General features: G+C 42.0%; 4 protein-coding genes across 10 annotated transcripts; 2 read left to right on the top strand and 2 right to left on the bottom strand.

The window, feature by feature from the left end:
• The first annotated feature begins 1106 nt into the window (after positions 1–1106).
• Positions 1107–15849, top strand: bsk146 (brain specific kinase 146). The gene is made up of 5 exons (XM_085415680.1): positions 1107–1312; positions 9260–9510; positions 10183–10385; positions 10509–10700; positions 10782–15849. Exons 2-5 carry the CDS (start codon positions 9339–9341, stop codon positions 11553–11555), a joined length of 1341 nt encoding a protein of 446 aa, XP_085271806.1. The 5' UTR covers positions 1107–1312; positions 9260–9338; the 3' UTR covers positions 11556–15849.
• Positions 15850–18699: 2850 nt separating this feature from the next.
• LOC146663073 (uncharacterized) lies at positions 18700–29582 on the bottom strand. Of its 4 annotated transcripts, none has more exons than XR_014912999.1 (6): positions 29398–29582; positions 25636–28307; positions 23843–23936; positions 22602–23677; positions 22414–22477; positions 18700–20990 (listed from the first exon to the last, which is right to left on the bottom strand). XR_014912999.1 is itself a non-coding variant. In XM_085415677.1 (6 exons), exons 2-5 carry the CDS (start codon positions 28300–28302, stop codon positions 22415–22417), a joined length of 2874 nt encoding a protein of 957 aa, XP_085271803.1. In that variant the 5' UTR covers positions 28303–28307; positions 29398–29582; the 3' UTR covers positions 18700–20990; position 22414. The 4 variants fall into 4 exon arrangements, 2 of the variants coding, with proteins under 2 accessions (XP_085271803.1, XP_085271804.1); XM_085415677.1 differs by having other exon boundaries at positions 22602–22651; XM_085415678.1 differs by having other exon boundaries at positions 18700–20964; positions 22602–22651.
• A 2558-nt stretch (positions 29583–32140) lies between these two features.
• On the bottom strand, positions 32141–81621 carry mpripb (myosin phosphatase Rho interacting protein b). 3 transcript variants are annotated; one of them, XM_085415675.1, is made up of 25 exons: positions 80623–81621; positions 73899–73976; positions 73647–73712; positions 58309–58460; positions 58116–58200; positions 57849–58020; positions 57101–57545; positions 53926–54052; positions 52728–52832; positions 48382–48438; positions 47943–48011; positions 47770–47859; positions 46574–46683; positions 45854–46409; positions 44777–44914; positions 40672–43248; positions 37716–37863; positions 37475–37592; positions 35747–35906; positions 35509–35622; positions 35266–35352; positions 35011–35173; positions 34833–34918; positions 34416–34490; positions 32141–33102 (listed from the first exon to the last, which is right to left on the bottom strand). In XM_085415675.1, exons 1-24 carry the CDS (start codon positions 80743–80745, stop codon positions 34458–34460), a joined length of 5859 nt encoding a protein of 1952 aa, XP_085271801.1. In that variant the 5' UTR covers positions 80746–81621; the 3' UTR covers positions 32141–33102; positions 34416–34457. The 3 variants fall into 3 exon arrangements, with proteins under 3 accessions (XP_085271801.1, XP_085271800.1, XP_085271802.1); XM_085415674.1 differs by lacking the exon at positions 34416–34490; XM_085415676.1 differs by lacking the exons at positions 34416–34490; positions 40672–43248 and having other exon boundaries at positions 80623–81617.
• A 514-nt stretch (positions 81622–82135) lies between these two features.
• Positions 82136–87938, top strand: dhrs7cb (dehydrogenase/reductase (SDR family) member 7Cb). Of its 2 annotated transcripts, XM_085415672.1 has the most exons (8): positions 82136–82302; positions 83231–83287; positions 83379–83535; positions 83620–83732; positions 84501–84711; positions 84802–84894; positions 85223–85384; positions 85504–87938. In XM_085415672.1, exons 3-8 carry the CDS (start codon positions 83382–83384, stop codon positions 85710–85712), a joined length of 942 nt encoding a protein of 313 aa, XP_085271798.1. In that variant the 5' UTR covers positions 82136–82302; positions 83231–83287; positions 83379–83381; the 3' UTR covers positions 85713–87938. The 2 variants fall into 2 exon arrangements, with proteins under 2 accessions (XP_085271798.1, XP_085271799.1); XM_085415673.1 differs by lacking the exon at positions 83231–83287.
• Positions 87939–118911: the final 30973 nt, after the last annotated feature.

Genomic DNA, 118911 nt, shown 5'->3' with positions numbered 1-118911 from the left:
AGCTTTGGTTCCTAGGGTATTTAAAAGTAGAATGGGAGGCAGAGCCTTCTGCTCTCAGGCCCCACTTCTGTGAAACCAGCTCCCAGTTTGGATTCAGGAGACAGGAACCCTCTCACCCTCGCCCTACTTTTAAGATTAGGCTTAAATTTTCCATTTTGATAAAGCTTACAGTTATGGATGGATCAGGTGACCTTGAATCCTCCCTTAGTTACACATCAATAGCTCTATGCTGCTGGAGGTTTCTTATGACACACTGAATGTTTCTTTTTCACCCTTTTTACACTCGCTATGTGTTTATACATCACGCTATATTTAATTGTTAGTTTTTATTAATCTCTAGCTCTCTTGTGTCTTTTGTCCTTTCTTCTTCCTTCCACCAGAACCAGGCCGTCCCGCCCTGAGCCTGGTTCTGGTGGAGGTTGCTTCCTGTTAAAAGTGAGTTTTTCCTTCCCATTGTCACCAAGTGCTTATTCATAGGGGGTTGTGTGGGGCCACTCTCGGTACACCAGCTTCCGCTCACAGTCCAAAGACACATATGGGTTTGGGATAAAGTGTGAATTGTTGTCTGTCTTTATTTGTGGGTGCACCCTGCCTCTCGGCCGTGATAGCTGGGACAGACCACTCCATTGATTTATGTGTTTATTCTTGGCACAAAAGCCTTAATATATCTTTGTACTAACCAACACTGCCTCAAATGACATTGCCTAAAGACATTTTATAAAAACATACACAGCAAAGTCTGTTTACGTAAACGTTTACGAGTCAGAATCAGAATGCTTTATTAATCCCAGAGAAAATTATGTAAAAGCAAATATAATAATAATATAACAATAATGGTTTTTTTTTAGCTATTATTAAAAATAGCCAATATCCAGTTCAAGCTATCTGTTGGTAACATATTTATTTATTTGACTGTATTTGGAAGAAGTTGGATTTCCCATCATCCCTGAATGTACCATAGTCTGTATGGAGACAGCGAGCAGCGGCGGCTCCCAGCGGAGCAGCGCTGCGATTGGCCGGGCCAGCGAGGAGGGGGAGGGCTTTGTCTCTCCTCCCCTGCCTCTGCTCTCCTCCCATCCTAGAGGACAGAGCGATGCGGAGACAATAGGACGCAGAGCCGGAGGAGGCTGCAGGATGCTCGACACCACATCCACCGACGCTGCTCGGAGGCTTCTCGCTGGACACCGATATCAGACGTTTCTCTGGGCTCACCTGGTCTTAGTATGTGCTCACATCTCCCTGTGTGTTTACCAGTAGCAGCCTGGGCCGACAGGGCGGACTTCACAGTCTCCATATGGGTATCAACTGAAAGGTGAGTAGCGAATTAAACCCGGGCTGACCGTTTATCCTCACCTGCACCCTGACCGACCAGGCTCCGTTACTGTGTGTGCCGCTATGATGTGTGCATGCAGTGCATCATTAGGCCAATGCCATACAGCAGCGTTCACACTGAAAACAAAACTGTGATTTCTTCTCTATGTTGTATGTACATTTTCTAATGTCATTGATCTCTAGCAAGCAACAATATCATTGATTGTAAGCATTTTAGGTTGTTTACAGTATCGGATTGTGTAGTGGAATTTGTATTATTGATCACAACACAACATCTAAAAGCCCTCCCTCACCCCCACTATGCATCCCGTGTTTTTGCAGGAGGAGGAAGGGGTGGAGGAGGGGGGTTGGCAGTCAGGTATCTGCAGGAGCTAATGCATGTCTGTTCCTTTCCGCTATCTAAGCTCTGTTACACTAAAGTGACAGTGGTTGTCCCTTCAGTGAGTGCTGTCTGAGCACACACACTGCAGGTGACGATGCAGACCTGCTGAAAGCTGAAGCCTTTAGTGATTGGAGGATGATACAAGACCAGAATGTTTACATTCTGACTGGTCTACCTGCTGTCTATGTTTGCTGGATTATACTGGGCAATTTTGGGGACTTGCTTAGAAAAATGAAGGGTTACGCCCTATAGCCAATCTATACAAGCCGATCTAAGCCATTATTTTGGATAAATCATGTAATCAATGCCTCAATGCTCATCCACAGTGCCTATATATTGTGTTGATGAGATGCCAGCTGAACTTGAACTAGGGGCCGGGTGGAGAGCTGAGTGAGCACATACCTTTAAGTAGACCGAATAACCCAGATGAGGAGGTGATGGGAAGGAGTTTAAATAATGATTCTAAAGAACAGGGACTGGGTTGACTGGCTTGAAGATGCGGGTAGGACGACTGATGGATAAGACTGGTGAATTTGAATTAGTTGAAGATGGAAAATAACCAGTATTACCATAAGGATTTTGAGAGGATAGATCTTCCTTATTCAATTTTGATTAAAAAATCCAATTACCAAGTTAAATTTTGTTTGCTAAATATGAAGATGAAGCCCTGAATATAGCCTAGTTAGCATAAATACTAATTAAGCTAGTTGTTGCTGCCGTCTGTTTTACGCACCAATGATATTGGTGAGGTTTTTCAGTCAAATTCATCGCATCTGCTCTGTTAAGAGTTTTCAGTGATCTCCTGTTTATTGTTGATGCTAGTTAATGCTGTACGTATATTACTGGATCTTACCACTGTGTTTGATACAGTGGACTACAACATCTTGAACACTCATTGTGTTGTTATTTGTGGGATGGCTTTGAACTGTTTTAAGTCTTATTTGAGTTGTAGGTGGTTTTCCATTAGCATTGGCAGTTATTCTTCTAAAACTACCCCCTTAACCAGTGGTGTACCTCAAGGTTCCATTCTTGGTCCACTTCAGTTGTACACACACCTTTTGGGTTTTTTTTTTTTTTAAAAACCCATCATGTTCCTTACTACTTTTTTGCAGATGAAACCCAGATTTACCTCCCTCTTAAACCCGTCTCTCAACCCTGTGATGGTAAAACTGAAATTTTAGTGATTCCTGTGGCGAATAAGCAGCCAGTTACATTTTTCACTATCCCTTTAGATCTTGAGACTCATTTCTTAAACCTCAGGTTTAAAGTCTGAGTGTTATCTTTGATTCATCTCCTTAATTAGACAGATCACAGCAGTTGTTATAGCCAGCTTTCTCAAATTAAGATATTAAATATAGTTAAAAACTTCTTTCTTTTCATGATCTAGATTGGATTACTACAAGTTATTATATGTTGGGTTGAGCAAAACACTTAAAACATGTCTGCAGCTGGTTCAGACTGCAGCTGCTAGACTCCTGAAAGATACACGGAAGCTTCACCCATTCTTAAACTATTACACTGGTTTCCTCGGAAGTACAGGATTCATTTTAAAATATTGTTGCTTGCGTGTAAGTGTTTACACGGGCTCGCCTACGTTAACTATCAAATCCTTTAGTTGTCCTATGCCTCTCACTTAGGTCTGTCGATCAGCACCTTCTAGTAATTCAGAATTCCCAACTGGCTCGTACAGGCAACAGAGCTTTCTTGTCCCCCAAACTCCAAAAATAACCAGCAACATATATTTTTTTAAATTTCTCCAAGTGCATCTCTTTTACTTTTAGTATTTCAATTTGTATTATTTACTGTTCTTTTTGATCCCTTTTAAAAATATTATTATTATTTATTTATTTTATTAGTAAAATTTGCTTGATTTTGATTTCAGGCCTTTAAAACGTTCTAAATAAAATCTGTAAAATCAAACTAAGGTGTAAATATCTACTGCTGAGGAGCTGTAATATAAGTAGGTACTAGAGATTTTGGCAACCACATTCTGTTTTTGTTCACTTTCCACACACACACACACACACACACACACACACACACACACACACACACACACACACACACACACACACACTGACTGGTGTTTTGCTGCTGGCCTCCCTCTGCTCCCTGCCAGTGCACATTTACACACAGTCACTTTGATTATGTGCGTGTGCAGCAGTCAGCAGCTTTTTTTCAATAAATAGAAGACAAATCAAACGTGTCCAGAACATTTAAAGGCTAAATATTTTTGTTGCTGCAGTTTCTCACGTGGAAGGCAGGAATGTGTTTCTTTGCAGCACATCTATCAGGAGAATAGAAACAGTCACTGAAATGCAAAAAAATTAAGCTGTTATTGTTGGAGGGCAGCGCGGCTGCATCAGTGGGGGTGGACGTGGCTGTGATCGTTGCCTTGGCTCGTCGAATGTGCTCCGGCTCGGCCCGCTGGTTGCATAAGCAGTCTGGGATTTAGTCAGCTGCGGCCCCTGGTCGCTGCTCTGTTTCCACAGAGTGTTAAACCTGGTGGCACAGAGGGTCAGTGTTGAGCGAGTGGGGAGGGCTGGGGGGATGTGGTCAGCTGAAAGGAACATGCTGTATTTTGTGTCTGTTCCCAGAACGTTGAATTTTGCAGGCTGTCGGAGAGAACAGTCTGCAGGAAAGGAGGACTAACACAAGCATCAATCTGTCAACTGACTTTTTAGGTTTAGCATAAAACTGTCCCAAACTAGAGACCAGACAATCTGAATTTACCATGACTCAGGTTAGCATCTTCACATTGTATAAAAAGAACCAGAAATATTCCTTTCACAATAATACACTGGACTCAGCGTGTGGTTCTTATTTGTGCTTGTCGAATAATTTATTAAATATTAAACAATTATAGCAATTGTTGACGATTAATTCGCTTTGAGATGAATAGATCAATGATATGCTTTGGGGAAAATGAACAATGTGTATAATAATGTGTAGTGGAGCGAATGTTGAAGATGATTACAACAAATAATTAATATGTGAAAGGCTTATTTCAACCTTAGATAACTTTGTATAAACTTACAGTATGTGGTATGCAGTTGCCCCTAACTTAATACATCTGTTTATGTATTTATACTCCTAAACACCAAAAAGTACAACAACAGTGGTGTGAGACAGAGGCTGCCATTCTCCTTCACCTCATCCTGAAAAGTTTCCCAGCATTATTTGAACGTGAGCTGCAGGGAAAATACCAAATTTGAACCCTTTTGATCATCTCATTTTACCCATCCAGCTGCTCTGCAGTTGTTCCTACCAGCGATGCAAAGCACTTGCGACACGCAGCTGCTTTTGCATCGAGTTGTTTCTATTGTTAAAGGTGAGCCTATGTGATGCACTCACGCAGTGGGACTGCAGACTTCCCCTCCACACGGAGAGCCGACATTTATCCTGGCCTGATGACTCACTGAGCTACACGAGTCTTACTGCTTCTATACAAATACAGATGCAGTTTTAGCTGTGGTAAACGAAAGCACACGCATACAGCAGCAGGCCAAAAAACACACAGGTCTATAGAAGCTGGAAAAGGAAAAAAAAGACCTGAAAACAGAGTGTGTTAGATAAAGGCAGAGTGTGATGAATGCTGGGATTGTCTGGTCTACACACACACGCACACACCATCTTGATGTGAATATTAAATATATAAAGATGCAGAATCTTCTGAACTTTGAGACTGTAGCTTGACCTACATCACAGACTTTTTTTTGCACATACTAGCTGGAAAAACTTAAGCTCTAGATCTGCTAATAAGAGCTGTGGGAACAGTTTGAAGATCACTGCTGCAACTAACCACACAAGCTGCTGTACCTTGTCAAAATTTTCCTTTTACTTTGATTTTATGAAACCAGTTTATTCTCAAAGCTGAAATTCGCTCCGTGCTCTCTCCTGGTTGTGTACACCTAATGAAATCGGGCTGGAAGTTTGGCTCCATTAAACGAATTGGTCGAGCACAGTGGAAGTGCGTTAATCCGGTTATGCTTAAAATGATTAGGGACTCAATCTAGTCAAGATCATCAGACCTAAGGCAGAAATCAATTCAGTATTAATATTGCTTTCCAGGGCGTCCTGAGTAAAGAGGTACGAAATAAGTTAAATCACATTAGCCAGTCGTTAAAGGTCTGCAGACTGTGCTGGACAACTGAACCAGTACAATGGCATTAATAGATACGGGTTCAGGAGATGATTACTGGGCCTTTTTGTCAGCCTGGGTCATATGTGCTATCTTCACAGCCACTGTAATTCCCATTTTTCTGAAGATACACTTGGTGCCAAATAGTGTGCATGTTTCCTCCTTTTTTGCAACATGTTTACTGCGTCCACAACTTTAGTTTTTTATCCATTTAGATAAAAATTTGATTCACCCATTAACTCACCATGCATGTCTGTGGGGGGAAACCAAAAAGCTCCAGAAAAGTCCAAGCTGCCCCGTGGAGTTGAACCCAGAAACGTCTTGCTGTGACGCGATGGTACAAACCACCACAGCACGTCTTTTTGCATGTTTAAATCTAGTTTGGTTTTATTCAAACAGTGGCACTTTATATTATAAAGGATAGAACTACAACAATGTGAGAAATACAATCCCTTTCCATCTTTGTGGTAGCTGTTAGCATCTTTAGGACTCATTAGCGCTTGCTAACTGGTGCTAATTAGCTCTAAGCATTGCAGAGTGTCAATATCTGTGGCTTATCTGGGTTCCTCATCTACAGAGAGATAACACTGTTAGCAACACTTAAATCACTATATCACTATTTACTCATAACTGTAATTCTTGTTGTAAAATAATTAATTAGTTATTGGAAAATCAGTTTAAACTGTTTATTCAGTTATTTAGCGCTTTTTGATGGAGCTAAATGGAAAAAAAATGGAAAAGTTCAAATTTACTGCCCCAGTTTTCACTCAAAACAGCTAGCTTGGTTGAATTTGCAGCTTTAAGTAGTTATTATTGACTGAATATACATTGTACGTTTATGAATGTTATCGTGATAACATACCAGAGCCAAACGCACACTCAGAAAAAGAACGAGGCACAATCCTGCAGTGCTACAGTAAGCACTTCTGATCCCCGGCAGAAACAAACGGTCTCTTCTGTTTACAACTCCCTCCTGTGCATGTGTGTTTTTATCACATGCACCCAAGAGCTTTTATTTAGAGGAGAGAGAGAGATACAGTACATCCTCTCTGCACTGCCATTTATCACCCAAACTGACTCATCTCTCCTCACCTGCTGCCGTCAGCCTCTCTTCCTGTCCGCTTCACACGCAAAAAAAGATTACACTCCCACAGAGAACGCAGAGGTCTGTGGAGGGGCGACGGGGTACTTACAGTTTTTTCTGATTGCTTAAGCACATTTATTGTAACTATTGGCTAATTTTGCAAAACTCTTCACACAAATAAGAAAACCTGTCACCCAATAATCAAAACATTGTAGTTCTCTTGCAAAAGCAAACACAGCTGGATTAACTCTTCACACCTTCGTAAAAATGGTGTTTCCGTATCAAACAGTACACACAAGCCATCATCTACTAAGCACACAATGCGCCAACTGCACACTGATGGTATGAATACAAAACACATCTGGCTTTTGCTTCCTCTGTGCACAAGGTAGGCTATGTCAGTCTGAGCTCATACTTCTGTCATAGATCCATAAGCATAGAGGAATCCAAACTTCAAGTACTGGTGTTTATTCACACACATCAAAACAAACACAAGTGTTTATTTCCAAGTATAGGATTATTTGCAATCGCCATAATGAGTATATGGGTTACTTGGTCTGCAGTGAACATGCTTCCTCTGCCCCCAGCATCTGGTCATCTAGCAATTCTGTAAAGTAACAATTTCCGTATTTTTACATCAATGGTATTGGTGTGTTTCTCATTGGCATATGGCAGTGCTACAAATCTTTGTGCAAAGTGACTGTACTAACCGATTCTCATTTCAAGATGTCCTTATGGTACTTGCTACAGTGTAGCGGCTCGAGTTAGGCTGGACCCGTTGGCCAGCTACCCTCAGGGTCATTCCACGGTTGATTACATGGTCCACTATTGTAGCTCTGATGTCATCAGCAATTCTATTTCTTACTCTTCCTACCCTTCCTCTCCCCCCTCCTCATCTTCCTCTCCCCCCTCCTCGTCAACCTCTTGCTCCTCCTTGTCCTTGTCGTCCTCTTCATCCTACTTCTTCACCTCCACGTCCTCTTCCTCGGCCTCCTCTACTTCTCACTCTTTCTGCTCCCTCCATTGTACTCCGCACACACAGCTTACCTGTATTATAGTGCTTAGGCTGATTGCAAAGTGAACGAATTATCTAAGAAAGTTTTCACATGTGAAAGTGTGCCAGACAGTTGGCAAATTAGTGTTAATGATAGCCATACATGTGTATACTTTTGCTAGGAGTGTGTTGGAAATTTGGTAATTGAGTGTTGTGCAGTGAATTGTGCCTACAGTTTTGCAAAGTGTGTGTTACAAAATTGCAAACTGAGTGCAAAGCAGTTTTTGTGCTTTTAGTTTTGCAAACTCAGTGAGTGGTTTTGCTATAAGTCTGAATAGTTTTAGAGATTGTGCTACAGGAATCACAGTTAGGGTTTAAGCATTCAGAAAAAACTGTAAAGTAGCACATTGCTGCGTGTGTGTGTGTTTGATCACATAGTTGGCAACTTAACGTTGTGATGCATACAACTGAATGTTACTTTCTGCATCTAAAACCAGACTGTGCAATGAAATGTTATCCATCTGTGGATGTGTGCGGAGAATATGAGATATGTGAAGTACATGGAATGGCAGGCGAGTGTGTTGATGATGAGGAGGCTGCTGTAGATATAAAGCCAATCCAAGTGTCTGCTCATATAGAGTGGCTGCTTTCCAGCACCTCGGGTTGTGTAACGAGTGTGTGTGTGTGTGTGTGTGTGTGTGTGTGTGTGTGTGTGTGTGTGTGTGTGTGTGTGTGTGTGTGTGTGTGTGTGTGTGTGTGCGCGCTCCTATAGTTCCTCCACATTCGCCTGGATCAGTGAGGGTCAGTGCTTGGCAGGTCCAGCCGCTCAGGAAGAGAAAAAAGGGAAGCAATCACTAAGAATAATCACACTGCAGCAGGAATTGGATTTGCTAGAAAGGACTGTTATTGGCTGCCTGTGTGTGTGTGTGTGTGTGTGTGTGTGTGTGTGTGTGTGTGTGTGTGTGTGTGTGTGTGTGTGTGTGTGACTCAGCTCACAGCTCAGCTCTGGTATCCCCCTTGGCGAGCATTTAGAATTACTTAAGCCTTCACTGCAGATAATTAGCATTTTCAGCGGCTATCACACTGCAGATCAGAGCAGCACGCTGTGAGCTTCGGTGTCGACAGCGTGCTGTGCATTGCCGACCTTGGAATGCAACACAAACATCACATATCACATGCTCCTGTTTTGGTCCCACAAGAGGACGAGAGCCTGTTTTTCTCTTCGTGTGCCCGTCCTATCACAGCCAACTTGTTGTACTTGAAATGAGGAAGAGTAGAAGGATGAAGCAGTTTTCAAAATGTTTCTCCTCTCTTCTTTCTGTACAGTGACACCAGCTGTTAGCTGCTATTGCTGCTCCTGTCCTACCCGAGTCAGTTTTTTTTGCACCCTGAAGCAGTCCGCACCATGACCTCCTCTCCGCTGGTTTCTCGAGCCAACATGGACATCCTGGATGAGCTGCAGCTGATTGCTGCCCAAAATTTGGAGAGACTAGAGGTCAACAAGTACTACGAGGTGATCAGAGAGCTGGGCAAGGGAACCTATGGCAAGGTGGATCTGGTCATTCACAAGATCAGAGGTAAGGGACCACCACAGAGTACATGACGTCTTAAGTGATTGCGCTGTCACCTTTTTGTTTTGGTCTCTGCACCTTAAGTGTAATTTTGCTTTTGGCTCCTAATGAGATGTCCCTTTGTTTAGACAGAAGTGTTAATAGTTAGATTAGTGGATGGAATGCTAAATTGCAAGCTTGGTTAAATAACTGCATTCATAAATGTACAGACAGAAACCTCCTTAGTGAAAAGTTACAGACTAATAATTAAAATAGCAGAAATCTCAAGCACGGTCTTCTTGGATAGACGACAACACCCCCAACTGGTCATGGCAGATGGCTGCGCCTCCCTGAGCCTAATTCTGCTGGAGGTTTCTTCCTGTTAAAAGGGAGTTTTTCCTTTCCACTGTCACCAATTGCTTGCTTGAAGGGGGTCATCTGATTTCGGGGGTTTTCTCTGTCTTTACCTAACAATATAAAGCGTCTTAAGGCCCCTGTTGCTGTGATTTAGTGACATAAATAACGCTGAATTGAATTCAAAGAGTTTCAGTTCACTCCAATCAGCACAGGGGTTTAACTTTAAGCCTGAACAAAATCTAAATAAGTGAGTAATTTAAAATAATACCTCAGTAAAGTCGTGATACAAAAACTGGGTTTTTTGTGCATCTGTAAAAAAAACATCTGTATTTTTCCCAAAAGGTACAAAAATGGCACTGAAGTTCCTGAAGAAGAAGACAACCAAGCTGAAGTCTTTTCTACGGGAGTACAGCATCTCCCTGTACCTGTCTCCGTGCCCCTTCATCATCAACATGTTTGGCATCGCCTTCGAGACCGACGAGTACTACGTGTTTGCACAGGAGTACGCCGTGGCGGGAGACCTCTTCGATATAATTCCTCCACAGGTGCTGATTCGCAGATAACGATAGTAATACAGATGATTACTGATCCACAGTCAGAAGAAAGTTGGCTTAAAACTGTAAAATCCCCTGAATAAAATAGTGCTTTTCCTTTCTTTGGCCCTCAAGGTCGGTCTTCCTGAAACAGTAGCAAAGCGCTGTGTACACCAGGTAGCCATCGCTCTGGACTACCTGCACTGTAAGAAGCTGGTCCATCGGGACATTAAGCCTGAAAACATCCTCATCTTTGACCGAGAGTGCCGCAAGGTCAAGCTCTCTGACTTCGGAATGACTCGCCGGGCTGGCTCACCAGTGAAAAGAGTGAGTAGTGTTTGAGTTTTGTACGCTTTTATATTCGCACGTTTCCTCCAGTGACTGTAACCTGTTGGGTTTTCCCTCCAGGTGAGCGGCACCATCCCCTACACAGCTCCGGAGCTCTGCGATGTGTCCCGCCACGAGGGCTTCTGCGTGGACTACAGCACTGACGTCTGGGCCTTCGGTGTGCTGCTGTTCTGCATGCTGACTGGTAACTTCCCTTGGGAGAAGGCTCTGCCCTCTGACTCTTTCTACCAGGAGTTCATCCGTTGGCAGAGGAGGAGGACGAACACGGTGCCGTCGCAGTGGAGGCGCTTCACCGAGCAGGCCCTTCGCATGTTCCGCCGCCTGCTATCGGTGGAGCAGGACCGCCGCTGCTCCGTCAAAGAAGTGTTCGGGTACTTCAGCCACTCCTGGATGTTAGACGCGGAGAACGATAACAACAACGGCAACATGGTTGCTGGAGGTGGCGGCGAAAGAGTTAGTGGCGGAGGCGGCGGAGGCGGCGGCGGCGGAGGAGGTGGAGGAGGAGTCCGTGGGGAGGTGGACGGCACAATCTCGTCATCATCGTCCGGGGAAGAAGACGAGGAGCATCTCGTGGAGAGGATGAAGCAGCAGACTCTGTCACCTCGCTCCCCAGTGTCGCCCCTCTCTCCCATGTTGCCAGTGGCGGTGAAGAGGGGGAGCGGAGGCAGCGGGGCCAAAGGAGGGATGATGGAACCCGGCGGGGGCCACCATTTCGTGTCCGTCTCCACCAACAGCTCCGTGTCATCCACCAACAGCTACGATCGAATGCCCCGAGAAAACGGCTCACCTGGCGGCCGCATGCTAGTGCCGACACCCATAGAAATCTGCGTCTGAGCATGTCAGGGCTCACCGGCACACACTTTTATACCTCTCATCCAACCACGTAGATGTTCATGCATGGGAAAAGAAACAAAGCGATAACAAAGCACTAACACGTCTCCTGTTTTAAACATTGTGGGAAAGGAAGAGCGCAGACACACGCGCCGGAGGACTTCCGAGGACGTCTTTGTAGAACGCACACATTCCTCATGATTGGTCGAATGTCCTGTTTTAACACTTGGAATTCAAGGACACGTTCAAAATGCAAGTGTAGAAAAATGAAGAAAAAAACGCTACATTAGAGATTTCACCACTAAATCGATCTGACAAGAAGACCAAAATATATTCCTTAAAGCAATACTTGCAGCAAAAAAAATGAATTAAAATAACATAAAAAGATAAAAAAGTCAGCAGGAGTTGGGCAGAACTCCTCGTGATCTCTTCAACACTGATAAGAAGTTTTTTTTTAAGAAGCCAAGGGACAAAAGATTCGTGTTTTTGACCGAAACAGAGCTCAAGCTAACACCTTACAAGATAAAAAGACTGACTGAGCCGTGGTTTCAGTGTTTTACTTGTAACAAGAATATGAAAGTGTGAATGTGTCCGTGTGCGTCGCCGTGCGTTTGAATCTAAAACAAGTAGTTTAATATTTCTTTGAGAATTTTATTATTTATTTGAATCTTTAAAAAAAGAAGAAAAAAAAAAGACTACACAATCTATTTTTTCTATTTTTTTGTAAGGTAGCTCTCTTTGTTTCCCATTCGACTCAGCATTGTGATATGGTGTTGAGGTATAGCTGTGTAACAGGTGTGGTATGCTGCTGTACATACTGAATACTTGCGCATTATGTGAGATGATCTACAGCTTTCCTTCATCTCAGACTAGATGGAGCGAATGCGTGCGATGTCTCTGCTCTTCACCATGAACATATCTACTTCACAGTTGGAAGACTTTTTTCTACTCACTCCTGAAATTCCGTTTGTATGATGTTCCTTTGAAGCGTTTTTTCCAAAAGAGAACAAGAAAAAGATCTGTCTGCTTTGCTCACGTTTTCATCCAGACCTTCACTTAAAAATGTGTTTTCTTTTAAACTTTGTCTGAAAAAGAAAAATGATCTGTTCCAATTAAGTGCAGGGGGAAAAAAGCAAACACTCAAGAGTCACTTTTTATAAACTGCATGACGAGTAATTCAAACTTCGAATCTGAACTGGCTTTAGGAGGAAAAAAAAGGTAAAATGTTGTGATGTGATTTTTTTTTTTTGCAGTAGCACAATTTCTTGCATCATGTCCCAGAGTGAATATTGCTGTTATGACCTCTTGAGACATCCTAGGGCTAAAAGAAAAAAAATCTGAATATACTTACTTAGTTTCTATCCAGTGTGATGTATTTGTAATGCTATTAATGTTGTGTGCTCATCTCACCACCTTCAGGAACTAAAAAAAAGCTAAGCATGAAGACAGAGCGAGAGATTTGAATTTGAATCAAATGTAGGGACTTAAATGTTTTGCTTTTGGATTTAAAAAACAACAACAAAACTAATCCATTCCTTTTTGACTTCATGAATATCAATTGAATTATTTTTCTTTGGGGGGGTGGATCATGCGTAGTGTGTGAATGGATGTTCTCTGTGTTGCTTTTCAGACATAAACTGCATGAAACTGTATGTGCTAAAGCCCTCTTGTGAAAAACTGCTCAGTGTTTATCCCGTCACAGGCTGTAGCACTCTATAGTTGTAGTTAGTGTACCGGTGACAAACAACACGTCAGTAGCCTCAGCTCGGATCTGACAGAGGACCAGCTCAGCCCCTCCGCATGATGCGTTGGATCAGCGAGAGAGTAAATAACTGCATCTTGTGACAATCTCTGACCTCATCGGCAGCCTCCTGATTCAGAACAAAGGACGGTCCTGATGCGGACACTGCTCCCCATCTGTCAACTTCAAGCAGCGCTGTGCTGTGCGGAGTAAACCGTGCGAGCCCAAGCACATCCCACACTGGCATGACCGTATGAAGCCACATTACCTCATCGCGTCATTGTTCCTTTGCAGCGTTCACTCCGAAACCATCTTTCAACATTCGCGCTCTTCCCAAATAAACGTGACGTGCTTGAAGCACCCATGGCAACGTGCAACGATAAGCAACGTGAGGATTCTTGTAAATAGAGACACGTGGGAGGTTTTATTGACAATTCTTGTTACGTAAAAAAGAGCCGACACCAAACCAGTCTCCCAGTAGTGTAGACATTATTATTGATTGGTTTGTGAATTTGTGTTTTCAGCGTCACCACTTTGCTCTTGCTTGGAAAGCAGATGTGTCAAGCCAGAGGTGGATCTGACTATGAAGCCATGTTATGCGTTTTGTCAGTCACAAGTCACTGGCCAATGAGCATGGCCTCCATAATTCGCTTTTCTGACAAAAATTTGCAAAGTGAAACGAATGATGTTTTTTTCCATTTACCACACATGGCTGGAATTCCTATTTTAGCCACAGGGATCATCGCCTGGTGGTCAGTATAAACAGTTTGGGTTTAAAGCACCTCTTTAATGGTTTCACTTTTCAGACATGGACACCATGGCCACCTTTAATACTATTTCTGTAAAAGGGCCAGTACGTAGGGCTCGGTGATATTAAATGATAAGACTGCAGATTGCCAGCAGCTCAATACAACTTCTGGTGGCTTTCACCTCATTTCAAACACAAAAAATGGCCCTAATAGAGCCTTTGTTTCTTTGGCACATTCTGGGCTACACAGGCTCTCATGCTGCTCTACAATATTTCATTTTCCTTTAAGCTAAGTTTAGATTTGCTATAACTAAAGGGGACCTATTCTGCTCCTTTCAAAGTAATTGTTATTTATTTTAAACTGAAACGAGCTACTTTAGCTCCTCCCCTCTAAGACAACTTTCTTCTGATTGGCTGCCGATTGTAAACAGAAGGTTTGAATAGCAGACAGGTGGGATGACAGTGTCTGCAGCTAAAGCTATGTTCCTGGGATGACTGTATTGAGTATATCACCTCCCTCTCGTGACATCATATTGATCCAAGGGTAGCTATCAGAACCTGAGTGTTTAAAACAAGTTTTAAGGTAGTTTTCAGCTCACAGGCATTATACATCCAAAGACCTCACTATCTAAGCATCATTAATATGAGTATCTAACACTGTAACAGTATGTTTATGACAAAGACATGAAAATGAATAAAAGGTTCCCTTTACTTTTATGCTATGTAGGCAGTTGAGTTTTGAAAATTGTGTTTAGCAAACAGGATCCGGGATTTTTTTCATCTGTGTCAAACAACCCCTGAATTCAGTGTTTTTAAGCTGTCTTAGTTTGGTGTCATTCAGCTTGATTTTTCTGAATTATTCTCTTGCATTAGTAAAGAGATCAACATTAGCTTATCATACCCCTAATGTAAGAATAGCCTGATGTTGCTTTTTACACAAGTAAATTTTTAATTATGTCGCGTATTTTGAAATTGAAATATTCAATTTTCTTCTTTAGCCTTGCTTCTTTTTTCCAAGCATGGAACCATCCGTAGCTAAATTAGCTAGCTAACATTTTGATAGTGGAGACAGAGCTATTGGTAAAGTCAGATGTTTTAGCATCGTCTTGCCAACATTCTTTAAAACAGAAAATTTGACTTTTTATCACGTTGTCTTATAAAACATTATACCCAAACCTCCAGTCTAACCTAACAATCCAAAGTAACTGCTGTTGTTAGTTATAGACAATTAGCCAACAGGATGTTATTTCTAATGAATGAATGATGATCAGTTGCAGTCCCTGTTTTATGAGTTAGCAAGCAAAACACAGAATATCAAAATACCAAAAAGTAAATCTTTATTTTGAAAGACACGCCCCGTACTGCTGTAGTTTCCTATCAGAATAATTTTAAGATAGTAAATGATTCACTAGAACTTGTGGTACAAGCACTGTGCTCAGATGAAATACCAGTGCAGTATACAGTACGCTGCAGACGAGGACACATCCGTTCACAAGCTGGGAGAGAAGATGAGTGACACAAAACTAGAAAGTGAGATGTGCATTTGTCATACGCCACCTTCCCCTTGATCCCTCCCAGCGTCTGAGTCAGCCACCGCTGCCTCCTCATCCTATTCATATTGTGACGTGCTGTAATGGCGTTCCAGTGTCTTTCTGTCCGGTGACATAGCTGTATTTCAAAGCATCATGGTTTTTGTGGAGTTTTAGTGAGTAGATGACCACAGCACTAGAACTTGTACCCGGTTCTGTCTTTGCAATACAACTGTCTTCCTGTAAGCTGAGATTTAGTCAATAAAATAAGAATTCTTGTTCGAGTGATATTTGCATTTTTCTTGTTTTTCCCCTCCCAAGAGTTCTTTGTTATGCAATTGAATTTCATACAGGTGAAATTATGTAATCGCATTCACACAAGGGAATCTTTAGGGGCACCTAATACCGTAAAGAATGTGGACAAATTTTATAACCAAGAAGAAATAAGTAACTTCAACACTCCATGGTAACCTGTGAATAGGCACTTGGTGATGGTGGGGGAAAAGAACTTCCTTTTAGCAGGAAGAGACCTCTGGCAGGAAAGGTTTAATTTTAAATTTTAATATGGGGGCTCAGGTTAATGATGTTCATATAGTGCACTGAAATTTATAAATGAATAAAACAAGAATAGTAGATAAATTACTTCTAGTATTGTATGAGTTGAAACCACAAAATATTTTGAATAAAGGTATATGCTGCTAGTAAAGTATTTTGGATATATGTTACAATGTTTCCATAGAAACGTAAATGCTGGGTGGCTGAGTACAGTGTCCAAGTATAATTCAGAAGAATAATTTCAGATTTTAGTTAATGCACCAGTTTTAAGGCGAACCCTTTAATTATCAACCGCGAGGCAAAGGTTCAATCATGTTTACCAGGATTTTTCAAAGTAAGTTAAAAAAAATTATTTGCACCAAAGCAGATAAGAGGAGAATCATGCACAGAATTGTTTCTGCCATTTAATATGACGATCGTTAAGACATGATGGTGAATTATGCCTCTGTATATCAGGAGGAGGACTTTAAATTCAATTCTGGATTCAGGGAGCTGACACAGTAACTAACTTCTAATATTTAAGCCTAACGAGGCCATAGACGCATGATAGCATGCAGCTAATGATGAATTAGCTTGTGACCTTCAATTTTTTACTAAAAATCACAGTAAAGAGCGTTTGTTTTATAGTTTAGCAAAAAGTTGCTTTAACCTGTCGTACCCCAGTGCAGTCGAAGAACACTTGTTGTATATAAATGACTTTTTTTGCATTTTTCCTGTACATACAGCAAACATTTAAACTGATACAACATAAAGAAAATTAGCAGGCCCTTTACTTCTTATTCACTAAGTGGAAATGAACATAATGACGTTGGAAAAGAACAGCTGTGTAACCACAGTGGGTGACGGCTGAATTTAGTTGCCTCAGTTTCACAGTTGTGCATGCTGGGGCACTGCCGTGGGTTACTCAGACACTAACCGTGTACTTTATTTTCATTTTTGATAATTGTTGTTCTTTTCCCGCCCCTCTAGGACATTGTAACTAATCAATTTTCTTGAAAATATCAAATCACTCTGATCCCAGCAAATACTTGGAATCAGACTGATACTGATACACCATTCTTTATTCAGTTATTAGTTGTTATTAATATCTGGCTCTCTTCCACAGCGTGCTTTTGCCCTGTCTTCCTTTCTCCCCCCAGCCGGTCAACCGCAGATGGCCGTCCCTCTCTGAGCCTGGTGCTGCCGGAGGTTTCTTCCTGTTAAAAAGGAGTTTTTCCGTCTCACTGGTGCCAAAGTTCTTGCTCATAGAGGGTCATATGATTGTTGGGGTTTTCTCTGTTTTCTTTGTATTACTGAAGCCTTAAAATATAAAGCACCTTGAGGCGACTGTTGTTGTGATTTGGCACTGTATAAATAAAATTGAATTGAAACTGAATAGAATGGACTTCAAAGGAAAAATGAAATAAAAAGTCAAAAGGCAGTCAAACAAGAAAACAGAGTTAAGAGAATGGCAAACTGCATTGTAGCCCTTCTTTTACAATAATAATGGATTGCATTTATATAGCGCTTTTCGGGACCCTCAAAGCGCTTTTACAATTCCACTATTCATTCACTCTCACATCCACACACTGGTGGAGGCTACAGTTGTAGTCACAGGGGCAGACTGACAGAAGCGAGGCTGCCATATCGCACCGTCGGCCCCTCTGGCCATCACCAGTAGGTGAAGTGTCTCGCCCAAAGACACAACGACGAGACTGTCCAAGCCGGGGCTCGAACCGGCAACCTTCCGATTACAAGACGAACTGCCAACTCTTGAGCCACGATCGCGCTTTTAAATAGTAGATTTACTCATGCATGAGTTCCACCTGTCTTTGTGTTTTTGCTAAGTGTTTGTGAGCTGTTACATTCTCATAAAGACAAAGCAGGTGAAATATGGTTATGAATTAAACAGCAAATGCATTGCTAACTAGATATTTCACATAACAGCTGTTAATGTCAAACTTAATATCATGAATTAATAAGGGAGCTTTTCTGTTGCATGAACTTTGGCGCCCTCTGCATCCCAGTAAAATTACTGGTTATTACCAGTAAGGCTTTCAGTAGTTTTGGATCAGTGTGATTTTATAAAATGTCCTTTTGAACAACCAAGACAAAGTGGATTAAGTAAGGGCCCTGTCAAAGCTGGATAATTGTTATTCAGATTACATCTTTTAAACGACTGCGCCCAGAGCAGCATCTACGGTTTTATCCAGTTACTGGAGGTGTCCCAGGTTTAAATGCTTTCATCCCTTCCTTCTCTTTTAGGGGTGTGTGGTTGTTTTATGTATTGCATTCAACAAAAATCTGTAGATGGCTGCAGGTTTATGCTGCTGTCCCTTGTCTGCTTTCTTCCCAACCATATAAATAAAAAGACAAAAATGTCTCAACTTTGGAAAAACTGAGCCAAACTGTGGACATCACCTCAGTATGCAGGATGAAGGGATAAATGCTATAACTATATATCAATTTCACATTTATTTTTATCATAATATATAATTTCATATTAGTCATTCTGATGCTTTGCAGTATTCTAATATGTCTATATTATGAGATAAAAACTTTACTCAAGATAAAGATAAAAAATTCTTTCAGAAAAACAGTGAACAAAATATTTATTCTTAAACAATTACATGACCTCTGGTGCTCCAACAAATGGACAAGACAATACAAAAAAAGTTACCATAAAAATAAGACGATGACAAAAGTGTGACAGTGAAGCAGTCCATGTCCTAAAACAAAACACCGCATCACTGACGGACACATGGAGGCGGCGTTGGAATGTGACGAGTAGTGTGTAACCAGGACAGAAAAAAGGCGTTACATCTGAGGAGATGAGCACTTCCTGCTACATGTGTCATTGCTCCAGTCAATGTGGGGTTGACACAACAGAAGAAAACAAACATAAAAACCCATTCGAATATCTGAGATTCAGCCCTGAGATTAACACACATACAACATAGTTTTAAAAAAATCCAAGCATTTTGCAAGACTGTAATAATAAAACATTCTCCAAAATCTCTATTTGGTACAAGTGCTTGAAACTGGAAAACGAAAAACAAAGAACTACAGGCTCAGTGACACACCTGCTTACTTAAAAATGGTTGATTAAAACATTTATTATTTCACTGCAACAAAATATAAAAACGGCAAAACAGAAAGATGGCACAAATGGAACAGACATGGTGTTTTCAGGGTAGGGAGATGTGTGTGTTTGTATCCTGCTGCTGCTGGTGAGACACTAAGCAGACGAAGCCTTCAGCTGCCTCTGTGTGGATGTCTGTTGACATCGAGTAATGGCTTAATGGGCCTCACACAGCACAGCGCTGCTCCTAATGGCGCTAAGGAGAAGTACACAGACTTTAACACCAAAACTGATCACAAAGACTTTTTCTTCTAAAACAAAAAACAGAGTCTGACGTCCTCAACAGGTACGCTGGGTTTGAGCCAGTCCCACAGAGTAGGTGAGCACCTGTGCAGTCAGAGGGTTTTACTAGGAGGCGGCCCAGCACGTATCTGGTATTACTAACAACAGAGTCTGCTGCATAAAAGTGCATGCAAGCTGCCCTCAGGAACACCGTGTGCAGTACATCCACGGATTTGTTGTTGGACCACAAGCTAGTGAAGGAACACTGAGTCCATGTAGCGCTGGTAAGTCAGATAAGGCTTCTTCAAAAGCAGCATGTAGGCCCAAGTAAAGACATCAGGAACCTTAATACTAGCGCGGCCATTCCTATTCAATTTAAGACTGATGGAACACCAGAGTAACTGTTGCCCCTCCTTGTTGGGTCTGAAGTCAAGTGAGCAGCTGAGTGGTCCTGTAGTCTAAGGGGGCTGGTTTGTTGAGATGATGAAAGGGAAATCTAACACAGGATTCCCTTTCCTTAAGGAGTGGAAGAAAATTAATTGTTTAATAATTTATAAACCCCTAACACAGCTCCTAACAATTCAGACTGAAGTTTGTAAAGATCCAAACTGATTTAAAGATCGTACAGGCAGAAATTCTCTCAGGCCGAGGTGGGAGGCAGGCAGTTGGATCTGACTATTTTAAGTTGACAAGGTGACCAATGAGCCTCAAAAGCCAGATATAAGAGCCTGAAGCCAACAACGTTTGGAGGCAGTGGTCAGCTGAAGACAGTAATACTGCAGCTGGAGCAGAGGGCCAAAGTGCTTCCTGTGAAAATACATTCAAATACATGCACGCTTTGCGGCTCGCTCAGTAACACCTGCTGGGTGAATCTGCACGGGAAACAGAAACCATAATGATCCAACAAGGTGTTGCATTAAATCTGGAACCCTGTTGTGTTGACGATAATCAGGTACCTTTACTCTGGGAGGGTACTACCTTGAACCACCAGCCCCTTCTTTCTGTCTCCATGACTGGCTGTTTAATTCAACATCAAAACTGCTTTAGCAATAACTTAAAAAAAACAAAACACAACACTCAATCCAACCTCTTTGACAATTGCTAAAGAAACCAATACAAGAATAAATAACCCAAATATAATCAAATACTTAGAAAATCTTTAAAAAAAATTAAATATCTTTGATTGTTATTCATATTTAATTCAGAAGAAGAAGAAAAAAGAAACCAAAACATCCCATATAAATAACTACACAAATAACAAATTCAGCATGTTACTTCAAGAACGGTTCTCGTCAGTCCGCGGGTGGTGTTGGCTGATAAGTACTGTCAGACTGGACTGAGGGAGGTGACCGGGGTCCTCCAGTCCCAGTGCCTGGTGGGGGTTAACAGTGCAGTTGAAGGACAGAGGGTGAAGTTAAGGTTTGCGGGTGCTAGCTGTCAGTCAGAACAACCCTGGTCCAGTGTCGCCATGGTTACCAGCGAGGTGGTGGGAAGGCCTGCGAAAATGCTGCAGGTGAATCTTCTAACAGGAGAAAAACAAAAACAAAAAACCCCCTCTCAATGCATTTCATAGAGAGCAAAAAAAGTAGCAGCAGCTGCCACTACATGAGTCATCACACCAGGGTTCGGGATCCTAACCACCAGTAGCTCGAGTGATAAGAGCAGGTCGATTTGTCTCAATGTTTCTCATTTGTTTCCCATTTCCCTTAGTAAAAACTTAACCATGCTTTGTTAAAGTAAACCCTCCGATCTAATAAAACTAGCTTATATGTTTTTAACAAATACACTATATTGCCTAAAGTAATCACTCATCTGCCTTCACATGCATATAAACTTGAGCGAACACTATTCTTAATCCATAGTGACTAATATGATGCAGGCCCACCCTTTGTAGCTGTAATAGCTTCTGTTCTTCTGGGAAGGCTTTCCACAAGTTTTAGGAGTGTTTATGGGAATTTTTGACCGGTCTTCCAGAAACACATTTGTGAGGTCAGACACTGATGTTGGATGAGAAGGCCTAGCTAGCTCAGTCTCTGCTCCAATTTATCTCAAAGGTGCTCTGTCGGGCTGAGGCAGGATTCTGTGCAAGCCAGTCAAGTTATCCACACCAAACTCTCTCGTCCATGTCGTTATGGGCTTTTCTTTATGTACTGGTGCACAGTCATGTTAAAATTGGAGCGGGTCATCTCCAAACTGTTGGGACCATGAAAGTGGCCAAAATGTTCCTTTTACTGGAACTAAGGGGCCGAGTCCAACTCATACCTCACACCATAATGCCCCCTCTACCAGACTTTACACTTAGCACAGTGTAGTCACACAAGTACCATTCTCCTGGCAACCACCAAACCCAGACTCGTCCATCGAATTGCTCAACGGAGAAGTGTGATTCGCTGCTCCAGAGAACATGTCTCCACTGCTCTGGAGTCCAGTGTCAACATGCTTTACACCCATGCATCCAACACTTTGCATTGTGGTTGATGATGTAGCTGCTCAGCCATGGAAACCCTTTCCATTAAGTTCTGTACACACTGTTCTTGAGCTAACCTGAGTTGCTGTCTTTCCCATTCACTTCCAGATTGTTATAATATCATGAACAGTTAATGGAAACAGTTAAATGAAATCACTCATTTCTGGCTGCATTTCGATGTTCTAGAGGTAACAGCACGTCTACATATGATTTGATTGTGGCTGAGGTTAAACTAAAACCATGCTCAATACTGTTTTTCAGGAAGTTGATGCCTCGTGCAAATCTGTACTGTGGGTTTAGAAAACGAGCTAAATTAAAATTAGCTTGTGTACTTTTGCCGCTCAGCAGATACCCCAAACCAAGATAACCACTATACTGGCTCACAGCTTTAAAAATACAAAAAACGCTCTCTTGTTGCCCGATATATTTCAACTGTCAGTGGTTTGATCAGCAGAAAGCAGAAAAAGTATTTACTGACCTCACGAGGTTTCTGTCCCCTTTCGTCCCATCTGCTCCCTGGAGGGGCCTTTGAATGTCTTGTTCTAAGAAGACATCACAAATCCAGAGGTTACGTTTTTAAATGATCACAAGCCAAATCTTCAATAAGAGCAAACATACATTTTAAAAGCGCACACAAATACAGTTTTAAAGAGCACTGCTGCTCACCTTGTGCTTCTTACACTTCATGGAGAAGTTTTCTTCAATGAGTACACAGTCTGCAGAACAAGAACAGAACAGGAGTTGGCAACGATGCACTGATTCATCTGCAAGGCTCAAACGCCCCCACGTGCAAGTTCAGCCTGAGCGGAAGTGATAAGAGCCAACAGCCCTTCACAAAGGAGCTATTTTCAGAACAGTGCACATGCGTGCACGCACACACTGAGCACAAAGCAACAGTCGTGGGTGTATGTGTTCAACTTTAACTTTGTACCTGTTAAAGTTTAACTTGAGACTTCAGATGTGGAGCAAAAAAAGTAAATAAGAAAGAGTAAAAACAGTAGTCAGAGGGGCAGATGGCATACATAAATCTAAAGTTACTCCATCAAAGTGTGGGTGGTGGCAAAAATTCCAATCACCAGAGGAAAACCTGCAGGGCTGCGTGCTACTGTAAGTAAATTCAACACTCAAGATAAGCCTGAAAAAATAGACTGTATATAAAAGATGAACCTGGCCACCAAGCCCTAAAACATACTTCGCTTTTTTGACTATTAGAGAAAAAAATGCTGTATTTAAGAAAACTTGGAACTACCAGTTAAGACTATAAAACACTCCGTAAAAGGTTTACGGATGTCACCTAGAGCCAGGGCCGTTTTCCCGCGGACTTCTACACAACTGAAAGCATTTTTCCCCAAACACAGGCGCCAGCAGAAAGAATCCAAGTTTGAGGCACTTCTGCATTGGCCAGAGTCAAATATGCACAAGGAGATTACTTCAGATTGTATCACTTCCCCTGCATTATCTCATTTTTATTTTGTGACAAAAGTCAAAGGAGCCTGGCTGATTGGGACCCACACCCATTTTCACACCTTGGCTCAGGCGATTAGAGGATCATCAGGGGGTCCTTTTGTCCCTCTGTGGGGGGAAACTCCCACTGGGTTTAAATCTGGGACTCTCCGCCATTTGACCTTAGAACTGAAGAAGCTTCTCGGATGAGAGGTGAAACGTCTTCAAGCAACTTAAAGGAGTCCAGACGCTTTTCTTTGCAAGCTCCTTTGACTACGATGACCTGGATGACTGAGAACCTTCACAGACATTTCGTGACAAAAGTTTCAAACTATGACGAAAATTATTGGTCAATGAAATTAATTCGGGTCCATCTTTTACATGCAGTCTACAACTTAAGCATGCATGCAAATTTTAAAATTGCACAAGACTGGCATGATAAGAGTTTTTGCTCTGCTGCGTACCTGACTCCAGAGCACACCTGTAGTGGTACTTGTTGGGGCAGCTTTTGAAGAAACAGCCCAGCGTAGCACCTGGGTCATTGCACGCTGAACACGTCTGAAAAAACAGCAGATGAGGTTAAGAGAAGACATCGTGCACACTTCTGCAAGCTGTGATTTCCATTTTTACTACATGGGACAGGATATATAGCACTAAGGTAATTACTATATAGTTTTAATTAAAACACTGCCTTCAGCAGCAGTCGTCATAATGTACAATGGCTGATGTAAACAGTGAGGCTCTTTAACAGTCTTTCAAAATAAAGCGAAACCGAAAGGCTGCATTTACCACCAATCTGACATCGGTCTGACTCACGATGGTTTAAGATGGTTAACACCTTATCACCTTGGGAGAAATTGAAAGAACGCTGCCTTGGTGTACCCTTCATACAGGAGACACTTTGACTTTAAGATGCCAATGTTGATCTTCAGTCGTATCAGGCATCAAACTAAAAGTCCCCGAGGCATGCTCAAGCTAAAATATACTATCACCTCTATTAATTTCTATGCATAACTCCTACTCCGGTGGCTGCAGGGACATGCTGGCACTAGCTGCTCCTCCAGCTGCAGTGTCTCAAGTGTATGTGTAGAACAATGGATGAACACAAGCTAGCTCAGGTTATCTTGAGCTGTATGACCTCAACCAACAGTCAAAAGTTTGCCGTGACACATTTTGCAGGGACTGTTTTATGAAACACACATTTGATATCATCATATAAATATCGAAGGCCTTAAGTTATGCAAGATTTCTACTAATGACTTAAAAAGAGATCAATGTTTAATTTAATGATCTTATCTTAAAAAGAGGCAAATGAAACATTGGGGGAATTCTGGACTAGGTCATCTGAACTACATGCTGAATAAGGATAGTTTCAGAAACTAGAACCTTTAAATCAACTTTCGGTCATTTTCGCCTTTTCTCACAAGGTTTCTAACTGGTTATATCAAATAGGTTATAAAGAGCTAAATTAGAACCTAACTCTGACTGCACAGTGCTTGTAATTATATGGTTGTAAAGCCACTGGCACCATTTTTCTCCTTAAGAATAACGGCCTTGGAGGACCCATGTTGGAACCGGGAGTGGCGTCACTCTCGAGGTTACCAAGTCTTGGTAGCAAAGTTGGAAAATCCGGATTTCATTTGCTCCTCAGCAAGGGGGAGCGTATATATTTATTACTAATACATCACTAACAACACTCCCTATGCTTGGATTTCAGTACTTAAAAACACTGCTGCAGCACGTTCACAGACAGAACCGGGTCAGTGCATATGACTATTTTAGCCAGTAGAAAATATACAACAGTAGCTACACAGACTACAGTTAGTGAGACTGCTCCAGGTTTCCGAGTTGGAAGCCTGAGTTCAGGGAGGTGTTCCAGGTGAGAAATCCTGACTGGCTATTTGCAAATTTTGACTTTTGGCCTCAAAAGAGAATGCACTGTACCCATCTTACTGTGTAGATGGTTAAAACTTTGCCAAAAAGTAAAGAGATCTCCCCAAAAATAGTGTCTCACTGTCGTTTTCCCTGCACCAATAATTTCCAGTGTTTTTCTAACTGAGCTAATAAGCTAATTATTCACATTTCCTCTTGCAGTGATTTGAAAGCATTTAAAATATATAACTCTCTTACAGGCACAGAAAACAAGCCACCTGCAGTACATTAACATCACAATGCTGCTTTCATTTCCAGCTTCATTATATCAGCTATGAGTCCATGTGCTATTGTGCAACACTCCAAATTTAAAGTGCAGATTTACCGTCTCCTGGCCTACTTTGACAGCCTCCTCCAGGCCGTACACTTTGCCCTTCACAAGGAACACGCCTGCAGACCAGATGCCGCAGTCTTCATGAAGCCAGTATTCACAAGGTTGGAGAAGCAACATAGGGGGGCTATACCAGTCCTCCACATTCGCAGAGCTAGCATCTGACCGCACTCGTTTAGCTGCAGGGCTGCCTGTGCCGATGGTGCTGATGTTCCATCGGTGGTTCTCTATTAGGCCCCTCTTCTTCAGCTGAGCTCCAGGCCTCAGGGCCCGCACAGCGGGCACAGCGGCACACTTCCTCCCCCTTCCTCTCATGCTGCAAGATGAAGAGTCCGAATCACTGTAGTCATCCTCTTTGAGGCCTAAAGTGCTGGCTGGTTTTTTGGTGCTCGGCTGGTAACCTTCAGGGAAGTAAGGGCCGTGAAGGTCCCCCAAGTCCATGGCGTTGGCTGACTGCCCACACAGGCAGCAGATAAGAGGGCGCTGATCCTGACCGTGAGTGGACACCCGGCCCAGCTGCAGACAGGAAGTGCTGGGTACGACTGCAGAAATGAAGCCGCTGGTATTAGCCTGCTGCTGCGAGCCCTTCTTGTGCTGCGCCCTTACCTCCTCTGGGTAATTGACGACAGTACACAGCGACGGAGAGGACTGCTGACGCTCCACGTGGATAAACGGAGAGAAACTGTCTGGCCTCATATCCCTTTTATCCTCCTTGTAGTTGACATACTTGAGCTTGATCTCAGGCTCTTTTGGGGAAAACATGGACGAAGACTGACCCGCTTTATGTTTCTTTCGCCTTCTTTTGGGAGTGCGAGCAGCCTTCGTCTTGGCAGTGGGCGACGCTTTGCTAGCAGGAGATCTGCTGTTGGCTTTGCCTTGGTTTTTCTTTGGAGATTTTGATGGTGGTGAAAATCTTGCCACCTGGATTTCCACTGAGGGGTCTGGCTGAGGAAGCAGTTCAGGCTCCTCCTTTGAGTTATTATGTAGAGCAAACTGAGGACTTGACTGTGGGGAGGTTTTCCTCTTTGACTTCACAGGGCTAGTTTCGGGTGGGTGCACAGGTTGGGAAACATTCACCGGTTCAGTCTTTGAACTCTCTCTCCGCGCAGCAGACCGGGGGCTTTTTGGAGGCGCGCTGCGCCGCGACTTTTTAGAATTACCGATCATTTCTGAATCAGAGGTAGAGTCTTTGCAGCTGTCAGTATTCAGGTTATTTGATTTGCCTCTTTTCAGAGGAGTTACTGCTTTCTGTTTCACTGGTTTCGCTGAGGCAGACACTTTTACTCGGCTTCTCCTTTTACCTGCTAACACAGAGTCTTTCTTCTTAGAAATAGATATAGTGGAATCGCTAGATGTTGACTGGGAAGCATTAACTTTGTTACTAGTGCGTATGCATCCTGATACTTTATACCTGCTTGAATTTATATTCATAACTATGGCCTCTAGCCGTGTCCCTCTGCTGGAACGTATTGGCAGCTTCTTTTCTTTCAAACTTCTCTCTAGTGCCTTTGCATTCCCGTTCATGTGAGGAATAACAGTCTTGTGATTGTTTTCAGGAACTTCCGCTGCACAAACATCATCTGTCAAGTCGATCAAAGGCTCCAGCGCAGCCTTTCGTCTACTGCCCGGCTGTTTATTTTCATCACTTGAATCCAACCTTGTGGTGCCATCGCTGATGCCAGAGCTTGGCTGAATGGCCCCTTCTGTATTCAAGCTATCACACGAGACCCCCTCAGTTGTCTCAAGATAAGAGTTGTCGCCGCTGGGTGAGCTCGAGGCCTGAGGCAGCACAAATACATCTTCCACATCGTCCAGTGAGGTAGCAGAGGGGGAAACAGGGTCCTCCAGAGGACTTATATACTCCCTGCTCAGTGAACAAAGGTCTCTGGCACCCGCACTGTCTGAGGCAACCACCTGCTCTGGTGTCTTAGACATGAGAAAGAGCACCTCAGCGCCTGCTTTCTCCTCGTCCTTCTCTGTGACAGGGGTGACAGTCTCTGGAGAGGATTCGGCACATGCTCCTGAACAGTTATCCAGATGTGGGCTGTCATCACCAGCAAGGCTGTGATTCTCACCGAAAGTGACTCCACTGTTACACTCATGAGAGTCCTGTGTTCTGTCCACATTGTTCTCCAGTCCCCCTTGAGCCTGAGACAATGACTGAAAAAGTTCCATCTGTGTGGCGAGGTCCTCGGGCCCCTCAACCTGCGCCAAGTAATGCTGGTTCACTGCATAGCCGGTCTCCCCGAGCCCTTTATCTGTGTCACAAGGAGGGTGGAGGGAGAACTTGCTGATAGGCGACACACTGTACAGAGGCGAGTGTTGAGATAGGGTGTCTTGAAAAGACAAGACGTGAGACCGGCTCACGTATGAAAGGGTGACTGTAGTGCGCGAGAAGGCATTGTCTGGCTGAATTTGATCCCCTGATTGGTGTGCGATGTCTGAGGAGCTGGTCTCTGAGAATCCCTGTAATCCAGGGTTGCTGTTCCCAGAGTTTGGGAACCAGCCGGGGCTCTTGACCATCGACAAGCCATCAAAAGCCGTCGTGGAGTTGAGGACACATTCTTCCCCTTTCCTGGCCAGGTCGATCACAGTGGGGATGCAGGAAGTAGAGAGCTCTTGAGGCTGTAGATCATCTATGCTCCCTGGTGGCTGCTCCATAACAACTGCAGTAGAAAAATGAAGAAGATATTCATGTTAGCTTATAAATGGTGGCATACAGAGATCAGTTTCTGGGTTTATTTCACCACTACACAGGATAACCAGAGTGGCTTTCCTAAGACCAAATACTCTTTCCCCCCAAAAGCTCCAAATCACAGTTTTACTTTTTACCATTACATTGAGTTGACACTTTGTTACACTGTTATTCAACACACTCAAAAGTAAGCTTATTTCATTTGAAGCAAAGAACTGAACCACAACCCCGTACAAATGAAGTCATGCTATTAAAATTAGCTTGGAAACTGACGTGTGCTTGATTTTCATTAACGCTGGAGAATATGGCAAGGGTTAACTGACAATTTACGCTTTGGCTTATTTCCAAATTGTCTTAATAGTATTAAATGTTCTGAATAAAAAGTTGTTACGTTTACCCAATAATCTCTGTCCGAACGCTGGACTGACTTTTTAACTACTAGAACTAACAGGTCGAGCTTGCTAACCACACTTAGCTTAGCCACAGCTAACGCTAGCTAGGCCCGGCTCCGGTAACATTCTCTAACTGCATTAAAGATTTGAGAACTTTAAGGGCTTTTTAGTTGAAGACTGGAAACCGTATCATACAAAACGTGATTTATCAACTTCTACTTATCGACAACAGCCACTGTTCATTTCGGCGAGGTCCACTGCCCGCAAAGTGTGATTATTCCGATAAATTGACAACTTTTATAGCTCAGTGACAGACACCGTGGGTTACATCCTACTGCGGCTCTTACTAACTTTAGTGCGAAAACAGCAGCCAATGAGATTTAAAGATGTTTTATTTTGTTTAAAATTGTGGCCTTTGCTTTATTAAATGAGTTCCGAATTGAAGAGTAGATCTTAAAGATTTAGAGAAAGACATCCTGTTCGCTAGTAGAGGTCCAAACAACACGTAAACCAAGGTATTATCAAATTACGGGTTACTTTTCATGGAGTTTGGCGAGACGTTCTCTCAATTAAAGAGAACAGCAAGCATCGGGGCAAGGCCCGGCTGGATGAAACAAAGACAGAGCGGAGGTAATGCGCTGTGCTGTTCTGCTGCTGATCAAAACTTACCCGGACGGGAGAAATCGCAGCTTTTTTAAACGTCCAGTTAAGAATCCCTCCCGCCCCACATCTCCTTCAGCAACACATCTATTCTAATTAACCCCAGTAAAAATTACAAAGTGAGAAAGCCCTAAATTAAATAAAGATCCACACACTTTCCAGGAACACACTACTCTGATAGCAGCACTGTCAAGTTGTACATAATCTAAGGCTTCCGGGCACTCCTTTCACAATAAAGTAATTACCAGTAGGTTTAGTGCTATAAAATTTTAACATGTCAATAAAAAGCAAAGTCCAAATACAAAAAAGGTTTCGCGAAATGAAACTCAGTATCTATTCCAGATAAATTAATTTGCCAGTTATCCAGCGGTTGCGTGCAAGCTGTCAAAGCTTCAGAACTTGACCTTGAAGTAGGCTAGCCTACTTCAAGGTCAAGTTCTGCTGCTAGTCACTGATGATGAAAAGTTTTTTGTGTTTTCTTTTTATTCAGCATTGCCGTCATCTGATATCGGGTGCCCTGACAAGTCAAACCGAGCAATGAAACAGTTGTCACTTGGCTAAGGAACAGAAAGGCATTATGGGAGACGAGTGGTGTGATCTAATAGAAAGTACTAATCAGTGCCTTACTTTTGAGTGTTTTATGATCTTTCGTTGCTACTGATAGCAGTATTAAAGAAAGGCCAACAACAACAACTACTACTAATAATAATAGTTCAGTTTCATTATATTAGCATCAAGTCACTACACTTGAGGTGCTTCATATTGTGAGGTACTACTAATAATAACAATAACACAGAGAAAATCCCAACAATCACACGACCCCATATGAGCAAGCACTTGGCGAAGGTGGGAAGGAAAAACTCCCGTTTAACAGGAAGTAACCTCTGACAGAAGAGGCTCAGGGAGGGGACCCATGCCACACCGTGAGCCATTGGAAGTGAGGTGAGGGAGACAGGACAAAACACAAGTTGTGGAAGAGAGCCAGAGATGAATAATAAATAATGATGAAATCCAAAGTGGTAACACACTTTAGGTTCAATAGCACAGTGGTAAGACTGAGATAAGGAAGTATTCCATCAATTAGTATACCACTAACATACACATAATGCATACTGTACAACAAAAGTTACATTAAAATCACTTGGTGATGTGAATAACAGTTGTTACAATGTAATGTGTGATCGTCCAGCAAGACGGTCATGGGAGTCTGTGTGGAGTTTGCATGTTCTCTCTGGGTTCCTCCTACAGTTCAAAGACATGCATGAGGTTAGGTTACTTGGTGATCCTAAGTGGCAGTAGGTATGACTGGTTGTTGCCTTCACAAAGTATGTACTGTACTATGCAGTATGCAAAACATATGCAGTATGGCATGTACTACTTCATCATAACATCACACTTTAAACTTTGAACCTGTTTCTGTACAGGTTTTCTATAGTTGAAAATAGCTTAGCGTGCCTTAGATCTGAGTTATTTTTAATGGCCTCAAAGCAACCTGTTAATGCAGCAGAGAAATGAAAACCACAGGACTGTTCATAGGCAAGTAACAAAATTAGTTCATATACTACTGTCTAATGAATTGTTTTGCTAAAGTACAATAAACAGCTGATGACCATTATGAAGAAGGTCGTAAACAATGGCAAGAAAATAGTTTTTCAGAAATTTAAAACAGGCCTTTGTAAACATGTTCCCGGGTTTATTCAATTCCATTTTAATTATATAAGGCCAGATCACAACAGTCACCTCAACACATCTAATTATAAGTCTCATTTTGGGTTATACTAAATAAATTACTACGTCCATTTGTTAAACCATGGTCAGTAATAGAATATGCTCATTGTCACCAAAACCTTTTCACTCCAGCCTCAAAGGAATGTCACAGCAATTACTGCGTATGACTATAGCCAGACCCTTTGACACCAAGGGACCACCTTTGGAGCTGAGAAATGAAGCCAGTGTGGAAGTACAAAAAAATAGTTCTTCTACTGTAATTTTTTTGCACTTCCACTCGTTCACATAGGGTCATGTTCAATTTGGTCAACTTTGCAGAATGAAATATGTTTAGAGTTTGGTACAAAAAAAGGGGGTTTTGGTTTCTGTGAATAGTTTTTAAGATGAATAATGATACTGAAAATGTTAGCAGACACTTTTATTCCAAAAAATAGATTCCCTAATATTTGTTATGTGTGGAGTTGTTTATTTTCTCATTTACATTCTGCTCAAATCAACTGGTTGTTGTGTTTGTTTCATTCAAAACATGTTACAGGGGACGTTGCAGCATGCCTTCTCATGGAAAAACTATGCGTCATTAGCACTAATTAAATGGTTGTAGTGTTTCTCACGTTTTTCATGTGTCTGGAGTCATACATACAAATCAGCAAATAGCTAATATTAGGAGAGAAATCCGTATCCAAATCTGGGATGTGGTGTCTTGCTGAAAGGTGAACTTCAGTCCTTCGTCGTGACTCATTTTTGCTGTAGAGAAGCGACTTCTTACCATGATCCTACCACCACTGCGATTGTAGTAGTCAGAAGATATGTACAGCTTTGTATTTACCAGATATTCTTAATGGGGGTGGGTGTCAGTTTTAAAGTTTTATTTGATTGTGCTTTGCCCGACCCTCTTTGACTTTAAGCGTTACAATAAAATAAGTTGTGTTCAGTGTTTGTTGAGAATATTTATCCCCATAAAAAAAAAAAAAAAAAAAACACACCCCGAGTTCAAATGCGGTTCAAAACTTCAAAACACACAGAAAAGGGTGCAAAAATATTTATTGCTAATAAACCTGTAGTCAGTTGGTGTATATTTGCTTTATATTTACAATAATAGAGTACAGAGGAATGGGAATGTGAAAGAAAAATCCCAACCACTTAAATAAATACAAAGGGACTGCCACTGAACAAGACTACAAACATAAACCAACTCCAGCAACTCCTATACAGTTGGACCAATGATTGCAGTGAGAGAAAAAAAAATCTATATAAACTTTCATATATATTTAAATTATAGTCAGTGAATCTTGTCCTGATGCATTCAGCTGTCGCGCACTGATTTTATCTGATTTTTTTCCCCAAGACTGCAGAAACATCTTTGATGTTAATTTCAAAGTAACACAAAGCAGCAACATGGGTGAGCACTTTTTTTCTAATGCAGACAAGCACTTTTGTTCTATAGCTTGTTTACTGAGCAACACTTCCATCTGTGCTGGAATGATAACGGAGAGGAGGAGCGTTAACGTGCAGACTGAACGCCAGACTCATTCCTACGGTTTTGTTATGCAAGTATTACTCGTCATTATGTAGTTGTAGTTTAGCCATTTAACATCACATTTATGCTTTTGGCTAGCAACAGTCTAGAGAGTTAAAACAGTAGCTTACACAGTCATAGTTCTAGTGTATGCATGAAAAATGCTCATTTAAAAACAGTATTTACAGTAAGGAAAAAAAATACAAAAAAGTCACAGTTAACTGAAGTGCATGGAATGCAAACTAAACATGAAATTCAAACTTCATAGCATGTTTTTAATAATAAATGATCTGTGTTTGGTGACCAGTGTGTAGTTGTTACTAAATAAGTCATTACAGAGCTAAAATATAGTGGGCTTCTAAACATGCAGCAAGGTAGGGGGACGTGACGTGTCACTGTCAGAACTCCTTAGTGTCTTTATTTTCAAACAGGTGGAGTCTCTGCTCCGCTGTCAGCCCTTCCTTCAGACTCTGGTGGGATGAAGAGAGAAAAAGCAGATGCTAAATAAGTTTATGATGAACCCAACTCTGGACACGTGTGCTGTTTCTGAGCAAGCAGTGTTTCTCCCAGTGTAAACCTGATGTCACCCAGTGAGTTATCCCTCTCAAATAGAGTGTTAACACACCACACTACAACTGATAGCAAACCCTTCTTTAGCATGTGTGCTATGGAGTCCCAAAACTGATAAAAGGTTGCATAAAATGGGTTTAACTCAACTGTTTTACGTCAACACTTTTCCTTCACCTCGAAGTTTCTCCATTATAACTTATACATATATAAGTTCTTTTAATGTTCAGCTAATTGCACATATTCAAAAGCAGACTCCAAACCTCTTTGTTCTCACTGTTAACTTGCATTTTATTTTGCTCTTTTCACTGTAAATCATATGTTGCTTTTTAAGCTTTTACTTTGTGCACATTGAATTAAAAGTATAACAAAATGTGCAATAAATAAAATGACCATTGTGATTGAAGTTCATATCTTGGCCAACATTTTATATTTGATTTTACATTTACCTTTGTCATGAAGTCACTCAAACTGAAAAAGCATTTTCCAAGCTAGGCAGCTTCACATCAAAGCACTGTGGCAGTTAGCAAGGCTGTGACCTCTTTACTTCCTCCCTTATTCATTCACAACTTCCCTTCATAGAGATCGTGCTGGTTAGTCGCCAACCGCATCTTTGAACTGGGAACTGATGCATTGGTGCATTAATAAAATGTGTTTAACCAACAAGAACAACAAAATATTGAGTCGACTAGATGCAGACACTTCTAGTATTATTTTACTGTGAACATTAAACTATTACTAAGACAAAAACTCTCATGTTAACAAGTCTATTTAAAGATATTCAAGCAAAATTACTTTTTGATTTTATTGAGAAAGTGAAGATGAAGGAAAAGTTTTTCCACGTTGTTCTTGTCATTTTAATCATTCACCTGCCTAACAGTGCTGATTAATTAAGAGTTCAGGTGCATCTTGACTTGTCTGACAAACAGCTTTTTATTAGGTTTGGGACTTCATTGTTTAGCACTGTGTAAGTAACCCCCTCATACAATACAGTTCATGGCTGATAAAGTGAAAGGACCCACATATTAGTAATCAAGCCCAGTGATAAGTCACATACACAGTCACTCTACCAAACCTGACATTCATTCTTCACCACCATGCAAGTGTGGAGTATTTGTGCATACTAATGTGCAGAATCTGATCTTTTGAGTGGCTTGAGAGGTGGAGGACAGGAGGGTGTGCTTATCCACCCATGGGTGCGTCTGGTTTGGTTTACCTAAAGGAGAAGGGGGAGGAAGCTTACACGTCGTCAGCAGCCCTAACTGTCCCAGGGCATGTCTCGACTCACAGACTGAAGACAGAAGGGGGAAAACACACAGGCAAGTGTGTGTAAGACTACTGCGGTGTTTCATTTGCAATACAATGCCTACAATGCAGTTCTGATGGGAGTCACGACATGGATCAGGAAATTGCAGCCGGTTTGCATGCAATGCTGCATGCAACTTAGCAGGTGACCTGTAGGTGGCAGCAAGTCACTGGAAACAACTTCTCAGGCTTTTGAAGGCTGGAGTTAACCACTTTCAATATCTGCTGTTGCTTGAGCAATGATACAATGGGTGATAGAGTTCAATGAGAAAACCTGAATTAACACATCTGATAAAACTCTTTGCATGCCCCTTCACAGGACACTCACCTTTGACCTCATGGTGCGCTCTGAGCGTTTCGCTGCAGCAGCTGCCATCTTGAGGATGTCAGGGTTGCTTTTGGACTTCATGATATCTGGAGGAAAAAATGTGTCGGTCACAATAAGATAAGAGTCTGGGTGCGAGTCGATTCCAACATGAGGTGTGTTTTGCGGCGCGTTTTCGTACCATAGCCCCCTCGTTCCACCTCCTCCAGCGCCGGCTCCCCGAGCGCCTCATGAGCCAGCTGCAGCTGGTCTCTGAGCCGGCCCAGATCCCGCTCTGCTTTGGCCTTGACAATGCTCAGCTCTGTGTAAATGTCCTTGTACTTATCTGTTGCATATTTCTTATCCTGAAAGCACATTGTTTGGCAGTTCAGAGAAAGGATTTATCTTTAGATCTGTGATGAATTTATGAGGGGGAAAGAAAAAAACTGAAATGTACTCTTTGGGCTGCTTGCAGTTCATCTTTGAGGGAGTTGATTTCCTGCTTCAGGTACTGGACTTCAGACTCCTTCACTCGCAGCATAACCTGGAAAACAAGACGAGGAAAAAATTATGCTAAAAATATGAGCCAAGTCACCTTGAGGGTGGAAACATTTCCTGAGGAGAGGCTATTAAAACCTTACTAGCAGAGACTCGTTTTCATACGTTTCACATCCAGGAACTTATGCGACTTGAACCTTACTTCTAACTCGTAGAGCTCCTTCCCCTGTATTGTGGTATTTGTGTCTCCCACTCCATCCTCAGAGGTCATGGAGCGCATCTTAGTGATTTCTGCTGCCAGTCGGTTGTTCAGCTCCTGAAAACATCCCACAGAAGCAAATCAGAAGACTCAGAATGACAGTGCACTTTCATGCCCACTGGGGCAGTTATAACACAGTTATTTGTGCGCTCAGGTGAGCAGTGTGCGTTTCTGTCGGCACCTGGTTGTGCGCGTTGAGCTCCTGGTTCTCTCTCTGACACTGCCTGAGGGCCTGTCGCTCTGCCTCCAGTGCCTGGGCCAGGTGGGCGTTTTCCAGGCACTTCTGGGAATACTGTTCCGACAACACCTCAATCTCCCGCTGGAAGGAACACAACTCCTCCCTGAAATACAATTCAACACCGTGCTGAGAGGAAAAAAATACTTCAGGAGTGAAAAAAACCTGAAGGTCAGGCAGTTCTTTAGCATCTGTTAGTTTGGGGTTAATGCTGAGTACTTTTATTTCAGAGCAAATAAACAGCACCAAACTGTTCCCTGCAATAAAAAAAAAAAAAAAAAAAGAGCTTCTCCTTTTATCCGGCATCAGAGTGAAAATAGAGAATGTAAAAAAATCTAAGCCAGTTTAAATGCAGTGTGATTTATAGTCAACACCTGCACTTCCACACATGTTCCTGTGTGAAGCATCACAGGGTGTCAAGCTGCTGAACACAGTGCATGCATGCATGTCCCAACAAGTCAGCAGTGACACCTGCACAGTCAGCAGAAACCTATTAGTACAATTATCTTACACTCAGAGTCGAGCTACACGAACCATTACTTTTTTCAGTCAACTCTTAAATACATGTGGAACATTTGTACAGACAATTTTAACCTTGGGCTCAATTCCAACAGTTTTCTCCTTTTTAAGTCATCTTGCGGATTAATCTGAATTTTTCCTCCTGTCCAGTGGACTACTTAGTCAACAGGAATATTCTTTTATGTATCCATGACGAGCATGATTGTTGGGATTTTCTCTACATTAATGAATTATTAAGGTCTGTGCCTAACAATATAAAATGAACTGAATTTTATTTCTTCTACAAAAAAGCAGTCTAATGCTTTGATAGCTAGCAATAGGTGTTCAGCTCAGCTGAGATTTGAGTTGAGGACAGCTGTGGCCAGAACATAACTCACATAATATTCATCCTATAACCATTTGCATGGAAGGCTGCTTTCCTTCAATGTCAGGGACATAGACTCAAACCGTGCCAGCCAAAATCCACCACTGCATAACAGACTTCCACACCGTACGGAGTAATGGTTCAGTTTTTACCTAAAATTGTCTTTATAAGATATTTTAAGTATACAGCGGTCCCTCGTTTATCGCGGGAGTTAAGTTCTAAAAATAACCCGCGATAAGTGAAATCTGCGAAGTAGCCTACTTTATTTTTTACAGTTATTACAGATGTTTTAAGGCTGTAAAACCCCTCATTACACACTTTGTTCAGACAGGAATGAACATTTTTACACTTTTCTCTCTTGTTTAAACTCTCAAAGTTCAACCTGCTAGAAAAATAAGACCAGTATTATAGAATGAAACCAAAGGCACCTGCAGGTGACGACGTTTCATCGACATTGTTGTGTTTGTTGGGGAGAAAACTTACAAACACGGCGCAGCACTTCAGAGTCACGCTGGTAGTGATCAAAGATTTATGTAAATTTGACAAGCTGAACGCGTTCTGTACTGTACAGGAGACACGGCACGAGATTGATTGACAGTGGTCTACAGCCAATCAGGACACAGAATACAATGCACTGTATCTTGTCAAACAACTACTTCACAGCATTTTTGACATGTCCCACCAGGCATGATCACTGGTTCAGCCAGCCTGATAGTTTGTCAGCCCTCATCAGCTGAGATGAGAGAGGGGTTACAAACACTTTGGTGCTTATGGGTATGAGAAGAACTCACTCATGCTGTCTGCGGATCTCCTCGATGTCTGCATTCTCCGTATTGCTGTTGGTTTTGCGAGCCTTTTCCAGCTCCTTCTCCAGCTCTGTACGGTGGGCGTTTTTCATTGCTTCAATAGCTGAGATAACAAACAAAAAGTTTCTTTTTAATCAAAACTTACTGTAACGCATTGTAAGCAAGTTATGATGAGCTAAAGATATAGTAGGAAAAAGATACAGTTGGTATGACTTTTTCTATTTACCTGCGATGGTGGCTGCCGTCTCCTCGGCCAGCAGCCTCTCCTTCTCCTCCTTCAGGTTCTCCAGCTCTCTCTGGTGTTTCTTCTGCAGCTCGTCGATCACTTTCTGGTGAGACTCCTCCATTGCAGCGAAACCTCTCTCACAGGTGGCCTGTGGCAAAAAGCGAGCACACTGCAGCTGTGAGTTTACAGGTCACCTGAACGTGGGACCAAAAGGTTCTCCTGATCAGGAGCTGAGCAGGAGGAAAAACCTCCTGGACCTTTATATATAATTATATGTCAGCAAAGATCATCAATTTAGTTATAGCAATTCACTTGCAAGCTTGAGCTTGTCAGCCATGAGCAAGTTGAGCCTGTGTGAGTACAAAAAGGATTAAAAGGAATGACAGGATACACAACGCACGTAAGAAAAGGGCAAAGACAATGAGAGAGATGTAAGAGAAAAAAAAGCTGCCATCTCCTGTCCACAGCACAATATCCGAGCTTCTGGAAATCCGGACTCCAAACAGCACTTGTATCCTACAGCTAACACACAAATCCTAATCTGCCTGGAGGCCAAATCTTTGGTGGAATGTGTGGTTAAGCTGACAATTATATAACTGGGTGTCTCAAACATTACATGTGTCATAGGACATCCCAATCAGCTTGCAAAACTGCCACTTCTGGATGGTGAGAATAAAGTGAGGGAGAATAATAATCCTCAATAAGAAGAGATTTCAATAGTCTTTGCACTTGCCCAACCTAAAACCTTGCCCTACTTCCGTCCTGCATTCGCTGCCACTAATCTGGGTGTTTGGTTGGTGGCTGTGCCCCGATCCAGGTCCTTCGGTTTGCCTGAAGTCAAAGAGACTATATGAGGAGCCAACACAAGTAAAACTCACTGGTGTGCTACAAAGCTGTGTGAATGATGAATTAAAATGTCATCTTCATAATGCAATCTTGCTACTATACTAGTCTGTATTGCTCTATCCAAACATACCTATTGTCATTGGGGCTGAGCAGCTCAGTTTTACTCTTGTCTGACCATATACAATGTTCTCCAGAGGCCATTTGGCTTCCAAATTTATAGCTGCAAATTTGAGTGGCGGTTGAAGGCTTTGATTTTTGAACAGGGGCTTCTTTCTTTGTTAACTCCCTCCTAGTCCGTGGCCACATAAAGCTGGCTTCACTCTGGACAGTGACAGTTAGCGGTTTCCAGCTCATGGCAGACTTGAGCCTTGCTAGTTCCTGGGCTGGTCCTCAACTTTCTGGCCAATTTCGTATCACGTGATGGTGATTCTAGGTGTTACTGGTCAATCCAAAAAATACTGGCAAAGAGAAATTACCAGCTGCAGTCAATCATGATCGCTAATAAATAACTAACAGTAATAAGCCTTGGTGTTGTCAAGTTAAAAGATATATTAGAACCTTTGTGACCACTTCTTAAAGGTTTTAATGAATATATGTTTATATTTGAGCCTTTCAGAGAAAATCCAAAATGAATTTGAAATTGTTCACCCAATTCTTGTTTATAAAGTGAATAAAGATGTATGCTATACAATCATTCCAAAAGAATTCATTATTAATAACAACACTCATATCCACGATGAGTGTAAATAAACTTTTGACCAAAGCCGTATGTCCATTCCCTCTTTTAGACATACAAAATTATAACTAGGTCCCGTTTGCCCTGTTAAAGTTGAATTGTGTTTTTCTGCAACATCTACTGAATTCATGGTGTCACAGATTTCATTATCACAGAACGTACTGTAGCTGTGATCGACAATTACTACCTCAAAACTGAAACTTAGCAGACACAACCCCAAACACTCATTCATGTAAGCATATCAAATTAAACATCCCTGCATTAAGTGCTCAGAAACTGTGTTTAATAAACAGGTATGGCTGATTGTGTTAATGTATTTGTTTGTGCCTCTGATAGCAGGATGATTTATGGGGGATGGTTTTATTTACTTTTAGCTCTGGTAGTTTATAAATGGCAATGTGAGGCCTAACATAGGAACAAATAACCATTGGAAGCCTATCCTATCTGGATTCAGGAGTTTTTGGAAGCATACCTTTGCAAATTAGGGTATAATAATGGAATTTGTATTAAACCTTCTCCAATACAAATCCTACTGAAAAACTAGGAGCTGTTGTCCTTTATGTTCAAGAAAATATCAAATAATTTCAGATCAAGATATTTATTCAGTGACGTCTTGTCACTGAGGGCATTTTCCCCATTGCAGAGGTGTGCAGTTTTGGGCAGCTCTTGGAGCCGAATGGGAAACCCGCCCCCAACCCTGTATATGAGGACAAGCCTTTATTATCTTAGGAATGGCATTTAATTTTTCTGCTTGAGAAAATATTGGGTTTCATCACAAGTGCTGCCAATTAGCTGCTGACAAGTTCAAGGAAAAAAAGCTAGTACTCAGTCACAGTATGGAATAAACAGTAGAAACGGCAAAAGGAAAAGAATTAAAGTTAATATTAATCTGAAAACAGAAATGGTCTTTTTAAAATTCTTAACTTTAAAAGACTTCAAGGTGCTGCAAAGGATCAGTTATTTGCTTTGTAACTAAAACTGCCGAGATTAGATCAGTAAGCACACTCAACTACCAATAGAGGAACTCATTTCACAGAACAGTCGGGCACTGACAGATTTCTGAAGCCCAAATTCGAGAGAAGCCATCAGCTTCAAACTCCAAGTCAGAGTTTGAGGCTTCAGTCTTGTATTCATTAAGGTAACTTTGACGAAACATCAACAAAATGGGTTCCTCAATAAACAACTAAAGCAGCATCAGTGATAACATAAACCTGCAGCAGGTTAGTTTTCATGCAACACAAAAGAAAATTGGTTTACGGAACAAAGAGCGAGAGATGGGAGTAGATGTTGGGGAAGGGAGGGGGATCTGGGAATGCCACAAAGGAAAACAAGGCATCACAGATGGAGGATGGCAAGGACAAGGAGCACTTCCACCTTCAGGTTTTCCAGGTCTTTCTCGTATTTCAGCCGCAGAATGGTTACGTCGCCCTGCTCTTCGCGCCGTCTCATCTCTTCGGTCATGACTGAGACTTGGGTCACCAGCTCTTGGATGCGCTCTTTCAGGGTCAAGGCGTGATCCAAAGGTACGTTGTCATCTGCTTCATTCCTGCCTGCAGTTGCTAGATTCATCATGCTTCGCAGCTCTTCCATTTCCCGGTCAAACCTCTCCAGGAGACGACTCATCTCCCTCTCGTGCTGCTCCTTCAAGTTCTCCATACAGTTCGTCAGCGAGTCAATCTCTTTTACATTCTCTTCTGAACGGAGACGAAGTGTCTCGTTGGCTTTTGCTATTTCCTGCCTCAACTTATCAACTTCCTGCTCGTAGCCATCTTTGACTTCTCGTAGCTCTTTCCTGTGCTCGGCTATCATATCATGAAGCTCAATGGTTTTATCGACTGAATCAATGGATTCTCCTTCAATCTGAATCAGAGTTTGAGACCCTGGGGCAGCTTTCAAATACGCCTCAGATAGTTGACTTTGAAGATCTGCCAATTTGGACTGAAGCCCACTGGCAACTTCTCTTAATTTTGGACAATTTGGACAATTTACGCCAGGCATCTTTACTTCTTCCTCTTTTTTCTTTAGCCCTTTCTCATACTGGACATTGAGCCTAATAATCAAGTAAGATATGTATGCTTCTTTGAGAGATTCACGCAGATGTTCGGAAGATTGTGTTTGTTGGCCAAAGCTTGCTAATGCCAAAGAATGGAGTTTGTCATCTTTATCAAGCTTCAAACTGGAGGCAATCTGCTTAAATCTCTGCGACTTTTCCTCCAGAATTTCTTTTAACTGTTTAAGAATCAGAGCATTTGTTTCATTATCAAGCCAGCTATACATCGATCCCAAATCTGTCACTCTGTCACTTCCAACGTCTGCCTGCGAACAAATCCTCCTAATCAAGAGCATTAAGCTCTTCTCTGCCATCATCTGTTCTTCTACCCCTCTGTCACGGCTCTGTCCGTCTTCCTTTGATTTTGCTACAGTGGTGCCCAACAGTTGGCTCCAGAACTCTCCCTTTAACACGAATGACGCATCTTTTCCACTCGGGTAAAATGTCTCTTCCTCTGAAGAGGAAAATAAAGTGCTTTTTAATTCACCAAGCATACTCTCAACATCAACATCTACCTGTTCTAACATTTCCACAACCTGATTCATCGATGCAGACCTCATCTCAAACTCTTGTACTACTTTCATTAAAAGTCCTTTATCATCCACATGCTTCTCTTCTGCCTCAACAGATTCAGCATCCTTTTCATCTGTACTCATGCTCATTACCAACTTCTCTCTTAGCACCCTTATTTCATTTTCTGCTTCTTCTAGCTTCTCTCTGCTGACCTTCTCAATTTTCTGATTTAGTTCAACTAGTTGACTGTTCCTAGTTTCTAGTTCCATACAGCGCTGCTCTGTAGTCTGAAGGCTTGACTTGGTCTCAAATAACTTTGCTTCGGAGGCTTCAAGCAGCTCTTGGAGTTGCTCTTTCTCTGGGTTTAATTCGTCATCTTCATAATCTCCCTGGAAGCCCAGACCTTTCAGTGTGGCCTCTCTTAACTGTAGCTTCTTTTCAGTGTCTTTAAGGATGCTGCCAAGCTCCTCCAATGTAACGAGCGCTTCATGGAGCCTCAAGGACTTCTCATTCAACTCCCTCTCGTAATACTCCCTGTCTATGGCATTGGCTTGGTTTTCAGCCAGTTCAGCTTTTAGTCTTTTCAGCTCCTCCAAGACAAGGTGATGCTGTTTGCCACCTTGCTGGCTGATGAGTTCAGCTTTCAGTCTGTCTATCTCTCTGTCAGCCTCAGTCAGTTGATTTATTATCTCCTGACATCGCTGTTTCAATGCTCCATTTTCACTAGTTAAAAGTTCAATCCTCTGAGACAGCATTCCAATAGTTTCATCACTCGACTCTGAGTAGTTCTCAGTTTTGGACAGAAGACTGTAGGAGCCCTTTGGGCTTTCAAAACTTTGCTTGTGAACTTTCCCCACCATGTCCTCCATGGTTAGAAGACGAGCTTCATATTTGCGGATGCTCTCTCCAGCTCTAGCTAAACTCTTTTTTATGGTTTCATTTTCTAACTCCTGCTGGTGCTTCCAGGTCTCCAGCAGCTTCTGAAGTTGATGCTTCTCTGCTGTGTCTTGATTACAGCTATGTAATTTCAACACTTTCGCCAGCTCCTTTAGAGTCAGAGGATTGTCATGCGTTAAGTCCTCTAGTTCTTGAATAGCCTCTGTGGTGTCCTGGATTAAAAAGCTAACTGGTTTTTGGACAAGTTCAGGGGGAGGGCCTTCCAGGATGGATGTTTTGTGGGATTCAGAAAAGTAAGGGTCCTTGATGGGAAGGTGAGAAAGCGAGAGGCCAAGCTGTGCCTGCATATTGCGCTTTTTCAGCTCTTGCAGCTTCAGGAGCTCTTTGGTCTCCTGGTACTTCTTTGTTAAACTCTGCGCTTGAGAACTAACCAGTTCGGGCCTCTTCATCTGGGGCGTCACATCAGCCTCCAGACCCAAAGGTTGCTCCAGCTTGGAAAAGGGGACCAGACAGTTGGTTAACACACAGCAGGGGAGACACAAAGCTTGCTTATAATTTCCAGCGCTAACTACTAATTATTTCTCTTTAAATTATTATTATTAAATTAAAAAGTGACATTACATTAAGCATTCCCACATAACAATACCAAATTATGCAAATGAACAGATTCAAAACAAATCCAAAAATTTCTTTTGGTTTAAAGGTGTAAATTAAAAGCAACTGAAAGATTTAAATAGCTGGGGTTAGTTAATACCAATAGCATGCACATTTAATGGTTAAAGGTTACTTTAAGTGGTAAGTAATGCAATATTAGTTTCAGCTGAGTGGTTTATTCAAGGATAGAAAGGCATACCAGGTCCTACAAACACACATTTCACAGGTTTCACGTCCAAGTCTGAGAGGAGATAATGAAATGCATTATGCAGCTCAAATCTAATGCTTCAAACACCCTCCCAACTTTCTCAAAATAATTCACTGTCTAGAGTAAGAGCACTATACTTGAAATCTGCCAAAAACAAAATTATATATAATTTACATATATATGTATTTAAAACATCATTCAGCCTCACTCTGTAAGAACCCATCCATACATCAAAACACAGGCAAAGAAATCGACATCATACATTTATGTCAGTACACTTCTACATATAAAATTTGTTAAAAGAATAACAAATGGATGTCTTTATAGCAGTTAATAGAAGAATCTGATGTCCATGCAAATGAGTAGAATACAGGCCAAGAGGTTATTATTCCATGTCAAGACAAACATTTCAACAAGTGAAGCAATCGTGCCAGAGACTATGCAGGAAAATGTCACTCTAAACTCAAAGACAAAATTCTCTTCATGAATTCGGCAACAAACAACTGAAAAATGAATCAAAAAGAAAACAAGTTCTACTCAAGTTTCGCTTTTTCCATTTTCTATTGCTATAAATTCAATGATGAAGTCGAAATGCAAAAGAGAAAATTACAAGGAGAAAAAAAAAATGCCATCATGTCACTTCCGCTTTTCTAATTTTGATTTCATGTTCATCTTTTTGTATTGATTCTATGAGAAAAAACTCAAATACGGTAAATGTTTAAACACACTTCAACATTATTCTTATATTTGTGTCTGTTTATCACTTTTCACATGTAATTAACACTTACAGTGAAATAACACCTCTCCAGAAACTGCAAAACTACAGTCCTTTGGTCCAAAATCAAGAAAATTACTCAAATAACTCCTTGCATGAGTCCTGATAAAGTAAAAACCTACAACACAAAGCGAGCAGATTAACTAGTATAAGCCAATTTAGTAATGAAATCTTATCGTTTTCCACATGCAATGAAGTCATGCAAAGGCGTTTATCTGTAGCCACGTTGTAGCTTCGTCAGTTTGGTTGCGATTTTCTCTCGATAAAATACAACATGCAGAAAATGTTACGAAATGAAGTAGAAACCACTGCTCAGTTAAGAATGTACTGATCGAGTTTACAACAGGACTTCCCATAAGAGCAGAATAAAGGGACAACTCACCGGAGAGATGTAACCAGATCGGTCATCCTGCTCTCTCTCCAGAGCCATTCTCAGCTGGATCTCCAGCTCCTGTTTGTGCTTATTTGAGTCCAGGAGCTGCTTGTGACAGCTCTTCAACTGTGCCTTCAGGTCCTCAATCTGTAAAAACGGCAGGAAGAATATTAGAATATAAAATATATAATGTAGTGTGTGTATATATATATATATATCCATCCATCCTCTTCTGCTTATCCAATTCAGGGTCACAGGGGGGCTGGAGCCAATCCCAGCTGCCATAGAGTGAGAGGCAATTTTGAATCACCAATTATCATAACCTCACTAACTGCAGCAAACGCCCAGTTATTGGTGCTGTGGGAGAAGGCAGAGTACCCAGAGAGGAGGGAGGAGACCATGCCACCCCCCCACAGAAAGGCCCTGACCATATGGTTATTTGAATAGGAGACTTAAAGACAACCTGAATAAATGCAAACACGCATTTTTACAATGATGACTTCATTTATTAAAGAAAAAGCTACGCAAATTTACTTGGCCCTATGTAGGAAAAGTGAATTCCCCCTAAACCTAATAACTGGTTGTGCTACCTGGTGCACCAAAAACTGCAACCAAGCATTTGCAAAAACTGCAATCAGTCTTTCACATCACTGGGGAAGAAATTTTGCCCACTCTCCTTCTTGTTTGAGGTCTTGCAAAAGCATCTCAATAGGATTTCAGTCTTTTTTGTTTTTGTTTTTAGAGCCCCACACCATCACACTACCACCACCGTGTTTGACTGTTGGTAAGATGCTGGCTTCATTGGATTCATCTTTCACTTGTTAAGCAAATACCTAAACTGTTACACTACAGAGTTATTATTCATGACTATGTTATACTGTATGCAGCAATCAATTCAATGGCAAGTTTAAATTTACTGAAGCTCTTAAACCGATTAAAACTAACCAAATAAAATTTAAAATGCATTTTCCCCCTGAAGCTTAAATACAGGCTTAGCTCTGTACTTGCTGACTGGATTCTTCACTTTGTATATTTGAATTTCACTCAAAACAACAGCAACAATCTAAATCAAACAAGGAAACATACCCCTTGCTTATAACTCTCCAGTAGCTGCTCCAGCTCTACAGTCTCTCTAGGTTGCACTGCGGTGGGCAGCGGCACCCTCCTTTCCTCCCGCATGGGCGTCTTCTCTACCTGTCGCCAGTGTTCTTCGATCACCTCCTCCACCATCTGCTGCCTCTCCAGAGATACGGGACCTAGCGAACCCGGAGGTTCGTCTCCCCTCTCATCGTCGGTCCTCCCTCCTTCTTTAACCGATGCAGGGTCTGAGCTTGTCACGTTCTCGTACCTCTTCCGTCTCTCCTCTCTTCTCCGACTGCGCTCGAGCTCCCCCATGTCTGCCTGGAGACTCTCGGCTTCCTGCGCCCGCTGTTGAGCCAGAGCCTGGGCTATGGGCCTGAACTCTGCCCAGTCAAATGTCTTAGAGCGGCCTTCTCGCCTGCGCTCGCGAGCTCGGCTCTTAATGACTCCAGAAGTGGCTTCTTTGTCTACAGATGAGGCCTCAGAAGAAGGAGAGTCCTGAGTGACATCTGGTCTGACGAGACCCTCTAAAGGAGAGAATGAGCCATGATCCTCGGTCGAGCTAAACGGCGAAAGAAAGCAAAGTAAGTTTCTGCTTTCCTGTTCTTTTTTCATCTCTAAACTTTGAAATCTATCTTTTAATGTATTAATATACATGAATATTACACGAAAGCATTGAGTTTCTTGATAACTGAGAAGCATGTTATAACTGTGACTTGTACCCACCTTGCCACATCAGGGGCAGTGGAGGGTCTGACATTCTTCATGACTGCCTGGATCCAGTTCCTACGTATGCCTGCTGTCATGGCAGACAGAGTGTGCACTCCTTCCTGCGTCTAAACATCAAAAAGCACAGTGAAGAACACACAGAGTGATGAGAAAGAGCGATATAGAGAAGAGATGTAGCAGCCAAAAAATCCTGAATAGAAATCTCTCTTTATCGTAGCAGATTCATTAGCGCTTCTCTAGTAGCAAACCTGGAAAAGTAAGAAAACCCAAATAATCCCGCATCACTACAAATACAGTGATTTCTGTTTTTGTGCCTACAAACACAGCTGCAGCACGTTCATAGATGTCCAATGAACAACAGCAGTTCAGACTAAGTTATACACTTTCATTGTTTCGTTTTTACGTGCGCTGCTGCCATCGTTGATTGTTAAGTCAGAGTTGATGGAGCTGCCCCAACTTTCCAAGTTGGAAGCCTGACTTGAGGGGGCGTTCCAGTTAAAAAAAAAATTCCAACCAGGAAGTTGGAAATTCTGACTTAAAGTTGAACGCACCACGTGGAGACATCAGCTCATGGAGCTGTGTGGTTGCGTATAAGGAGTACTAGCAAAAGTGCCTGCAGCACTTTCCAAAGCCTTCATTCAGTATTTAGTGGCGACTCAAGGAAAATTAATATAAAACAGAGAGATGTTAGTAATGTGCGTGTGAGACAATATTCAGGGAAAGTTTCTTGCAGATTGGAGGGTACATACACACTCTCTTACATTCTGAGTCACCAAGCAGTTTTTAAATTGGATCGGTGATTTTATGACTGCATTTATAGAATAAAGCAAACAGACAGCCTCACATTACTGTTCACACATAAGGGCTTAAGATGACCACTTGGTGGCCACTTTTTTTTCAATGCCTTTGAAATAAAATAAAATGCATGAAATGAAAATGTTCTTCTTGTTTAAACTAAATACTGAGTGACAAAAAACACCCAGATGATGAGACAATATGACATTTTACTGTGGATATCGAGTGGAAAATTTGGCATTTACCCCAGAAGACGAGCAAAATTACATGTTAAGTATTGCTAATGGTTAAGTGCAACAAAATCTAGAATCAAACACACGAACTGTTACAATGTCATCACACTGAAAGATTTTTCCTTGAGCAGAAAGGTTTGAGACAAAACAAGCAAAGCCTCTTACATGAATCTGAAAGCCATAGTTTCGCTGAGCCTGGTATTCAGTTACATTGTAGCAGGTGGACAGGTCAATCTCACCATCCAGGTCAGAGGCCTGAGTTACACAGAAACAAAGACGCATTTTAAAGGTAGAAGGAAATAAAAACACAAGGTGTGAAAGAGAACAAATAAGCCCACCTCCTCTGCAATTGAATCCTTGTAGTATCTCAGGCTGTGATCAGTCAGCACAAACCAGTACTTCTTCCACTTGAGAAAAAAATTTACAGTTTAAAAACAGAGCTGTGTAATACAGCAAGGTAGCATAGCAAGTCACATATCGAGTGTCCACACAGTCCTATGTGTCAGTGTAGAGTTTGTCTCTTTATATATCTTATAAACAGTATTTTAAAGCTTCCTAGCACCACCCTCGTCTTTCAAGTCCATTGAAGATGGAACATCAAAGTGTGGCCACAGGTGTGTAAAGGCCATCGAACGCTACAGACAGACAGTGACTCAGGTTTTTGAACTCTTGATTTTTTTGAAGACTCCAGCAATCATTTTCATTTAGCTTTCAATGGTTAATACCATTTTCAGTTTCCTCTTTACGTTTCTCCTAATTAGCTAATAAAAATGGTACCTGGCCTTGCTCGTCAAGTTTCACCATCCAGCCTTTCTTGAAGTTCAGCAAGTCCGGCTAAAAAATACAGAAATAAATCGATAAAGAGAGGATACAGATTCTAAGAAAACGTCACAAAGCAACATGTTTTTCATTCATTGTTCTTTATTAATGTGTTGCAGCAGCAAACTACCACCACCCATCTTCATTTTAAAAGAAAGCATCAATAAGGACTTCAACTTTTCTCACAAACAGCGCCTAAATAAAACGAGAGGTAATGCAGTGGCAGTGTGTCAAATTCAAGTTCAATACCTCACTGCTAGCATTCAAAAATCAGCAGCAGCTAAAACACATGCTCACTCAGTCGGCTGCAGGGAGAAGTTGACCCTGCCAGCGGATCAGACAAGGATGAGGATGTAAATGTGGACCGCTGACTGGGGCCAACTTCTGCCACATGTGTTGCAGGGCTGTGCTGCCCACAGAACCCAAGTGCTCAGCCTGACACACACACACACACACACACACACACACACACACACACACACACACACACGTGAACAGTGACCACAGGAAGCAGTAGGAAGTTGTGACGGGCTCATACACACTCAGACATAGTCTCTTTTTTCCATCTTAGATCTAGCAGAATGAATTCACGCAGCATAACAAACTGCACACAGAGAGAGCAGGATGAGAAGAATAACCTGGAGAGCAGGGGGAGAGCAGGGGGCTGCGCCGCGCCCTGCAGCACGGGGGTTACAGCACCCTTGCACCACCACAACAAGGCCAAAGGAACATTAGGAAAGAAATCACACATTGATAAAGTTTGTCAGAGGTCACAGTTGGTTTGTATCAGATATTCCATTTAAAGTCAATCTTATTTCCATCAGACTATGGCTGATGATCAATATAAAGTCAACAGAACTTGTTCCAACCTTATTTTACCAGAAAAAGGCCGATGATAATGGATTTAGCGCTACGTCGTGAGCAGCAGCACATGTGCTAATGTTGGGCCTGCTGTAGTTTTACAAACCAACACATTAGGAGCATGAGTGAAATAAACAACAACATGACAAAACCAAATGCTAACGCTCCCATCAAAGCAGCCCTCGGCTCAAAAGACGACAGTGTTGAAAAAAAGGTAAGTGGAATTCAGTAATGTGGAGAGATTTTACATATTTAAAGTCAGAAGAAGGATCTGAAACAGTGCTGTCCTTGCGCAGTTGCCCGTTTACCTGCACAATAAACTGCAAGGACAGTTACTTGGTTGGATCTGAACAGCTGACTGAAGTCAGAGAAAGTTGATTCTGTTCATCTGAACGTACCATTATCTACTGGAGAAACATTTCACCACTCATCCAAGTGACTTCTTCAGTCTTCTGAAGAAACTTTATAGAAATTGTGATTTTAATCATAGACAGAAAGCAAAAAATTATTACATATTATGTTATATATTGATAGAATGAAAAAATATAAATAAAAAATCCGAACTGTGTATTAGACTGAGCCATACAGAAGAGGATTAGAGTCATTGGAAGAGGAGGGGGGGAGACCAAAATACAAATTGAGGACTTCTTTTGGACTTTTTTGAAATCTGACAATAATCTCAGAATTGTGGTTAAAAAAATAATAATAAAAAAATACTGGCCCTAATCCTCTCCCATAGTTCCAAGAGGCAAACTCTAGGGCTGAAAAATAAGTCTGCTTAAAAAATAAAAATAAAACTGCCAGTTCCTTTAAAGGTCACTTAAGATTTGCTCCAAAAACAGGTCAGTCCCCATAGACTCTCATTACATACACCATTTAGTTGGACTTTTGGGGTATTAAAAAAAAAAAAAAAAAGATATTTTTATTTGGTAAGATTTAAAATTAGGGGCAGGGCTAGTTTGACTACTAGTGATGCTAGTACAGCAAGCGGACAGCTATGGGCTAAGCCTCATATGTTGCTTGGTATTAACTAGCTATGTCTATGTGTTGAACATCTGCAGTTTAGCTAAAAAAGACTGCTAGCTGACAACTGAGCGTGTCATGCTCTCATTGAACACTCATCCAAATAGGATACCCAAGATAAGTGTAGCCAAATGCTGACATTTAACCTCCAATGTGGGATCTAGAAACCAGCGGGTATCTTTACGGTGGCTTTGTGCTTCTTTTATTTACAGTGTACTCTAAATGCTCAGTTTCTGACATTTCCCCCCACTTAGATCTAAATGATGCCAAAGAAAGGGAGCATCCTTCATACGGTCACTTCAGGCATACAGTGCTGGTTGTGTGCTCCATCAACCTGTTATTCAAACCTACTGTTTGTGAAGGAATGAGCAGAAAGTTTTAGATAGTGGCTGGAACTGAGGGGCTTCACAAGACCCAGTAATAAAAATCAAAGAACTATTTTGAGCTGTGAGACTACTTGCAGTGCAAAAAGAGTAATATCAAGGTGGAAAAGAACAACAAACCCGTAACGCTCCACTTGCACCATCAGTGTTAATACCCCCACTAAATCTGTCTATAGAAATGTTTTCTGTGGCATACTGTTGAGTGATGTCTGCTGAGAGTTTTCTCAATGTTTAATTCTCCTAACTGTGTTACCTAAGCGAATCACGCCTCTTAGGCTCGAACAACAACAAGCCAGCGATCTCTCTCTGCTCGGCTGAAGCCCTGGCACTGCGGCTGACCTCTGATCCTCCGGCTTAACAGAACAAGAGCAGCTTTGTTTACGAGGCCACAGACAGAACGCACTGACCTTTCAGTCCTGGAGCGTTCAGGTCTGAAAATTATTAGGACAAACTTTGAACCTGCTCCTTTATTCATCACCCTATTGAACCATATTCATTACTGGTTCACCGCGGCTTTTAGCAGCAGCATGGCGTGGCTTTAGCAGAGATTACAAAACAGTGAAATAAGACACTTTACTATTTATGGATTAAATATTAATATTAATATTCAACTCCCACTTCAGCCAAACAGTCCTGATAAACTTACTGTTTGCTACCTGCACAAGCGTCAAGCAAGCTTAAAACTACCTTTGCTAAGTTGTTGAAGACAAAACAAGAGTCAAAGTAATAAACTGGATTTAGACGCGATGTGTGGAAATGTGAAACTTCATGCGTACTCTTAGTTACTGTATATGACAGTTTTCATGTTGTTCTCCAGCTTAACTATATTTTAAGTAAATTAATAAATATCTTAACATATTTATTAATATCTAATCTTTATTTAGATATTGAATAATATCTTTAATATTAAAGTTGATTCATTTTTAGGCAAAGGTTTTCCCTAAAAATAATTCAAGATTAAAGAGGACTTATTGCTACCATTTCCTGCTCCATATTTTGTATTCATGGATTTGTAGCGTTTTATGATTCACAGTGTAAAACATAGATAAAGATTCATTTAATGAGCCTTGGTTCTTCCCCTCAGTTCACACTGACTGAAACAAGTAGTGCTTTTCCAGCAGTACCTACTCGGCAGGGGGTTCCAAGCAATCTGAGGTGATCCGAGAATGTGACGTTGTCAGACTGCTGACTGAACGGCTAGTCAGCAGCTTCATTCGATGAGTCATGAGAGCATCCCCTTCACGAAAATCTAAAACTGTCATTTTTGAAACCAGCAACTCGGAAAATGGAAGAAAAACAAACAACAACACGGGTGTCCCCGAGTCTGACAAAAAGCCACAGACCGAGCAACACATATACCATCGCATACAAATGACGTCGTGTGATGTTTGACCGGGTTGCTATAACTACTCCACTTAGTTAAGTGTTACTTGATGTAATGAAAAACAAGCTGTAATGAGTTGTGATGCGTCAGCTTGCGTTAAGCCAATCTGAAAAGTTACTCACAGGGTTTACTTGCGCTGACATGGTTAAGCTGTACATACTCTGATTTTACCATGTTTAACATGAGCATCCACCCACTGTCAAAGTATACGAGGAGGGAAAGTGTTTGTTTTTTTAAAGGAAACCTACCAGAGTCCCTATAAACGGGGCTCTTTTAGCCCAGTGAAACGTCGCTATGAGTGGCTTTAAATGTAAAGCCAACATTGTTCAATGAATATAAACAAATTTTTCAATCATCTTATTTATTCATTAAAAATCACAAACAGTTTTTTAGGTAACTAATGTGTGAGACAAGCGTATAACACAACAAACGAATAATGATGTAACGCGGGATGACGAACTAACAATTCCCATCAACATGCTGAGCAAACAACAGCAGCTGACTTCTTATCATCTCCGCTGCTGCAGTGACTCTTGCCAATTAGTGAGTAAGGCTGGAAAACAAACTGCTCACTTTGAGAGGTCAATTCTCCGACAGGAACACTTGGAGTTTTAGCATGATCACAGACTTTACAAAAACAAGAGAACACTCACCGTCATGACTGACTCAGTGGTCCTCCGGTCCAACGACTTGGCTCTTCTCAGAGGGGGCAGGGTAGAGGGAAAGTCCAGACCCTGACCCACGTCTTGCCTCTGTTCCTAAACAACACACGCATATAAACACCCTTAAAGAAGCTCTCAGCAACTTCCAAGAAACTACTGTCACTACTGACACCCACAGCCATTTAGTGAACTACAGTCAGCATTCCCATGCTCAACATCAACAATACAAGTGATGAGTAATTTATAACACTTTGCACTGCATCCTTCACATAGAAAACAGTCCATAGTACAGACGAAAAAAGGAAGCATAGATGCATGTTTGAGTTTTCTGTGAGATTTGTGTAAATTGGCTCTACCAGAATGTTTGCATAATAGTGCAAGTAATAAGTAGCGGGCAAATGTTTTTATAGAAAACACACAGAACAGGCAAGAATCACTGACCCATTCTTTTGTAATCAGGTCTGTTTGAGTGGGTATTAATGAGCTGTGGAGAAATCTCATGACAAACACTACTTTGTTGAGCCCATGTGTTTTATGAGGCCGAATTCGGCACTGAATCAAAGAGGCTGAAAACAAAAATACACACTGTTAGCATGAGGCTAAATGCGTCAGCTGGAAATGTGTGCATTGTTTCAACGCAACAATAAGGAGAACAGAGCGTTTGTGTGCAGTAAGAGACACACAAGCAGTCTTGGCTGCTTTATTTGCGTACGTGTACGCAATATTTTTATGGTGAAACAGATCCAGGGCCAAGTGGTGTCCGAGTGGGGACTCTGTGTCGGGTCACTGTCTTGCTAAACTCAGGCCCGAGTTGCTCAAACTTAGCGCAAGGGGCTAGGGTGGGAAAGGAAAATGTAATCACCAGGGGAATCCCACCACAGAGTGGAAACTGGAAATGAATACAGCAACCCCTGCTGACCTCTGACCTACAAGCAAAACAAAGACAGGACAGAGAGAGGGAGAGGACGGAGGGAAGAGGGTGAGGATAAGGGAAAAGAAAGAGGAGGAGCGGTGGGATAGCAGTGGGGCAGAGGGGGAACCAAAACTTGTCCTGGTAGGGCCACTGCTGAGAACACATCTGGCTTTCCATGTGATGTTGTTGAAAATCACTGTTTACACATATCTATTGTGAACTGCAGCACAATATTGGCACTGTTGGACTGAACACACCCACACTCACACACGTTACCTCTCTCTGGAAGCGTCTGTGTTCACTTCGGCCTTGTCTGACTCTGCTTCTCCCCGACTCCTCCACCTCCATTTTTTCTGGATTCTCCAACTCCAAGGCCTCCAACTTCTCGATAACACCGGAGCGACTGCAAACAAATGCACACTTTGGTTAAACATATAAGGCATTCAGTTTCTATAAATCGTCATGAATGGTAATGACACTGAAAGGCTCTCAACTGGCATGTTGACCTAACTTGTACTGTGTTAAAAAAAAAACTGTTCAAGACGCTGGAATTGGGAATGAGTTAACTGGAAGAAAATTAGAGATTTTCTTCTACAGCAGCCTGACAAACATTTAGTCACTAATCAGATCAGTTGTCCTAGCTCTGGGATCATCTGCTTGTTTCTGTTCTTACAGTCTTGATGATCACAATGGACTTGTGCTGTTAAGACTGGTTGATTTACAGTACTGACTAACTCATAATAGAGTATAAATCTACAGGTCTGCTTAAAGCAACCTGTAGCATTATAGTACAAATGGATTCCTAATTCAAAAGTGCTGGGCCTCTCTGTGTGGAGACCACATGTTTGCAAAATTACCCCCCAAAAAAAGCGTCATTCTCCAAATACTTAAAACCCTGGGAACTTTTTCCCTTTGGCACTGATCATCGGTGCCAGATACTGGAAGCAGAAACTTGCTTATATTTCTGACCCTGCAGTCAAACAGCAGGTAAAGTTGTTGATGCGTTTAGAAAGCTTTTGCTGCTGCAGGATTAAAGTCATTATGGGTTAATCTTCAGGTCTGTGACACTGTAGCAGCAGGTTTTTAAGTCACGCCTCCTAAGGGGAAATGAAAGCTTGCTCTGCCAGTGCTGTCAAGAAATGTTTCTTTGGGCGAAGGAAAAAAAAATGCAAATACTTCAAATGTAAATGTAAAGAGTTGAGATGTTCCCAGTAAATAGTCATGGGTCTTTGATGTAGTGGACAGGCTGATCATCTGCAACAGATTACGCTAAAGAAACTCATTCACAGAACGATCTCTCAAGGGTAAAATGAGTGCTGGATCACAGATCTGAGAACAGCCTACGCTCGCTCAAGTCCATCTGCAACCTTCCTCAGTCTGTGACACACAACACCGCCTGCTCTGACACATTCCCACACAGGCCTTTTGTTCAATAACAGAAATCTGCATTACAGAGAGGAAGAGGGCAAGAAGCAGTGGGAAATATTATATTACTCTTTTGCTTAAATGCTGCCCTTATTTGGGGACACTTCTGCTACAGTCGCTGCCCTTAAAAGGGAATAAAGCAGAGGGGAGGAGGATGAGGACAGTGTGGAGGCCACCGTTTGCCCCAGTCAGGCTCACATGAAGTTGTCAGAAATACACATCAGATGAGGAACAGACAAGGACCAGGAGTGCACATGCACTTTCTGGCTAAGTGCTGTTGCTTCTGTTACTTCATTTCAGTTAGGAAAAAGAAAAGCACCACTTGGCACGTGCTGTCTTTTTAAAGGGAATTTCCTTGAACTTTAAAATATTATTCAAATTAAAACCAAATGACTGAATGTGAAACGGGGCGAAATGACAAAGGTTCATCTGTTAGGCAGGCAGGCCTGGACCATGTAAGCCCATCATGCAAGGACAAAAGCTCGTGCCTTTTGATAAACCTGCACGAGGTAGCCAGTGTGAATGATGGAGACTCAAAACTAGCAGAAAACTAACACAGTAGTGCCATGCTGCCAACACTGGGCCATGCAGTCAGCTGTAGAAAACCCTTTATGATCCTTCCACAAGTTTACCTTGTTGCGACATCTACTTCTAGATGGATCTTGCTGACCAGAGGCTTTGCTTCGATCATCTCATCCTGAGCTGAACTAACAAACTCGGCAGTGAATAAGTATGAACTTTCAGGAAAGGGATTTCAGTCGTAACGGGATTTAATGACATTTCTCAGTCAGGGACCACATCTTCGAGTTGTTGTGTCTATTTTCCATCCTTGGCCCCACACTGCAATGTCAAAAAATATAAAGCTGGCTGCTGTTGCTATGCAGATGCCTGCTGTGTTAATGTGCCATTTACATAATGGCACATTAACATTGGTAAGTGTTGGAAAGCGGCTCCTAGGCTGCTCCCCTGGTTGCTGTACAGACAGATGTGTGTTCACTTGAACATGAACTGGTTCAGGACACTAATAATGTTCAAGGGCCACTTTCCTCCACCTCCTTTTCCCTTTGGGCCTGGCAGGCATGGAGCTATCTGAATGGCACAGGAAGCTGGCTCCGGGAGGAAAAAGATGACCCCGCTACCCCTGTAACAACCTCACCTACTAGGTTTGTTTGAAGTGTTGCCCTCACTGGTGTCTGTGTGTGCGAGAGAGACCTTTCACAAACATAACCAGTCGTGGAGAGTCAGATTGCTGAACGGAAAGTACAAAACCTGCACTGTGTGCTTTTTTAAAAGGAGGAAAAAGTTGAAAGGCAGGGGTGATTGTTAAGGAACACATTTTCCCATAAAAACACGGGTAAAAAACTGATGCTATCCAATATAACGCAGAGAGCTGAGATTCTAAGAAAGCATTCCACTGACCTGGTTCATCAGGTTTAATCAGATGCTGATTAAACTGCTAGTTCGCAGCAGGATCTTATCACCTTTGCTTATCAACATGCTACCTGCATGCTCACATGTAGTACTTTTTTCAATCAAGTCCATCTGAGCACAAAAAATACAACTAAGACAGAGCTAGAGTTCATAGTTTGTGTATTATATTTAAATGTCTGTGGACAAATGACAACGCTGTGTGACTTAACCTAATCGTGATCAACTCCCAGAGAGCTTTATTGACAGTCAGGGTGGCTATCGACCGTAGCTACAACCTAGAAGAGGTAGTGTAATTTATTTTCTGAGATATTGGGAAGATGAGACAAGATGGATCCAAAAGACGGCACAATAACTGTACAAGGCTGCACAATTCACCATTTCCACTGATCAGTCTGACTGAATTTGTGACAAAATCAGTCAGATTGCATTAACAGCTGTTTGCATACAAAGAGAGACGTCTTGCGAATATCTGTGAAATCAGATTATCATTAATGTAAAATGAAAACAGCTCAGCTTCCAAATGCTTCACTTGTTGCTGTTTTGCTGGATGATTTGTATAACATAAGAGAAAGTTTAGAAGTCAGTGAACACTGACCTCCTCTCGGGGCTGAAGACGGCCTCTCTCTCCTGCCTGTCTGGGCTCCTGAACCGGCTCCTCTTCTCAGCCTTTCTAGCCTCAGCCTCCAACCGCCGAGACCGCGGCGTGTCGTGGTGGCTGTAGGAGTGACCGCTCCTCTGGGTGGCCGGGTGGCTGTCTGTGCTCGTCACCGTGCTGCCGCTGGCATCCGAGTCGAGAGAGCTGACTGAGCCGCTGATGTGAGAGCCGTTGGAGAGCAGGGAGCTGCCGGAGGGGAAGGGGTCGCTGGGAGCTGGTGAGAGGCAGCGCGGAATGCCTCCCAGGCTGGAGCAGGAGCCGGTCGGGGACAGCAGGTCGCTGGGAGGCTGGGGGGTGGAGCCGTGCAACGGCAGGCCGCCCCGGTCCACTTCATCACCGTTCACTGAGCCTGCATCAGAAGCCTGGGCCGCAGATGCAGAGTCCCCTACAGATGAGGAACAGAAGATGCCATGATGCCATATATTTATTTAAAATAAGATTAATTGAATACATTTGACTTAAAAAAACAAAAACCCATTTGATTAGACTCTCTACCTTGGAAACATGTATTTTTATGTCATTTTAAATTGCTTTAATTTCTTCTTCAATAATAAACAACCCATTATCTAGAAAACAACTGGCTGGGTAAAGCCTAATGAAAAACTTAAATGTGGTGTCTTTTTCACTTGGTTACATCCTTTTTGAATATCACCTTTGACCTTATTTATAATGTGTTATTTCTCCTTACCTGTAGGGGGCAGTGGTGATCCTGAAGGTAGCTCAGCAGCAGTCCAGACTGCTGCCCCTTCAGCCTCCCTCTGGTTCAGTTCTTCCTGCCAGATGATGGAGCTTGAATCTGGAACTTTTTCCGCTTCTGGGATACCAGACCCAGTTACTGCTACCTTGGCTGGACCCGGCTCCTGGATGTGAACGCACAATGAAGTCAAAAATGACGGCCTAAAGAAGGTGGCGCATGATCCTGACCTTTGAACGTTTGTGTTGTGAGGAGGATTACCTGGGAGGTGGCAGGCTCAACTTTGCGTTTCTTCTTCTGGTTCTGTTTGTTGGTTCGGGGGTAGACAATCAGCTGTTCACTCCACCTGCAGGTGTGTGCGTGCACAAACACACATGCCCAAAGATTTCTGAATATCAGACATCAGCATCCAACCCTGTGACAACCCATCAGTAATCATATCTGGACAAATTACCCATTGATGATCTCCTTATTCTCTCCTCTGATGTAGTACTCCTGGTCAGGTGTGATGATGCACAGTGAGTTCTTCTGGCCCGTCTTGGGCTCTGCATCAATGACGTCTGTACACAGGTTCATGTTGACTGTGCCCTGAGGGAGCGTGCTTGGCTAGAAAAGACACAATATGAAAAAATGAGCAGAGACGTATCCAAATATTTGGATATTTATACACTGTGTAGGTAATCCAGTTTTCACTTTGGAGATATGGGTAACTGTTTTACTTTTTTTTTTTTTGCATGTGACATGTGAAAGATCTCTACTATCTCCCTCATGGCCAATCATTATGTTTAACATGCATGTATGGTACTCAGCACAGACCTACAAATTAGCCTCCATATTTGCTTGTGCTTGTGCGTCACATAGCTAAGCGGAGGGAAGTGTTAGGTTAGAGACCTAAGACCTGTTCATTTTAAAAACAGAGCGAGAACAAATGTGTGGTGTGCTCGCCCAGCTAAATACTCATATCACGTTCCAAAGGAAAACATGCTTCAGATCTCTCTGTCATACTGTACGAACCCTCGGCTGCTATCGCCACGTCACTATGGTAACGAGTTGAGTCCTCTGTTATAGCACACTGAGTGAAAAGTGAAGGTAACAGCATGCTCAGTGAAGAACAGAGCTGTTTGTAGCATGGAGACTGATAGCTTTCAGCGTCATGGTTGATCCACAAAGCACAAACCACAGTCAAAGCTCTGACTAGGGCCATATTATACTGTTCACAGTAATACCGGTATAACGTTTGTGTTGTTTGTGTTGTCGGGCAACGATAAGAAAATGAAATATCGCGATAGAATATGGGTAAAACGCGCATGCGCAGTGCCTTTGTTTACATACGCACATGGCGGCGACGCAGAACGAGAAGGGCGAAAGCGGATCGTTGAATGAAACAGATGAATCAGAATTGGTTTGTAAAAATGCTGCAACTTCAGTGGTGTGGAACTGGTTTGGCTTTCGTCCATCAGATACACAACAAAGCACTATTTTTGGTAGAGCATGCTAGCGGGCCGTCGTTATTACCGTGTTGTTTGGAAAATACGGCACACTTAAAATCAATCCTTTGATTTTTCTGAAAGTCGACAGAGCCCCTTATAATCCCGTGTGCCTTATGTATGAATTCTGGTTGTGTTTACCGACCTCGAAACGATTTTATGTACACGGCGCTCGAAACTCTGTCAAATGTTTTTGCTAAGCTACGAACCCGCACCGCTTGATGGATTGTCGGAGCATTATGGCTATCGTAGGCAGGAGCCTGGCCTACGTACTGTGCTTCAACATAATATTACCGTATCGTGTGTGTATAACCTCTTTTTAAGTTTTGTGGATATTATACATGGTTATGCTGAGGATATGTCGGCCAATTTCCACTGGAAATGCCTTTTGGTTAAACTGTCAGCGAGGAATTTGCATTTGTACTGTTAAATTTTTATATAACTTTAATGCACATAAAAAACAGCTGCTTGTTTAAGTGAAAATACATTGATGGGTTTTTGGTTTTTTTGCATTAATAAAGTTGTGGAGTTGTAAAGTATTTTGTCTAGTGTCAATTATATCATCAGTTATATTGTTATTGCAAATTTTCAAATGTATATCGTGATAAATATTTTTGGTCATATCGCCCTGCCCTAGCTCTGACGTCACTTCCCTGTATGTTTTGTGTGGTCCGACTGCCATTTGAACCTGTACAGTCTCGTTAATGTCGAGAAAACCCTCCAAACTTCCTCTCCGACCTTCTCAGAATCCTGCCGCTCTGTTATCAGCCTTTGCTGCACTGTGCCTGCTACAGATGTAAAACAGGTGCTGGGTCTTTTTCCAGCTCCTTTTAAGGCCACTGAACACAGATCCAGCTTTATTAAGATCTATCTGTAAAGCCCTAGGGCCTGCCAAATATGGCAATTACATGGCGTCGTACCTCAGAACTGAGACGCTGTGGAAGAATTTCCTCTAATAGAAAGAAAAATGATCATGTGTGAAAATAAGGACCAAATGGCTGACAACTATGTGCAAGCCCACAGGGTTGCAAGACTAATGCCACATTAATAAATCGAACGATATTTGCTGTGATCAGAGAAGCTGAAGCCCAGCAGCGCTTTAAGAAGTGGAAAACAATTCTGAGTCGGTGTACTCTAGTAATCTCTTCTCAGCATCAGTACTTTCTGACTCAACTTTTCTACGAAACAAACAACTAAGCTCAGGAAACCTATCCCAGCTGTCTTAGGGCGAGAGGCAGGGTACACCCTGGACAGGCCAGTCTGTCACAGGGCTAACACAGAGAGACAACCATTCACGCCCACATTCGTACCTATGGGCAATTTTGTGTTTCCAATTAACCTATCACCACTAACTGCATGCCTTTGGACTGTGGGAGGAAGCCGAAGTACCCGGGGAACCCACGCAAACACGGGAAGAACATGCAAACTCTGCACAGAAAGACCCAGAAACGCCAGATTCTCAGATTAAAGCTCACAAAACCATTTCAACAACAACCAAACAGCAAATGAGAGCAGGTACACGGTAGGGCTGAACGATATATCGCATTTGCGATAATATCGCGACATGATCAAGTGCAATTTTCTAACCGCAAAGGCTGCGATTATACTCTGGACATGTCCAAATTCATGGGCTGCATCCTCCTGAGGCCGCATTTGTAGACCGATTACGTCACAGCGACGCGCCGAAGGCTGTCCAAATTACTACCATATCCCAGAATTCATAGCGCAGCCCAGCCAAACTCCAGTTTCCAGCAATGGCGGCCGCTACTAAGTTTTAAAATTACTCATACTAATCTTTCTGGGTCACAAAATAAACTTTTAACATATTTTCAGGCGAGAAAGTAGTTGTGTAAACATCAAATATCTGCTCGGTTTATCAAGATATCCCATATTTGCAAAAGTGCTTCGACGTTTTCAGAGGCGTCTGCTACCCACCAGCTCGACAGCTAGCCGGGAGCTCGAGGGTTACTGATGCGGCCGAGAACGGCACAACTCCCGGCACATCATTTTCAGATCACCGCGGAGTTTCGCTGCTCAGGTTAAACGTAATATATAAGTCACTTAGACAACCTAAAAATGTTATTGTTGGGCTTTTTTCAGTGTTTTGTTTGTTCGTGAGTAAATCGGTTTGGCTGAGATTAAAGTTATTAGATTAGATAAAATAAAACTTTATTAATCCCCCGGGTGGGTTCCTCCTTGGTTTTCACACAGCTGACTAAACGTCAAACAGAAAACTTATTAAACAGAAGTATGAGACAGTCGAGAATTTACACCAGTGTCTGGTTATATTTTAGATAGCAAGAAGCAGACGGCCGAGTTTATTAAACTCCACCGAGACAGCGGTGACGCTAATCAGAACTAGCCTTCTGATTAGCTAATCAGAAGGCTAGACCGTCAGAAGGCTAGACACGCCTTTAAACTTTAAAGGCGTGTTTGTGTGTGTGTTTATACAATTGCTATTATGTTTGCACTTTATGTGTAATGTTACTGACTGCAGAGATCAGTAAGATGTGTGTATTTTTTATTTATTAGTTTTATTTATTTAATATTATTTTTTAATTGAATGACTGTCTAGTAGTTCACAGATGTCGAAAAACTGAGTGTGGTAAAGCCACTGATTTTTTTTATGTATATTTCTGCAATCTGCACATTGTACTGACTTTCATTTTAATGTTTACACCAGGGTTCCTTGTCAGCACTTTATGCTCAGATGTTTGTAAGCTAAAAATAAACTATTGTGTATGTTCAAATATACTGTTGTGATTGAAGAAGTTAAATAAAAATGTCAGTCATCAATTCATGCATCACCTCATGTCATCATAACAGAGGTCTGTCTTCCAGGAAAGAACAGTTTAAAATTAATGTAATATAGTATTGGCCATACTATATGATGTATTGCTTGTCTTTGTTTAATAATACAGAAGACAAAGACCTTAAAAAATAATCGCATATCGCAATCGCAATATTGGGGCAAAAAAAAATCGCAATTAGATTATTTTCCATAATCGTTCAGCCCTAGTACACGGATAGTTTTAAGAATGAATGTTTTATCTCTGCTTTAAGGCTGAGGAACAGAAATATTGTCCCTTTAATGGGTGGAGACTTATGGGTCTGCACCAAAAAGAACACGGTCTTTCTGGTGCAGCACAACACACGAAACACATAAATGTAATGTTGCTCAGTTTGAACATTTTTACTCATTCAGCATGCAATTATTGACATTTATGGCCTTTATACTGCCAGGTCACTGAGTTTCATACTCGTCCTATACACCTGTGGCCATTAAAGTGATTCAAACACCTGATTTTAATGATCTGAATGAAGGAATGAAACATAAAAAAAATGCTCCACCCACACACCCAATAGTAACTAGGCCACAACCTAGTAGCTGAGGCCTAGCAGACTCTGATCAGCTCTAGCAGCCTGCATTTCTGCTATATTTTAATGTTATAAAATTTGGGAGTTTAGCATGGAAAACTCCTGGATTTTACCCTCTGTTGGATCCAGCCTCAATCAGCGCTATTTTATGCAATGAAATCATCTCTCTTTGCCCAAACACATCCAAACTGTTTACTACATACGTAAGTGCACCACACCGCAAACATAACTACGCTTCTTGCCGAAGCATGACTAGGAATCATCAGCAGCATGTCTGCAGGAAAAAAATGTTTGATGGGTGCGACGGAGTACTTCATATTAGAAGTTAGTGATTTGTTGGTGTGATACGCATGTAGTAACCTGTTATGCAGGAAACTTTGTGTTGTGTTGGGAAAAAAGAGAACATTTTATAAAATAGCGCTGATTGCATCATGCGAAGATCTGCTTTGCTGGCTGATTGCACGACTCGCTACACCCGGCCTGGTGAGGTAAAGCTGGAGTGTGAACTCCAGCTTGTCGGTCTGGTGACTTAAACAGGGTCTCCTCTATACAGATCTCATTCATAAAGTGCTTTACAAACCCGAACATTACAGATAACAGCTGGATTTTCCCGTTTGAGTGCAGCTAGCCAAAATCCGTAGAGCCACTTACGTCTAAAGAGACAGTGAAAGTGGACAGTATATCCTCAGCTTTAACATAAAACTCATTGCTGCAGCCTGGGGCAGCACAAAAGTGATCCATTTAAACTGATTTTTAGTTATAGTCTCCTTATTTTCCTCTGAGTTATCAATTCTTTCACCGGTTATCTAACATAAGCTAATGCTAATTCGCTGCAACCAACCAAACCACATGACAACATCAGTTCAGTACTGACAGCAGATGGCACTAAACATGCTTTTGAAACTTTAACATTAAGCACTTATTTCTTAAATCCAGCTTCACAGACAGAGTTGATGATGATGTAAATTAGCCTTTGTGTTAGCCCTGCGACAGACTGGCGATCTGTCCAGGGTGTACCCCGCCTCTCGCCCTTTGACAGCTGGGGTAGGCTCCAGCACCCCCTGCGACCATGAAAAGGATAAGCAGAAGCGAATGGATGGATGGATGTTTAGTGCTTCATGTCCTCCTTAAGAGGCTCAAAATTAGACGATGACTCCTGAAGGTTTTCCTGCCTGCTAGAAAATCCCTTGAAAATTCTGAAATACAGTGGCCTTACTGTTTTCCTATGCAAATACTGACTGTAAAATATTTTATTGAACAAAGTCCTCAGCAGCCTTACTATTTTTAATGTGTTCAGCATGTGGACTTTTAGGAAAAGCAAACTTGTTAAAACTGGATTTCTTGTAATATATTTACTGGTGTTTGATCCAGTAAGTAAGATTGATTTCGCTGTTCACTGTGCCCGAAGGTGGCTTTACTGTATTTTGTTGCTGCTAGGTGGAGCATGAACTACTGCAGTCCAGCTGATGCTGACAGCATAAAGGCAACTTGTTGCTTAGAAACTGCCCTCGGCTACTGGCACCAAAACAAAGGAGATGTATCTGCCAAGGCTACTATTCAAAAACAAATGAATTGTCCTGGGTTTGATTTTTACAAAACCAGGCCAATTCCATATCCTCCAATTGTGTCCGTCTTCCATGTGGTGACTAATTTTAGCTTGGCTATGGGGTATTATTAAAAGAAACGACTTTCTCATACAGTCCTCTCGAGATCTCTGGCTGACACGACACAAGAAACAACAACACTGAGAGAAAACGGCACTCAAACAATACAACCCACACGAGACTGACAATTAAAATGCTTCATGCTAAGAAAATGGACTTTTAGGTAAAATCTGTATTTAAAAAAAAAAACATTTTATGTTACAGCCCCAGCCCAACAGTAAACTTTCCAGAAAACTGTTAAAACGGCATGAAAAAATAAGTGGGCCAGCTGTAGAATTGAGTGGAGTACACCCACTCCATAAATGACAAATCCTCCAGGAGGCTTTTTACAGGCAGAGCCAAAGGCAAATCCGCCACAGCAGGCTCTGGAGAGAGACTGCTGTTTTATGTGCTGCTTGTTCCTCGATACAGTTCCCCATCATCAAAACCTTTAACACAGAGAAGCCTAAATGTTAAAACAACCATGAACTGATTGAGATGTGCTAGAGTGGGTTATTCTAGCAGCACTGGTGACAGAAATCCCAGTTTCCCTTTCTAAAACATGATGTAAAACAGAAGCAGCTCTGGATTAAAGCGGTCACCTCCTGACCTCTTCTTCAGCGTGTTCTCATGGTCATTGACCTTTTAACCTAAAAGCTTTCAGGGTGGTCCCACTCTGTGTTAGATCTTCATGAAAAATGTCTCCCTTTCCATTCATTTACTTGTTTAAGAGTGACGTTCAAGTATGGGAAGCATTATGATGGGCCAGCATCAGCGGAGCAGGGTGCTTACTGTGGCAGGCTGTGTGTGAGGAATGTCTGGGTCTGGGGCATATCTGACGTTTCCTCTGTGGGTTTTTTTCCCTTTTTTTTTTTTTTAGGGGCTAGTGCTCCTTTTCTCTTTCTCTGTATGGTCCCGGAGCTGCAAGTACACTGCAGTTCACCAAATAAGGGCATTAAAGGAGGAATGCTGCATTAGACAGAAAAGCATCTTTCCCTCTTTTCATGGAGAAAATAGTTCAGCATTAAGGGTGTACTGCTTCAGATAGACCGCTGCCTAGATGGCGAAAAATATCAGACGACGTCATTGCTCCAAGTTAAACGATCTTGGGATTCAAGGAAACCCATCATTTTCCCTCTTACTTTATCTTATGTACAGTATATACACTGTTCCAGTGGCAGACGCTCATATTAAACGCAGCCAAAGAGTTAAGTCCAATTAATCCTTTTAATCCCTGAGATTTCAGTGAAAGGGGATACTCTTAGTGGCCGTCTCCAACACGCAGTTCTGGCAGTGAGCACAGAAACCTGCCTGTGTTACCTGTTGTTTGTGTGGAGAAGCCAATCAGAACAAAGCTTGCTTATATGTGGGTGTCTGTAAAGCAAGAGGAACTAAACAGTCGAGCAGAGCATGATTTCTGAATATTAAAATAGCCAGAACATTAAAAAAAACTATATATTTTGTTACTAATTCTTGTCTAAAATATTAATTAACATTAGTTATTATTATTCTGCCCTTGAAGGGAAGGAGTGTGTAATCGATTCTGTCTGTTTGCTAGCAGTCTAGTGTCCGCAGTTTTCTAGATATCATTTTCATATTTTGTGTGACGGTAGATACCAATAAGAGCTAGTCCTGATTTTATCAGTGTGAACAGTGGGTCAAGGTCACGCCGAACGTGAAAAATCAGCAGAACCTTAAGAGATAATATACTAGGCCTGGGAGGACATGAATACCTAGGTTGGCTTAGTATTTGACCTTGACCTTCATTGTCAGCGCCCAAAGTTCACCTTGAAAAAATTTCAAGAAACCATATTGAGTAATATATCATACGAAAGGGCACGGAGAGCACACTTTACGCTCTACGACATCATAATGACAGCATAACGACAGCATAACAGGATGTCATCATATTGTACTAAAAACAAAACATGAAAGGTTAGTCTATCCTTTGCCCTTTGGGGCGAGTTTCACTCTGCGTGGTCTTGTTTTTTGTTTGTTTTTTTTAATTTTACCGGCGTGTGGTAGGATTTTAGTCAGGTTTCCAGTCACTCCAAATGTGTACTTGTCCTTCCCAACTAAACAGCTTGTTTCAGACATTGGAGGAACTGTGGCAATTCCAAGGATTTTTTTCTAGTCATACTGCTGAGCTCTACAGTGACGGAGAGAGACAGCGCTGTATTCTATAGTCTTTACGCACATGTTCAGCACTTTGGCTAGTGGCTGCTGTTTGAAGTGCTTTATAAATACATTTGGCTTGGCTTTGCAAGTGTGTGTGTCAAAAATCTGTCTTGTCTGTTTAGCAGAGAAGCAGCAACAAGGAAGAATAAAGAAGAGGAAGGGTTAGCATTCTGCATTCTGCTGCTCAAATGCAACAAGTGGTCTACAGTTTAGAAAGTATTATTTATAGTCGAGAATGCCATATAGTACCCTGTGACTACACAGTGCAAATTATTGGTCAATAGTTTTACAAAATGTAAAACCTTACACAGCATCTCCACCTGACTGAATGAGTGTGAACCATAATTATAATCAAAACTATTGTTTTAGTCTTAGTCAGTAAAAAGAAACAAACACTGAACCCTTCTGAAGCATCTTGATAGCAAAGCTATAAAATAAGGTTCCAAATGTGTCGTTTTCCCTTCATGCGACAATAAAAGTGTAGAGAATGCCATCAAAACAGTTAAAGACAAAGAGCGAGTAGGAGTGGCTCATCTAAATCTCTGATACAACAAGGCCAGAGAAAGTCAGAGAAACAGGAATAAATGTCAACCTCAATCACATCATTTCAACCCTCCATTGGTGGCTTGAGCTACTCTGTAAACAACCATGAGCCTGATGAGTTTGAAAACAGTAACGGTTGTCATAAGCTCCGAGGGCTTGGAGAGTTCCTATCTTCAGGGGTCTAGAGCACAAAGCGGCCACTTCCCTGACCCACTTTTCCTGCCTTGTGGAGCAGATGAAAAGACCAAAAGACAATGAGGCAGACAGTTTTGGAATCCCTGTTACAATGAGAGGAAAACAACTGCACACCAGCCTGGGTGTCGCTGGAAACACATTACACAGTGGAAACGTGCACACGCACGCTCACAAGCACCACATTTCCTCCCATTGTCATCACTGGCAACAGAAAAGAGATTCACCATGTGCTGATGTAAAGTCAGCTCATCTCCCTCCCCCTCACTGTCCTGCTCACTCACAAAAAGAAAGATGAAAGGCAAAGGTAAACACTCGTGTGACCTATGATTTCTACAGGATACATGAGAAAGTCACTCTCTGTGTTTCCGGCAGGCTGGTTGGTAGTGTGCGGCCCCCAGTGTTTACTCACAAGCAGCCTAATCTCCAGCCTGATCGGCTGGTATGGGTTTGGTCACCCGTGTCGCATTCCCCTGGCGCTACACTAGCACAAGGCGCAGGCTCAGAGCGGGCAGGAGACACTTCCCAGCCTTTTACTCTCTATAGCTTGGAAAAAAGCTATAGAGAGTAAATGTTTAACTCAAAGTCTCCACAACATTAAACATGCACCTTTACTTATGTTACGGCCCTAGCTGGGCCTCCTGATACTGCCCTTGTGTGGGCGTGGTGTTTTTCTCCGCCTCCTCCTCTTTTGCTCCACCCCCCGTCTCTCTCTTGCTCTTCTCTCTCCCCAGGACACAGCTGCTGCTCATTGGACTCATTTACCACCTGGGCCCAGTCAGCAATCACCTCTCGGAGGTCATATAAGCTGGGGATGGGCTGTGAACAGGGTGGGGTGTTCTCTGGTGTCTCTGCGTTGTGTGTGGTTAACCTGCTCAAAGTGTGGAGTTGTGGAAACAGCATAGCTGCTTTGCGTGAGTAGTGTGGGCTTGTGAGCCTTGCCTGCTCAAAGTGTGGAGTTGTGGAAACAGCATAGCTGCTTTGCATGAGTAGTGTGGGCTTGTGAGCCTTGGCAGCAGCAAAGCCAGCTGCTGTTAGTGACAGGGTGAGCTTGTGGGCCCCTGGAAGTACCTCCTCGTGGTGTGGAGTTTTTGTTTGGTTATTGTGTTCTTTGTTGTTGCAACCCTTTTTTCTCTTTTTTCCAAGTGTTATTGGTAAAACGGCGTTGCCGGCTCTTTATGTTAAAATGATCTATAATAAAGACTATTTTATTTACTGAAAACACTGGTCTGTTTTCCTTTCATTCTGTTCTGGACTCATTTGTTACTGGTCCCCTCACTCACATGCCTAGACCCTTTCGGGGGGAACGTAACAAAGTGGGGGCTCGTCCGGGATATGAATGGAAGGAACAACAATTGAGTTTTAGTGAGTTGTTTGCCGGTGGCTTGTTTAGTTGTATGGTATCTGCTGCGCTCTCTCTCCAGTTAGCAAAGGGGAGTGTCTAGCTGAGCGTAAGCTCCTCCTTCAGGCACTCATTTTTTATTTTTCCTTTATTATTTTCGGAGTAATCCCGGGTGGGGATTAGTTCCCTGTCGGGGGTAGGCTTGTCGGTGCTTTGTGCACTTGACGCTTAGCCTTTAAAGTTGCCTCGAGCCTGGTACACTCCAGAAGCTAACTAGGCTAAGATTTTAGTAGGCAGGTCTGGGGAGAGGGTTGGCGGTATTTTTATTTATTGGTTAACCTGTGGCCACACTTTTCCCGCCTGTTTCTCATTTGTGTATTGGAGGTGGTGCTTCTTTGTTGTTATTGTTAGCCTCAACGGACCGCTCCAGCCTTCATCCGCCTCTGCTGGAGGGTCCGGGGGACCGCACCAGCCTTCGTCGTCTGCTGGAGGGTCCGTGGGACCGCTCCAGCCTCCATCAGCTTCGTCTGCCTTCATCCGCCTTCGCTGGGGGGAGGGTCCGTGGGACCGCCCCAGCCTTTGTCGTCGCTGGAGGGTCCGTGGGACCGCTCCTGCCTTCATCCGCCTTCGCTGGAGGGTCCGAGGGACGGCTCCAGCCTTCGTCGTCTGCTGGAGGGTCAGTGGGACCGCTCCAGCCTTCATCAGCTTCGTCTGCCTTCGCTTCCGCCGTCCGTCTCCGCTGGAGGGTCCGAGGGACCGCTCCAGCACTTGACGCTTAGCCTTTAAAGTTGCCTCGAGCCTGGTACACTCCAGAAGCTAACTAGGCTAAGATTTTAGTAGGCAGGTCTGGGGAGAGGGTTGGCGGTATTTTTATTTATTGGTTAACCTGTGGCCACACTTTTCCCGCCTGTTTCTCATTTGTGTATTGGAGGTGGTGCTTCTTTGTTGTTATTGTTAGCCTCAACGGACCGCTCCAGCCTTCATCCGCCTCTGCTGGAGGGTCCGGGGGACCGCACCAGCCTTCGTCGTCTGCTGGAGGGTCCGTGGGACCGCTCCAGCCTCCATCAGCTTCGTCTGCCTTCATCCGCCTTCGCTGGGGGGAGGGTCCGTGGGACCGCCCCAGCCTTTGTCGTCGCTGGAGGGTCCGTGGGACCGCTCCTGCCTTCATCCGCCTTCGCTGGAGGGTCCGAGGGACGGCTCCAGCCTTCGTCGTCTGCTGGAGGGTCAGTGGGACCGCTCCAGCCTTCATCAGCTTCGTCTGCCTTCGCTTCCGCCGTCTGTCTCCGCTGGAGGGTCCGAGGGACCGCTCCAGCCTTCATCCGCCTTCGCTGGAGGGTCCGAGGGGCCGCTCCAGCCTTCATCGTCTGCTGGAGGGTCCGTGGGACCGCTCCAGCCTTCATCGGCTTCATCTGTCTGGATCAAACTTTTCACTTGGGGTTACATGTTTGATTTTTGGGTGGGGGGGAAATGTTACGTTTCGGTGTTGTCAGTTTTTTGTTTTTTTGCGTGACTGTCATGTATTTCCTGCTTTACTTTGAAAGTCTGTGTTATCTTAGTGTGTTCAGTTTACGTTTCCTTGTCTCGTCAGGTCTAATTTGCCCCAGCTGTGTTTCCCTCCTGTGGTCCATTCCCTGATTGCTCCTTCTATGTATTTAAGCCTTGTGTTTCAGTATGTCATGGTCGCGATCTCCCCCGTGTTGTAAATAGTTTGGTGTTTTGTTGTAAATAGTCTGTTGGTTTGTTGTAAATAGTCTGTTGTAAATAGTTGTGAATGGGTTTGTTAATACTTTCGTCATGGGATATTTTCGTTTTGGGATTTTGGTGGAGAGCCTTCGTGGTTTTATTTTCCTTATCTTTGTTTTTCTACGTTGCACCCCGGTTGCCTAGGCCGGGGTGTAACATATTTCAATGAAATGATTCAGTTCTATTCGCTCCTCTGTGAACTAGTGAGGAAAGTTTCTAATGCGGTTTGAGATTTTCAGCACTGCTAAGTGTTTTTAATCAACCTTCAGTATCAAGACCACATTCCCAGACAGAACTGAGAACACGCTACAAACAATAAAACACTAAATGTTTCTGCTGCACAGCAGAAGCAAGCAAACTTCCTAGGAGAACGTCTAAAATTGGAAATGTGGGAGTCAGAAATCATTAAGCCACATCACATGATTTTAGTAGCTGCATTACTTTTGACTACGCAGCAACAAACCATATGAAGTGCTTACTAACTGCATGCTTTATCCACAACATGCATCAGAGTCATTATACACACACAAGCAAGCATGGGGTCTAAAGTGAGCACAATTTATTGGATGAAGTGAAAAACCATCCATACAAATATTGACTGATTGATTTAAGAATCTTTTAGAGTTTTCCATTGTTCCTGTAAATGATTAGAACTCTTTCTGCTTGCATTTAAATGTTTCACGCTAGGGCTGGGCCATATTATACCGTTCACGGTAATACCGGTATAATGTTAGGCAACGATAGGAAAATGAAATATCGCGATAGAATGGGAGTAAAACGCGCATGCGCAGTGCCTTTGTTTTCATACGCACATGGCCGATTGTTGAGTGAAACAGATGAACCAGAATTGGTTTGTAAAAATGGTGCAACTGGTTTGGTGTTTGTCCGTCAGATACACGACAAAGCAAATTTTTTTGCAGAACATGCAAGCGGCCGTTGTTATTGTCGTATTTGTCGGACTAAGATGCTCTTAAATCTGGGAGTAATCTGGGTCCTAAACTCCGTAGACTTCAGGTCAAACAACACTGCAGCATCACTTAGAGTTAAAAACTGTCTAAATTCTTTCATCTTTAATAAAACGATCAGCATTGCTGCTTTACCAGGTGTAACTATAAAGTTTAACTTCCAGGCATCCATGAAAACAAAAGTTATTACATTTAACGGAGTTAGAAGTTAGCAGGAAGCTAGCGGAAGTTAGCTCGCTAGTTTCGCTAGTTACCTAAGCATGATATAGCACGTTCTGACTGAGAGATTTCTGAAAAAAATCAAACGTACAGCTCTGCTATCACTTCCAACATAAATGAAGACAGGAAACTAAACAGCAGTGACGTTTGTAGGGTTACTGAAGTTGGGCTAGCTGGTATATAATGATGTGCTACGTGATCGCTAGCGACACAGCTATGTTAGCATAACATAAACAGTGAAGCTGGAGGACGAACACTAACACTTTTCCACTTATAAAAGTTAACGTGAAGGTTCCTCATGGTTAGAGACAAATGCAATCGCATGTCCGGATGCTGTAAACGGACCAAACTTCAGTCAGGAGAACAACTGAGATAATCCATCCACAATACGAGGTTAGTCATTAATATACTGCAACAACATGGGAATAGAGCAGCTGCCAGAGAATTCAACATTAATGAATCAATGGTACAGAAGTGGAGGAAGCAAGAAGAATGAGTTTAATAAAGTTTGATTTATCTGACTGCTTTGTTTCGCTTAATGTGCCTTATAATCCCGTGCACCTTATGGTCCGAAAAATGCGTACTGCACCTCTTTTTAACTTCAGTGGATATTATACATGGTTATGCTCAGGATATGTCAGCCCATTTCTACTGGAAATGCCTTTTGGTTAAACTTTCAGCAAGGAATTTGCATTTGCACTGTTACATTTTTATAAAGCTTTAATGTACATAAAAACCAGCTTCTTGTTTAAGTGAAAATAAATGGAAGGTTGTCTTTTTGCACTAGTAATGTTGTGGAGTTGTATTTTGTCTCGCATCAATTATATCGTCGGTTATATCGTTATCGCAAATTTTCAAATATATATCGTGATAAATATTTTTGGCCATATCGCCCTGCTCTATTTCACGCTTTAACATTTCTCAACTGCTAACCAATAACAAGTTGCCTTTGCAGCTGTGTTAAAATCAGCTGGTCTGTGGGTAGCTTATGTTTGTTGTATGCACTGCTGTTGCTTTTTGCTTCGTGGTGCAATTATAATATATAATTCCTCCAAGTTTCTAAGTAAAAAACAAAGTTGTTTTTTTTAGCTTGGTGAGGGGAAACAGTTTTAAAAACATTCCCCTACAGCCACCATCTGTGCTTTTATGCTGCTTCCCCCCCACCTGTTTCCTCATCAACGTGAGCTCCACTCTTACTCTCCATCCTGTTCAAGCCAACTTTTCACCTTACTGTTATCCCGGTCAGGTTGCATACCCCAAAATCTTTTACACTGTGCAGCCAAATACCCAGGTAAACTGACAAACACAATACCAAATTTGGCTCAAGTGCCTTTATTTTAGCCAGTCTTGTAGCTTAGTAGAGGAGAAGCACAGTTTTTCATTTTCTGTGGCATCAAACACTGTGCACAACATCTGAATAACTGTTATACTGAATCTCGGGTCTGTCTAGACAGTTTATGGTTGATTTCAGTAACATAATCACTGTTGCCAGCCGCAGCTTCCCACACAGTTGCAGCAGAGACAGTGTCATCCACAAATGCCAACAAAGTCATCTTCTAGCTAGCACATCACCTTCACATCTGCACCACTTTCTACATAGCTCACGTCGGTCTTTATAAACTTTTTTATGTCCTGACATATAATCAGGTTAAATGTCACATGTCTCTTAAGTATACTGATATAGGAGGGTTGTTTTTAACCATATTGCAAAGCCTTAATGAGCAGTTTCCAAAACATCTGTATAGACATCACACAAGAGTATAATCAAGTAAGATCAACAGTTATTGTAGGAAATGCTCCTCTAAAGAAAGAGAGTGACAGTGTTAGTGAAAGCCCTGATGGGTCGAGTGAAACTCAGTGAAAACTGATTCAGCAGCAAAGCCTCAGTCACAGCAAGCTGACTTTTTCAGTGTCTTTTGAAGTAGGAATCACACATACCAAGAAATTGCACTACCCCTAAACTGTACAACTACAACACGCAGACATGGACACCTGCTATGCCCTGAACTTTAAGATCTAAAACAATTTTGATTTTCACCTTCACAGCCTGGCTTCCACGCCCATACAGAACGGAATGCAGAAAAAAAACATCCTTTACTCACCGATTCGTCCAGGGCAAAGCGCAGACAGCCATGTTCGTACAGCACAAAAAATCTCCGTTGCCATTTCTGTGAGAAGAAATTAGGTATTAGTGGCTAGCCTCAATTGTATCGACTTAGAGGCATCATACTCAGTACTCCTCTTTCAGGGCATTTTTGGTAACTGGAAGTAGATATGCAAGCATTAATGTCCATACAGTACATTGTACGAACATTTTATAGAGCAACATGCAGGACTACAACAAATGCCCTTACCCGAGATCTCTGCATAGGATTGTCAAAGTCAGTTCCTTCAGGAGCCAAGCACAGCCATCCACCATAAATAGGTTTGGCCTGTAAAAAGAAAGAGGAAGAAAAAAACAAAACAGCAATTAAGGTAATCATTAAAACTGGAAAAGAGTGGGAAATAAAGGCGATGGGAAGGAGAGGGAGAAGGTTTTTTGGGTTTTTTTGGATGTTGCCTCTCTTCATGCATTGCATTTTATACACAAAACCGCTTTGCGTGTCTTTTAATGTAATCAGCTCAATATGATGACATGCTTCAGTGCCTCTTTAAACCCATGTGACCACAGTAGATGAGATTCATATGACAAACTGACTGATGGCGTGTTTGACTGAAAAGTACCTCAGTGAAAAAGATGGACAGAACTTCCATATAAACACCAAATGTGATCGCAGTTTTTTGTCTGCTAGTAGCAACAACTAAACTGAGATGAAGCTGGATGTGAAGCCAGCTTTATCACCTGTCGTTTTATGCATTTGAATACTGAAAAAAATTATTTGTGTATCGTGTATGTAAAGCCCAACTAAGGATAAGGGTTGGGAATTCGCATCAGCTACAATCTGATGAAACACCTGGCGACGCATAGCGTTTTTTTTAAAAGCCGAGAAATGCGCCGTATTTGATAGCTTGCTGCGAGACCTCACACTGTGCACATCTACTGCGGGTGTGGTGCCTGTTATCGGACCCGGAGTTTGCAACATCCCCTAAAAACCCGAAGAGGAGAGTCCTGGCCCCTAGCCCTGCCAGTGTAGCAGAAATGATGACGGATGATGATGGCAGCAGCAGCCGTTCTTCTCTGTGTGAGTAGCTTCATGTTGTTCGTGTGTAATTTACGTTGAGTAGGCTAACCACGTTATTACATTAATGCATGTAAGGTGAACTAGCAAACATCATCATAGCTACATGCGGCTGTCTTCTTGTTTGATGGTAGATACTCCCTTCACCCTGGCCAAAAAGGCTAAAATGACCAAAGAAAAAGTGGAAAACAATTAAACATGAGAGGTTTTTGGACAAAGTTTGTGTTTTTTCCATTGTTTAAGCACTGCTTCCAGCCAAGAATGATACCATATATGCCCCATAGCTGCAGAAAAGGCTAACATTGTTATCTTTTTACCAAAAAACAAAACAAAACAGCTGAACATGAGTTTTTGGCCCAATTTTGTGTTCTCCATTCTTTAAGCACCGGTTTGAGCACCGTTTAAGCACCAGCACCGTTTCAAAAGTACCGGTTTGGCACCGGTATCGGATAAAACCTAAACGATACCCATCCCTACTTGTGTATATTGGGTGCAACCAACAAGTTGTGGAACAACATTAAACTTATTATCAACGACACCACTAGCTGCATTCCTCAGAATTTCATCATCAGAAGAATTTGGTTCATTCTAGTTGGCTCGGAGTCTGCCACTATGATTTCAGTACAAAAAATTTAAATGATTTAATATGCTGCAACTATTAGCTTTCTACGTGTAATACTATTTTCATGTTGACTAAAAAGGCATGGAGCGTGAACTGTAGCAGATTTAGTTCACCCAGAGAAAAGGTGCGGCTCTTACACCCCTCCGTCCTGCAACCAATCGATTGGCTGAAGAGCAGATCAAGACCATCTCTGGTTCGCCACACTCCGGGCCAAAAGTGACATCATAAATGCTGGCTCAAGCGCAGCAATGACAAGCATAAACTCTGTGTCACACGGTCTCTGTGCTTTACACGTTATTCATTAACAAGCGTCTCGCATACAAGCACTCACTCTCCCACCTCCTCAAAAGAACCCAACCTAAAAAGATTTTTCTGGAAAGTAAATGCATCCAACTGCTAGTGTGTTATTCCAATTCTCCTCCATGTCACTGCATGCCTACCATAAATCCATACGTGCCTCGTTCAACTTGCCTTGGCATGCCACTTAGTTGAGTTTTGGTGGGCTGAACCCAGTATAAAGGATATTTAGCATGGGTAGGTGTGATACAGGTCAAATCTGGGGTCAAGAGCTCAGATCTTCATACAGTTAGACACTCCTAATGTGGTTCTATTCATTCACATGACCAGCGTTGATTTGTTTGCACATACAGACATGTACACAAGGAGATCGCAAAATTCTTGTCATGCAACAACACGGATGTGGAAAGTGTAAACATTGCATTTGTAGCAGTGCATTGAGGGTTTAAGGCACAGCTATGGTCACGAAGCATGCCTCCCATGGAGTACTTGTCACTACCCCCTTAGACTGCAGTGGTTGTCCAGATACTACATGAGGATAGGAACTTCAGTTTATCTTTGGACTGGTGACAACACAGGGAATCCAGCTCTCACCTACAGAATAAAACCCACGTGGTAGCCGTCTGCAGCTGTAAATCCAGCTTAACTTAGGCTTTAGTCTCTGTGATCACTTACTTTTAACACACAACAGAGGTGCTGACATCTTTTCCTGCTGTGCAACTATTCATTCTGTTCTCTGCTCAGAACTGCTGTCTAACAGGACCTAAAAGTACTTCCTGGACAAACCTTTAATCATTTCTATAATTGTGCCACCGCTTGGCAGCATAAACATAATTATATCACTGACTGCACAGTGTTGTGTGATGAGTTTCACTGACATGCAAAATGAGCAATCACTGACACAGATGACAGAATGTTGGCTTCACCATCACTGTTGCACAAAGGTACATGGGTTATCGTTAAAAAGCTCTCTAAATGTTTCTTCGAGCACTGCTTCCCCACAGAAGACACCATATATATATATATATATATATATTTATTTTAACAAAGCAAAAAGGCTTCGACTGCATATCACAGTACTGATTTTTTCTGATTAGGGTGTTGAGAAAAATAAATTAAAAAAAACATAAGAGAGATGCATTGGTGGTTGCCAACTAGCTTTAGTTCGTTTATTTTAGTCTAAAGCTAGACAAACAGACTCCAAACTCCACAAAGTCTGACGACAGGGATTAAAAAAAATGGATGAGAGGAAAACATATCATTGCCATTTGAGCGTCCTTTTTAGGTTATTGAGACAGCTAACAGTAGTTTACATTTACTTAAAGCTTGTAACTTTCAGGGCTCAACATATTGCATTGGTCCAATGGCCTGGAGCAAGTTAAATAAAACAAAAAGAAAAAAGTCAATTCACTTTATTTTATTATTATTTTTGCTTCATTCTTAACACAGCAACAGCATAATTTAAAGACGAGGAAAAGTAAAAATTTACAAAGCAGTAACCATTGTTAAAAAATGAAAACTTTTTCCTGGTGCTGATACCGGGCACAGGTCAACTTAAGCCTGGCCTGACAAACAGGTGGAAATCATGGTTTATCCACCAAAAGACCCAGGAACTGTCATTTTACAGTAACTGTTATTCAGGAAGTACCCCACTTTCCCAGTTCGTCGAACAGAATCAAGATTAAGCAAACACACCCTCCACATGCCATCCTTTGCAATACAGGACAATTGGACTTTGTCAGTCATCGCTCAGAAAATCTCGTGGTCTGCTCCGACGTAATTTCGAGAAATGTTTGCAGTGGCTGGTTTTGAGGAATGCCAAGTAACAGAAGCTACCAAAATGCATATCATACTCTAATGATCGGCACATCCTGTTCTCTAAAAGCTGCTGCAGCTTTAGAGAACACTAAGCATCTTGCTGAATTTGAACTGAGGCAGTGTGTCCTCCAACTGAAATGCAGATAGAGGAATCGAGTGGTAGTTCTAACTGATACTCTGAAAAGTACATTTATTTAGCCGGGGGTGCTGTTTTCACTGTCCCAGCTTGTTGGTGACAAAAACAAACGCAGCTGGGTGCGACACCAGGGGACCCATGTGAAAGCCATCCCACTATCACAGCAGTGATCCTCCACACAAAAGACTGGAACAGAACTGACAGGCACAGAGCCGTGGATATGATCTCTAGCCCGTTGGGTGTGTAGTGCAGCCTGCAGTCAGTAACTGCGTTGGAACATTTGGTACATGTTAAACCTATAGGCTGGCTCATAAGCTCAAATAGTGGGATGTTGAGCAGCTGCCGGTGGGGAGCTCTACTCTATTTCCCAACCCCGCACTTCCTTTCTCTCCCTGTGACTCCTGCTCCCACTCCTCAAGTCCCAACACATCCCAGCTCGTCTTTCTCCGGGTCTCCCACGTGTGTGTAAACCTTCGCCTGACTGCATGCTCCATCACTGTCTTGCCTCCCACCAACTCTCCCTGAAAACACGATCAGTTTTCTCCAATGAGAAGAGACCGCCAGCTCCAGTCTGCGAGCACAAAGTCACAGATTGAATGCTGTGACAAAAGACGGGGACCTTGTCGGGGCACACAAACTCCTTTGGTGCATGCCGACTGTAACAAAAGAATTTGAGGCAAACTCCTCCCCCAACCCACCTTTTATTCCAACAGCGCTGAACCGAGTGATTGTTTATACTGGACACTATCCTTCAGACATTCGGCTCTCATCTCTTTGCATAACTTTTCAATGCGGGCTGCGTGTTTCAAAGCTGAATCTGCAATCTTCAGCTGCTTTTGAGCTCTGAATAACTTTATTTAATTTAGGACTGAAATTCACTTAGCCAAATCAGCTGGTCACGGTGTTTTAACAGCATCACGCAGCTTTAGTGGAGCCTCCTTTTCTCTGGGTTGTTGAGTTCATCCCCTCAGTCTCTGCCTGGATCAGTGTCTCAACACTGGGAACAATTTTATAACTCCTAACCCTCATCTTGGACCTGCTGAACAAGACTCAGAAGTTTAACACTGATTAAATGGTGTTACATAACACAGCTTTAGGCCAGTAATGACCTGGTGTCTGGTGCGGAGGGCTAACTGGTTGTAAGACTGTCCAGAAAGCATCCTCACAAACCTTACTAATGCAACTGAGCTCTCTGTAAACTGTTTGAATAGCTGAGACATTGTCCCAGTCGCTTATGGGCGACTGGGACAACAGAGATGAGCAAAGACTGATTTCTAGAATGCCAGAGAAGTAAGACTCTCTGGTTCCTGTGGGAGAGAGTGCGGGCCAGGTCACAGGGAGATTAAAGGAAGTGATGTAACCATTACTCAAACCATCCAGACTTGGGGGTGTAAGAGTTAACATCCAAAAAACTCTTTTTAAAAAAAAGAAAACAAGTGCATGCCCCCCACACACTCGCACAGAAGATGCTGACGTTGCTGTTACAGCTCTTAAGCCACGTTCACGGGCCCATCTGGGCCTCATCATCTGGGATCAATTACAGGATACAACAGAGACTAAACTGATCTGAGCGCGAGGGACTGAAAAAACTCGCTCATGACATGATCTCAACTGAATGCAGCCTCACTTCACAATCCCATTCAATGATACCCATGTGGGGCTGTGAAGCTGTAATGTTTAAGTATCGTACAAGCAACAAGTGAATATAGGAGTTGTTTTTTGTTGTTGATTTTTTGGCATTTCTGTAGTTTTATTCCACTGTGGTGTGAACTGTATCATTGTTTCCACAGGACGTTAATCTAGGTAGTGGGTTCACCACAGTGGACCCAAAGAGAAGAGAGAGAAAAAAATCAATGTAAAATGCTTCTGTTCACTTCTGTCCACTATGATTCTCTTCTTGTGAAAATTAAGAGCTTGTTTTAACTAAACCTAACAATCAGTCCTCAAACACATCCTGGTCCTGGAACGTGACAAATGCAGAACTTGCACTTCACTAAGGCTGAGCCATCGGTCAAATGCTTGGTTAACCTGAGATTTCGACTTCCAAAGATGATAAATCTGCGTAATCAGGACAGAACTACATTTTTGGGGCTTTTATGATTTTCAAGAGGCATGCAGCCAAGGCTTGGTGAGACTGGCTAAATTGGCAAATACACCAATTATTTTCTTAACTTACTTCCTTTTCATTTGAATTGGGCTGTACTTGAAGTTTAAGGTCATCGCAGTTGAATAAATGCTTTACTAATGTTTACCACAAAGGCGGTAAATGTTAAAAGTACAATCACTGACCAAAATAATTGTGATTATGGTTTTTGAAATAACTGAGCAACTGCTCACAACCACCGTGGAAAAGAGGTGTTAGTCCCAGTGTAGGCACCGATTCTCCAAGTCTCTGGTCAAACACAATTTTTCCAATACACATTCCTTCAAATAGTCTTTTAATAAAGGTCATGGCTGTCTAACACTTTTTTTCCCTAATTTTTTCATTTCAGACATGTACTCGAGATAGCACAAATGAAGCATTTTCATACTCATACTATTCTTGTAACAGTGACAATAAAAATCTATTCAGTGACTCCTGGCGCCCCTCGGATAGGTGACCGTTAAAAAAAATCTTTTTTTCCCCTTTAGATTTTCACCTGTCTGTATATTAAGGAAGTAAAGAAATCCTAAGAGTTCTTATGATTCAGCCAAAATAAACCTCCTTGACTTTCTCTACGCAGACACTGCAATGCTGTCTCGCAAGTCTTTCGGAGACTGGTTGCATCACAAGCCAAGAAAACTGTTTCTTTATTGACGTGATCGTTAATCAGCTCGACTCATCAAGAGGGCTGTGCCAACCTTTTGTCGTTTAAATATAACACATAACAGCTTTATAGCAACAAGCCTGTCACCGCCAACCTCAATTCTTCAAAGCTTGATTAGCGACCAGTAAAATCTCTCTTTTAAAATTTTTTTTTTAGTTATTTTAACACTTTGACAGAAAAAGCTTTTAAATCATTAAGCCTTCTGATCTTTTTTCTTACCTGGGTCAAATCCTGGTCTGTCAGTAGGTGCAGCTCCCGGGGTTTGAAGCAGTTCTGACATTTACTTTTGTTGAAGAAGTTTGCTTGGAATTTCCTACAGGGATTTTCTTTAGCGATAGACATTATATTTCACCTCTTAATAATTATAATATTTTAAAAAATGAATAATTTCCGTGGGGAAACGCAGAAGGTGGAATCTCGCTGTTTTCTTGTGCGTCTCTTCTTATCCTAACTTGAAAAAAGCCCCAGCACACCGATGCATTGTCAAGCTAAAAAAAAGAAAGACCAAACCAAGAGTTTAACAGTTCTGGGACGACGTTCAAAGCTTCTTTTATCGCTTTAGCTGTATCCAATTGCTGCCTCCCAATAAATAATTAGCTGCCATCAAGCCAGCCTTCTCATCCTTCAGTGATGAATGCCTTTCAGTCCATGGCCTGCAACCACAAAGCGTAGCGGCAAGAAGGTGGCTAATATCCTGTTAGCTTTCCAATGGGTATCCAGATCAATAACGTGATGGTGTGAGCCGCAAAAGCAACATTTGTACACAGTTATGGCCTTCGAGCTCCGGGAAAACAGTGTCATTTAAGTAACAACGCACTCCCATATGAAAGACTCAATCCAAAAGGCGGCTCACAGTCAGACAGGAGGCTACTATCCCGTTCGCAGCACTCAGTCCATGCGAAGTTCATCCAGTGCTCCTTGCTAAGCTAGCCCAGTTAGCTCGCACACAGATAGGCTAGCTAATGAAATCCTTCCCTTGCTGGCGTATTCAACTTTTTAAAGAAAAAGACTCGATCAAAAAAATCAAAAAGCTTCATGTGCTTTCCTCCCAGGTGGGAACACAGTATGCAGGGCGAGCACCTCTTGGGCAGTCACAGATGCCAAAACGAGTACTTAGGGCTTGGTTCCATAACTAGCCTGGTTAGCAGCACTGGGTTTATTTTCTTCTTTCCCAACGGAGCAAGGGGGGAGAAGACAGAAGAGAGAGCGCAAATACACACAAGCGCCTGGAATTCTACGTGCTCTCGCGATAACTGCTCACTGCCGCCACCCACCGAAAGAAGACAGTAAATGAAACGTTTTAGTTATACTTGGGGGCGCAGGCATAGTCATGCTTATGGTATTGAATGTCAAATGTGATCCTTTATTAAAAATAGAATTAATACCACTATTAATACCACTTTAAAACAAATGAGAAAACCCCGTTTTCTTTTCTTGATTTGTGTAAATTGTGTACAAATTTTGCCAGCTCAACACAACAACAACACACAGTTCAAAATATGTATTGATAGATGTTTTTGTTTTCCCCTATTTGAAAAAATTGACAACAGAATAATATATAATTTGGGAAAATGTGTTTCCTCGAAACAGCAGTACAATGCAAACTCTCTGAAGACCAAGTGCAAGTCACACTCACTTATCGTCCATCCCCTCAGGCTGGCAACAAGGAAACATGCCTTAGATGCTGCGCGCCACATATGTGTGTATTAATGGCTGACTCAAGCAGAGGCTATTATAAGCAGTAGGTTCCAGTGGACAGCAGCAAGTCAGACACACAGAGAACAGAGCTGTGTGAATGGACAAGGGACACTGAGGGAGGAGAAAGGCCTCGGTTACCTAACTAAACCCTGAAAACATCAACGGCCAGTCTTGCTGAAGGATTAGCTCCTGGTCAGCGCTGTAAGTGAACCAATAATAACACAGATTATAGGTTTGTGCATGCCTGTTGTGTGGTTGCTATAGATATGCACTTCACAAGCTGACTTAACCTCCAATTGTGTGTCAGTCCAAACATGGGGCTAAGCTGGGAATTGGATCTCTGGATCATCAGTTTTAATATGGCTTAGGGGTTTCCTTAATGTGTTTTCCTCAAGTAAAGCAGGAAAAGTAAGGTTATTTAATTTATTTATAAATTATATTACATTATAAATGTGAGGCTCCCTGGCTGCCCCCCTTAGGGTATCCTATGACACTATCCTGGAGGTGACATAGTGCAAGAAAATTCTGTGGCGGCATCACGGCCAGAATATATTTAGCTGTTCTCCATAAACTCACTTTACATGGCAAGTGTGTAGCAAGGCCTCCAAATGCAATCTGTTACCCCAGGACAGTTAACACAGTTATAACAGAAGAACACATTCAAAGCAAATGTGCCTACTATATTGGTCTCAAAGTGTCTTTCAATATAGGGAAGGTACAAATGACATTTGTCATTATAGGGTATATACTGATCTGCTTTTCAGCTACAGTTTAGAAGAGACTGCTAACACCACCCTCACATGTGTGCAAAATTATAAGTTGGATCAACAGCTGATTATCTCAGCTTAGTACTAAGACTGGAAGCAGGGTGAAACAGCAAGCTTAGCCCGTCTAAAGGTAGAAATTTAACCTACAAATACGAATGTACAACATTTCTATTTAACATATTAGTTTGTATGTAAAATAACAACAGCAAAATAAATAAATAAAATGAAATAAAATAAAGAGAAAAGAAAATATATGTGGTTTTTCACTTAGTTACTCCAGATATGCTGTTAGGCTTTAACTATTCTTTCAGTGTTTATGGATAATGGTTATCACATTTACGTAACATGTGAAAAATTTCCAGTTGGAGATCAGGAGGGGGTACATACTTCTGGGAAGGTTTCATCAGAAAGGACATCTGGTATATTTTGAAACCATATATTATACGATATTATATTATAGTTTTTATGAGTACTCTCCCCACACTGACCGGTCTTTTTTCTCTGCTACAGAACATGGGCCTCCCCTCGGTGATAGTGCTGCCCCTGCTGATCGTTGTGGCAGCAGGCGTGTACTACATCTACAATGAGATTTTGCACTTCATGTCCAAGTCCTTAGTACGAAACAAAGTGGTGGTGATCACTGATGCTGTGTCTGGGGTGGGGACCGGTAAGGGATCCAACTTGTGTTTTTATTTTTTAATTTTACTTTGATCTGAACTCAACATTTAATGAACATAATCTTCTTTTCCAGAGTGTGCCCGTCTCTTCCACAAGGGTGGGGCCAGACTGATCCTTTGTGGGACTGGCTGGGATAAGCTGGAGTCTCTGTATGACTCTTTGACAACTGATGCTGACCCCAGAGAGGTGAGGAATTTATCAGTTAACTTTTAATATGGCTGTTTCAGTAAAATTAATGTCTGTTATTATGTGCAGGAAGCTTTTGCAATAAGGTGATAACCCTTAGCACACAGCAAAGCCTTCTCCTACTATACCAAAACAAATTACCAAAATAACTGACAGGAATTGACATGTGACACCAACTTGGCTTTTCAAGTTTTACAGTTTTCTTAATTAGCAGAATATCAGGTTTTGTCCTTGTCTTTACCGTAATCCTGCTCACTCACCACCTCACAGGTCACCACTTCCTCTGGAGAACACAATAGCAGGATATCATGTCAGACAGCAAGTAGTGCACCACATGCCTTCTATGTACAAGCCCAAGCACATGGATGTTTATGGGATGAAATCTAGTATATGTATGACACAAAGCTGAAACCTTTCTGCTTAGAGTTATGGTTGCTATCCTTGGAATATCCTTTCTTTTATTAAGGACTGTGTTCTTGATCTTTGAAGACAGAATGGTGACAGAATTACTCAAAAAGCTCAGTTAACCCTCATAACCTCTTTCTAATGCTTTTTAATTTGATATGAAGCCAAGAATAGAATACTAAATTTTGTTAAGTGAAAATGGAGCTAAAAGACAATCTTAACGCTAATATGAAGCTCGTGATTAGCTTAGCTTAGTAGCCTGTAAACCTCCAAGCAGGAGGAAAACAGCTTCAGTCTATCTAAACATAGCTGTCCATCAGTTACACACGTGTTCAAATTAAACTAACCCTTGTTTATCGACAGACATTTGCCCCAAAGTTGGTAATTCTGGACTTCAGTGATATGGACAGTATGGAGGACGTGATTGCTGAGGTGGTTGAATGTTATGGTTGTGTGGACGTGCTGATCTGCAATAGCAGTATGAAGCTGAAGGCGCCGGTTCAGAGTATCTCCTTGGAACAGGACAGAAATATCATGGATGTTAACTACTTCGGCCCAAGCACTCTAGCCAAAGGTGGGGTTGGCATTCTTAGAAATCCAGTAGCATTTCTTTGAGTTTGTTATTATTAAGATCTTATGAATGATATTTTTAAAAATGCGGCAGGTGTTCTTCCAATGATGATTTCAAGACGATCAGGCCACATTGTGCTGGTCAACAGCATCCAGGGCAGACTGGCTGTTCCATTCAGAAGTTCATGTGAGTTCCCGGCAAAGGTCACTACAACTCTTTAGAAGTACACTTAGCACTGAATAAAAACAAGAGCAGTGAGCAAGATCTTTGCAAGTAATACATTTTTACTTTTTATATGTGATTCCATTTTAAATCATCTTTACCTAATTATTTAAACATATATGGAATTGCTAGTTAATGGTTAGGTATGCCTAGGTACAACCTATGGCGTCAAAGGACAAAACAGGCAACAATTGAACAAAGTATGCTGTATGGTATGTGTGGATTTCTTCCGTGCTTGCCACACTTCTTTTGTGAGTGTATCATTATGCGTGTTTGTGTTCATACCTGTCAGATGCCGCGTCTAAGCATGCGGCGCAGGCCTTCTTTGACTGTCTGCGAGCTGAAGTGGAAGAGTATGGAATAATTGTCAGCACCATCAGTCATACCTTCATCAATGCTTCTGAACCGCCGCCTGTAGAGGAACCTGTTCCCAAACCAAACCCCGTAGCTGAATGTGAGTAAAACAGTAGCAATGAAGCATTAAGGTGACTGAATGGTTCATGGAATGAATGCATGAAATGTTCCTGTTATTGTGGTGCATAGGCAAAACTAAACAAATCTGTCCTCTCGCAGTTATTGCCAGACAGCTCACCCACGGTGTGCGCCCGTCGGTCCTGGCCAATGAAATAATGCAAACCGTGAACAGGAAGAGGAAGGAGGTTCTGCTGGTCCACCCCATCCCCAGGGTGGCTCTCCATCTGCGCTCCCTCTTCCCCCCCTTCCTCTTCGCTGTGCTGGCTGCTGGAGTGAAAGACTCAGTGTTGGCTGAGCAGATGCAGTAGAAGAAAGGCTAGTGTGTGCGAGAAAGAGATGAGCAGTAAAGCTCACTTATTTTTTTTGGGGGGGGGGGGGGGATATGCCAATTAAGTAAATGTATTAAGGACTATATCCTGAGGATTCCAGATGGGTTTGTAATAATAATGCTGAACAGATTGTTAATAATGACCAGTAAAGCACCTTAAGATGCAACGATAGAGGCCTTAAAGGTGCTTTTTGGAATTACCCTCTGCAGAAATGAATGACTATCACCAGGGGGCAGTGTTTTACCTGTGGCTGTATAGAGATACGTGCTGCTGTTTAACCTTTTAAAGTATGAACCTTGAAACAATTACCAGAAAATTCTCGTTTTTGGGGGGGGGGAATGGAGTTTTTATTGGAGCTCCTGACATATAAGTTTTAATTTGTATCATATTTGCTACATACAACATTTTTTTGTCATAATTTATTGCTTAAAAACATATTGTGCAATTTATTGTTTAAGTTTTTCAGAGGAGTGGTGTCATCACACTGATGATGAAGAAGTTTAAAAAACTCACAAAACCTCTTGTACTAAATATGATACCTTAGGAGCTAAAGGGTTAACTTGTAATATTTCTTTTTTCTGCCACTTTAATTCTTTGTCCTAAATATAATGGCTACATTAACTTACTGCACCATCTAGTGGTACAACTGATCTTACACAAAAGTACTACAAGCCCCTTCAGTTTCAAATGATAATGCTCAACACAACTCATCAATCCATTTTTGTTTTTAACTTTCTGAAAAATAGGAATTTCTAAATGAATGAATTCATAATAGTTGCTTTTAGACACAGGATGTTTTTGCCCATTTGTGGCAGAGGAAACAAGGTGTGAACCCATTAATCTCATAAAGCTTGAAAGGCTAACATGATAGCATTTAATTAGAAAGCCAACAAGCTGATTTTTGATAAGATATAGTCTCTCTCGCATCTCCACCAGCAAGCATCCAGCTCTTTGTCTTCACTGCTCAACAGCTTGTGATGAAAATGAAATTATATCAAATCAAATCACTGACCTGGGATGACCTCAAATGTTCCTCATTTATTGTAATTATACGGGTTGTGCTTTTTCACCGTATCTTATGTTGCCTGCCTGTTTATTCCTCTTAATTTAGACATTAAATTTCATGTATAGATTAGAGTGAAACTGTACTGATGCCTGCAGGGAAATGGATCTGATTAAGTGCAAGTCAAGCAGGAAGCGCTTTTGATGATTACAAAACCAAGAGAAAATGGAATAATTGCAATAAATATTAGTCTTAGCTCACCATGTTTCCTGTCTTGTATCTTGCACATTGGCTATCTCATCCTATTAGCAGATAAGCCCTTTTCCAGAAATGAGTCTTCCCATAAGAAAATATAATGCATGATGGTGGTGTTCATGAGCTACACACACAAAATTCATGAAATGATAGAAGAGTAAAGTGATTTTCATCATATAACCTATTTCATTTTATTATTTTTCTTTTTCATGCAGTCATGGTAACAGGTAATTACACTGATCATTAATATATCTTTAGAAAATGCCACCAGACCGTATTCTCATGGAAGGGCTGGTCCTTGGGCCTGACTTTTGTTTCCTTCTTTCAGGTCCTAATTCAGTGCTCCTCCCATTTCCTAAAGGAAATGAGTTCACTTTGTTGGGAGTCTAAATAAACTGTTTTCCTCCCAACATCTCTCTCTCTTTCTCTCTCTTTCTCTCTTTTTTGAGGTGCTATCAGTACAAGTGGACTTAGTTGAATTATTATTTTGTCGATCTCTCTGCTTGTTGTGTTGTGAATGAACTGGGAATAATAAATGGGAGCTGATATACACTTTTTGGTAAAATATTATCATGTTTATAGCTACAAATCAAATCTGGGAGACTCCGCGTTGCTGCAAGAAAGATGTGCATCCAAGAAGAACTGAGCGGGTTATTAATGCATTATATGGGTCTAAGGATGATTGTTGCCAGTTAGCTTTTTGATTCATGATATATAGAAGTGGTCTGGACCCACAAGCCCATAATGCCGATTCTGCTAACTTCAATACACAGACCTGCCAGAACCTAACAGTAAGTAATGTTTTGTGTTCTTCTGCAGACTGTTCAGGTCAGGTTTACATGGAGTAATAGTTTGATGTAAAGTGGCTGTAAATTTAAGAGTAACTTTATATGTTCTTCAGTTCAGTCTGTCATTTGATTACTTTGACACCCCCCTCCAAAAAATCTTTAATTCCTGGACTTTGTTTAAATATTACCTTTAAAATTCTTGTTATTACTGATATTTTGTTCCTAATTATTTGTACCTGCTTGGTATTCTTTCTTATTTGAATTTAATGTGAACTGGTGTTGTGCTGCTGGAATCATAATTTCCCTGAGGGACCCTCCCCAAAGGATTAATAAAGTTCTATTCTATTCTATTCTATTCTATTCTATACTATTCTATACTATTCTATTCGTCTTTGAAAATGCACATCTGACACCTGGCCCCTTCAACAATGTCTTTACAACATAACTATAACATTTACTTATGAGTCATGGAAGCATTACGTTATATGAGAAAGATGCGTAAGTGGGCACATGTATGTAAAAGTCAAACTATAAATGAATGTATTTCCCTGTGCATCCTCCAGGTGGCAGCAGCTCATAGTTATTATGAAACCACCACATGACTGGCGATGAGCCTCCTTTCATAGTTCTTATCCAAGGGAAAAATCGCCCCAGCATTTATTCTGATGAAATATTAACTCCCTCTGTTAATTTCTGACTTATGAAATGTATAATGTATAATAAATAGACACAAATTCATAAGCTGTGACCTATTTTTCATCAATTTTGTTTTTTGTCACATCTCACTATGCCACCTCTCCTCCACTGTTGCAACAACTGTTTTTGCTGTGCAATAGAAAATAAGAAAACCAAAACCAAACAAAAAATCCCACAAAAAACAAGAAACCATATGAATTCCAGTTTGTTAATAACACTGGTTATTCCCTTTAAAAACTGCTGCATGACAAAGACCTTTTTCATGATGTTTACACAGATGTCTTACGTCTAATTACATGCCGCTCTTGGATTTATTGCTCTCATCATTTCAGGGCTGCAGGACACGAGCTGCTAGAATGCTTTGGGATCAATATTCACCCATGTGCTTGGAACATTTGGCACATTATATCAGAGACAACACGTCATACAGGATGTCCAGTTCTTCTTGTTACAACCGTGACGTTAATGAGGAGTAAATCCAGCAGATCTGGTCGAAGCAATGTGTGTGTGGGAGGAAGGGAGAGAATATGTGCACCAAGTCCAGCTGGTATGCGTGAGTCTGTCCTCCAGGTCACTCTCCTCTGGGGAGTTCCACATTTTTTTGTCTCCGGGGCCTCCGGACAGGAATGCCCCTTCAGTGTTCACATGAATAAATGCAGCCCTGACACATTTCCACATGTCACACAGGAAGGATTTCTTTAAGGCACTCAGCTGGAGTCACCAAATTGGCATTTGGATCAGACACATTTACATACGTCACATATGTCATGTATGTTGCATTGAGTGCAAAAGAGGCCAGCTCTTACATATGAATAATTGTTTAACAAGAGTTTCCTGGGAAGACTGCGAGCACGCTGCATTATATCAGCCATAAAATTGTCACATTCATTTCTGCTTAAAGGTTGCTCAAATGGAAAAGCATCAAAGTGCACGGGGCTATCTGTGAATGATCTAAGCCTAATAGTTTCTCTCAATCATCTGTCTGGGCTGGGTGAGCAATATGTTGATAAGACCCAAACAACACGGCGGGGATGATTGACCTGAAGCGATATTCAGAGAGATGCATCCTGTATGCAAGCCATGACTTATATATGAGAATCACCTCACAATGACGTCTGCTGCTCAGAAATGCTCTTTCCATGAGCGGGGTGATCACCCTTATCAATTTTTTAAAGCCCGGGTTATTGACACTGTCCTGACTTATGGAGGTTATGCAGAGGCCATGGTAATGATTCCCTAAGCTTCCACATACAACACCAGAGGGGCTGGCTCTTACTCTAAAATATTGGATGATAGCAGATTTTACTGGGCCATTGAGCATTACTGTAATGTCTTCTTTGTCCATCTGGATATTTATATTCTCCTCTGTGACATGCAAAACAAGACATATTGCAGAAAAAGGGTCAAAAATGACCAGTGAGCGTGCATGCTTTTCAATATCGATTCAGTATTATTATTTACAGGATGCTGAACGGGTTTTCCTCAGCTGAAGTAAAAGCTGCACAAAGAAGACTCAGACACCACAATCAACTAGCTTTTTATTTGGCTTTGCATTTACTTGGATAGTTTTAATCTTTCATTAATGACGAACTTTACAAATAATGGCGTAAGTCCAGCTGTGACAGCCATACATCAATTAGTGTAACATACATCTGCACAAAAAGCTGTTAATGAATTGCTAGTTTGCAGCATCAGTTCTTTGCAAGCACTCATTTCTCCTAAACACCCCTGGAGTTGACCCACCACCAAGAGAAGATATTAGCTCTTAAGGGAATGTGAACAGCCATCAGTCTGAATAGATTATCTATAGGAGGCAGTTAATGTTAATATGGTATAATAGAGTGGCAACACTACTACCACAAATGTGCAGGTGTCATAGGCGTGTATACTGGAAGTAGATTGTCAAAAATCCATCCGCTTATCCTTTTCAGGGTTGCTGGAGCCTATCGCAGCTGTCTTAGAGGCAGGGGTACACCCTGGACAGGTTGCCAGTCTGTCGCAGGGCTAACACATAGACAACCAATTTAGAGTTTCCAATTAACTTATTTTCCCACTAAGTGCATGTCTTTGGGAGGAAGCCAGAGCTCCCGGAGAGAACCCACACAAACTCCACACAGAAAGATCCCAGCCTGATGGTGGAATTGAACTCAGGACCTTCTTGCTATGAGGCAACAGTGCTAACCACCGTGTTATCAAAAACAACAAAAAGCAATTATGACAGTCAGCTCACACAGAGGCTATTTTGAGCAGATGTATATAGTGAAGTTTGGCATGTGACATCACGTCCAACAACTTATGTTGTTTAAAGGAAATTATCGCTGCTGTTTCTTTCCTCACAGTGCCTATATTCTGCTGTTGGGTGCAGCAATCACCCCCAACTATTTATCTGATACAGCAGCATCAAATAAATAGTAGGGAGATAAATAGTTGTATTAGCTATAAGTAATTAGAATTTTTAAAGTCACCAGTATCTATTTCAAACATGTGATCATTTTACATTTTTTATATTTATAGTTTTATTTTCACTACTCTCCTCATATCCATCTCATCCTTTTCCTCTTCACCTAAAACCCTCTCTCCTGAAGTTTGGATTTTAACTAATCCTACAGAAAGACGATTATTTATTCTTGATATTCTCACAATTCGTTATTGACAGCAGATAAGAAATATTCTACCCACTGTGGACAGCTGACAAGAGCGGCAAAACAAGATAACATTATAAGCTAACAGAATGCCAGCTAATTTTAGACTGCAGTGTCCTAAAGGGCCAAGGTACTTTCAGGAAATCATATTTATTTATTTGTATATCTACTAATCTAATAATGTAATAAAATAATCCTCATGTAAAAAAAATAAGTAATTCAAATACTGGTTAAGTATTTGAATTGTGAAAATCTATTGTGAAAATCTATTGTAATCAAAAGATAGACTGCTAAGCTAGCGTAGTTAGGCTTTGGGTAGCTAAGAAAGACTAGAACGAAAACTGGGGGGAAAATCTACTCTTTGATTTATTCAATATAATAAACTCCTCTATAAAGATAAAGAGATAAGCATTAAAACAGATGTTTACATTTTGTCAAACAAGAAAAAAAATAGTAAAATAGCTTTAGCTACACTTTTGAAGTCTCAGCAATAACTAGCTAAGCTAATGTGCAGATGCTACATTTAGGTTTAGAAACAGTAGCTGGTGAAAATCTTTGTAAAATGGATTTTTACAGCCTACTTAAAACATGTTTTAACTAACTGCAAACAACTAATTATGTAATCTGTTTGTTCCAAACATTTTAGATAAAAAATAACAGCTGTATAGCCAGATGATTCAGAATATAACATAATGTGTTGATTTATAATTATTTAATTTTTTTTGTCACTTTGTTTTGTTTATACATGCAGTTGCCATTAGGCCTATTATAATTCAGGGGCATTTGCAGGACTTTTTTTTTTTTTTTTACATTGGCTGGTACCAAGAGAGAAACATTAACATATTAGGGGCCAACAAGAAATGAGAAATAATTACAGAGTGCAACACATTTTACTGCACAAGAGTTTAAACTTTAATCTGTATTCGTTTCAAGTGTGTTTACAATGCAGGTTTTGGTTTAAGTACTCCATAATGCATCGAAGCAACAAAAACGACTATTTTTTCAAAAGACAGTGAAAAGCAGTAGGACAATTAAAACTACAACGCAGGGTGGCAATTTCAGAATATAAATACACTAAATAGCATCTGCTGAAAAATAAATAAAGCTACACCTATAACCTTCAAAGACTTCAAAGAAAAGATGAATTTACCAACCAACTAACAAACTCTATTTATTGTTTAAACCTGATTGAGCTCTAATAAACATCTGTTTGTGTAATATTTGGTTCCAAATGGAGAATTAAATTCACACAAAGGGGAAGACTTTGGACAGAAGCAACCAGTCATCCTAAGCAAACTACACAGGATTAAACTATTCTTTCAAGGCATTATCACAGCATCACGTCATGTTGATAAGGGATTTCTTTAGTCATAGAAGTCTTCCTAATCCCTCAGTCTTGTTTGGTTTAAAGATTACACATATTTAATCTTAAAGCGAAAGTTTGCCTTAATCTCCCATAAATCCCAGCAAGCGCTACTTCCCACATATCCGTGCACTTCAGAAACAAGTTTCTCACAGACGCAGGGTTTTTTGCAAGAATACGGCCAAGCTGCTAGTTACAGATTAGGGATTTTTAATGTTTAATCCTTCGATTTTCTTGCTTTTGAGACAGAAAAGTATTATAATGTTTCTCATGACCCTCAAATCAAGAGGGAGCGCAGATATAATTATGTTACCAGAGAGATTTGAATCAGCATTACAGCTGGCCAGGCGAAAGCCTTCAGTCCTAATCCAGAGTCTTTGTTCTGAAAATAGATTTGGGTTAATTTGACAAGTGCAGAGTTTATGGTTTCTTTTTAAAGTTTAATTGTGACCATCGGTAACAGTTCTCTTAACGATCCCACTCAAAACTAACTGAAGATGTTAATAAAGTTCGAGTGTCTCTATTGATTGTCTGTCTATTATCAGTCAATGTATTGGGTAGTAACTCAATGTTCAATGTCAGGCGCTGCCACTGCCTTGGCTTTATTGCTGTCCTTGTAAATAATCTACTCTTTTCGATTGCACGGACAAAAAAATGGACTGTGTTTGTAACCTAAGCCCGTTAGTCTTTATCAGTGTGCAGGGCTCATGAAAAAAGTATTTGAAAAGGTGCTACAGGGGTAAGATTAGAGTAGGAATGGCTGTCTCAAGACTGAAGAGTTCATGCAAGACTGTAAATTAAAAGTTTGAGGAATTTGAAATGAAAAATTTCTTACATATAACAAAGAATTCTTTCAGATTCTATTTCTACTTTTGAACAGATTACTGTTCATGGAAATGATGCAGGAATGACGCTCCTCATTCTAGGCAATCAGAATGTAATTTCTGTCATGATGAGAGGGTAGGGACTTTAAATGTAGGGAATTTGGCTGATAAAAGGTGAGAGCTGGTTGATATGATGAGAAGACGCTGAGATTTTTGTTGGAAGTGACCAGTAGGGACAAGTAACAGAGGTAAGACTGAGAGGGTTTGTGTGCAGAGGAGGGATTGTGGATGCAATGGACAAAGGATGTTGAATAGAGAGCTGCCAGGCAGGAGGAAAAGAAGAAGACCTCAGGGAGTAATCATGGATGTAGTGAGAGAGGACATGCAGAGGGTTGGTGTGGCAGAAGAGGATGTTAGGGATAGGCTGAGATGGAGACAGATGATCCTCTGTGGCGAACCCTCAAAGGACAAGCCAAAAGAAGCGTTGGCGTCTTAGGCCTGTGAATAGGGTCTGAGGTGATAACTGGTTTCTGCAAAAATATCCCCTGTACGGTGGTTCAATTCAATTTCACATCAACAGTCACATAAAGGTGCGTATATTATAAGGATGAGACAAAAGGCACAGTTTTAGAGATCCAGACATTAATAACAGCGTATGGTTAACTGCAGAGTACAAACACAGTGAAGAATCCTCCAGCAGCCTAGACCTATTGCTCCATAACTAAGGGAGGATTCAGGGTCACCTGATCCAGCCTAATGCTTTATCAAAAATAACAGTTTTAAGCCTAATCTTAAAAAGAGAGAGGGGGTGTCTGTTTTCTACAAGCAAACTGAAAACTGGTTTCACAGAAGAGGGTGTTTTATTATCCTAGGAACCACAAGTAGGCCCACAGAGAGTGAAGTGCTCTTTTAGGGTGATATGGTTATATGAGGTCTTTAAGAACAGATGGCGTCTGATTATTCAAGACCTTATATGAAGGATTTTACATTTGTTTCTGGATTCAATCAAGAGAAGCCAATATGGGAGAAATATGCTGTCTTATTCTAGTATTTTGCAGTATTTTGGACTATATGAAGGAGTTTTTAGGACAGCCTGTTAATGAATTACAATAGTCCAACCTAGAAATAATAAATGCAGGAAATAGTTTGTCAGCATCACTTTGAGATACTGAAGTTTAAAAACAGGGGTGCCTCTAGAAATAAATATAATTTAACACACTGCACAAGTAAAGATTTTCACCAAAGCTGCAGTCTGCAACATGATATCGGCCAACTTGCTGAGCGGCAGCGTATTTGGTTCTGATGAGCCATCCATCTTTGTGCATATTGTATGAGAGCTATGGGAATCTAAATGCAACAATATTGACACTGTGCAATTAGAGTGGGGTCATTAGGGCTGCTTGCTGTTCACAGGGAGAAAAGCAAGAGCTGCATCACAGGAATCCTGTCAGGATGGGAGATGGAAAACACAAACACACACCAAAAAACTTGGACACACACACACACACACACACACACACACACACACACACACACACACACACACACAAACAGTCCTAACTCTACCCGCCCCCACCATCACACACACACATGCACCCTCACCCGCTTGTCCGCTCGTCATCTAAATTAGAGTGGGGTGATGATGGGAGGAGGTGGTGGCTAATGAAACAGAAGGGGCATCGGGCAAGCAGGACTTCTAAAGTCTGTCATCTCTGGATGCTTTGACCCCGGCTCAGCGCTTCATCTTTCCAGCCTCACTGGGCCACCAAAATCTGACCCAGCAAGACATGGAGAGAGCCACAAGCTTTTCAAAGGACCTGATTGGAGAGAGCGGGAGAAAAACAAAAGCTTGTGTGCGTGCTGCAGCGTAGCGATCACCATCCAGAGGATTATATCTATGTTCCTCTTGAATCACTTACAATAACCCTACATAAGCTATGTTAGAGGAGAAGACACACTTGTGCACACACATCCTTACTTTAATTTCAACATGTGGTGTTCGGTCTCAAGCTCTACATGCACTTCAATCCCCCTTTAGTCTGTTGTCATGTGTGCTGTTTTCACATGGTAATCATTTACTATGAAAATCACTCCTTTTCATCAAACACTTAGAAGCCTAGCATACAGCTATCAGCTATAGCTTATATATATATATATATATATATATATATATATATATATATATATATATATATATATATATATATATATATATATATATATATAAATACATTTATTAAAAAGGGGAAAATCCCTTACAGAGACCTAAACATTTGTATAACAGGCTGAAAGTAAAGCTGGTCATTTTAACTTGAGAATTCATAGAGATTCACTCACTTTTGGTGTCGGCCTCAAGGGATCATCCAAGGACTGCAGTTTTTGGGATTTTGCAGTTTCAATTTTTACTATAAAATTAATCCTTCCGCCAGCCTATTGCAATGCTAGAGCTTAATATTAGCAGTAAAGCAAAATAACATTGTATAACAAGTCGTTACCCCCGTGTTGTTCGAACAGATGAGGACAGGGCTTTATGGCATTGACATATTTGTATTGCCTTTAGCCACATTACATTCCCTCACTGGTCTTTGTTTAAACTTTTCTGGTCTCTTTTTCATTTCCCTTTGCTTTGGTGTTAGCAGAAACTGACAGCCTAAACAGGCCTAAAGGATGGTCAGTCTAGGGGTTGAAAAGAGAGACACTGACAGAAAGAGGGGGACCGGAGTGAAAATAGGGATAATGTGGGAGAAAGAGTGAAGGCATGCATGGATGCAGACAAAAACAGCAGGAAAAATCCTAATTGTCTGTTAAGAAGACTTTTGTTCCGTTATGTGGGGCTGACAGCATTTTCTTTATGTACCCAGTAAAAGGTCCAGTGTGAATGTGTGTGGAGAGAGCGAGAGAGGGTGTGTGTGTGGCTTTTACATGGCTGCTAACAAGTCTCGGATCACTGGTTATGAAAAGAGCTGCTGGTACCCGTTGTGTTTCTGCCGATGGAACTCTACCCCTTGATTGGCTGGCGGGAGCTATGCTGCTGCTGCAGGCAGGAAGGGTTATTTTGAATTAGTGAATGAAGGCCATGCGAGCTGTTGGGTAATCTTTGTGGTGAGCTACTGGGTGCCGGTGGAGCAAAGAACATGACTTTCTTCAGTGTATATGTGTTTCATTACTCTATTATAATTAATATATGTTATCTCAAAATAAATTAATCCAGGTTAAGATGGGGGACAGAGCTTCATTGTAAAATTAGAATACAAACTGCAGTAGATACATTATTGACATTAGGTTCACTAAGTTATATCAGGCATCTTTATGTGCTTCAAGCAAAACTCGTTGACCTGTTGGAGCTAATGTTTGTTGAATAAAGTTACAACAAAGTAAGATGGGTGAACTGACAGATTTGGGATTGGAAGAAAAACAGTGAAAACAAGTAAATGGCAGATGCTACATTAGTGGATTACTGGCTGCTGTGTTAGCATTAGGAGATAGAGTTACAACTTGTTAAAGTACATATTACATTTTCTTTTTAGAGGAAATATCTTTGTGCAAACCATTATGCTGCAATCATATCAGTTTGCATTTTTACTGGTCATGCTGCTGTCAAGCAGAACAATCAGTTGTTTTTCACAGTTAGATTTCTGCTATCAGATCACTATTTGGCTGATCACTGATCAAGACTGGTTAACTGATTTCTGTCTCTGACGTACTGATTCGTTCATCTTTTATAAATGTTACTCAACCAAATACATCAAGTCCTGGAAATTTCTTGGTGATAAGGAATTGCCCCCCACAAAAACAACTAATTGCATCTATGCAAAATTAGCAATGATCTTCAAATCAGTTTGGTGTTTAACGTATAACACAACTCACAGATTTACTTCCCTACAAGTTCCTTCAGTTCCCCAAACTCCCACTGGTGGTCAGACACATTGTACATGAGTCAATGTGCATGGCAGAAGCATGAGCACAGGGGACAGAGAAGGACTTGTACTCAATGAAAATTGAACCAAATTTAAATCTCTCTTGTTTGTTTTTGAAGAGGACATTCCTTTTTGAACTTTTTTATTTGATTACACTTTTGTTATGAAACAGGAGAAATCAGAATTCCATTAGATTTTAAAATTCCATTCAAGTGACATCCCTTTAACACATGGATCAAATTACACTAAGCCAGTTTGAAACCTAAAAAGCCTTTGTGGACATTTCAACATAGCAGTGGAAGATGGAAGTGGAAGAACTCATTTCTTTAAATAAAATATATCCATAATTATGATTACAGTCCATAATTATTTTAATATTGTCACATGTGCCCCTATGTCATTTGGGGGCATTGTGGATCTCAGAGAGGAGCCGGTTGCAGAGAGGCAGCAGCACTGAAGATTTTGTCCCTGAAAGACTGTATTGTGGTGTGAGGGATGAAGAGCAAGCCTTTGTCTGCAAGTCTGGGATGGGGTGTAGGTTTAAGGAGAAGAACAGATAGCAAGCTGAAAGATTTTATAGATGTGGGACTTCATTATGCGTTATTGGAAGCAGAGAAGGTGGGGGTGATGGGTTGCCAGGACTTAGTGCGGCTATGAATTCTGACAGCTGAGTTCTGAACATAGTTCAGCACATCCAAGGCTTTGATACTGAGACCAAATAGGAATGCATTTATAGAGGTCAAGTAGGAGGTGATGAGGGCATGCAGGGTGTCCACTGCAGAGTCTGAGGGCACTGGCTAGAATATGTGATGAGAATGAGAGGATGAACAAGTGTTGCAGATGGGAAATTTTCATGCAAATGATGAAAAGAAGAGGCCCCAGCAGAGATGCTTGAGGGACTTCTTGTTTGACTGGAGCAGAGGAAGAACACGAGTCTCAGCAGGTGACAGTGTGTCCTGCCACTAAGGCAAGACTAAGACTGAAAGGATGCTACACCAGTGAGACCAACTTAGTTAGATAAACCCTCAAGAATGATGGAATGAGTGACAAAAGCTGCTGAAAGGTACAAGAGAACAAAAATGCTGACGTGGGAAGAGTCCGCAGCAATGAGGAGGTCATTTGTGCTCTTGATAAGAACATTCCAGGTTCTGTGATGTAGTCTGAAACAAGCTCCGAAAAGTTCATGGATAGACATATGGTGCTGGAGTTGGGCAGCGACTGCTCTTTCCTATTTACTGATGAATGAAAGGTTTTTGTTTTTTGTTTTAGATCTGAGGGTACGAGTCTGATTTCTAAGGCTTTGTTGATGATGTCAACTATGATGGTACACTGGTTAGGTAGGCAAGAACTGATGAAGGTTGCCAGCGTGCGATTCAGAGGACAGCTGGAGATCTTAGCTTTCACAAGGTGTCCAGTGGAGAGGGAATGAAGTGAGTAGGAAAGCATTCTGAGAATGGCAGAGAGTTTAATGCACTGGTGAACCAGGGCACAAGACAAAGGATGAAACCATAGAGTCAAATCATTGAGACAGCACACTACTGTAATACGCCACTTTGCCATCCGCTTTGTGGTTGGGAGTGTCAGAGGTCAAGTAAATCCCAGTGATGCTGGCTAGATCTGATGTATTAACAGACTTGATGTTCCTGTATGTGATGTATACCTGACACTGCCTGGGAAAGGAGGACAGAAGCAGAGAAAAGAATGATGTGGTAATCAGAGACAGCGATTTTAATACACTGTGGGCCAGTGGGGGTTGTACCAGTGGAAAACACTAAGTCTGGTGCATAACCTTTGACATGAGTGGGGTCTTTTACATGCTGTAGCAGTCTAAGAGTGACATAAATTCTTTTTTTTTTTTTTTTTTAAATGACATCAGAAACAGCAGTATGCGACATTACGTGATGGCAGAGCTTCAGTTCATCCTTTGTCATTTTTTTTTTTTTTTTTTTTTTTTTAATAAATAGGACAGGGGGAATGAATGAGAGAGAGAGGGGGAGAGAAAGAAAGAAAACCAAAGAGGAGAAGAGACGGTGAGAAGGGGGGGGAAGAGAGAGAGAAAAAAAAGAACTCCTGGGTCACCTGTATGGAGAAAAAAAAAAAAAAACAAACAAAAAAAACAAACAGAGGAGACAGCAAACAACAAAGAGCAACATAATAATAGAGAAAACAAAGCACCATCACAATAAACTAGCTAGTCATAGATATCAATATTTACTAAATAATAAACGATATTGTGCAGCACGCAAGATAGACAGCGCACAGTGTGCTTTGAGGCAGCAGCCAAGAAAGCTTTAGTCCGTGTCTGTGAATACCCATGTGTGCATACCTGTGTGGATCAGCATGCTTGCATTCCAAAGGTTTCTCCATGTAATGATCTGCTAGGGAGTGTGGGGGGGCCACAGCCCCGTCCTCCAGGGTGTGAAGCGGGTATGGAGGAGATCAAAACTCCAGACATCCAGAGGCCCCCAGAACACAAGAGACCATGGAAGACCAACAGAGGGGCAGCCGCGCCACTGTCCCAGTAAGAGCTGAGGAGAGTCCCAGATGAGGGCTCGCCCAGCAGCCGCGGAGCAGAAGTCAGGGGGAGTTGCAGTGACGCGCCCGTGAGCTCCGCCGGCCCCCAGCTGCGCCTGAGTGACCGAGCCCTAGGCCGAGAGGCCGGGGGCACCCCACCTCCAAAGGGGCCCGAGCGAGCCCCAGGCCCCAGGCCCCGACAAGCGGCCGCCAAGGAGTGAGCCGGTGTGTACCCAGACGCCCACCCCCAGACACAAAGAACCACCAACACACCGACACCTGAGGGAGTCCGCCACCGGCAGGGGAAGTGGAGAGTGACATAAATTCTGCAGGACAGGGGCTGTTATAAGGATGGACATTGACGTCCCCAAGGAGGTAACGAAGATAAGCAGCTCAGGCAGCCCAAAACTGAAGACAGTGTAAGCTTCTGGCAGGTGCTAAACCAGAATCACCTACACCTGCTTAAAACCAGCCAATGTAAAAAAAAAAAACTCTTTCAAAAGAGGTGACAGAAGGTACAGACAGCTCTTAAACCACAATGTCAGGATGATATGTAACAGCAAGCTCACCACCACACAGCAGTGTCCAAGCCACACTAGTGTAAGTCCTAAAATTTTGCCATATCTAAGTAAAGAACTTAAAATTAATATTCCTGCCAGTGATGATGTCATGTACAAGTAATGCTTTGTTAACGATAGAATGGTAGTGAAACACGTGGAATTAACAATACCACCAACACAGACCAGTCGCCTCAGGATGCCGGGCAACAATGTGGTTTGTTGTGATGACGCCAGTGCCTGTCACAGAGAAGAGCTGGGGTGGGATGCAGTGTAAACAAACCTCCGTTGGGAACCCCAGTGTACATAACAGTGCAGATGTAGAAGTTGGAGTGACACTGAGTTATTCAGGAGTAAGTTGACAGCAAAGACTCAGATGTTCAGATTTTGAATATTTTAATGGTTTTATGTTGGTAAAGCATGAAAACTGGCAGGTAGTGACTTGGACCACCTTAAACATGCTGTTGAAGGTAATGCAGAGTATCCAAAGGTGACCCACAGTCAAACTGTTATCAGAGAGCTGATACACTTTGAAGCAGTAATGCATCACAGTTAGTTCACAAGAGCACGGTATGACATGAGTATGCAGGAGCAAATGAGTAGTGTATCAGCAAAATGAATAATTTTTATAGTCAAATTTGCAGAAAAATATTTTAAGCATAAATCCAAAAATGAGATTTCCTCACTTTAAACTTTAAATGGGTATTTTCTCTGTTTTGCTTTTGCAGGGCAGTATACACAGTTCAACTGCATAAACACATTACCATTTGATGGATTGAGAATTGTTATCAGTTCTGATGGAGGCCCCACTTTAGTCATTACCACAGGGACATTGGTAGAAGCTTTGCTGGACTCATGGGACTCTGAGGATAGATGGATAGACTGGTAGTTGTGATCTCCTCTGCTCAGCTGAAATAGGCAAACAGCTCTGGTCTCTGTGGGAGTATTAGAGTATGTAGATGATAGCAAGGCTGCTTTGGAGAAGCTTAGATGAGCCTTGGCAGAAAAAAACAACAGCACTTAAAAAAATGGCAATACACAAAGCCATTACAGCATAGATATTTCTAAATATACAGTCTATTAAATGAAGCTTTTATGTCTAAGACAATGCTTCCATTAGAATTCAATGATGTTTACTCTTTCACTCAACAGAGAAGAAGACAGATATTGGCAGACTGGGATTTTAGCCCCTAGCAACATTTCTCTGGGGCTTTGCGGGCAGGAATAATATTGGTTGATGTAAATTATAAATCCAGTTTTATTTGTTAGTCCCAAATCACAACAGCACTCGGCGACCGTGGGAAGGAAAAACTCCCTTTTAACAGGACGAAACTTCCAGCAGGCTCCAGGCTCAGGGAGGGGCAGCAACTAACGGCAAATGCTCCGCAAAAGAAAGCAGAAAAAGTCTGTGAACAAAACAAACTTTTTTCTTATGGAGAAACTGGAGTGAAATATTTCTGAATACTTTTTAATGCAATTTCAGATTATCTCATATGTATTTCTGTATTATAATATTTATATTTCAATATTTATATTGAAGTTAAATGATAGTGTTGGCCAAATGGTGCCAAGTGGAAGGATTCATTTGTTTAGCTATGTCTGAGTGTCAAAAGAAGAAGCTGGTAATATTGTGTATATTAATTTATTTTAAAAAATGTTACACTGTTGTTAATTCTGTGGTTACATTTTTAAGGTCAGAATTTGTTTAGTTGTAACTAATAATTACTAAGAAACACTTGCAGTATGGGTCTTTGCTTTAATGTTAGGTCATGATCTGTACAGTGGTAAATTTATACAAAATGCTGATTGTAATAATATAACAAATTTGTTATATGTGATATTTTGTGAGCAGCCTGTTGAGATTTAATACCCAAGGGCTGCTTCATTCAGTGTCCCATACTGTTGCTCTGCTGTGCTATTTTCTAGACTTCAGCTTTTTTATTTATTATTGATCAAGTTATCTAAATAAGCCATATTTATCGATAATCAGTAGCTGCTTAGCTGCACTGGGAAGATTAAAAATTTGTGCTGCCTGTTAAATTTCCTTGCTTTTTAAATAGAGCACAAAATCACAACAACAGTTGCCTCAAGGCACTTAGTTTTGTAAGGTAAAGAGCCTACAATAACACAGTAAAACCTCATCAGACGACCAACTTTGAGCAAGCACTTGGGGACAGTGGGAAGGAAAAACTCTCTTTTAACATGAAGAAACCTCTGGCATACCGAGGCTAAGGGAGGGGCAGCATCTGCTGCGACTGCTTGGAGGGGAGGGACCAGTCCACTCACCTAGAAGATGATAGAGAACATACAAACAGACATACACTACGGTTATTATACTATGATTCTATAAACCTTACCCTGACAGCAATAATAAACAATCCCCCTCCCCCCGCCAATCATTTAAATAGTTGGAATTTAAATTCAAATTTAAAAATTTGTAAACAAAGTGTGGTGTGGAGCGAATATTACATTGAGAGCAGCTGTGGTCCATATATATTTACGGTGTGGTGTCCTCAATAACCTTCTGCCACTGTAGATATTCCTTGATAAAGACAATAGTCTTGTCATCCCAAGAGTCATGCTGTGTGTGTTAGTCTGTTTATTGTGTAAACACAATACAAAGTGATTGTGTGGGCCCATTAGGTAAAAGCGACATATGTCAGAGCTCAGTCACATGGGCTTCTTTCTCTGTGGGAATACAGACAATACACAGCTGGCAATCACAGGACACACAATACCACTCAGATATGTGTGGACAGCACGAGGAAAAGATATGTAAAGCTGGCCTACATGCTTAATCTGGTTGCAAGATGTGATTGTTTTCACTGTATAATTAGGAGTAATAGGATGTTGGGTAGAACCGTTTTTTTTTTAGATACAACAGAAAATAATTTTGTGCTGTTTAGATTCACCATATCCAGCAGAAATACAAATATTCTTAACAACCTCTCTTTATAAAAAATGTGTTTTGATAGAATTTTTTGCATTTGTGTAGAAGATAGATGGAAGCAGCAGAAGATATAAAGACCATAAACCAGCATGTATGTTAAACTTTTCTGGTGAAGATGACTTTTTACCATTTATTTTTAAATGGAGTTTAAAGTTTATAGCTTTTCTCTTTTGCAACTTGCAGCTTTTTCTGAATTCAATCAAACTTTGGGAATGCAGACTCACAAATGGATCTAAAATTGATTGTGTTATTGTTTATGCCTCTATGTACTTTCAATCAACATTTTGGTATTGAAAAATAAATACATTTTGCCATGGTCCTGGGTCAGTGACCCAGTGTTTTGAATTTATTAATAGGCTTTTATTTCATAATTTAGTCTCTAGGTTGTGTTTCTGTGCTCCTCCTATGTTCCATGTTTCCTGTGTGTCCTCAGTCAGTGTCGAGTCTGTGTCCTTGTAGATGTCTTTGGTGTTTTCTTTTTTTACATTGATAGCCTCATTTTGAGTTTTGCTGTCTGATTAGTCCCAGCTGTGTTTCCACCTGTTCTCCATCCTCTCCTTATCCTGCTTGTGTATTTTAGTCTTCAGTCTTCTCGTTTGTTGTTGTGTCATACTAACACTGCATGTACTGTGTGTTTCCTCTATGCTCTTCGTCACTCTTGCTTCTAGTTTATAGTTTATGGTTTCTCGGTGTCTTAGTTCCTCGTCCTTAGTTTCTAGTTCTCTGGTCTTCGATTTTCGTTTACTGTGTATTTTTTGCTACAGCACAATAAAGTTCAACCTTCTCTTTCCGTAAGTTCTGCTTTTGGGTCCTTCATCCTGCCTGCTATAGCACCAAATCGTGACACATTCCATGCAATAAATTGTTTGTAGATAATGTCACCTTTATAGAGTATCATGTGTAAAATTATACCCATCAACAAACACATTTTTAACAAGCTTAGAACTTGACAATTACTTGAAAGCTAGCTAACTTTACATTTACTTTACATTGAATGGCATATAAGAAGATTAAATCAACCTTATTGAGCATATGGCTGAGTGCAGGGAGAGCAGGCAGACTAGCACCGAAATGTTCTGGTAAAGTTAGCAGCTAGCAACAGTGTTTTACCAGGTAACCAATGTTTTTAAACTCACCTTTAACACTAGAACCAGTGTCATTTTTATCCCTTGGCATTTTAAAAACCACGTAACTCTGTTTAATTAAATGTAGTGCTGTCAGCATTAATCTCGTTAAAATGACGTTAAAGCCATAACCGCATTAATGCGGCAAATCTCTGTTAGCGAGTTAGCGCGTGTTGCCCCAATGTGTTAGCGCCGTTAGCTCCTTAACATGTTGGCGCCGTGCAGCCCCATGCATGGGGTGATTCGCGCTAACACGCTAACGGAGATTTGCCACGTTAATGAGGTTATGGCGTTAACATCATTTTAACGAGATTAACGCTGACAGCACTAATTAAAACCCATGATCTCATATTTCATGATGTTTTCTAAAATTAGTTTATTTATCATAGAGTGAATTTTGGGGTGAGTTGGCAAAAAAAAAAATTAATTACGACAAATATCTAAAACTGCTGAGGACGTCATTTTTTGTAAAACAACATTTGCCCATGCTTGGTTGCCTAGCAACAGTCATTGTTTATACATATTTAGATATTAAGAATACCGTAACATCAGCCAGATGTGACTGATAGATAAATATATACAGGGCTGTAATTAGATCAAAGATGAGCAATTATTGCAGGGCTGAATGGGTTGCAGATGGGAGCTGGAGCTGGGTCAGAGTGTGTGATTGAACTCATGGAGAACCTGGCTGTGTGGAGCAGTGGGAGAGTTGTAGCTGAACTGAGCAGAGGAGAGAGTTTTAATTTGAGCGGACACTCAGTAAAATCAGAAAACAGAGCAGCCAAATCAGAAAGGTTTTGCAGGCAGCGTGGATGATGTCATAAACGTTTGATTTTCTAACCCTACTTAATTTAGCAAAATGAGATTCTTATTTTGCCAGCTGTGTGGTCAGTTCAGCCTATTTCACAGTTAGCCCTTTGTTTTTAATACCTTCTTTATTTTAGTGTAACTATCTTTTTTCATCCATAATTGGTTCTTTTCTTATATTTATAATGTACGCATAATTTATAAATGCAAATTTAACTTCTCTGACACAGTCTTACTTCTACTAAAGACTAAAGTTACGTTGAAACCAAGCACACCATTGTTTTTCTTGTGACATTACCAATAAGTTTGATGTGTCACATGGCCCTCTTCCTATTGAAAAAACAAAAGTTGTATCCCAGATGGCCGACTTCTAAATGGCCACCGTGGTCACCACCCATCTTGAGGAGTTTGCCCCCCCTCACATATACTAATGTGCCACAAACAGGACTTTAGTATCACCAACCATTCCCATTTTATTACGGTGTATCCATATAAATGGCCCACCCTGTGTGTATATATGTGTGTGTGTGTATATATATATATATATATATATATATATATATATATATATATATATATATATATATATATATATATATATATATATATAAATAATATGGACGGTGCAATTCTATCTATCTATCTATCTATCTATCTATCTATCTATCTATCTATCTATCTATCTATCTATCTATCTATCTATCTATCTATCTATCTATCTATCTATCTATCTATCTATAATATGGACGGTGCAATTCTATCTATCTATCTATCTATCTATCTATCTATCTATCTATCTATCTATCTATCTATCTATCTATCTATCTATCTATCTATCTATCTATCTATCTATCTATCTATCTATCTATCTATCTATCTATCTATCTATCATAATATTCTATAATCATTGCATTATTATTTGTGCTAGCTCTTGTGTCGCTTGTTGAATGTGAGATGTATTTCTACTATTAAATCTGTATCAGGTTTCTGGCCAGTTCTGTACAAACATTTTCTTTTTTTTCAGGCTCACATAATTTCACTGCCTGCATTTGCTATCCAAGCTAGATTTTTAGATATTCAGACCCGAATAAACAAACTTGACCAATCAGACCACTGCATTCATGATACAGCTTCAACTCCTTCAGTAAGAATTCGTGAGGATTGAATAAACCCAGGTCATCCATTCTTTCCTTTTCTTTGTTAGAAAGACGAGCTCATCATTGGTTGGTGCTGATTTCGTTTCGCTCACAGTGCATTTTTGAGGACAAATCTTCAGTGAATGAATGTATGTACGTTACACGGTATGTTTGGATCCAGGAAATTCAGTAATGGCCTTTATTCTTAATTAAATACATAGACACATACACACTCACACAAACACACTGGGGCCTTGATCTTATTGGAACTTGCCAATGAGATGGAGGCCCCCAAGGAACCAACTAAATGAACAAGGTAATCAGTCCACGGCTAGTTGCTGCCTTCAGGACCAGACTTGGGGGAAGGAAGCGGGGGAAGGGATGGACAGTATTTGTATGTAAGTATGGAAATGGGGATGACATTGAATGGGTACTATTGAGTATTGAATAATGCCTGAAGCTATAATGACATTTGAAAACCAGAACATTAAACTCAGGAAGCTGACGCTGGTGAAAAGTAACTTAGCTGTCAAACTGCGACAAATCTGAGACAAGCACCTGCTTTGTCCTACAAATTAATCATCTGATATCTGGTCATGATTGCAAAGTTTCTGTGAATCAACACTTAAACTGACGAAAGGCTGGTAACTACACTAAGCATCTAATCCCGATTGAAATCAGAGGTTAAAGGTAGCACTAATCTAGTGGTATGAAATGCAAGAGGGAAAAAGTTAATCCCTTTTTCAGCCGTGCATGATTACTTTTTCCTCAACATACCCTGCTTTGGTGATCCAGCACTTAAATAGGGATATATATATATATATATATATATGTATATATATATATATATATATAAGCGTAGTGGTTAGACTACACGCCTTTGGAACAGAGGATCGCAAGTTCGATTCCTGCCTGGGGCGTCTGTATCCAGTAAGGGTCCTAAGGCTAGACCCCCTATGCTAAGCAAGCCTACCGCAGACATGAGCGAGACAGATAAATATGAAGGCATGCCGGCTCGGACGTCGCCCGGATCAACAAGGTCCGCGTCAGGTGTTGAGGAACCAGGGCACCCTGACGAAAAGTGGGCTACTGGAACAAGAAGGCATCGGTGGGCAAGAGACGAAAACAGGGCGTTGTTGGAATGCTACTATGCAAGTAACCCCGGCGGAAGGGGCTACATGAATAGGATGAGGGACCTATGGATTCTTCGATACCCAACATCCACAATGACGGTGAAACAACTAGTAGCTCAGTGTTCCAACATTCGAAAGAAGGGACTGCTCTCACAGCTAGAGATTGACGAGGTACAACACAAATGCTACGGCAAGGAGGAGTCAGGACGCCAGGTCAGGGGGGAGATATCATCACCCCCACCCGAGATTGGGTACATAGCCCCAAGTGCGATAGGAGAAGGATCGTTGAGTGCGAGAGGAACTGACCTGAAAAATAGGATCATGGCCAAGCTTGAAACCTGGATCCCGCGTAGCCGGTTACCAAGATTACGTGAAGTTCCCTCAGAAGGTCTGCTAGATGATGTTAATGCAGCACTACGGGCAATACCTACAACCACGATTACCGACACTAACAAGCTGATCTACAATACGGCAACAGTGATCAGTGAGATGCTTGGCTACAAGTTGAACAGCGACAAGGGGCAGTACCCTCCATGGAGAAGGAGGCTAGAGGGCAAGATCAAAGTAGCACGGAGGGAGGTTAGCCAACTAACGGAGTTGCAGAAAGGTGCGACAAATAAGGTGCCTAAGAAATACAGCAAGCTGTCCATACCTGAGGCCTTGGAAACTGCCAAGCAAAGACTCACAGCCTTGGCCAGCCGCTTGAGGAGGTACACCAGAGAGATAGAAGGCAGGAGAATAAACCAGCTGTTCTCCACAGAACCAGCAAAGGTGTACTCTCAGTGGCAAGGGAACAATAAGAGAACAGCACCACCAAGGCTGGAGACGGAGCAATACTGGAAGAGCATATGGGAGAAGGATGCAACCCATAACGGCAATGCTCAGTGGCTAGAGGATCTGAGGGCTGACCACAGCGACCTCCCTGAACAGGGTCCAGTAACCATCACAGTGGCAGATATCCAAGAAAGGGTCTCCAGTATGAAGAGTTGGACAGCACCAGGGCCCGACATGGTTCACGCCTACTGGCTGAAGAAGCTGACTGCACTCCACGAGCGTCTGGCAGCACAAATGAACCAGCTGCTAGTTAACGAGAGACACCCGGAATGGCTAACTGAAGGCCGGACGGTCCTGATCCCCAAGGACCCCAAGAAGGGACCGGTCCCCTCCAACTACCGACCAATAACCTGCCTCAGTACTACATGGAAGCTCCTGTCAGGCATCATATCGGCTAAGATGAACAGGCACATGGGTCAATACATGAGCGGGACACAGAAAGGAATTGGCAAGAATACCAGAGGCGTAAAACACCAGCTACTGGTAGACAGAACAATCAGCCGAGACTGCAAGACCAGACTGACCAACCTGTGCACTGCCTGGATTGATTACAAGAAGGCCTATGACTCAATGCCCCACAGCTGGATACTGGAATGCCTAGAATTGTACAAGATCAATGGGACCCTAAGAGCCTTCATCAGGAACTCAATGGGGATGTGGCGTACAACACTAGAGGCCAACTCCAAGCCCATAGCACAAGTCACCATCAAGTGCGGGATCTACCAAGGAGATGCTCTGTCCCCACTGCTGTTCTGCATAGGCCTGAACCCCCTCAGTGAGATCATTAACAAGACTGGCTACAAAGAGAGGGAAGGTAGTCAGAACTGAGGGGATTGAACTACCAGAAGGCAACATTGCAGACATAGAGGACAGTTACAAGTACCTGGGGATCCCGCAGGCAAATGGGAACCATGAAGAGGCCGCTAGAAAGGCTGCAACCACCAAGTACCTGCAGAGGGTCAGGCAAGTCCTGAGGAGTCAGCTGAATGGTAAGAACAAGATCCGGGCCATCAACACATACGCCCTGCCCGTGATCAGGTACCCTGCTGGGGTAATAAGCTGGCCAAAGGAGGAGATAGAAGCCACTGACATAAAGACAAGAAAGCTCCTGACCATGCATGGAGGGTTTCACCCCAAGTCCAGCACCCTGAGGCTGTACGCTAAGCGGAAGGAAGGGGGCCGGGGACTGGTGAGTGTCAGCACCACAGTCCAGGATGAGACAAAGATGGCCCCAACTGACCGAGTGCTCAGTGAATACCTCAGGCAGCAGAAACCCAAGAAAGAGGAGGGAGACGAGGAACCATCATGGAAGGACAGGCCCCTGCACGGTATGTACCACCGGCAGATAGAGGAGGTGGCTGATATCCAGAAATCCTACCAGTGGCTGGACAAAGCTGGACTGAAAGACAGCACAGAGGCACTAATCATGGCAGCACAAGAACAAGCTCTGAGTACAAGATCCATAGAGGCTGGGGTCTATCACACCAGGCAAGACCCCAGGTGCAGGCTGTGTAAAGATGCCCCAGAGACTATCCAGCACATAACAGCAGGGTGCAAGATGCTAGCAGGCAAGGCATACATGGAACGCCATAACCAAGTGGCCGGCATAGTGTACAGGAACATCTGTGCCGAGTATAACCTGGAAGTCCCGAGGTCAAAATGGGAGATGCCCCCAAGGGTGGTGGAGAATGACCGAGCTAAGATCCTGTGGGACTTCCAGATACAGACGGACAAAATGGTGGTGGCTAACCAACCGGACATAGTGGTGGTAGACAAACAGAAGAAGACGGCCGTAGTGATCGATGTAGCGGTTCCCAATGACAGCAATATCAGGAAGAAGGAACACGAGAAGCTGGAGAAATACCAAGGGCTCAGAGAAGAGCTCGAGAGGATGTGGAGGGTGAAGGTAACGGTGGTCCCCGTGGTAATCGGAGCACTAGGTGCGGTGACTCCCAAGCTAGGCGAGTGGCTCCAGCAGATCCCGGGAACAACATCGGAGATCTCTGTCCAGAAGAGCGCAGTCCTGGGAACAGCTAAGATACTGCGCAGGACCCTCAAGCTCCCAGGCCTCTGGTAGAGGACCCGAGCTTGAAGGATAAACCGCCCGCAGGGGCGTGCTGGGTGTTTTTATATATATATATATACAGCACCTTCCATTTATTGTATGAGAAAAACACTGTCAGATGGATAGCTAATGGGTCAAATAAACAAATGATAATGAATATGAATAAAAAGCCCTATTGTTTAAATTGGACACAATCCTGAAACGGTGCAAAACTGCAAATCACTTTATAGCCATGAAAATGTTCTTTCTTATTGTAATCAAGCAAAAGCCTGAAGTTGGACAGAATGCATAATTATTCGGGCAAATCCATATGAGCAATGCTTTGGATTCATTTTCTTTCATTGTAAGCCGTGGAATGAAAAAACAAAACAGCTTTCACAACAATGATTCGTCCATTAGTTGCAGAGGCCGTCTCTGAGCCTCAAAATGAGCTTGTAAATCATATAAAAACACACTTGCGGAAACAATTTTGTGAAGAGAAGTCCTTTTGATGACAGCAGGTTTTATAAAAGGTGAAAGAGAAAACTGGAGGGGATTACTCTCATATTGCTATGCTTTCTCTCTGTCTTTAATCCCCTTGCAGAGAGTATCCCTGCACAAACCCTGGATAACAGATTTATCTGGGATAACGTCCATGTCGTTACACTGTCTCCCCTCCTCTCAGAGGCAAAGGGGAGCAATAATCCGTCTCTCTTTACAATGGGATGTTAAACAATGCTAGCAGATGTGTCTGAAAGCCTGCGGAAATGAGGACAGGCTTTCCAGGTAGTCTTAATCTCTTTTTTCTCCCCGTATCTCTCTCTCTCTTACGCACTCGTACACTTTATCTCTGCACTCAGCCCCGCTGAGTGCCGGGACATTAACCTGTTGTCTCTAGCGGTTAGAGTCAGGTGGTTTGGCTGAGTGAGGTTGGATCCTGTCAATGTGTGTTATGAGTATTCATCCGTGGCCTATGTAATAATACATTTTAATGGCAGAAAACTGCGAGAAAAATACATCACACCACTGGTTCTCCTTGTAAAAGGCAAATCAATATGGAATGCAAGGTCTTCATGCTTCAGCGCAGACGGGTCAATACTAAAAATGCATCAAGACCCAGAGAGAGGCTCTTTGCAATTACAATTCATTATTATTCCATTAGGATCCATAAAGGAACACTTCTGTCGATACACACAGAGTCTTGCAGCACCTGTGGGCTCATTCCAGCTTCTGAACTAACTCTAAATGTTGTCCGTCCCTCCATGTGGAAAAACCTTCATCCCTTCAGCTGTGCTAATCTTTTAACTTAGGGCTTAAAGGGTGTGGCTCTGCTGATTAGCCTGACTGTGAGGACACGTGGCTATGCTGATAGCCATGTTGGCACCTGAATCAGGGCATTAGGGCAGATTAAGGCTGGCCTAGCAAGCCCATTATACCCCCCTCCCCCCCGGAGAAGTTCTTGAGATCTAGAGAAGTCACAACCTAACCCAACTGCTGAACAAGACTTTAGTCAGGTAAGACACTGAAAGCAAAATATATCAGTGTAAATACCCCATTTACATCTAATATGACCCAACAAGTCCTCACTTTTACCTCTTACAACTTTAAACACAAGTTCACGCTCCCAGTTCTGTCCTGTATAAAGGTTAGTAAATGTTGGTAAACTAACACATAGTTCACAAGCACTTTCTAGCACAGCTACTAAAGGGCCAATGAGTTTAAAATGTGAATAAAAGGTAATTGTAATCAGAATCATCAGAATCAGAATACTTTATTGATCCGTAGGGGAAATTATTTTGGTTACAGTGCTCCAGATTACAGTAAGGAAAAAAAAGAATAAGTAAGGAAAGTAAGGAAACAAGGACAAACAAGGTTGTTGTTCTGGGAAAAGGTAGTGTCTGTGTTGTGTCTACGTTATGATCTGTAGATTATTTGGATAATGACTGCAGTAATGCATGAACTAATCTTGTAACCACATATTTTAATCAAGTTAATGCCACAATTTGACTTTTACACATCTACCTCTTCCATAAAGCCTAAAAAGATGAACTGAGATTAATTTAGCTAAAGCTAATGTACTCTTCTTTTCTAAAGTGGTTTCTCCTGTAGTTTAAATGCTTCATTAACATGCAGAGCAGTGTTTATATTTTTTTAAAATCTTATTTTAACCAGGAAGTGAAATGCCTAAGATTAAGACTCTTTTGTGAGAATGAACTTGGCATCAACAGGCAGCAAGGTTTTTCAATGGCAGGAAAAACCAACGCTCCTGGAGAACACGCTCAAACACTGGGAGAACATTCAGTGCAGAAGAGCCCCAGGAAGCTTTGCAACTTTGAAATTTTCAAATTTCAACCACAGATGCTTTTCCTTATGAACTTGATCACCACAATTTATTTAGAAAGATGCACAATACGTCACCACTTAGTTTGTTTAGACTGCTGTAAAGCCTTAGAGCCTCATGTTTGACACCTCTGCTTTCTGCAAACCATGTCGTATAATGATGGTTGTATAATACATAATGCATATAACTGCATAATCGTATAATGACAACTTGAATAAGTATTGACGTGATAAATAATAATACAGCATGACTGTGTCACATATATAAAAGATAAAAACACTGAACCTTGGAGTGTTTTATTATTTAATGCTGAACACGAGAAAAAAGCTCCTAGTTGTCACTCAAAGGTGACCATAAATAACATTCAACCTTAACGGTTAGTAATGTGTAATAATTATTTTTGCTGTAAAATGATGCATTTTACATGGAAGTCTTTGGGACTGACTCATCTTTGGAAGCATTTGAGGAGGTGAATGTCATTATAATTATGGAAAACGCTTTACATCATTGTGATCACTTCACAAATCAAACTGCAAACAGCAAGTGTGGCCTTGATGATCTAGTCAGTCCTGTGTCAGCCATGCGTTTACATGCGTTGTTATGGGTTAACTGTCCATTGCCATGGTAACCGGTCCGTTGCCATGGGTTAACTGTCCGTTGCCATGCGTTAACTGTCCGTTGCCATGCGTTAACTGTCCGTTGCCATGTGTTTACATGCGTTGTTATGGGTTAACTGTCCGTTGCCATGCGTTTACATGCGTTGTTATGGGTTAACTGTCCGTTGCCATGGGTTAACTGTCCGTTGCCATGCGTTAACTGTCCGTTGCCATGTGTTTACATGCGTTGTTATGGGTTAACTGTCCGTTGCCACGGGTTATCTGTCCGTTGCCATGTGTTTACATGCGTTGTTATGGGTTAACTGTCCATTGCCATGCGTTTACATGCGTTGTTATGGGTTAACTGTCCGTTGCCATGCGTTTACATGCGTTGTTATGGGTTAACTGTCCGTTGCCATGGGTTACCGGTCCGTTGCCATGGTAACCGGTCCATTGCCATGGGTTACCGGTCCGTTGCCATGGTAACCGGTCCGTTGCCATGGTAACTGGTCCGTTGCCATGGGTTACCTGACCGTTGCCATGGGTTAACTGTCCGTTGCCATGCGTTAACTGTCCGTTGCCATGCGTTTACATGTGTTGTTATTGGTTAACTGTCCGTTGCCATGCGTTTACATGCGTTGTTATGGGTTAACTGTCCGTTGCCATGGGTTATATGACCGTTGCCATGGGTTAACTGTCCGTTGCCATGCGTTAACTGTCCGTTGCCATGCGTTTACATGTGTTGTTATGGGTTAACTGTCCGTTGCCATGCGTTTACATGCGTTGTTATGGGTTAACTGTCTGTTGCCATGGGTTAACTGTCCGTTGCCATGCGTTAACTGTCCGTTGCCATGCGTTTACATGTGTTGTTATGGGTTAACTGTCCGTTGCCGTGCGTTTACATGCGTTGTTATGGGTTAACTGTCCGTTGCCATGGGTTACCGGTCCGTTGCCATGGTAACCGGTCCGTTGCCATGGTAACCGGTCCGTTGCCATGGTAACCGGTCCGTTGCCATGGGTTACCTGACCGTTGCCATGGGTTAACTGTCCGTTGCCATGCGTTTACATGTGTTGTTATGGGTTAACTGTCCGTTGCCATGCGTTTACATGCGTTGTTATGGGTTAACTGTCCGTTGCCACGGGTTATCTGTCCGTTGCCATGCGTTTACATGCGTTGTTATGGGTTAACTGTCCGTTGCCATGCGTTTACATGCGTTGTTATGGGTTAACTGTCCGTTGCCATGGGTTACCGGTCCGTTGCCATGGTAACCGGTCCGTTGCCATGGTAACCGGTCCGTTGCCATGGTAACCGGTCCGTTGCCATGGGTTAACTGTCCGTTGCCATGCGTTTACATGTGTTGTTATGGGTTAACTGTCCGTTGCCATGCGTTTACATGCGTTGTTATGGGTTAACTGTCCGTTGCCACGGGTTATCTGTCCGTTGCCATGCGTTTACATGCGTTGTTATGGGTTAACTGTCCGTTGCCATGCGTTTACATGCGTTGTTATGGGTTAACTGTCCGTTGCCATGCGTTTACATGCGTTGTTATGGGTTAACTGTCCGTTGCCATGCGTTTACATGCGTTGTTATGGGTTAACTGTCCGTTGCCATGGGTTACCGGTCCGTTGCCATGGTAACCGGTCCGTTGCCATGGTAACCGGTCCGTTGCCATGGGTTACCTGACCGTTGCCATGGGTTAACTGTCCGTTGCCATGGGTTAACTGTCCGTTGCCATGCGTTTACATGCGTTGTTATGGGTTAACTGTCCGTTGCCATGGGTTATCTGTCCGTTGCCATGCGTTTACATGCGTTGTTATGGGTTAACTGTCCGTTGCCATGCGTTTACATGCGTTGTTATGGGTTAACTGTCCGTTGCCATGCGTTTACATGCGTTGTTATGGGTTAACTGTCCGTTGCCATGGGTTACCGGTCCGTTGCCATGGTAACCGGTCCGTTGCCATGGGTTACCGGTCCATTGCCATGGTAACCGGTCCGTTGCCATGGTAACCGGTCCGTTGCCATGGGTTACCTGACCGTTGCCATGCGTTAACTGTCCGTTGCCATGCGTTTACATGTGTTGTTATGGGTTAACTGTCCGTTGCCATGCGTTTACATGCGTTGTTATGGGTTAACTGTCCGTTGCCATGGGTTATATGACCGTTGCCATGCGTTTACATGCGTTGTTATGGGTTAACTGTCCGTTGCCATGCGTTTACATGCGTTGTTATGGGTTAACTGTCCGTTGCCATGCGTTTACATGCGTTGTTATGGGTTAACTGTCCGTTGCCATGGGTTACCGGTCCGTTGCCATGGTAACCGGTCCGTTGCCATGGGTTACCGGTCCGTTGCCATGGTAACCGGCCCGTTGCCATGGTAACCGGTCCGTTGCCATGGGTTACCTGACCGTTGCCATGGGTTAACTGTCCGTTGCCATGCGTTAACTGTCCGTTGCCATGCGTTTACATGTGTTGTTATGGGTTAACTGTCCGTTGCCATGCGTTAACATGCGTTGTTATGGGTTAACTGTCCGTTGCCATGGGTTACCGGTCCGTTGCCATGGTAACCGGTCCGTTGCCATGCGTTACCGGTCCGTTGCCATGGTAACCGGTCCGTTGCCATGGGTTACCTGACCGTTGCCATGGGTTAACTGTCCGTTGCCATGCGTTTACATGTGTTGTTATCGGTTAACTGTCCGTTGCCATGCGTTTACATGCGTTGTTATGGGTTAACTGTCCGTTGCCATGCGTTTACATGCGTTGTTATGGGTTAACTGTCCGTTGCCATGGGTTACCGGTCCGTTGCCATGGTATCCGGTCCGTTGCCATGGTAACCGGTCCGTTGCCATGGGTTACCGGACCGTTGCCATGGGTTAACTGTCCGTTGCCATGGGTTAACTGTCCGTTGCCATGCGTTTACATGTGTTGTTATGGGTTAACTGTCCGTTGCCATGGTAACTGGTCCGTTGCCATGGTAACCGGTCCATTGCCATGGGTTACCTGACCGTTGCCATGGGTTAACTGTCCGTTGCCATGCGTTAACTGTCCGTTGCCATGCGTTTACATGCGTTGTTATGGGTTAACTGTCCGTTGCCATGGGTTATATGACCGTTGCCATGGGTTAACTGTCCGTTGCCATGCGTTAACATGTGTTGTTATGGGTTAACTGTCCGTTGCCACGGGTTATCTGTCCGTTGCCATGCGTTTACATGCGTTGTTATGGGTTAACTGTCCGTTGCCATGCGTTTACATGCGTTGTTATGGGTTAACTGTCCGTTGCCATGCGTTTACATGCGTTGTTATGGGTTAACTGTCCGTTGCCATGGGTTACCGGTCCGTTGCCATGGTAACCGGCCCGTTGCCATGGTAACCGGTCCGTTGCCATGGGTTACCTGACCGTTGCCATGCGTTAACTGTCCGTTGCCATGCGTTTACATGTGTTGTTATGGGTTAACTGTCCGTTGCCATGCGTTTACATGCGTTGTTATGGGTTAACTGTCCGTTGCCATGGGTTAACTGTCCGTTGCCATGCGTTAACTGTCCGTTGCCATGCGTTTACATGCGTTGTTATGGGTTAACTGTCCGTTGCCATGGGTTATCTGTCCGTTGCCATGCGTTTACATGCGTTGTTATGGGTTAACTGTCCGTTGCCATGCGTTTACATGCGTTGTTATGGGTTAACTGTCCGTTGCCATGGGTTACCGGTCCGTTGCCATGGTAACCCGTCCGTTGCCATGGGTTACCGGTCTGTTGTCATGGTAACTGGTCCGTTGCCATGGTAACCGGTCCGTTGCCATGGTAACCGGTCCGTTGCCATGGGTTACCTGACCGTTGCCATGGGTTAACTGTCCGTTGCCATGCGTTAACTGTCCGTTGCCATGCGTTTACATGCGTTGTTATGGGTTAACTGTCCGTTGCCATGCGTTTACATGTGTTGTTATGGGTTAACTGTCCGTTGCCATGCGTTTACATGCGTTGTTATGGGTTACCGGTCCGTTGCCACTCTTCTCTTTCTTTGCTGTCTTAACACTAGGAGTCCCAGGCTTCTACCTTTCTACCTTTAAAACCCACCACCAGCCAAATGGCTGGTAGCCAAGTGGAAGCTAAATTGGCTAGTCATTCATATGTAAATTAGGTTGTTAGCTGGGAATTCTGGAGGGAGGGGAGTGGGGGTGTGTGGATGAGGGGGTGGGGGAGTTGCTAAAAGCTGTGAACTTCCTTTTGTGTTTCATCTTGATGCATTCTCAATCATCTAGGGAAATAAATCTCCAAAAGTCACCAACTTGGAGTGTTTCAGTTTGCCATCTTAGGGAGAAATCAACACACATGGGTGTAGGTCCTTTGTTGCTGAGATTTATTGATAAAAACAGTACAAAAAACCAACCATTTGTACACATATTTACAAATAATAATAAAAAGTGAGTTTCTCAATATATTCCTGTCCTTTGGACGTCTAGTGAAAAACAGTTTTCTGTCTTGACTGATCTGTAATCACTTTTCTACATTTATATCCAGTTTTTTGCCATCGAGATCACCACAGTCCAAATGCAAAAGCTTTAAAGCAAGACTTAGGAAACCAGTGGGTGTCGTTATGGTATTTACTTCTGGCATCTGTAATGAATTTTGGAATGAATATTGTTAGAATTATGTGAATCATATACTTTAGTTCTGATGAGTCGCTCCATAGTCTCATGGTTTACACGTTGTGGCTCGAGTGGTTTGTATACAGATCAATGCTTGGGCAAGATACTGAACCCTGAGTTACCTCTGTGTGTGTGAATGCATTCAGCAGATAAAAGCACAAGGCACTATATAAATACCATTTCTTTTACATTCACCTAAGAAGTGAAAAAATCTCCAGTTTAATCCCAGCTGGAGACAAAAATCCCTTGGGGGTGTCAGGAACGGAAATCCACTGTGAATAAGGGGAGCAGCTGAATAAAGCTTTTATGCTGGAGCCCTCATGGTCACTATATTCAAACACTTTTCACCACAATCATAAAACATCAAATGAGGAATTGTCCATAAAGTCCTGAGTGCTTAAAAAGAAGTTGCAAGTTCTTCACTGGAAATACACCTACTGGTTTGTTGGGGGCAGATGATTAGTGCCCAGACTTTCAGAAACAAATAACCAAACACAGAAAACATAACAAACCACAAATGTCTGCCAGGGTTTCAGCACTGAGCTGGGAAACATCTTGTTATTTATGCGAGCTGAGCCTATTTGAATAAGAAAAATACTGCTTCTTTCACAATATACCAAATCTTTTCATTTCTTTTGCCTGAGTCACTGAGAAATTTTCTTCACTCCGCAGCCCACCAACTTCACGAACCCAGTGTATGCCACCCTGTACATCGGTGCCCACAACAGCCGCAATTCTCTGGCGAGCACTGATGAAAAGAAGGAGCTCCTCTCCCAGGTTGACGAGGACATGAGCGACCCCCTGGCATAGACCTCGGCATGGACTGAACTCTGCCAACATTGCCCTGCCTCGCCCAACCTAGAGCCAGCGAGCTCTCTCATTTTATGCCTTTACCAACTGAAAAGAAAAGCAACAAAAAAAACATAAAAACGAGAACACTGTATAAAATGTATAAAATGAAGAACTACTTTTTTTAAGTGATTGCAGTATTATATTTTGTTCTTTGACAAAAAG

The sequence above is a fragment of the Rhamphochromis longiceps genome, linkage group LG8 (genome assembly GCF_057381845.1).
Source record: "Rhamphochromis longiceps isolate RC_006_pf linkage group LG8, R_longiceps_female_GT1.1, whole genome shotgun sequence".
Taxonomy (NCBI): Eukaryota; Metazoa; Chordata; class Actinopteri; order Cichliformes; family Cichlidae; genus Rhamphochromis; species Rhamphochromis longiceps.
Note: the sequence above shows the minus strand (reverse complement) of the source record. Positions and strands in the feature narration are given on the sequence as shown.

Coding starts and splice junctions, on each gene's coding strand:
- bsk146 (XM_085415680.1), top strand. CDS start 9,339: ATGACCTCCTCTCCGCTGGTTTCTCGAGCCAACATGGACATCCTGGAT. Junction 9,511..10,182: donor GGTCATTCACAAGATCAGAG/GTAAGGGACCAC, acceptor TTTTCCCAAAAG/GTACAAAAATGGCACTGAAG. Junction 10,386..10,508: donor TCGATATAATTCCTCCACAG/GTGCTGATTCGC, acceptor TTGGCCCTCAAG/GTCGGTCTTCCTGAAACAGT.
- LOC146663073 (XM_085415677.1), bottom strand. CDS start 28,302: ATGGAGCAGCCACCAGGGAGCATAGATGATCTACAGCCTCAAGAGCTC. Junction 23,937..25,635: donor TCAAAGTAGGCCAGGAGACG/GTAAATCTGCAC, acceptor CTGTTTTTTCAG/ACGTGTTCAGCGTGCAATGA. Junction 22,652..23,842: donor CAGGTGTGCTCTGGAGTCAG/GTACGCAGCAGA, acceptor CTTGTTCTGCAG/ACTGTGTACTCATTGAAGAA.
- mpripb (XM_085415674.1), bottom strand. CDS start 80,745: ATGTCTATCGCTAAAGAAAATCCCTGTAGGAAATTCCAAGCAAACTTC. Junction 48,439..52,727: donor CCACTGAGTCAGTCATGACG/GTGAGTGTTCTC, acceptor TGTATTTTTTAG/CCGGACTTGCTGAACTTCAA. Junction 35,353..35,508: donor AGGAGCTCTACGAGTTAGAA/GTAAGGTTCAAG, acceptor CTTGTTTTCCAG/GTTATGCTGCGAGTGAAGGA.
- dhrs7cb (XM_085415673.1), top strand. CDS start 83,382: ATGGGCCTCCCCTCGGTGATAGTGCTGCCCCTGCTGATCGTTGTGGCA. Junction 83,536..83,619: donor TGTGTCTGGGGTGGGGACCG/GTAAGGGATCCA, acceptor CTTCTTTTCCAG/AGTGTGCCCGTCTCTTCCAC. Junction 84,712..84,801: donor CCCAAGCACTCTAGCCAAAG/GTGGGGTTGGCA, acceptor AAAATGCGGCAG/GTGTTCTTCCAATGATGATT.